General features: G+C 35.3%; 13 protein-coding genes across 18 annotated transcripts; 8 read left to right on the top strand and 5 right to left on the bottom strand.

The window, feature by feature from the left end:
• Window positions 1-663: 663 nt before the first annotated feature.
• Window positions 664-3,070, bottom strand: LOC125224500 (cyclin-dependent kinase 3-like). The gene is made up of 9 exons (XM_048127908.1): window positions 2,878-3,070; window positions 2,618-2,705; window positions 2,435-2,552; window positions 2,207-2,359; window positions 1,926-2,123; window positions 1,761-1,856; window positions 1,125-1,277; window positions 844-1,041; window positions 664-774 (listed from the first exon to the last, which is right to left on the bottom strand). The coding sequence occupies exons 1-9, from the start codon at window positions 3,068-3,070 to the stop codon at window positions 664-666; spliced, it is 1,308 nt and encodes a 435-aa protein (XP_047983865.1).
• A 2,037-nt stretch (window positions 3,071-5,107) lies between these two features.
• On the bottom strand, window positions 5,108-10,285 carry LOC125217970 (endoplasmic reticulum-Golgi intermediate compartment protein 3). The gene is made up of 12 exons (XM_048119553.1): window positions 10,188-10,285; window positions 9,895-10,058; window positions 9,098-9,180; window positions 8,890-8,965; window positions 8,730-8,797; window positions 8,511-8,595; window positions 7,976-8,109; window positions 7,668-7,751; window positions 6,803-6,949; window positions 5,960-6,068; window positions 5,738-5,857; window positions 5,108-5,481 (listed from the first exon to the last, which is right to left on the bottom strand). The coding sequence occupies exons 2-12, from the start codon at window positions 9,983-9,985 to the stop codon at window positions 5,408-5,410; spliced, it is 1,071 nt and encodes a 356-aa protein (XP_047975510.1). The 5' UTR covers window positions 9,986-10,058; window positions 10,188-10,285; the 3' UTR covers window positions 5,108-5,407.
• A 1,369-nt stretch (window positions 10,286-11,654) lies between these two features.
• Window positions 11,655-13,360, top strand: LOC125222920 (tRNA pseudouridine synthase A 1). Of its 2 annotated transcripts, none has more exons than XM_048125811.1 (5): window positions 11,655-11,750; window positions 11,948-12,082; window positions 12,171-12,533; window positions 12,846-12,908; window positions 13,019-13,360. In XM_048125811.1, exons 2-5 carry the CDS (start codon window positions 12,062-12,064, stop codon window positions 13,253-13,255), a joined length of 684 nt encoding a protein of 227 aa, XP_047981768.1. In that variant the 5' UTR covers window positions 11,655-11,750; window positions 11,948-12,061; the 3' UTR covers window positions 13,256-13,360. The 2 variants fall into 2 exon arrangements, with proteins under 2 accessions (XP_047981768.1, XP_047981767.1); XM_048125810.1 differs by having other exon boundaries at window positions 11,661-11,750; window positions 11,948-12,087.
• Window positions 13,361-14,381: 1,021 nt separating this feature from the next.
• LOC125222919 (CBL-interacting serine/threonine-protein kinase 8) lies at window positions 14,382-18,088 on the top strand. The gene is made up of 14 exons (XM_048125809.1): window positions 14,382-14,567; window positions 14,776-15,043; window positions 15,555-15,617; window positions 15,710-15,781; window positions 15,883-15,990; window positions 16,073-16,147; window positions 16,227-16,280; window positions 16,372-16,497; window positions 16,653-16,742; window positions 16,842-16,964; window positions 17,271-17,393; window positions 17,574-17,690; window positions 17,821-17,877; window positions 17,958-18,088. The coding sequence occupies exons 2-14, from the start codon at window positions 14,885-14,887 to the stop codon at window positions 18,060-18,062; spliced, it is 1,272 nt and encodes a 423-aa protein (XP_047981766.1). The 5' UTR covers window positions 14,382-14,567; window positions 14,776-14,884; the 3' UTR covers window positions 18,063-18,088.
• Window positions 18,089-24,518: 6,430 nt separating this feature from the next.
• On the top strand, window positions 24,519-26,870 carry LOC125219140 (E3 ubiquitin-protein ligase WAV3-like). Its single transcript, XM_048121022.1, has 2 exons — window positions 24,519-24,870; window positions 24,961-26,870. The coding sequence occupies exons 1-2, from the start codon at window positions 24,589-24,591 to the stop codon at window positions 26,707-26,709; spliced, it is 2,031 nt and encodes a 676-aa protein (XP_047976979.1). The 5' UTR covers window positions 24,519-24,588; the 3' UTR covers window positions 26,710-26,870.
• A 740-nt stretch (window positions 26,871-27,610) lies between these two features.
• On the bottom strand, window positions 27,611-30,186 carry LOC125222367 (glutamyl-tRNA reductase 1, chloroplastic-like). Its single transcript, XM_048124915.1, has 3 exons — window positions 29,682-30,186; window positions 29,065-29,306; window positions 27,611-28,853 (listed from the first exon to the last, which is right to left on the bottom strand). Exons 1-3 carry the CDS (start codon window positions 29,941-29,943, stop codon window positions 27,723-27,725), a joined length of 1,635 nt encoding a protein of 544 aa, XP_047980872.1. The 5' UTR covers window positions 29,944-30,186; the 3' UTR covers window positions 27,611-27,722.
• Window positions 30,187-36,612: 6,426 nt separating this feature from the next.
• On the top strand, window positions 36,613-41,460 carry LOC125219990 (phosphoenolpyruvate carboxykinase (ATP) 1-like). The gene is made up of 13 exons (XM_048122088.1): window positions 36,613-36,696; window positions 36,785-37,055; window positions 37,226-37,407; window positions 37,547-37,697; window positions 37,820-37,904; window positions 39,378-39,478; window positions 39,573-39,871; window positions 39,955-40,128; window positions 40,215-40,280; window positions 40,359-40,537; window positions 40,635-40,804; window positions 40,924-41,092; window positions 41,167-41,460. Exons 2-13 carry the CDS (start codon window positions 36,796-36,798, stop codon window positions 41,308-41,310), a joined length of 1,980 nt encoding a protein of 659 aa, XP_047978045.1. The 5' UTR covers window positions 36,613-36,696; window positions 36,785-36,795; the 3' UTR covers window positions 41,311-41,460.
• An 857-nt stretch (window positions 41,461-42,317) lies between these two features.
• On the top strand, window positions 42,318-57,293 carry LOC125218957. 4 transcript variants are annotated; one of them, XM_048120783.1, is made up of 28 exons: window positions 42,318-42,664; window positions 43,170-43,329; window positions 43,856-43,948; window positions 44,173-44,275; window positions 44,414-44,585; window positions 48,872-49,046; window positions 49,521-49,649; window positions 49,764-50,157; window positions 50,305-50,357; window positions 50,455-51,087; window positions 51,645-51,710; window positions 51,933-52,040; window positions 52,111-52,347; window positions 52,548-52,595; window positions 52,735-52,881; window positions 53,347-53,511; window positions 53,589-53,651; window positions 54,016-54,126; window positions 54,218-54,301; window positions 54,383-54,430; window positions 54,575-54,649; window positions 54,903-54,998; window positions 55,315-55,395; window positions 55,474-55,545; window positions 56,118-56,162; window positions 56,256-56,339; window positions 56,425-56,528; window positions 56,908-57,293. In XM_048120783.1, the coding sequence occupies exons 1-28, from the start codon at window positions 42,459-42,461 to the stop codon at window positions 57,002-57,004; spliced, it is 3,849 nt and encodes a 1,282-aa protein (XP_047976740.1). In that variant the 5' UTR covers window positions 42,318-42,458; the 3' UTR covers window positions 57,005-57,293. The 4 variants fall into 4 exon arrangements, with proteins under 4 accessions (XP_047976740.1, XP_047976739.1, XP_047976738.1 ...); XM_048120782.1 differs by having other exon boundaries at window positions 50,305-50,372; XM_048120781.1 differs by having other exon boundaries at window positions 49,764-50,357.
• An 11,807-nt stretch (window positions 57,294-69,100) lies between these two features.
• Window positions 69,101-71,314, bottom strand: LOC125219366 (protein DETOXIFICATION 48). The gene is made up of 2 exons (XM_048121330.1): window positions 71,031-71,314; window positions 69,101-70,937 (listed from the first exon to the last, which is right to left on the bottom strand). Exons 1-2 carry the CDS (start codon window positions 71,154-71,156, stop codon window positions 69,444-69,446), a joined length of 1,620 nt encoding a protein of 539 aa, XP_047977287.1. The 5' UTR covers window positions 71,157-71,314; the 3' UTR covers window positions 69,101-69,443.
• A 7,647-nt stretch (window positions 71,315-78,961) lies between these two features.
• LOC125224507 (protein RESPONSE TO ABA AND SALT 1-like) lies at window positions 78,962-79,970 on the top strand. The gene has a single exon (XM_048127916.1). It carries the CDS (start codon window positions 79,133-79,135, stop codon window positions 79,796-79,798), a length of 666 nt encoding a protein of 221 aa, XP_047983873.1. The 5' UTR covers window positions 78,962-79,132; the 3' UTR covers window positions 79,799-79,970.
• Window positions 79,971-81,638: 1,668 nt separating this feature from the next.
• LOC125219992 (E3 ubiquitin-protein ligase RSL1-like) lies at window positions 81,639-87,917 on the top strand. 2 transcript variants are annotated; one of them, XM_048122092.1, is made up of 3 exons: window positions 81,639-81,706; window positions 83,493-83,596; window positions 86,655-87,917. In XM_048122092.1, exons 2-3 carry the CDS (start codon window positions 83,587-83,589, stop codon window positions 87,575-87,577), a joined length of 933 nt encoding a protein of 310 aa, XP_047978049.1. In that variant the 5' UTR covers window positions 81,639-81,706; window positions 83,493-83,586; the 3' UTR covers window positions 87,578-87,917. The 2 variants fall into 2 exon arrangements, with proteins under 2 accessions (XP_047978049.1, XP_047978048.1); XM_048122091.1 differs by lacking the exons at window positions 81,639-81,706; window positions 83,493-83,596 and adding an exon at window positions 85,446-85,727.
• Window positions 87,918-88,594: 677 nt separating this feature from the next.
• On the top strand, window positions 88,595-92,096 carry LOC125221748 (receptor protein-tyrosine kinase CEPR1-like). The gene is made up of 2 exons (XM_048123974.1): window positions 88,595-91,082; window positions 91,500-92,096. Exons 1-2 carry the CDS (start codon window positions 88,625-88,627, stop codon window positions 91,898-91,900), a joined length of 2,859 nt encoding a protein of 952 aa, XP_047979931.1. The 5' UTR covers window positions 88,595-88,624; the 3' UTR covers window positions 91,901-92,096.
• A 141-nt stretch (window positions 92,097-92,237) lies between these two features.
• On the bottom strand, window positions 92,238-96,977 carry LOC125221749 (amino acid permease 6-like). Its single transcript, XM_048123975.1, has 6 exons — window positions 96,559-96,977; window positions 95,854-95,947; window positions 95,413-95,627; window positions 95,109-95,254; window positions 93,136-93,363; window positions 92,238-92,905 (listed from the first exon to the last, which is right to left on the bottom strand). The coding sequence occupies exons 1-6, from the start codon at window positions 96,884-96,886 to the stop codon at window positions 92,495-92,497; spliced, it is 1,422 nt and encodes a 473-aa protein (XP_047979932.1). The 5' UTR covers window positions 96,887-96,977; the 3' UTR covers window positions 92,238-92,494.
• Window positions 96,978-101,708: the final 4,731 nt, after the last annotated feature.

The raw sequence follows: 101,708 nt of genomic DNA, 5'->3' as shown, positions 1-101,708 counted from the left end.
AAGATTGGTCACCGAAATATTCATGAACTTCTCCCATGAATACATATCAAGATTGAGTATAAATAAATACATATCAAGATTGAGTAGCATTTTCTTTATGTAGAGAAGAAGCATAAGGGCAACTACTACCAAACAACACATAGTAAGGCAAAAGAGGATATAAACCTACCCTTTTACATGATCCATTGCAACATAGTATTGTATCAGAACATTTCCTCAATGTCAAAGCTTACGAGGTTGCAGTCAGCACCGACGTAGAAATCATGAATTCATATAAGAATCACGTCGGTAAAGAAAGTTCCTAGCTAGTTATATTCACAAAATAGTAGCAAATGAATGGAATACTAATCCATATAGTTTTCATCCACAAAGACTAGAATATATGCACAGATTTGTACCAGATGATTGAGGTTTGTCATCTCTAAGTCAAATACAGTTAACAAAACTCTCTAGTCACAAAATCTCTTAGCCCCATGACAAGAAAAACAAAGGAGGCAAGGAATGCACCAAATACTACAAAACAGAAAAAAAAAAATATGGGGGTGAAGGAGGATTGAAATTGTATTTTCTATTAATAATCAAGTCTGGATTATGCACCAAACCACTACAAAATAGAAAAACAATACTTTAATAATGAGATTGCAATAACTTACGGATATTAGTTCATGGTATCAGGGGTAATAACATATGGTTTGCTGGAACGTCATTGAAAAATGGATGACCTAGTGTCTCTCCTAGAGTTATCCTTTGAAGTGGAACTAACTGAAGCATACGCTGCAAAATAGTTCAAATTTAGGGGATTTCAAAGATATGATGCTAAATGAACAAATAAATGAAACTTACATTTAACAAGTCACGTCCCTGCCCATCAATGTTCACAAAGAGCACTTCTTGCTGATTTAGCAACTCCTCGTGTGCATATGGAAAGTGTCTCCCGGTGAGCACTTGGGCAAATATGGCGCCAAGAGACCATACATCGCTGGCAGGCGTGCACTCAGCTCTTCCCCAAATCTCGAGTGGATCATAAGACCCGTGAAGTCTCTACAAACAAATTGTACAAAATTTCAATATAGACTATAAATAATGGCTAAATATAGAAATAAAGTTATCATTTGGAAACTTACTGCGAAATTTGGACTATGCGCGTGACTAAGACCACCAATAGTAATGTTGATATTCTCCAAGTCTACGAATAGATGCCCCGGTCGCAAATTGCCATGCACCAAGTCACATCCATGGATGTATGACAAGGTTTGAATGGCTTGTGCTAGAAGCACCTACAAAATAAAAGAAATATCAATTTGAGAAAACACATATGCATATGTTATACATCTTCTAGATAGAGTACTTACTTTGATCAAACTTTTACTCATTGCATTACCAAGCTCTCTTATGCATTTTCCCAAATCATATGCCATGTATGACATTATAATTGAGGAATAATGAGGGTGAAGATTAAGTGCAATCGTCCTAAAAAAAATATTTGTATCAAAAAATGGAGACATATATGTACATATGTACGAAATAAACATTACCTTATGATCCTAGGATGGTTCAATGATCGGAGGATCGTGTACTCCCTTTGCGTTTTGACAATCATTTCAAATCTGTCGCCAAGGGAACCTGGATTTCTAACGACTTTTATCGCTACTAATGCAAAAGTCGTACTAATGCAAAAACAATGCCAAAATAACTTCCTTTACTAACGAAAGTCGGATTTAAAGCTTGGAGAACTGCCTAACCCCTTTGCGTGTATATACAGCCATTTCAATTCTACCGCCAAGGGAACCCGAACCTCTGACAACTTTCACCGGTACCATAGTTATCCTTTGAAGTGGCACTAACTGAAGCATACGCTGCAAAATAGTTCACATTTAGGGGATTTCAAAGACATGATGCTAAATGAATAAATAAATGAAACTTACATTTAACAAGTCACGTCCCTGCCCATCAATGTTCACAAAGAGCACTTCTTGCTGATTTAGCAACTCCTCGTGTGCATATGGAAAGTGTCTCCCGGTGAGCACTTGGGCAAATATGGCGCCAAGAGACCATACATCGCTGGCAGGCGTGAACTCAGCTCTTCCCCAAATCTCGAGTGGATCATAAGACCCGTGAAGTCTCTACAAACAAATTGTACAAAATTTCAATATAGACTATAAATAATGGCTAAATATAGAAATAAAGTTATCATTTGGAAACTTACTGCGAAATTTGGACTATGCGCGTGACTAAGACCACCAATAGTAATGTTGATATTCTCCAAGTCTACGAATAGATGCTCCGGTCGCAAATTGTCATGCACCAAGTCACATCCATGGATGTATGACAAGGCTTGAATGGCTTGTGCTAGAAGCACCTACAAAATAAAAGAAATATCAATTTGAGAAAACACATATGCATATGTTATACATCTTCTAGATAGAGTACTTACTTTGATCAAACTTTTACTCATTGCATTACCAAGCTCTCTTATGCATTTTCCCAAATCATATGCCATGTATGACATTATAATTGAGGAATAATGAGGGTGTAGATCAAGTGCAATCGCCCTGCAAAAAATATTTGCATCAAAAAATGGAGACATATATGTACATATGTACGAAATAAACATTACCTTATGATCCTAGGATGGTTCAATGATCGGAGGATCGTGTACTCCCTTTGCGTTTTGACAATCATTTCAAATCTGTCGCCAAGGGAACCTGGATTTCTAACGACTTTTATCGCTACTAATGCAAAAGTCGTACTAATGCAAAAACAATGCCAAAATAACTTCCTTTACTAACGAAAGTCGGATTTAAAGCTTGGAGAACTGCCTAACCCCTTTGCGTGTATATACAGCCATTTCAATTCTACCGCCAAGGGAACCCGAACCTCCGACAACTTTCACTGGTACCATATCGATAGTCGTATTATCTAGGCATCGAACAATGCCAGAATAATTTCCTTTTCTAACGAAAGTCGGATTTAAAGCTTGGAAAACTGCATACTCCCTTTGCGTATTTACAACCATTTCAATTTTGTCGCCAAAGGAACCCGAACCTCCGACAACTTTCACCGGTACCATATCGATGGTCGTATTATCTAGGCATCGGGCAATGCCAGAATAACTTCCTTTTCTAACGAAAGTTGAATTTAAAGCTTGGAGAACTGCCTACTCCATTTGTGTATTTATAGCCATTTCAATTCTGGCGCCAAGGGAACCCGGACCTCCGACAACTTTCACCGGTACCACATCGATAGTCGTATTATCTAGGCATCGGACAATGCCAGAATAACTTCCCTTTTCTAACGAAAGTCGGATTTAAAGCTTGGAGAACTGCCTACTCCCTTTGCGTATTTACAACCATTTCAATTTTGTCGCCAAAGGAACCCGAACCTCCGACAACTTTCATCGGTACTATATCGATAGCCGTATTATCTAGGCATCGGACAATGCCAGAATAACTTCATTTTCTAACGAAAGTCGGATTTACATACTAAAATTGCAAAATATATAAATGTTAAAATTTATACAAAAGAAAAACAATACAAATTTATAGAAATGACTGATAGTTTGAACATAAATAAATACTTAGTATGTATTTTCTAGCTATTAATACAAATGGAAAATTACTAACCCGTGCATTATTCCAACCAGCAACGGGTTGTTCGCTGCAAAAGAAACACACCCAATGCATTAGCAATCCACTAGGAATAATAAGAAAAGATAATAAAACAATATCAAATCATTTATGTTGAAACATTAAATACATTGCTCAAAAATATAAATGAAATCATTAGACAGTCAACATTAGGTAAATTTCTCCTTATTCATTACCTAATACACAAATAAAAGAATTGTCATGTGCATACTATTTATACACATAATAAAAAAAACTATAATTCTATATTTCAACATCAAGTAAACTTTCCTAATACATTATCTAATATACAGATAAAAAAATTGCCAATTAGACACTATTTATAAGCATAATAAGTTTTTTTATTTGCTAAAAAATCTCCTAAAATTATAAAGATAATCTCGAAATTTTCTTCCTTTTTAGCATAATACATAGAATAGAACAGATCTAAGATAATGGGAAGGCTAAAAATGCGAGTGTCTCTAATGTGCCAATGCTACTGAGCAACAAGTTGAACAACTTAGAAATGTGAGCATATTTTCACTGAAAGTTTTTTATAAATTTCATTATTGTTACAAATATAAAAAAAAAGTTTCCCCTTAAAAGTTTCAAAACACTTACAAAAATACAAAATCATCCATGAGAAGTGTTGTTCGAGCTGCATACGGCGGAGTTGATCAATCCACCAAAAAAACAAGACGTGAGTTCCATGACAAATACCGAGTCGAGCTACATTAGCCCAAACCCTTTCTTCGCGGTTCGATTTTAAGTTAATTGCTATTTGATTTTAAGTTAATTGTTGTTTTATTTTAAGTCAATTTACTTATTTGTCCCTGTTAATGTTAAGTAAGTTGTTTGATTTATCCTTTGGGCCCGATAGGCCGCCCATCATACCATAATATTTATCAACTAAATTGCATATTGTATCGAAGGGTTATGATCAATTGCTAACTAATTAATAATCTCAAATTAATATTAAATCTTCGTCATTGAATTAAGAGATCTAGTGGTTGAAATGATGTCAAGTGGATTATATTTTAAATTTTAAAAATTATTAATTACATTTAAAGTATATTAATGTCAATTCTTACGTACTGTGGTTAAAACTAAACAATTTCTCTATCCTCAAAATCATCTTAAAACTTTAAATTTATGTAACTCTTTCGATTTAAATTATTTTTGCATAAAAAATATACCAAATTAAAAGTAATTTCATAAGAGTTTTAACGAGATCTCAATTGCATATGTTCCAATGATGATCGGATAATGAAGTTTTATAATTTTGATTTCAATTTTCGTATATGTTGAAAGCAGATTTTATATGCATCAAAAAATTCAATATAATAATCAACAAAAAATTAAATACTGTGTTGCAAATATTATTATTATGATTTGTATTATTTAATCCTTCTTTCGTTTGGGAGATCCAAGTTGAGCATAACTTTTGTGGATGTTCAAAGATGGTAAATCCACATGCTTGATTTAACCTAACCACAGATGATTTTTCCATAAAAAGGAAACGTCAAATAACTACAATTTAGCTCCTTGAACACTAAATATTTGCAAGATAAAAGCATAAATAAACTAAAAACATTTTCAGGAGGGATACAACAATGGTACCAAAATTTTCAGAAACTAAGGGAAAAGGGGGCAGCTGAGACACCATTGTGAGTAAATTAGAGAATTAGGAGCTTTTGATGTCTGTGCTGATCGATGAGACGCATACAGGCTGCATTAGGAAAGTCTTTGCCCAGATGTAGTTGTCAGTTGTCCACTCGAAATCATCGTACAATACTTCTAGAATTCGGTTTTGTCAAGGCTTCAACCAGCCTGAACATCCATCGATCTAGCATTCCTGCAACATTGAAAACAACCATCAGCTCTAAGGTTTCAGATTTCAATGATAGTAATTGTATCATTATTGATAGGAGTACAAAAAATGGACATGATGTAAATAGAAAAAATCTTATTGGGGGCTGAGGTCTGCAAGATACTAGCATGAGATGGAGACTCGGTTTCAAAAAATCGACCATTCTCATAATATACCTACAGCAGTGTTAAGAGGCATACATGAACGTAGTAAGACAATCAGGGAAACAAACGGAACAAACCTGTTAAGGCAAATGTGCCACCGAGTACTGCGCAAAGACGCGTAATGAAGTGGAGAAAGCTACGACGTTCTTCCCTAATTGTCACCGTAATTGGTGACAGGTCATACAGGAAGTAAACAGCTGCATCAAACAATGCAATATGAGCCTCAAACAGCATTGCACAGAAAAGAACGAAGGATCCAAAAAATGTAGAAACCATTCTTGAAATCGAGGACAAATTACCAGGCCATGCTCTATCATGCTCATGGATTGGAGAAAAGTACTCAGTGACAGAGAATTGATTTGTGGGTAAAACTTCCTTTGAAATATACTTGTATTCAGTTGGGACAATCTACATCGTCAGAAAAGGAATCATTTCAAAACTTTTAAGTAATTTCAAGTTGATTAACGTGTGACATATATCCCCCACATCAGAACATACACCTACAAGAGCCGAAAAAAGGGTGTGGGGAATGATAGGCCTGAATTAGTAAAAGTTAAGCAACTCAGTATCAGGAATTATGTTTGAATGCAATGTACATCAGTCTGTAGCTAGCACAGATGTATCTTCTAGGAATCAGACCATGGAAGATAATTATATTTTTAACATTGACAAAATGAGAAGACCTTCCCATTGCCCCCCCCCCAAAACACTATTACAAACAGACAAACAGAGAGTCAAAGCTGATAATATGTTAATAAAAGGGGGAAGTAGGTGGCCCGTGGGATACGTATACAACAAGCATTCTCAGATCAAAATACCAATCCATGCGAACTGTTGTTTCTTGTCATATTGATTTCCCTTAATGTCAAATTAAGTTCCCACACGATATTAGGATTCTGCTGCATATTAACCCATCTAAAAACCATTTTACCATTGCATATAGACTACATTATTACGTATGTTCTCACAATCTTGTGATTATAGCACTATACAGCAGGATAGCATTATGCATATGATGTAAATGCACTCAAATCTTTTCCTCATTTTTTACTGATGCTTGTTTCTATCTTTAATTCATTATTTTGTTTCTTGTCAAAATAAAAAATACATTATAGTTTCATTATAGCTGAAAGAAGACGAACCTTGATGTAATACTTGAATGTTCCGCTTGATCCATGTAAGATTCTGGATGTGCCATCAAGCGGGTTCTCTATACCAGGATATTTGGGTCCAAAGGACAAGTCGTGAATTATATGACTCACATTGACATGAGAAGAACCTTCAAAAATCTGCAGGAAAGAAATAGATGCCATATAAATTTATTATATGGCAGAAAGTTCAAAAATGAAGTTTCACAGTTATTAAACTAAGAAAGACATAAGCCTGAGGAGAAGGACAATGGCTCCAAAAACATTACCATTTACCAGTCCAAGGAAAAGAAAGTCCTATAAAAAATTAGAAGCTAAGTGTTTTGATTGGTGAACGCCATAACTGCTTTACTAAGCCTAGCATAGACCTTGATTTGATGGAGATCAAGATAAGCAATTGCAACTATGAGCTTCCATTCAGTGGTGATATTGCAGCAGGCTCCGAGGGAGAAGATGGTTGTTATGAGTTTTTTAGCATGTCATTCATCTAAATGAGACATGAGATAGCTAAGTAACAAATTCACTCTAATTCACAGATTTCCTCTCTACACGAACCTTTTAGTTGAGTCAAGTCTATCAGCCTTATAGTTCTCTTGTTAGTAGTGCTTGTGAATATTAGTCAAGCCCCATTTTGTGGCTTATGTTGCTGATAATGGTAATAACTGTGGATTATCTTAGAGGACATCATTACCAAATTTTTCCATCCAATATAAACAGTCCAATAAATATTGTGAGAAGTAACACTTCAGGCACACTTCTGAGTCTTTATTATGAAACTACAAATGCCATAACGTGGAGAAGATAAATAGTTAAATACACACACGTGCACATATACGCATAAGAAGATGCAGGAGCTTACTTTCTGTGCGACAAAAATGTTCAATCCATGGACTGAGATATGGAAGTTTCCAGCAACTCTTTGCACATCTAGAACACCATACACCTGCGACAGACCAAGAACTAAGGATAAAAGTGGGAAAACAACAAGCAGGGGCCAAACATCGGAAACCTTGCCCACACACCCTCTTTATTACTATATTCAATGGTGTAAAAATTAACGACAAATTAGGTTATTCCCCATGGCTATAGTGCTCATGCAAGCACGTCGAATTTGCTGAAGAAAATATAAGAAAGATCACATAAAGTTTAAATAGGACAAGAGCATACCCGGCAACCTTCCCCATTAGCCATTGCATGCTTCACCTTCTTAATCATTTCTTCAGCTTCTTCATCAAGATTGTGGAGTTTGAATTTATGGTCGGGCTCCTCATGGTGATCCTTGTGGTCATCTTTGTGGTCATCTGATCACAAAGATCACAATAAAAGTTCAACAATTTTAGCAAAAATTTTATATAGTAACAAGATTCAGGATCTACATTATAATATTACTATCTATAAGAAGTGGAATGAATAAAACATGATTAACATCTAAAACCCAAGCACAAACTGTCATAGACTCATAGCATAACAACAAGGTCAGACGGACCTATCATAGTAGCTTTTTAAAGCAGTGATTTCATAAATAAAATAGACTGGTAAGTGGTAACGTCATAATAATTCAAGCACAAACTTTTGGGAGAGACAAAAGAGCGGAGGAAAAGTGACCAAACATTTTCCAAGAAACATTATACAAATAAGCATTAAGGAAAGAAAATAACTAAATATAGCTATAATAAAAGAGATTAATTTACGATGAACTAACCATGACCATGAGTAACATGTCCCTTCTCAACAAGGTCGTTTAAATACTCCGTGCCAATAATCTGGCCATTGTGATTCAAGCGAAGCTGCAGTAAACATTCATGTCAGCGAACTGGTGAATAAGTGTGCCAACTTTTACAACATCCTCTTTGCTTACATAGTAGCATAACATGGCCCCGTAACTTGTTAACAAGTTAATGAAATAACCAAATCGACCTACCTTCCATATATTTGTGTCAAGATCAACTTCATGCTTTCCTGACATATCGATTGCATCTACACTAAGCACTGAGTGACCAAGTAAATCTTCATTAGATAAAAGTTCTACTTAAGGGCAGTTGAGGAGAATATATTGAAAACAGAGATTAAAAAAAACTAACCATCACATGGCAAAGATGGAAATGTCATATTTATATGGATCGGAAGTGTTTCTCCACGTTTTAAGTCTACTGACATCTGCCAAGGTCCAAAATGTCATGTTTAACCATTAGCCAATAAAGTTAACTATATCCGGTCGAGCTATACTCGGTTCAGAAAATGTAGAAACAAGACGAGAACACTAAACAATTTATGGAGATGTAAACTGACCTGATGTACTGTATATGTCGAGAGATAATAAGTCAACTCATGCACGAACAAAGTTGCCATGATTACCAGTCCAACAATAGACACTAATGAGAAACATGAAATGGTCAAAAGTTAGTGGCGAACCTATCATCCCATTCTAAAGGAGTTAACTCAACAATCATTAAGCGTACATCGATACTATTTTTCAGATGCATAGGCATAAGTTAAAGCCTACAAGTGAACCGCTTATGGTGCAGCTCAATATGAGAGACTATAAAAAATTAAACATACTCATTGCTACCACATCATTCACCCTTATCAAAATTAACTAACCTAATAAGAAAATAATACTTGTGACACCTTCTAGATCAAGCTATAAAACACGAGGCCTCAAAGAAATCGGGCATAAAGATAGTTCACAACCTTAGCTGACCAGAAGCACCACTAACTACGATAAGAAATCTATCGCGTTGCCCATTATAGCATCAAATGAAAATTTACAGGAGACGGTTGTCCCATCGGTCCGTTGCTCCAACCAACTACGTTAAAATGCATTACAAATCAAATTCGAACACTATTTTCCAACAATCCCTGATCACAAAGCCTTGATTTGCATACTAACACGAACTCATTTACGGCCAGGGATAGCAAATTCCACAGCAACACAGCTCTCATTGTTCAGTTCAATGAGTGATTGCATTTTACAGGAAAAACATGAAGCAATCTCACGGAAGCGGATAAAACGAATCAAAAATATTAAAAACAGCAAGGCTGGATATTTTGATTTTTCGATTGAGAAAAGATGGAAAATCGCGCACCAAAGGCTCCGGATTTTGTCTTTTGCAGCAGATGGTCCTCGGGTCTGGGGAACGCATCGATGCTTCTAAGCGCCTGCTTGAAATTACCCATCTTTTTCAGCTTTCCTCGATGTCTTATCAGCCCTAATTTTCCTCCACGATCAAGCGATCATAGAATCCCCAATCTACAACACAACAGAAAATTGCAAAAACTAAAATAAGAAAATGAGGAATTCAACATAATACGATTCCGATAATCAATGAATTGTGAATGTATTGCTTAGATTCGTTGTGCAGAGAGAGAGAGAGATCACCTTGAGAAATTGGAGGAAGCTGAGAAATTTGCGCCTGCAATGAGCAAATTGACAAATATATGTTGCGAGTCAAAACAGGACTACCAATGAAAAACCTTAGAACCAAATCCAATGTCATAATTATAATTATAAAAAGAATAATATATTCTAGTAATTAATATATTTGTGTTTATGGTATTTTTTTTTAGTTTTTCTATTTTCGCTTTCCATTCTCCATCTTGTAGTAGAAAATATATTTTGTTTTTTCGAGAGTTTTTAAGTCAAAATCAGTAAAAACATTTGAGCTATAGTTCAATGCATTATGAGTCTATTAATTTGTAACAATCAACTTATTTTCCCGGAATTGTTTTCAATCGATGACATTGTTTCCGATTAAGTATTTCAGCTGAAAGAAGCTTAATTCGTGTGAGATGTTCAAATTGCGGTTGATGCATAGCAAAATTGAAATAGGTTTTGGCAATTGGCAAAGTTGATGACAATTTAGATTGCACTGAGTATTTTTAATTTTGATTGCTGGTATTTATCCGATCTTTTCCCTTTCAATGGGATATGAATCAAATTGTAGGAATTATTCGTCTTAGTAAACAATGAATTGCCTCTTAAGATACTGTTATACTTTCCTGGAGTTGTTTTTGTTATTCGATGGCATTGTTTTGGATTAAGTACTTCAGCTGAAAGAAGCTGAATTCATATGAGATGTTCAAATTGCGGTTGATGCAGTAAAATTGAAATAGGTTGTTGCATTTGGCAAAGTTGATGACACTGTATATTGCTGAAATGTTGCTTCTTCCATTCAGGGTGAATTTAATTTTCATAATTGATTATGCATGATTGAGTATTTTTGTTTTGATTGCTAGTTTTTTCTCCAATCCTATTCCTTTCAATGGTAATATCCCAAAGTTCTAATCTGTCTTAGTAAATTAATGATTTGAGATGACTTTGATCCCCTAGTCTAAACAATCCTCGTGAAAGGCAATGTGTTTTGTAATATTGGAGTCGATTGAAAAGAAGCTGTTCGTACTTTTTCCTGTGAAGAAAGGTGAGGGTTTGAACTTTGTGGAAGAGTTGAACATTTATGTAGGCAATAGCGTAGGTTGCAACGAATTCTCCGATGACACACTAAAGTTTGTTGTGGAGTAGAGTTTCAGTTCACTAGAAAGTGCCGCTTGTCAGCTTGTGTTTGAATTAAAATCAGATTTTGAGAAATTTGTTTGAACCAACAAAGCAGATTTCTTTGCTGCATTTGTGCCATAATGATAGAAGTGGTGTTACCTTCAATCATTTGAGTCGTCATATATTTACTGATGCTTCCATCATCATCGACTGAATTAAGCAAACCAATTGTAAACTTCTGAGATTTAAGTTCGTAGTCACATAAGCTTTTCAAGAATATTGAATATTCTTTTATATGTAAGTTTGGGCTCAGTGAGCTATTGTTACAATTATGTATCTGCTTTTATGATAAACAGGACTTGAGTGATGAAACGGAAGATGGTAGAATGCTCCCTTCTCTTGGATACAAATGGTGCTTGATAATCTCTTACGATGGCACCCGTTTTTCAGGTGACCCTTACTTTGTTTTATTCTCATCTTAAACTTTCCTTTCTGGTTTTCTTGATTTCTGCCACTGTATGAATCATTTGATTCTTGATTTTAACCTTCAAGCTTGTCATGGACTTAATGTTGTAGTTGACATGTTTCGGTGGTATTGAGTTCAAATTCCTCTCTCTTAACACTTGGCTGTCCTTTTTTTATTGTAGGATGGCAATATCAAACGTCAACCCCAACTGTACAATGTTTACTGGAAGAGGCGCTAATCCGAATTACAAAATTAGAACGTGATCACCTCTGCGTTGTTGGTGCAGGCCGAACAGATGCAGGAGTCCATGCCTGGGGTCAGGTCTCTTTTCTTTTATGCATATCTCATCAATACAAAACATTATTCTTCGAAAAAAAATTGACTTAGAATGATTTTTTACACAGGTGGCACACTTCACCACACCTTTCAATTATGACTGCTTGGCTGCTGTTCACAAAGCACTAAATGGTCTTCTCCCTCCCGATATCAGAATCAGAGAGATGAGATCCGTCCCACCTGAATTTCACGCGCGCTTTTCTGTTACAAGCAAGATTTACAATTACAGAATTTACAACGACACCATCATGGATCCATTTCTGAGGCTCCATGTGTACCACAGTACTTATAAACTCAATCCTGCTGCTATGAGGGATGCTGCAAAGCATTTTGTAGGGAAGCATGACTTCTCTGCTTTTGCTAATACTTCGCGCAATGATAGGATACCGAATCCGGTCAAGAATATCTTCCGCTTTGATGTGATTGAGACGGTACTGCTTGATTCCCCACTAATTTTGCCTCCTTGTATCTTTTCTGGAATGAACATAAAGTATTGTCGGCCTAGTAAAATAGATCATATAGAAAATTTATCTTGGCATCGTTTGCTTCTCAATTTCAAGCACCAAATTGTTAGAACGAATATAGTATGAGACTACTTGCATACAAAGTTCATTACGGCTATAGCTTTCAAATTACAATATCTGGAGCATTGATTCTTCAATATCTTTGCTTTATTCTGTTTGCTTCAGTTTCTTTGATGATCGTTTTGCTATAACGAGGCTTAACCAACCTCTGTTTTGCAGGGACCTGTGTTGCACCTTGAAGTCGAAGGAACAGGTTTTCTATACAGACAAGTTCGGAATATGGTAACACTGCGTTTATAACTTCTATGTGTCTTTAATCTGTTGGATTCTGTTAGAAATGACCCAACTCGTTTGGCCTTTAACAGTCATTGTTGCTTCTCATCCTATTGCAGGTTGCGTTGTTGCTTCAAGTCGGGAGAGAGGCCGTTCCACCTGACATCGTCTCCAAGATCTTGGCATCTCGTGACAGGAAGGAGTTGGCCAAATTTACCTTGGCAGTTCCTCCTCATGGTTTGTGCCTTCATGCTGTCAACTACAACGAGGATCATCTTCAACTTCCCACGGGTTGCCCTGCAACGAGCCGGGGTAGGCACCATACTATAAGCAAATGTAAGCTCCCATACTATTGATCAACACACATTCTTGAATTGAGGGAGTTAATTGATGCAACCTGGATTCTTGAAAGTGTGTATGTGCATATTTGTGTGCTTTATCTCTAATTTGATTTTATACAATACTAATGGTGTGAGAACTTTTATGATTCAATCGAGAAATCGATTTATAGTATTGATCAAAATTTTCAACTAGAAAATGATCATTTTTAGCATACTGTAATAAATTATGACGGGTAGATAAGGACCCATGAAATCAAACACAAATATACAAATAATATACTCCTAGAAAAAAGTTTTTTTAATCCAATAAAAAAAAATAGAAATATAATAGGGATATTGGTCCCTAAAACCATGAACTTTGGTAAAAAAATTTGGTTTTCACCACGAACTTTAAAATTAGTGTAGAATATCGCAAATTTTGCATTTTATTTGGTATTTCCCACGGCATGTCTATCACCCTATTTAACTGACTTACGAGACTTTTTTTTATCATACTTGACACAATTAAATCAATGTGTTTTTCTACGTGACTTTTTATTATACTTGTTATGAACTTAAAAAAGTGATTTAAAATAGTACCATAAAACGTATCACGGTTGCCCAAATAAGATTATGAAAATATCTTATTTAGGTCGATTTGGAAAATTCAAAACAAAGTGCAAAGTTTGTGATATTTTACGCTAATTTAAATGTTTGTGAAAAATACTAGATTTTGGCCAAAATTTGTGATTTTAGACTAATATCCCAATATAATATTGTATCGAGGATCTATAGTGTGATTAAAATTTGAATATTTTTTTTGAATATTTGTTCAGTCTGAACGGATCTGAATTTTTTAAAAAAAAAATCTAAAATCGAGTAAAATATTTTATTCAAGCGTAATATTTAAATTAAAATTAATCCGAAACAAAAAAACTTGCTCCAATATAAATAAAATGATCCAAAAATTGAATTAAATTTGATATTTCGATTTCATTTAGTCAGATTTTTCAGATTACAGATATTTTATCTGTCTTTGTCATATGCATAAGTATATATGTTCGGATAATTTCCACTAATTAACTGGCGCCAGTTAAAACACAGCACAACTAAGCATGATTACTTTCCTTAAATGAACGTAGTTATCACGCAAAGATATAAAAACCCCCAATTTAGAAGACAAAATCAACACTTTCTTCTTCGTTAATCGCTCTTTTCACACTCCTAAGCCAGCTGCCGACGAGCAATCGCCGCCGCAGATTAGTTCAAAAACCGCCTCCTCGCCGCCGTGGACCGGAACATATGCAAAAGCAGCTGCAGCCAATAATTTTAGAGGGAATAAATAAAGGTAGCATTAAAATAGAATAAAATCATTTTCCAATCAACTCCATTTTCAACTCTCATTGCCCTGTTATTTCTCTTTCCACTTTACCAAACCTAATCCTCTTCCACGACTCCAGTTCAAAATCAAAATTCCTCTTTATTTTATGCTTTTTTGAATAAAATAGCTGCTGAAGTAGTCGCGCTGACATTGATTGTTTTTTAAAATCAAAAAGCTATATGCGACGAAGCAGGGGGTGTTGTTGAGGGAGGAGATGATGTGCGTTTCGTGTTGAGGTGTGGATGGATGGTCGGTGAGTAGTTTGATTGGGGAAAGCAGCGGAAATGGTGGTGCGGAAGGTGGGGAAGTATGAGGTGGGGCGGACGATTGGGGAAGGGACATTTGCGAAGGTGAAGTTCGCGCAGAACACGGAGACTGGGGAGAGCGTCGCCATGAAAGTCCTCGATCGGTCCACGATAATCAAGCACAAGATGATTGAACAGGTTGCTCTCTGTTTCTGTGCTCTGTTTTTACTTTGTTGTGCATTGATGAGATTTGGACTTACTTGAATAATTGGTGCTGAAATTTTGGGAGAAATGTGAGTTGTAGATTCGGTTATTAGTATTATTATTATTCAATTTTATATTGGGTTGGATTATTGGTTTGAATTCGAGGTTGAGAGATGTGGATTTGATCTGACTGAGTTAGTAAATTTGAAGGAGGTTCTGATTGAGTAGAGGTGAACGGGATTTACCTTTCTGGTTTTTGTGATCATTTTGTTATTGCTTTGTTGAGTAAAAGATTTATGTCTTTGAAATTCTAGTTAATAGTGAAGCATAGGTTAACAGCATATATATCTTTGCTCAAAGGATCCGAACGTGTTTTGTGCAAATATTGGAAAAAAGAAGCCATCCGAAGAGCTCGTTTGTTAGGAACTGAGAGACTCTTCGGAGTTCATGGCATTTTATCTTGCGTTAACTTGAGAAATTTATTCTTGTGATTTTCATTTTGCAGATAAAGCGGGAGATATATATAATGAAGCGTGTAAGACATCCCTATGTTGTTCGTTTACATGAGGTATGCTTAAACCAAGCATTGTTAGTTCTATTGTCAGAGTAGTTTGATTATGTATTGTTTGGCACAAATATAAACTTGAATCTCCCTGTTAGGTCATAGCAAGCCGTACAAAGATATATATCATACTGGAGTTCATCACGGGTGGTGAATTGTTCGATAAAATTGTGAGTCCATGTACCTAGATACATTGCACTTCAAGAAATTTTTGTTTGGTATAGTCATTTAGCCAATGTCGCTGGTGTTGATGTGGAAATGTCTCTCGCAGGTTCACCATGGAAGACTTAGTGAATCTGAAGCTCGAAGATACTTCCAGCAGCTAATTGATGGTGTTGATTATTGCCACAGTAAGGGAGTGTATCACAGAGACTTAAAGGTATTACTTATTTCCTGTAAAATTGAAATCTTACAATTATTTTCTAAAAATTAAATATTGACTTCCTTTTACTTGTTCGCAGCCTGAAAATCTGTTGCTTGATTCCCAAGGAAATCTAAAGATCTCTGATTTTGGGCTTAGTGCCTTGCCCGCAGAAGTAAGATTTTGCTTAAGTTTCTGCATTTTATACCATGTGTTCAGGTTGCTACTGTTCTAATATTATTTTTTGTCTTTAGGGAGTCACCCTTCTCCGCACAACTTGTGGTACTCCTAATTATGTTGCACCAGAGGTAAGTCATATTAATATAGAGATTTATCTTTGAAATTTAATGTGCATTAATAAGAGGATATTTACTTTTATTTGTGTGGTGTGAGTTGTAGGTTCTTAGTCATAAAGGCTACCATGGTGCTTTAGCTGATATCTGGTCATGTGGGGTCATCCTCTATGTTCTGATGGCTGGGTATTTGCCGTTTGATGAGCTTGATTTGACAACATTATACGGGAAGGTATTTAACCATAATCTTATGACAATGCCTTTACTCATGGACCATGGTTTAGCTATCGATGCACAAGAACAACAGTTTTACTGGCGTTTGTATACAAGATATTTTAGGGAAAATATACATACATAATTTTCTAACTTTTTCAATTCCTTTTTCAGATTGATAATGCAGATTTTTCTTGTCCATCGTGGTTCCCAGTTGGAGCAAAATCCTTGATCCAGCGGATTTTAGACCCGAATCCTGAAACTGTAAAATAAATAGTTTACGTCCTTACTGGAACTGACTGTTCTCATTAAATATACTCATATCGGGGCTAACTCTCATATTTCATGGATGATATCCTGCAGCGCATTCGAATTGAAGAGATCAGAAATGATGAGTGGTTTCAAAAGAATTATAATCCTGTTGGACTTTCAGAAGCTGAAGACATTGATTTGGATGATATTAATGCTGCTTTTGATGATCCCGAGGTCAGTGAGGCTTTTTTTGGATCTTGGGTTTTAGACAGAAATAGAATAAAGCAAATAGTCTTATTTTTTTAAAAAGAAACACATGAAAAAATTATTTGTGAATATTATTTCAAGACATACTAGATTGCATATATAAGGGCAAAGAATTGATGTTCTTACATGAAAATTATGTCTATTTTTGTGACTGGAATAGGGCAAAATTGATAATCTTACATTACATATATATATGGCTTCGAGAGACTGATTTTTTGTAGCTTTTCATGGGTCCCTAGCTAATGATCCTTCTACAAATGTTTTCTGTTGTAGGAAGAAATGCCTAATGAGCAATGTGTGAATAATGATGATATGGGGCCTCTAGATCTCAATGCATTTGACTTGATTATTCTTTCTCAAGGGTTAAATCTTTCAGCCTTGTTTGATCGCAGGGAGGTAATGTGAATATCATCTTGTGCTGTACCCTTCACTGTATTTTAATTTGTCAATGCTGCTAAAAGCTCCGAAATTTGAAGTATCTTTCTCTATGTTGCACTCTGTACCACATTGGTGCTTCTAGCTTGTCGATTCAGTAATTTCACCAGCTTGGATTTAATGTCTGACCTGCATTGCCAGGATTCCCTGAAACATCAAACACGATTTGTTTCTCAAAAACCGGCAAAGGTTGCCCTGTCAAGCATGGAAGTTGTTGCTCAGTCAATGGGTTTCAAGACGCACATCCGAAATTACAAGGTGAAAATGAAATCGATTAATTTCCAATTGATCTTCTGTTTTCGTTGCTGTTATACCTGCCGCAGAAATGCATCAGAGCATTGTTCTGACTTAATTTTGTCACTTCTGGGAACGTGACTGGGTTATGTAGATGAGAGTTGAAGGTCTATCTGCTAATAAGACTTCACATTTCTCCGTGATAATGGAGGTAGATCTACTCCCATTCTTTCTTCTCATCCTAATATCTTCTTCACAACCATCCCAACAATTCCAACTCTTTGTTAACAGATCTTTCAAGTTGCGCCACCGTTCATCATGGTTGACATCCAGAAAGCAGCTGGAGACGCCGAGGAGTATCTGAAGGTTTCCTTCTCCTCCCTATATTTTACCTAACTCTCTGCATATTGTAAATAGGTAAAGATAAATTTGATTCTTAATAAGATTGATAAGAATCTCAACTACCAGTAATAAACTAGGATTTGTTCAAATCAATATATTCTACTAAGATCATTGTCTTTATCAATTCGAACACCACCACTTTCATCCATGTGGCGATGGCACCACCTCTTATTTAATTTTAACTAAGACTTGTTTTCCTAATTAAATGTTATCACACATGTGTTTTATATTGTAAATCTACTCTTTAAGTATAAGTATGTAGTTAACTAATAATACCAAAACTCTCATGTAGCCGTTGGCATTAGCCATTAACTAGCCATTAGATGTTAATTAGTATTTTAATTAATTAATTGAGTGATGGAGCACCACCACTACATAATTTGTTTTATGGATTGAGGGTTAGCTTTTTTCATTTTAAATTATTTTATTTCTATTCCTTTCAACTTACTATTTCAGTTAGTTTTTTCATTGTAAATTCTTTTATTTTTATTCCTTCTTGATTGAAACAGATAGAGCAACATCGTATTTCCAACCAATTTTCTACCACAAAGTAAAATTATAATCAATTTTGATGAAATCGTATCTGATATGGCTTTAAAAAAAATTACTATATGCCAATGAATTAAACAATATTGTCAAATCTTAATGATAACGACGCCGTTCTGTTAAAAAGTGTGAACAGTATACTACTCGTACTTACATACTTATATAAGACCAAAATTTTTATTATGAGATAATTGAGAACAAATCCAAATTTCATAATTTCAAAATGGCAAAATAGATCAAAATTTAACCAAAATTCAATTTTTATTGACAATATGCCCTATAATTAATGAAGAGACTAATTTGGGTGAAGGTTTATCTGCTTATTTATAGGTGCTAAGGCTCTAGACAACAAATCTGCATTTATTAAACTTCTATAATCATCTTAATTCTATTATAGGGTCATACTTGATTGGTCAACTGCTTCTAAATTAATAATTCGTATCTTAATTACAATTTAATGCGGATGCCTTTAAATATACTATATGTCATGAATTATAGCCTTAATCAGAAACATATATATGTACCAAAACATAAGTCAAAAAGGTAACGTAATAATTCATATTAAGGAGTTGGGAGGCCTTAATTAATTAAACAGGAGACCATAGTCTTCACCTTAAAGAATACGACCAAAAAAATATAACTATATTATATGAACTTTTCATGCATGTATACAAACAAATTAAATATATTGATTATTTAATGCAAATTTTGGAAATTGATACATTACCTAATCTTAAATGTCCAAATTTCTGTTTGTCTCAACAGCACATGGCGATTTGATCGAACGCGAAATTCAGGCATTTAAACCAATGAATTTGGAGGGTCAAATTGAAAGGATAGATGGTGACGATATTCTTATAATATCAACAAAATTGATTGAGGCATTGTTGATGCATGATAGATTTACTATGGAACGGAGGGAGTACTATTTATCAATTTTTCATGTATTTTGTACGAAATTTTATATTTTGTTTTAAGTCGTTTAGAGTTTTTGGAAGTTTGTTGGTCATATAAATAATGTGGAATTCGTTTTAAAAGAAATCTAAATAGATTGAGTTTCTATTAGTTTTTGTTTCCTTTTGAATCAGTTTAGTCATTCTCACATGACTTAGATAGCAGTAATTATGTGAGTTGTATAATTTGATCGGAATTAAAATATACTAGTACTGCCTTCACCTTGTGTTAAATGAGGTATTTTGGGAAAAAAAAATAAGAAAGTGTTGTCTATTAAGTTAAGTAAAAGGAGAATAAAATAGATTAGTGAAAAACTAAAGTATGAAATTAAGTGGGTTGATTAAAGTATGAGAAATTAAGTGGGTTGATTTGGTTGTATCTATTGGTAAAGTAAGAGAGAGATAGAAAGAAAAAATGATTGGAGAATTGTTAGTGGATAATGAGACTCATTCCATTAAGAAGAAAAAGTTCTTTAAATGAAAAAAATGGTTGGAGTATTTTTAAGGGACGTTCCAAAATAACAAATGTGATCTACTTTGAAGGGACTGAGGGAATATAATATATTGATATGGATAGAATACATCTTATATGCCCCCATAAATCAAAATCAAATTTAGTTGGTAACTACTCTTTACATTTTTTGATGAATGCAAAATGTTCAAAGCTAGGAGTTAGAGCATAGCCTACCAATAATAATAATAACAGTCCAAATAATAAAAAAGAACTACAAGAAACATATAAGCTAACAAATGACAAAATCACCTATACAAAAAAATATCCAAAAAAATGAGAAGATTGTTACAATATATAAAAATAAAATAGTATTATTGAAGCACTATTATATGTTTGAACGCGGTTTCACAATTTCATTCTTGGTTGGAATTTAGTATATATTGCCAAAGAAAACATGTCATGCATAAACCTATTTCCAAGAAGATGAAGCCAAATATAGAAACACAATTGCTGATTTAGTGGTATGATGAATTTCCCATTTGGATGATTGCTTGAGAAAACAAGAAACTAAAACATAGTATCATGTCATATGGAAATAGGGCCCCTTTCTCATGATGGAATGAGTTGAAGTATTAGTTCAAACCATGCACATGCAATGCCCAATTGCCATGTAGATAATTCAAGTCACCAACATCATACACATCATGTCAATTTCATTTTCATGTCACAATTTTAATTAATTGCTATAGTGGTCTAATCTATTTATGTGTTTGACCAACATAATCAACAATATGGACATTATGGTTGTCACAATTTGTCCCACTTTTGGTGGGAACTTTCTTGGATTAGGCAAACTTTTGGGGTCAATCTTGCTCCTAAGATCTTACTAATTGCATTTTGGTTTTTCTTTTTGGAGATTTCTACAATCTTACAATATAATTGGTGGTGGATATTAGGTGGCCAATTAGGTTACCATTCTTCTATTCTATGGCCATCAAATTGTCAAAAAAATAAAAATAATTGTTTTAGTTTATTGCTAGAATATATAATCCTGTTTAACGATGCAAGTCTGCGATGTGATCATTACGTTATAGTGGATCGAGAATGTAAGTGAACTCTTTGACGTGTGATGCTAGTGTCATTCTCAATCATACTAGAATATCTAATCTTGTTTTCTCTTTTAATTTATCAATAACGCATTAAAATTTGTGTCATTCTCAATTAATCTGTTTTTATGGGACAGAAGGAGTAGTATTAAGACATTGTTTAATGGATTAAATAAGACAAGTCTTCGAAAATTATTTGGATGGATAGTTACGATTATGTACTTAATTTTGGAATAGTTTCACATAGAATTAGTGTTGTACTATATCTCCTATGATAAATTAACTTCGTGGATTAATTCAAGCCTTAAACCCAATTAATCTTAACTAACTGAATAACCTAAAATTTGTACTACTACTATAAATTATTCTCCGATTGAGGTGGACAATTACTATAGACTTGAGTTGCGTGACAAATTATTATAATCAATCACTGATCACAGTCACATTAACGATGCCATTATTTGGACGGTTTGCTATGAAACTATATTATATAAATAAAGAAATAATTTTTTATTTCGAGGAAGACTTGGTTTTAAATTTAGCTGGTTTTATGACTTAACACAAACAAAAATGCACCAGTTAATTCTTTGTTTATTTGATTGACATATTTGTCCATTTGTGCATACCAAATTATTATATAGTCGACATACTTTTATGTGGGTCTATAGTCTATGATACTTATCCTCATCTAATCATGTTTATTTGGAGTTGGATTATATTAATGTTCAACTTGAGATCGATAGTTGCATTATTTATGTAGTGAGAGGCTTTAACTTATTGATATAAAGTCCAATAAATAATGATGTCATAATGTGGCTTATCTTAACTTCGATGCAAATGAAAATTGATACATATACTATTGATTTAGTAAAATATTTTAATTCACGCAATACTTTTTCTTAAGACTATTATACTTTTCTTTGGGGTCAAATGATCAACTCTTTCTAAGATAAGTAGAAAATGATGATAAAATGATAATAAAAGACATTTAATAGTTTAATTTATTATTATTTATTTTAATGAAATTTATAAAAAAAATACTTTTTAGAGTCAATCAGATTGCATAATTTTATTGAATTATAAAATTATACGCACAAATTAATGTAGAGTCGGTTGGTCCAACACTGACTGAATTATTCATGTTGATTTTCATAAAATATTTAATGATAATGTATTAGACAGAAAAAAATAATAAAGATGATCCTGAGTACCACATATCTAATTTTACAATGGTAAATAATTAATTATGTTACTTTGAGATATGGTCATTATTTCATGGGTAAAAATCGGATCAATATTGATGCATTTTTAATTACTGATCAATTTGATATTCGTAGTTGATAGTAACACTTCGAATTCATAAAGTTAATTATGTGAGTGTTTTTTAACTACACTTAATATTAAAAAAGATATACTACTATTACTATAGTTTTTTTTATTATTAAGAAAAACTCAAACCAAACAGCAAGTTAAACTGTTTGACAAACTGACTAGAACATGTCAAAAACAAAGACATATACCAATACGTTCAATATACACCAAGCTACTAACAAAGACCACTAACTCTGGACATAAAAATAAGAAAACATAACAATGTTAGCCCAAAAAAATACAGCGATTGCTCGTCACAATTCACGCACGCACGCACCAACAACCCGTCGACCACAGACTCCACTAAAAATATGCATCCGAGACAGTGGCGGATCTAGGGGGGGCAGGAGGGGGCGGTCGCCCCATCCGTGCGACTAATTTCTTCTTATTCAGATGTAAAGTTACCATGTCCGCCCCCTCCATTTGCCCCCGACGTCGCCCCAAAAATCGAAAAAAATTGTCATTTTCGCCCTAAACCAACCTACTAATATATATTTCGCCCCCTCCGTTCATCAATCCTGGATCCACCACTGATCCGAGAAGTGAGAAAACATACCACACCAACTATTGTGTCATAACCCATCAAAGAGAACTAGACTCCTTCCATGTTCTAATAGTTCTTCAATCGTCGTATCCACCGTAGATATACATCACTCCTATGTATAGTATAACTGAAAATTTAAATTATTAACTCAATTTAATTTAATAATTCCATGCTACTAGTAGTATTATAGTAGTAAGACATAGGGATTCAATATGCGACGATCGAGATACAGTTACCAAAAAATCAAAGTGGGTATCTTGGTTTTGCAGTAATTATTAATTAAGGAATCCAGACTTTGCCAAGCTCAATGCTGACACCACTCTTCTACTTTTAAATGTAGCCAATAATACAGTACTATGAATTAATGTTCCCCATATTTCACTTCATTCACCTGCATTTTTTCAAACTTTAATTACCAGAATATAAATGAATGTAAATTTTAACGAAAATTGTAAAAATAACCTTGAATATGATAGATATAAAAACCTTGATTAAAAATTTGGAGCAAACTTGCTTGGTTGCATTTCACCAAAGATTAAAGTGTTCAAAAATGGAGAGCTTACTCAAACTTGATGAACCAAAACATACTCCCTCAGTCCAGCATTAATTGTTCATTTTGGTTCCAGCACAGGTTTTAAGAAATGTAAAAGTAAGGATTAAAAAAGTTGGTGGAAGGGTTTCAATTTTATTTATTTGTTTTATAATAAAATGTGCGTGAAATAAGTTAGTGAGATGTGAGGACAACTAATGGGGGGACGGACTGAGTATTGTAAGTTCTCATTTTTACAACGTTCGTCGAATTTCAGTTTTTTAAAATGTTTTCAATCATAGTTATTTTATATTTTTATGAAATTCAAAGCTATTATTATAGATAGATATCATAATTTTGCTAACTATTGTCACACATATTTGTTTATTTATACTCCCTCCGTCCAACGAAAATTGTCCTATTTTTCCATTTCCGTCCGTCCCACAAAGTTTGTCCCATTTCAATTTATCATTTTTGGTAGTGGACCTCATATTTCACTAACTTATTCTTACTCACATTTTATTATAAAACTAATACTTCATCCGTTCCATAGTAATAGAGTCATTTCTCTTTTTAGTAAAAGTGAACACATTTTTTCACACCTACTTTATTCTCTCTACATCTCTCTACTTTTTTCATTTTCCGTTTTACTATCTCTTTACTTAACTTATCTAACGCAAATTTTGTTAATCTCCGTGCCGAAAAGAAACGCTTCCATTACTATGGAACGAATGGAGTACTTTAAAAGTAGGACCCACATCCCACCAACTTTTTCAACTCAATTTTTATTATATTTCTTAAAACTCGTGCCGGATCAAAGTGAGACTATCTTTGTGGGACGGAGGGAGTATTTGTTTAGTTATATAGTAACAATGGTATGCGGCGTTGGTATCATGTATATATATGTGTGTTGTGTACGTAGAAGAGTAGAAACAAAGAAACAGAGCTAAAATATTGAAACAGAGCAAAAAATCTTCTTCTCAAGCCACACTCTCTTCAGCTCTCTCTCTCTAGAAAATGGGTTGGCGAAGAGCATTTTGCAACACTCTCCCCATAGATAAGAGCTCCGCCGCCGCGGACAAGCACCGGAGCTCTAGCTCAACCAGAAGCAATCCACCGACTCCGCCATTGCATTGCAAAACGAATTGCAGTAAGAGTGTGGATGGTAACAACGAGATCGACGAAAGCAAAAGCAGCGCCTCCACGCCGAGAAATCGTTCCAGAATCCGATTCCGCTCCGCGCCGTCTTCTCCTAGATCTCCTTTCTCTGTGCTTAAGAGCACGCTTCGTTTATCCAGAGTGAGTAATTATGCATATTTATGATTCTAATTGGTGTTGATTTTGATTTTGATTTTGATTTTGACTTTTTTTGGTGATTTTGTGATGCAGAGTAGCTGTGGAGTGTGTGTGCATAGCGTGAAGAGCGGGCAAGGAACGGCGATCTACACGGCGGAGTGCGGCCACGCCTTCCACTTCCCCTGCATCGCCGCCTTCGTCGCGAAGCGGCGCGCGCTCGTTTGCCCTGTCTGCGCCGCCGTGTGGAAGGACGTTCCTCTGCTTGCAGTCTACGCGCAGCAAAACCGCCAATTGGAGGAGGAAATTGATTCTGGCGGGAAAATCGCCCCTCTTTCTAGCCCTAATTTGAAGAGGCGGTGCAATGCGCCGCCCTACGACGACGACGAGCCCTTGCTCACCCCCAATTTCAATCGGATTCCGGATTCCGTGGCTGATGAAGCGGAGGAGGAGGAAGTCGAGGAGTTTCAAGGATTCTTCGTCAATCAAATCAGTAGCGAATCATTTACCGGCGGTGATTTGAAGACGGTGGAGGTGAGCGTCTCCCCGGACGCCGCCGTGATCTCCCAGGGGCGGACGCATGACACCTACGCCGTCATCGTGAAAGTCAGGGCGCCGCCGCCGCCGCGCAACCACGGCGCCGCGACGCGCGCGCCGATCGACCTCGTCGCGGTCCTCGACGTCAGCGGCAGCATGACCGGCGCGAAAATCGAGATGATGAAGCGCGCCATGCGCCTCGTCATCGCCTCCCTCGGCCCGGCCGACCGGCTCTCGTTGCTGGCCTTCTCCGCCGCGCCGAGGAGGCTGATGCCCCTGCGCCGCATGACGCTGCAGGGACAGCGCTCGGCGCGGCGGATCATAGACCGCCTCGCCTGCAGCCAGGGCACCAGCATGGCTGAAGCCCTGCGCGAGGCGACGCGGGTGCTCGAGGAGCGCCGCGAGAGGAACCCCGTCGCGAGCATTATATTACTATCCGACGGCCTCGGATCATCCGCCGACGAGAGCAGTCAACACTCTCGCGCGTCGTCTCACTCGACCCGGTTCTCCCATGTGGAAATACCGGTTCATTCGGCCGGTTTTAGCCGCGAACCGGCCGAGAACGCATTTTCAAAATGCGTGTCCGGTTTATTAAGCGTGGTGGTTCAAGATGCGCATATCCAACTCGGGCTAGCGCCCGGGTCGGATCCGGCCGAGATTACGGCCGTATACTCAATGAATGAGCGCCCATCCATCCTCGGGTCGGGTTGCATCCGCCTCGGCGATTTATACGCCGAGGAGGAAAAAGAACTACTCTTAGAAATCCGGGTCCCGGCCTCCCGGGTCGGGTACGGGTCGCACCACGTCCTATCGGTTAAATGTTGTTACAAGGACCCGGCCACGCAGGAGCTGGTCTACGGTAAAGACGAAGCGCTCCTGGTGCCGAGGCCTCAAGCCGTCCGATCCGGGCTGCCCAGGATCGAACGGCTGAGGAATGTCTTCATCACGAGCCGGGCCGTGGCCGAGTCGCGGCGGCTTGTCGAGCGCAACGAGCTTGCTAGCGCCATGCAGATGCTGTCCTCGGCTCGATCGTTGCTGCTGCAGCCGGGGGCGGAGATGGCCGGAGAGTATGTGAGAGGGTTGGAGGCTGAGATGGCGGAGGTGCAGTGGAGGAGGCAGCAGAAGGTGGCGCCGCGGCGGCGGAGCAGTGGGGAGAGAGAAATTGGATTGTTCGGTGATGAGAATGGGAAGCCGCTGACGCCGACGTCGGCTTGGAAAGCCGCGGAGAAGCTGGCTAAAGTGGCTCAAGTTAAGAAATCTTTTAACAAAGTTAGCGATTTGCACGGCTTTGAAAATGCTAGATTTTAGCTGCCATTTTGTAATTTCCTTTTTCTTTTTCTTTTTCTTTTTTCAGTCCTTTTCTTGTTGTAGAGAATAAAAAACTGGAATAGCTGGTTAAATTAGTTGATTTTTACTTGTACACGGTACAAAACGATTTTATAATATTTTGTTATTTATTTCTTGTGCAATATCTAAATATATTCGGGAAACTGAAGTATGGCATTTTCTATATTAAATGTATGTATATTTTGCAGATGAAGTGAGTAAGGAGAATCCCAAGACGAATGTGGCCAACAATGATATTATAAAGAATATCAAGTAAGTTAAACAATTGTTTTTAGATGATTTCCAATGCACAAAGATATTGCTTTATGATTATAATATGGAATAGCAAAATTATTGGCATATGATTAATCAGTCTATTCCGAGATGTGTTGGTTTATCCAATTCAATAGAGAGAGAGGAGAGAGATAATTGTCTAGGCCCAATAAAAATAACTATTGGGCTTCGTTTAAATCTAATTATTGGGCATTAAATTATTTATGTAAGAGTAACAATCATTTATTCCTTAATCCATTATTCTTTTCTTTGTCTACTAGTAAATTTTGTTTTATGACAGTAAAACTTCAATATTTCATGATTTTACATTCTAACTTGTAATTTTAGATATCTGTCCACTCCTTTTCCATCTTCATGCTATTCCATTATAAGTATCAAACATGTCCTAAATAAATTAAATGTGTATATATGATCTAGACACTAAATGACAGTATGGCACTGAAAATCAAGTAAAAAGAATAATGTAGAGAGTAGTAAACCTATATAAGAATACTTGACATGAGACAGAAATCTATATATGTATGCTCTTACACCTTAATTATATAGTTTACAAAAGGTACATAGAAGCAATAATTAGAGGAAAACTGTGTTAAACATCAAAGAGGGAAAGATTTTCCAAGAAATCCAATCCCTTTAATATATTCATACCAAAAAAAATTAATCACAATTGAGGCCTGAAAGCAATAATCATAGAAGATAGCTTAATTCTGTGATTGCTCCACCTTGGCTCTTATTTTCTGTTCCAAAACAGAAATCTCAGTCTCAAGGCTGAACATTCTGTTCAGAGCATGCATGTTCTCTAGCGTCTCGGACAGAGTCCGGCTGTCGCTCCCGTCACACCTCAGGTGCTGCATTGGGCCGTGCAGAAGCTTGTTGACGATGCCTCTGCTGAGATCGTCAACAGCCTTCCTCGTCTTCTTTGGAATGTCGTCTCCCATTTTCGACAAGCACTTCTCCAGCTCCGCGCCTCTTATTCTCTCAGCGTACGCCCTTAATTTCTTGATGGTTGGGACGGTCTCCAGTGAATCGCGCCAGGCTTCAAATTGACCCGACTCTTCTGCAATGATCGCCTGAGCTTCCATTGCTTTACGCAGGCGGTCTTCTTTGTTGGCTGCCACAACCTCCTTCAGATCATCCACGTTGTAGACACGTGCAGTCTCGAGATCGTTGACACATGCGCCCACGTTTCTTGGGACAGAGATGTCGACAAACAGCCTCAACCCCCCCACGTTTGAGCCAACGGGTGGGAGGTCCACGACGTGCTCTTTCAGAAAGAGTGGAGTCTCTGATGCAGTGCTTGTGAAGACCACATCTGCTTCTGCTGTGCAGGTTAGCATCTCAGTGAGGGGTTTGTAGATGATCTCAACATCCTTGATCTCCTCACGAATGGCGGAAACTCTTTCTTCAGTTCGATTCACCACCACCATCTTCGTGCAGCCCTTGGCGGCCAAGTGCTTGATCACCAGCTTTCCCATCTTCCCCGCTCCAACAACTAGCATCCGAGCAGTGGAATGTGAGGCTTCGGGGAGTTTCATCAAAGCCAACTCCACCGCAGCTGAACTCACGGATACTGCACCAGCTGCAATGTTCGTCTCAGTTCTAACTCGCTTCCCCACAGTGATCGCGTGTTTGAAGAGCCCACTTATGTTCCGTCCAAAGCCCACTACTCCCTGCCCGACCTTAACCACTTGCTTCACTTGAGCCAGGATTTGACCCTCACCCAATACCAGGGAATCCAGCCCAGCCGACACTTCAAAGATGTGTTGAGTCGCGTCATGATCATAAAGTAGAAAACGATGCTCACAGATCTCCGAAGCTGGGATTCCACTAGTCTGACAAGCATACAATCTACCATGAGATTCACAGTGATAATATAAACCTTTAGCAGGAAAAAAGTCAGATGCTACAAAGATGAGAAGTCTCAATAAACATAGCTTGTTTCTGCTATAGGCTAACTGCAACACCTTCTATAGAAAGGTTTAGATGCTATCGATGATAAAAACCAACCCGAATGACCATTATAGACAGTCAAGATATAGATACCTTGGACATCCAATCAGTCACTTCTTTAACCCCTCGGTGGCGAGAAAGAGCTACCACGTAGATTTCCATTCTGTTGCAAGTACTCAGAACGGCAGCCTCTTCGATATGATTCAAACCACAGAGCTCGCTTATAGCTCTTGGCCACTCAGCCTCAGGAACAGCAAGTTTCTCCCGCATTTCAACAGGCGCCGTGTGGATGCTGAGACCAATCACTACAATGCTGCTTCTTTCTTTTGTGTATCCTGCAAGAAAATCCAACAATATGATTTCAAGAAGATCCCAGTCTCCTAACAGAAACCAAGCAAATTATGCTCTAAAATGAAGGAAAATTATAAGAGAAGATACAAGCAGATTGTTGTAATAGACCAAACAGTATATGATCAAAGCCTAATAAGTCAAATAAATAATTTACAAATATGAATAAAAACTAGCAACTGATTCCAATCAAATTAGGGCTGAGTTTATTCTTAGGGAAGAACAGCTTCACATCATCATTAAGCTTAATCATATCATCGATTAAATCCGCAATCATTAAGCAAGTGAGCTCAAATCTAAGAAATTCAATTGATTAATCAATCAATTAATCAATCAAATCAAAATAAGGATTGTGTTCATACTGTCAGCGGCGGAGGTCTTGAGCTGCTCGAGCGCCGATAAGCTCGAAGCCGAGGCCGAGAAGGAAGCCGCATTGGTCGGCTCCGCCGCGTCGGCTTGAGCCGCCAGGGCGTCCGGCGCAGCCTGGCACTTGATCATTCCCCAATTCCTCCGGCTCAGCGCCGCTCGCCTGGCTCGAGGAGCGGCGGATGCGGACGGCGACGCCGCGTTCCTCACCAGCAAAGCTTCGAGCTTTGCGCCCACAAATGCACTGGAAACAGCCATGTTGCACAATTTGCTCAAATTGGGGATTAATTAAGCGGAAGACCTAGAATCGGGGAAATTGGGGGTTTTGTGAGTGTGAGTGATTATTGCGGTGGGGGTGATCGGTGTCGTCAGAAATGGGGAGGGGAGCATGAGCTGCTTGAGGCCTCGGGATTGAATTGATGCATGATTTTGGCAGTTTTCTTGATTTTTGATTTGTTTTGGAGTGGATGAGAGAGAGAGGGAGTGGAATTGGTTGGATTTCTTTGAATTGTGATTGGCTGATTTGGGGCGTGTTCTATCCACACTACTCTTTTTTTCATAGCCACATCACCACCAATTGGGAGATACTCCTACAATGCAAATATGGAAAAATGGTGTTTATTGTTTTTATTGTTTGGTTTGACAATAAGATAAGATTGAGGTTTATGAATATTGTTCGTTGGATAGATATGGGTTGATATTTCATCTCGATACTGGTTGAATCTTGCGTTCGGAAAGGATGAATCGTTTTGAAAAGGAAATATATTGATGTGTAGGTGCGAATATTTATTTTACCACCGTGATATTTGGTTAATGACCTAGTTATCCCATGGAAGAATTGAAGATAGTATATTTATATTATATCCATATTGCTTTCTCCACTTAGCACGAGGAATAGCTTGGAGTTGTGATTACAGCTTGGATTTTGTTTCAGACAATAATGAGAGTATCTTGTAGCTCACTTTTTGTAGTATGGAAGAGGAATAAAACATGTTATTGAAATGAGCTGTTAATAATGTAGATGAGGTAGGATGTGCCTTTGTTAGATTTAATATGAATTATACATAGACGGTAGTTGGAGTTATTGACGCTCTCGGATCACTTATCTAAGATCTATTGGGAAGAGGATCGTGTTGGGGCATATGAACAACTTGATGCATTGTCGTCTCCCTTTAACCTTTTGATCGGATTTTATTTTCCTTCATGTGTCTTAGTCTTTTCATGTAGCAAAATTAGTATGGTAAATCTAGGTTGATTCAATTTCAAATAATACTATAATAAATTAATCTTAAGCAACTAATAAATCACAGATCACACCTTTTTATCATCTTTTTTACATTAAATTATTACTTATGTAAAATCTTATATGCATATTTATATTGGAGTAGGAACATAAACAATCAAAATAACTCAGAACTCATAACATATGTGAGTGGGTTAGGATTGGAATCAGGATGATTTCATTTATTAAATAGAACAAAGCACAAATATCCCACAACTTAACCACTAATATCCACAACATTTGTTTGACTTGAACAATCCCACAACTTAATTTAACTATTATAGTACTAGTTTAATTAAGTTTTAGGACTGTTATATTATGTCCTATATGTGATAGTATCTATGATCTTAGATGCCTTATTTTAAATGTATTCACAATCACAAGATTTTGACTTAAAATGCACTTTGGTTATTTAGAGGGGGAAATGAAGCGTTATACATGCTTGTTCTTGTGCATGATTAGCACCAATATAAGTTATATTTTCTGTTTTCATAATGAGTACAAATTAAATAGAAAAATGTACTAAAATGTGAAATTATTTGAAATCTCAAAATCATCAACCAAATTTATACAAAACCACTATTATTCAAATTTTTAACTTGATTGCGAATCATATAATTAATTTATTATAATAATTGATCAGTCGTATAGTAAGTCCAAAAATAATAATTAGAGATGTATGTTGTGACAACGAGTATGGTAGATGCAAAAAAATGAAAAAGATAAAGAGTGGAAAAAGGGGAAATTGTGTAGGATTTTTGTGGATGCTTGTGATTGGCTCATAAGATTTCATAGGGTGTTTGCGCCACAACTTTCAACCATGACTCGTGGAATAGCTTTGTTCTCACACTTGAAGATGTGGACATGAATAAACATTTTTTTTTTCATTTTCAATTAACCTTTTTTGGTACATTCATAGGCTATGGTTCAGTGATGTTAGTTTTATTTTTTGGTGACGAAAGTGTCAGTACAATTTTTTTTTAGGGATATTGGCATCTAATATCATGAAATTTTCAAAAAGTTGGGTTTTTCTCACAAATTTTAAAATTGGCAAATAATATAATGAACTTTACCCCGAGTTTGTTTTTTTTCCACGAGTGAAAAAATCCATGTTATTTTAATAGATTGAAGAATAATTTTAGAGGGTGTACTTCAAGAAAAACTATTTTCAAAGATTGAAAAACTTGAAGCTTTCAAAATTGTTGTCGAGAAATTACGAAAAAAAAATCCGTATCATAATATTATTTGTGGGAATTTAAAACAAACAATGTAAAGTTCGTGATATTATTTGCCAATTTTAAAATTCATGGGAAAAATCCAACTTTTTGAAAGTTTCGTGATATTAGATGCCAATATCCCTTTTTTAAAAAAAAAATAGAGTACAATAATTGGGCCTGTAGTTTTGCTTCCAAAGAAGAAAGCGATTGGGCCTGTGGCTTACATTTTTACGAGACTACCCCTCAAATCAAAATGGATGGGTAGTAGATAATGGGCCGCTCTTTTAAATTGGGCCGAGAACTTTATATAGATCAATTTCATGAATAAACGACTAGGGTAATTGAATCGAACTGAATCTTAGTCGAGTCGAGTCGAATTATCCAATTCAAAATATAAAAATTGCTGCAACAATTAAAATAAATAGGTGGAAAACTTTGCATAGAACTAATTTGGCATGGTAACAATATACAACCATGCACATATGTTGAAGATCATTATTTGTATCTTAATTTACACTAGAAAATGCTAAGAAGACTTTTGATTTGAGTAATACAATGTAATTGATTCAATAGTTAAGTGTTTAGTTTGCATTATTCACGTATGTGACTGACTAATCATGATAACTCGGTCAACATTATATTAATTAATCAAGTAATCGGATTGTTTTTGTCACCCCAAAATTATGATCATCATTCATTATATCAATTATATATGCATCATCCACCCAATCAAAGAGTGCCCAAAATGATATACTTGACTAGCTTATGCTAATCAAGTTTGAATGTCAACTATAATAGAGAACTAAGTCAACTTATCTCATCTAAAAAAAACCTAATTTTATTAGGATGTATATGTAAGAAGTGCCATGATTGAAAATGTCAAGGTCTTTGGCCATTTATACAATCCACGTCTTCTGCCTTTTTAACTAACTGTGCTCGTTCTTTCTTTAGCCGGTACTCTTATAAGACTGTGCCACTTCATGTCGACATTCAATCTATAAATAGGCCTGATTTTGGAAAAGGTGGACACACTGCATTCGAACTTTTGCATCCAACAATTCTCGTAAAGCTCAAAAGATCTCGCTTCAAACACGTACATGTCCGACCATCATTTTAACATCTTTATGAACATTATTAGTTCGATTCTCAAAAACGTCACCAATTTCGTCAAGACCTTGCTGATTTCAGGTGTTTTTTATGCGGTAGAAATAGAAAGTTATTTTGTATTTAGGTATAATTTGTCGAATGAAAATATGATTTTCGTCGACTTAACTCGCACCAAGCTCGATTTTTTCCTACATTTCTAATTATTATAGACATTTTATAACTGAAATTAGGGTAATGCAACCGCGTCAAATTCACGTGGCCATGTTTTATTGCCTTGGTTTAGGTTGACTTTAATGAAAAAACCTTTAGTTTTGTCTCTTCAATATTGATTAAGGTCACGATATGGATAACGTTTCCCGTGAATTAAGATAGCAAAGAAGATTTCTTTAATTCAACTAAACAAATTTTTAAGAGTAGAGTCCATCATTAGAGGAAATTATTAACTTTTATTTTTCTCTTATCCAAAAGAAGACATGTGATGTAAATGATAAATAATGAATGTCTCTATATATAAATATAAATTGGTGATGTATTCAACACTATTTATGAGCATGCATCTATGTGCCTTGGTCATGTTAACATGTTCTTACTTTACTTTTTATTTCAATGTTTTTCAATGTCTCATAGATCAAAGATTATATATTTGTTTTCACATTAACTTCAAACAGACGAAGAAAATACAGGAGTAGTAAAAAAGTTTATATTTTATGTAATAGACTAATAGTCATATGTAAATTTGATGGCCTTACTTGTGATTTATGATATTTAAGGTAGAAGAAAATACAGGAGTAGTAAAAAAGTTTATATTTTATGTAATAGACTAATAGTCATATGTAAATTTGATGGCCTTACTTGTGATTTATGATATTTAAGGTAATGAAATGATTCAAAAAAGCATGGTAATGTGGCCTACATAAATAATTGGTGTTTACGGTAGCTGCTGATCACTTCTATATAACCATATAACTTGAGGAATGATGCTCGTAATTGGTATGTAGTATCACTTCTTTATACGCGCGTAACTTGAGGAATGAAGTGTTGACTAGTCATTTCCGTTGAGGCACTGTTCGTGTTTTGCTATATTAGCATGATCTTTTATTATTTTTATATTTTCATTTTAATTTTAATACTTCAAAAGAATTATCGGTAAGAAGTATGAGTATAAAGTAAAACTTCAATTATTCTTTTAATTAATTTATTTGAAGTTTATAAATCAAAATTTTTAGCTTTGACATTTTGTGTTATTTGTATGCCATTATAATTATGAAATAGTACTAAAATTAAAATAAATGCATAAAAATACTAGAAAGATGCTCACATAAGTTGACTATTGTATAATTTTTGCTATTAACTTAATTTAACATTTTGTATTCAGTACGGTAGTCGTACGGAGATTAATTATAGAAAATAGAAGTTGATAATCGTCTTATTACACCTATTGTCGTATTCCAAATTTCCAACAATTAAATTTTATTCGCTTACATATGTAAAGAGGATAATTCAAACGAGTCTAGGTAATATATCAATCATATACGGAGTAATAGATATAACTAATTAATGGATTGTGAACAATGCTAAAGTCATCTTAAATCTTAAATGCCGAACAATATGATAACATGGAGTTCATTATAATTAACTAATAACTAAATTATAGGAGTAATGAACTTCAGATTTTTAATTATGTCATAAGATGTCATTGTTTCTAAATCTCGTTCACTGCAACTATAAAAAAAGTTGTAATGAACTCCGCGTTATTTTATAATGGTATGTTTAACGTTTAACGTTTAACGTTTAAAACTAGTTTGATATACTATAATACAACCCTACCACTAATTAATAGTAGTATCAGATATATAAGTAATTAACTACTCATATTTATAGCACTTTCTGCATTATTATCTTCTATCTAATAAATATTGTATTCAAATACGTTGGAAAATAGACCCAAAAAAAATGGTTAGAAGCTATTTTTCACATGTGGTGGCGTTTTATTTGAAATTAATGAAAATAATTTAGAGGTGTATCATCTAGTTTTGACAATTTTAAGTATATTACATTTGTAAACACATGTAGTAAAAGTTGTAGATATGATTGTTGCCTTGTTGGTCCAATTTTCATCTCGACTTTGTCCCATATTTTTAATCGTATTTTATTACTTTTTAGAATTAAAAAGTTTATTCCAAGTATCATCTTCTTGAGCATGAAAAAACATATGACCGACTTCTAAATATTTTACTACGATTTAATATATTCCAAGTATCATCTTTATTGATCATGAAAAAATATAATATGACTGACTTCCAAGCATATCACATGTTCAATTTGAAATACCATACCGACTTGTAAGAATTATCTCATCTCGAGCTAGTAAAATTACATCTACTTTATTTCATTAGTTTTGAAATATTTTAAAATTGATCAACTAATCGATGTAAATGAAAAATGTGCCTACAAAATAGTACTAGTATGTTATATTTGAATTATGAATTGGTAAAACATAAAAGTCTTGTACAATTATTTTTATGAAAAAATCAAATGCTGTTAGTTAAAGTAATAAAATAATGAGATAGTGCCTCGCAGCACTACATTTTGAATAAAATGTACGAAAAAATATTTTTTTGAATTCGACATATTGAATATTCAAATAAAGTTGGCAGAGTGATGATATAAATTTAATAATTCATATACGTAATCGGCGACACATTTGTTGTTTTTTTAGATATTTTGTTGCTTATTTTTTGTGAAATATTGTCCAACCTAATAGGATATGGCACAAATTTTAATAAAATGGTCCATATATTGTGTGTTGAGAAGTAATTTTATTTAAATAATATACTTTCTTTATCTTTATTGAAATTCTCATTTTGTAAAGGAGAAATGACTATATTGTAAGTGGACAAAATAGCGAGCCAAATGGAAGAAAACACAAATAAGTTGATATATTGAAAATACTAATATTTGTGCGATATTATCCATCAACAAAAATCATTAAAAAATTTATGCTTATTTGTCAGTTAAAAAATTGACTTTTTTTTGTGATGTGGAGTATAACCATGACATTAATACAAAACATAAAGTATATAACAAAAATTCTGAAACCGTTCATAAACAGTTTCTCTTTTTATTTTGATTTTTGTATGAATTTAACAATATTGACTTTATTTAAAAAAAATTATAGTACTAGTCTAATATTATCGGTTGAAACTAACCAAATCCGCTGACCTAAGCTGAATCACTAACCATGGTTAACTTACCATAGTCGTAATTTAATTCCGATTAAACGAGCCTATAAATATAGAGCCCTTCCATTTTTATTAAACCATTAAATTACACCATTTATCAAGTTGGAAAATTTTGCATGGTTGAATTTAAGCAGCTCTAGTTGATCAAATTCCATCTTCCACTGTAAGTGTTAATCATCAATCTCTGATCATGCATACATATATAGATACAGGATCGATTGAGCTAGCTATTGCTGTAATTTTCTGAGCAGGAGCGGCAAAAATGGCGGCGAACGGCGAATTCAGCTTCAGAAGCGGCGGCGTGAAGGGGCGGAACAACCTGCCGAAGATTCACACGGATAAGAAGGCCTCGGATGAGAGCGACATCTGCCACGATGACAGCGCGACGCCGGTGAAGGCGCAGACGCTCGATGAATTGCACTCGCTTCAGAGGAAGAAGTCGGCGCCGACTACCCCGATCCAGGCGGCGCTCGGAGAATTCGCGGAGGAGGACCGCCACAAGCAGCAGATGCAGTCGATTAGGTTTTTAATCGATTCGCCTAATTTTGATTTTTTTTTTCGGTTGAATTTTAGCTGCACCTACGAAGATAGGCTAGGTCGTCTTTGATTTCGAAATGAGTGCTGGTGAATTATTGGATCTGTTAATTGAGGAACAGCTGCGTTTAATCAATTTTTTGATTTTTGATTTGCAGCGCGTCGCTGGCGTCGTTGACGCGGGAGACCGGGCCGAAGGTGGTGAAGGGAGATCCGGCGAGGACGGCGGAGACGCCGCGGGTGGTGGCGCCTGCGAGCCACCACCACTTTGAACCGACGCTCGACATCAGTGACAGCGGACTTAAATTTACTCACATCCTCTACAATCTCTCCCCTGCTGGTAACTCATTAACATTTTCATAGATTTGCTATTTTGATTTAATAATTTGTTGTTGAATTGAATCAATTTACTCTGCTTTGATATTTCAGCTTATTGTGAATACTGTGATGATTTTTTTTAATTTGAATGCGAATTCCAGAATTATACGAACAAGCTATAAAATACGAGAAAGGATCGTTCATCACGGCGAGTGGAGCATTGGCGACGCTGTCTGGGGCGAAAACCGGACGATCTCCGAGAGACAAGCGTGTGGTGAAAGATGAAACCACAGATGATCTGTGGTGGGGGAAGTGAGTCTCTGCGTGAATTGGAAAATAATTATGTGAATTTCATTGATTATCTGCATAAGAAATTAATACTAGTATAGTTTTTTGGTAATTAATTAATTCACGATTTTTTCATGACGTGGCAGAGGCTCACCGAATATTGAGATGGACGAACACACTTTCCTTGTTAACAGAGAGAGAGCCGTGGATTACTTGTGCTCACTGGAAAAGGTATAAAGCTTTCTCATTTAATTAATTCTGGATTTGATTAGTAATTTATCAAAATAATATTTTAACATTAGTTGGGTCGACTTTAAAGTCGCAATAAATCTTGCAAGAATCAAGTCGAATCTCATCCATGGGAAATTGATTTGTCGGTTGACTTGAAAATTTACCCAGCATAAGAATAAATAACATATGTCCAGATAAATTAATTAACAAAATTATTGAATCCGCAAAAAACAGAGTGATGCTAGTCGTGCCAGCTGCCACATACTTCTAAAAAGATATTGAAAAATCTAAAAATAATAATTATTCTATAGATTTCAATTTTGTGAAATCAAATTTTAAATTTTAAACTTCAAACTATGGATAGATTATCATAACAAATTAATAATATTAGTTTGTGTTTGCCTCTAAATAATTTTGGCGAGAAGAATGAAGGAAAATAAATCAATAGTCATAATCTCTAATTCTCTATCGTTAGAGAGAGGTATGTGAAAATATTCGTAATTATTATTGCTATTAATTTGAAATTATTAAAATAATTGTATGGAAGTTTGGCCGGATAGTTATATGGTTAAAAATATCTATCTACTCCTACTTTTTTATCAATAGATATTTTGTGACATAAGTGGAGTTGAGTTGATATTATACTTCCTATTGTCTAGGGAGCTATCTGTCACTTTGAGTCAACTGCTGCAATAATTTAGAGCCAAGAATCTTTTTTTAATTCTGGGTGGGTGATAAATTGAAGACAAGTGACAAAAAGTCGCCCATAAGAAATTTTTAAAAATCAAACCAAACAATAAATGGCAACAAAAAAAAAATCTATTTTTAGTCTCAAACGGCATCCACACATGTTGGGGACACCTATATTTATGATAATACATTCAATAAAAAATAAGTACTATGATTCTAACAAAAAGAACATATAAAATATTCTGAAATTGAACTGTATCTGCACAGTAGGTCCATAATCTGAATCTAGTGGAACTGACTAATTCTCCACTTTTAACAAGTTGAGTATATTCTAAATTATACTCTCTCTTATGTTCGAATTAAAATCTCATTTTATTATAAATAGACGACCTCGATAAAAAAGTCTCATTTCACTGTATTACACTATTTTTTCCCACCCTTTTATCTTCATAGTATTTCTTTAAACCCCAGCGTGTTGAAGTAAGACTTCATATTGCGATTGGTGGGAGTAGGTATTATGTTATACTCTAGCCACAGTAATCAAGTGCCCCACATTTCAAGGCTAATGGGTTACATAACATAATATTCTAGTAATAGCAGTATTAAAATCACTATTAGTTAGAATATGAGCTTCGTTCACAAAGATAACGAAGCATAACTTAGTTGGTAATTGTAAACGAAGCAGGTTGTGAAATCGAACCAACGACATTTTCAGCAAAGAGATATTTTCTGAGTGTGTATGGAGAAGTGTTATTTAACTAATGAGGTGTTTCATGTGTCAAGGTTTACGTGAACGACCAGTTCCTTAACTGGGACCCGGAGCATCGCATCAAAGTGAGGATCGTCTCTGCAAGAGCCTATCACTCTCTGTTTATGCACAACATGTGAGTAGCTCATCAACTTTGACACATTGTTTGTTTATTGAGCTTGTTTGTATAAAGAGTGATGATATATATGAGTGTTGTGTGTCGGGTGCAGGTGCATTCGACCTACTCCCGAAGAACTAGAGAGTTTTGGCACGCCCGACTTCACCATATACAATGCGGGGATGTTCCCCTGCAACCGATACACTCACTACATGACTTCCTCGACTAGTATAGATGTGAATCTTGCTAGAAAGGAGATGGTGATCCTCGGCACTCAATATGCTGGGGAGATGAAGAAGGGTCTCTTCAGCCTGATGCACTATCTCATGCCTAAGCGCGGTGTCCTCTCCCTGCACTCCGGCTGCAATATGGGAAAGGACGGAGACGTTGCCCTCTTCTTTGGATTATCTGGTAATATTTCTACCAACCCCTCTGTATATGATGTATCAATCTCAATCAAAGCTCGTATAATTTTGTGTTTTTTTTTGTTGTAGGTACTGGAAAAACAACGTTGTCTACGGATCACAACAGGTACTTGATTGGAGACGACGAGCACTGCTGGAGTGACAACGGCGTCTCCAACATCGAAGGCGGCTGCTACGCCAAATGCATAGACTTGTCAAGAGAGAAAGAGCCGGATATTTGGAATGCCATCAAGTTTGGAGCTGGTGGCCTTCACTTTCCCCTCTCGTTCTGTCTTTTTCCTTCACATTCCGTAGACTGATTCATCTCCTATCCATTTTATTTTCTGCAGTTCTCGAAAATGTGGTGTTCGATGAACACACGCGAGAGGTGGACTATTCGGATAAATCCGTCACAGGTAGAATTGAGTATTTGAAGAATTACACAATCAAATGAAGCTTGTAAGTGCCTTACTTGGTTCGTTTTTCCATCTCAGAGAACACGCGTGCTGCCTACCCGATCGAGTTCATTCCAAACGCGAAGATACCCTGCGTCGGCCCTCATCCGAAAAACGTGATCTTATTGGCCTGCGACGCCTTCGGCGTGCTTCCCCCAGTCAGCAAACTCAACTTGGCTCAAACTATGTACCACTTCATAAGCGGCTACACTGCCCTGGTAAGCACAAAACCAACTCCTCTAAGTAGAAGTAAAGCCAGACATTTTACATTGGGCTCAAGAATACATTTCACAACACTTGCCGGAACTGATGCAGGTTGCCGGAACAGAGGACGGTATAAAGGAGCCTACCGCCACATTCTCTGCGTGCTTCGGTGCAGCCTTCATCATGCTTCACCCGACCAAGTACGCAGCTGTGCTGGCTGACAAGATGCAGAAACACGGCGCCACTGGGTGGCTCGTCAACACCGGCTGGTCCGGTGGAAGGTACACATACTTTTCACTTATTAATATCCCATATTGGCAAGCAGTAAATAAAACAGATGTCGTATACCGATGTGAAGAGAGAACCGTAACCACTGTACACCTTTCTATATCATCTGCAGCTATGGGTCGGGAAGCCGGATCAAGTTAGCTTACACGAGGAAGATCATCGACGCCATACACTCGGGTGAGCTGCTGAAGGCGAACTACGTGAAGACAGATGTGTTCGGCCTCGAGATACCAACGGAAATCGAGGGTGTTCCCGCGGAGATTCTTGATCCCGCTAATACAGTAAGCTGCATTGCTATTTAGATACACAACCTTTTACGATGAAATCTTGTTTTAACACTTCTTTTGTGTGGCAGTGGGGTAACAAGGAGGCTCACAAGGAGACTCTTCTCAAGCTAGCTGGGCTCTTCAAGAAGAATTTCGAGGGGTTCCTCAATTATAAGATTGGGACAGATAGCAAGCTCACTGATGAGATCCTAGCAGCTGGTCCAAATTTCTGAATCTAGAGAGAGAGAGTTTGAGAGATGAAATCATTTGTGGTGAAGGCTTTGCTTGAATTATCATGTTTTGTGTGATTGTTAACATATACGAATGTAGCTTGAATATGATAATAAGTTATATTTATGTAAGTTATCTTGTGTTCGAGGAAATTGAGAGCCAAACAACAAGGCGATTGGAAAATATTTTTATATCGCTATCATATTTGTGAAATCATCTGCAGATGTGTTTCGGCTATAGACTCATCGAACGGACACATACTCGAGCCCGGCTTGAAAATCTTGTCAAGCTCGGTTGAGGCTCGAACCCGACTCCTTTGCAAAACTAATAAATTCCAAAATTTAGCTAAACTTCAAATAGCTTGCAGAGAGAAATACTTGAATCCTACTTCAAAATCTTCTCAAGCTCGTATCGAGCCTTGAACCCAATTCCTTTTCGAAGGTAACAACATTCGAAAAAACCTTTATTAGCCAAAGAGAAAAAATCTTAGTTTTGTAAAGTGTCATTGCACACATACCCGAGCCAGACTTGAAAATCTTATCAAGTTCGGTTGAGGTTTGAATCCAACTCCTTTACAAAACTATTGTGACACTTACAAGACAGATTATTCTTGAATCAACTTTCTACTCACAACACTTACAAAATTCAAAATAAATGACAATAAAGAGCAACTTAGTTACTAAGACTATAAGTTGAGAAGTCACACACTATTTCCTAAAAAGTGGGAGAAAAATATCGAAATACCAAATATACTGGGCTTATCACATTGAAAAAATACTGAAAATATGAAATTTTCAATATGGTTATAATAAGATTTCAATACAGTAACAATAATACAATAACAATATGAATTTTTCATGTAAAGCAATATAATGTGACATATTGAAGTTTTGGTATTTACTATAGATTATAGATTGCAATTTAATATTGATAAGACATATCGAAAAAAATACAATGTTGGTATTAAAATTGATCATAACAAAAATTCAGAGTATTATTTTTCCCGAAAACGATTTTTTCTGAACGGTATACGACCTCATCAATATCCGCCATTCCAAATCTGATTTTCCTTCTTCCCCAATTCAAAACCCTAGAAACCCTCTCCTCTAACTGCACCTCCAATTTCCCCTCTTTTCTCAATCAATATTCAATGGCCGCCGCCCTGGCGAGGGACCAGGCGCTCTCCCTGCTCGCCGCCGCCAACAACCATGGCGATTTGGCCGTCAAGCTGTCGTCATTGAAGCAGGCCAAAGATATCTTGTTTTCTATTGAGCCGTCGCAGGCGGCGGAGCTTTTCCCTTACTTGGCCGAGCTTCAGTCTTCCCCCGAAACGCTAGTCAGGAAATATCTCCTTGAGTGAGTAATCATTTTAAAATTTCCCCATTTTTTTTCACTGATTTTTTTTGCTGGGGAGTAGGTTTTCAAAATTGAAGTTATTATTTATGTCTGTTTTGGTTTTAATGTTTGTTGATGCAGTGCAAAATCACATTATGGTCAGATTTTATTAGTTCATGTATAGGGTGCTTTTTATTTGGTCCTTTTAATGCAATTGGTATAAATTAACTTATGAATTCACATCGTTCTGGTTAAATATAATGAACCTTTTAAATCTATAGTCTGGCTAATCGTCAAAATTGAAACTTTTGAATAAATAATAGCATTAGCCTTTGCCTACGGTGTATACTGCTAAGTGCTAGCATTGACTTCCCACCTTGTATACTCCTATAGGCCTTGTTTTGATGTGTCTCTCTTGCAAACTGCCCTCAACTTAAAACACTGGCTTTGCAGTTTTGGCGTATTTCGGTAGCCCTACTTTGTTGGGTAGCATGTTTCACCATTTAACTGTGGTATTGGTTGACAGGGTAATTGATGAGGTTGGGGCCAAACTAAGCGAACATCTTTGCATACTATTTCCCGTCTTATTGACATTTTTGAAAGATAATAATCCCATTGTTGTAAAGCAATCTATTATCACTGGCACAAAAGTTTTCTCTTGCGTGCTGGAAGAGTTGGCTTTACAGGTGTTTTTCTCTTCTCTCTACTCTCATTCCCTGCATGTATTATGTGCAAGTGCGTCTCTGTGTCTGTATCTGTGGATGGAACTGTGTGTTTGTGAACTCTAGAATTTTGCATGCTGTTTCTGTATGTGAATATGCATATCTTTCTTGTCTTCTTGTGATACAACATTTCAATAAATTAATTAATAAATAAATTACGTTCTTGATTTTTGAGTTGCTCTGTACTCTATAGCTGTATGAAGACAAAATTCTCTTTGTCAGGAAATGTTTCCGAAACTTAATTTAGAATCTCAAGAATCTCTTGTTCAATAATTTTCTCCGTAAACAAAATTACATGCATATATATAACAGTATTTTGTATCAGTATATGTAGATGGCTCCTCAGTTGTTTATCTTATCAGTATGGTCTATGCATGAAAACCATTCATCTCTTTATTTACTTTCACTTGATCTGTTTTGTACTGTTGGATTGTTAATGTAAGCTCATGTTTACGTATGAATCTTAAAGCTGTATTTTGAAATATTACAGCATCAACGGCGTGATATAGTTGGGAGATGGCTTGAAGAGCTTTGGACAGGGCTGATCAAATTTAGGGATACTGTTTTGGCCATTATCTTTGAGGTAGGTCTAATGTTGTTAACATACTGTCTTTTACTTCCGAACATACCAACTTCTCATACTGTTTTGCTGATGCATAATTTAAGCATTCATGTGTTGATTTGTTCTCTTGGTCATTAACCTTAAATGATTGAATAATTTCTCTAGAATTCTCATTGTGCGGAGATATGTGGTGCTTGTTTTCTGAACTTTTGTAGATTGTGGCTGATTTCCAGATATTTTTGCAGGCAGGGCCTATTGCTCCAAAGTTGTTAGGGATAAAGTTTCTTGAAACATTTATTTTATGCTTCACATTGGATTCAACTGAGTTTGAAATGTGCAACCCTGAAGGTAAGAGCATTTTTGGTAATGGGATTAATTAGAAAGCTATTGATGATAGATTACCTTTTCATCAATGTTCTTTCTTTTGTAGCGTTATACATTTTCAGAATTTTCAACTATGACATTTACAATTTGCTTTGTATGCAGTAATGGTGAGGCAAGGTAGGATGTTTAACATCTCATGGATAGCGGAGAGTCATCCTATTCTGAATCCTCCTGCCCTCATGTCTGACGCAAATAGATATCTAGGGATCTTTTTGGAAATTTTGCTGTCAGCTAATAATTTACCTGGTTGCTTGACAATTACTACTGTTAATAGGTGAGCCTTTTTGTATTGACCTTCAATATTTTATCTTGCAATATGTGGAGTCCGTGTGATGTTTATTAGTTTGCTTCAATTTGAATGGGATTTAAAACTTTTAATTTGAAGTTTAAAATGATTGGGAATTTTTCTTGTAACTATGTTTGGGCCCCAAAAAACAGATTCAGAAACCTTAAAACAATCCATATTTTAGACTTGGCCTTAGCGTTGCCGCAACGCCTGAGGCGTCTGCGTCAGTCAGGTGAGGCTTAAGCCTCAAACCCTGACAGAGGCGTGCGACCTGAGGCTATTACTGGCCGCCTCTCCTTAAGGTGCATGCCTTGTGCATTTGTAACTGGACTATATAATTAAAGTATGATTAAATCATACAAATCCAATTTCATAGGCTTGGATATGATTATGAAACATTAGTTCTTTTTTTGGAAAGTATCATTTGAAAATACGAGATACTAATATTAATGCAATCTTTTATTTAATGAAACAACATTATATATTGATCTGTTTATGTCCCTATGCACATGGTTTGTAGCATCATCAATGATGTTTTTTGGTTATTAGTCTGAACCTTTTGACTCAATGAAATGATATCATAAATGAAGAAGCGATTGAATGGATGTGTTGGGGAAATAATTTGACTTGTTAAGGGCATGAGGGTTGGGCAGGAAAGTGTTGACCTCTTATAGCTGTCTGGCCATATTTTCTGAGCATGATTTTGTCTCGTTGGCTTATCTGTACATTTGTTAAATGATTGGCTTTTCTCTTTTTGGTAAGTTTTGTCTGTTGACATGTGTATAAGTTCCTTATTAACTTATTTTAATATTTAACTCAGATTCCCATTTTTCCCCTCTTAACAATAAAATCTAACATATTTGCGCTCATATTTAATAATATATGTCGATGTCTACCACTGTTTGCTGACATAACATGTTTGAGTTGTGTATTCTCAAAGATATTTGTTCTAGAGTATGGTGTGTTCCTTTGCAAGTTGTGTTTTAACCGTATTTACTTTTTGCCTGTGTGTATAATGTTTTCTCCTGTACTCTTGCTTACTTATATCTGAGACCTTTGTTCTACAGATTCTACTAAGTGGTTATTATCTCACAATGTTATGTGTTTTGCTGTGTTTTTTCACTTGCAATGACATTAACTGTACGTTTCTGTTGCATTGTAGATTAGATGTGAAGGCTGCACTTCCATATAATAACTGTTAAATGCAAGTTGTTTCCAGTTTTAAAATAAAATTTCATGCAGTTTTCGATGGCATTTCCTTCTAAAAAGCTTCTGTGCAATTTTTTGAACCTTGTCAATATGCTCGCATCTTTTGTGGGAATGTTGATTTTGTATATGTTATGTTTGCAACTCTGTGGTTTTATTTATTTTGGAGCATGTTCTATATTGATCAAACAACAAGCAAGGTGCTAAAATGTTTGTTGATGTAGATATTCTGGCAAATTGCACCTATGAGGTAATCTGCATCATAGTGGAGTGCACGTAAAGGCCACCTCTTTTCGGGAGGGGTTACTGAAGTTGGCAACTTGTTTTAGTATAAGTTCAACTGCCTTTTTTGTGCTATCATTGCAGCATGCTGTCCAGAAATGTTAGCGTGGCGTTAAATGGCAGTTTGCCTGGGACTGCTGAATTGGTGGTTCAGATAAGGGAAGTAAGCATTAGCTGATGCCAACAACATTGGTGTTTGATAGGACTGATTAGGTCATAGATAAATTTTATCTGATTGGATCTAAAACCATTTCACCAAGCAACCTATTGCATTGTATATAATTGTTTTGTGAGACCAAAATACTCACCAGTTACAGCACATCTTTTGTATGAACATATGGTTGCAACATGTGCAACCTGTAAATACTGTTCTGTTGATGTATATAAGTGTTTGTGCTTTTCTATCTGATGTGAGTTCTTTAACAACTAGTTTACTTGTGCAACAAATTCCATCCAGCCATGCGTATCAGCATTTTCTTGTGAATATATATGCCGATGCTTCCAGATGAACTTCTGCAACAATCTATTTGGTCGGGTAAAGTTAGATTGATCCAAACACAAGTTTTTGCAGGCATATTTAGTTTACCTATGGAAGCAGGCTCATCATGAGATGACAACACCTTGACGGCGGTACAACAAGATTAAGCATTGCCAAATCATCTCTTGAAACACAACCATTAACATACAGTATTCCAAAAATCTACATTATGTCAATCATGAGATGACAATTTGAGTTCAATATTCATTATAGGCCAAAAGAAATCATATAAGTTGCTTGAATCAACAGAGAGTATTTTGAAGTTCATACACATTTGTCTTTTGATAGGACTTTGTTGTACACAGAATGTGGAGGTGTGCTAATGAAGTTATGTCCTGTTGCTGTTGTAAATTAGTTCCGAGACTTGTGCTTCTGTGCGATTTCACTGCCCTAATTAAGGCTAATCATCAATGGTGCTAATTTGGTTTCATGACTGTGCCTTAATATACAAACCACATCTTTTGATACTTCTGCTCTTTTGGGGATAACTAATATTTCAATTTTAGAGGTGCAATACATATCATTCTTTTGCTTGACTTAGTATATTAATCTGAAGATTTAAGTTAGAAATGATTTCTGATTAATAGGCAAGCTTATTTGTGAGCTGCTTCATTTTATGAACCATACCTCTGCATTCTCGGTCGTAGCTTCCCTTTGTTCTCTGTGTTCTGAGTCCCCTTGAACAGTTAAATTATAACATGCTTATAGAGCTTACGGTTTGACTATCTAAGGTTGAATTTGAGCAACCTTACTCAGGAGGGGACCTGTTTCCTCGTTATGAAAGTTTGTCATTCTTTTGGGTAAAGTTTTTGAACTGTCAAGATTAGTAGGGGATGGGGTTATATATCATTTGGGTGATCCCATGGCTGTGTCTTGTTTTTGATATTAATCGTGTGGTATGAAGTCCATAATTAGTTAACATTATGGATTTGAAGTTAACAACAGTTTTCACGTGGTCTGGGATGGTCTCTAAGCTTTGGGTATTATTGCATCCCAAAACTCCTTTTCTCTTGCTTAGTCTAATACTCTTGTTGTGCCACCTGGGGCAGCATTACTGTATCTTTACATCTTTAGGTTAGCTTCTTTTATATCTGATGATCAGATGTTAACATGGGAACTTTCTCTGTGGATATAATGATGCATGGCCTTTTCCCAAGCGGGAAATGATATGTGGGGTGTTTTTGTGTGCTGTATTTGATTTTGATTTTGGGATGTCCAGTTTTGGTTATGGCATCCAGTCGTTTCATTTATACTACACCAAGCTTTTTTTATTGCATTGATTGTTTTTTCGTAGTGCTTCAGCTTTTGTTATTATGTTTACCACTTTGATGCTGTGCCATTCAGTTCTGATTGATTTACTTTTCAGTAACTGTTTTGTGATGAATCAATCGTTTGGTTTATGAAAGTGAGCTGTGATTTTGGCCCTGTTTGTTTATCAAACTAGGAGTGAAGGGATAGAGTGTATACCAGGGGAGGGTAGATGGAGTTGGATGTTTTTCTTGTAGAGCTTCAGGTCTTGATGTTTGTTTATGTGCTTTGATGCTGGGATTCTCAGTTTTCTTTGCCACCCTTTTCATTAACTGTTTTGTGACGAATAAATGTATTGGTTCATGAAAGTGACCTATGGTCTTGTCCCTGTTTGTTTGTCAAACTAGGAGTGAAGGGATAGAGTGTATACCAGGGGAGGGTAGGTGGAGTTGGATGTTTTTCTTGTAGAGCTTCAGGTCTTGATGTTTGTTTATGTGCTTTGATGCTGGGCTTCTCAGTTTTCTTAGCCACCCTTTTCATTAACTGTTTTGTGACGAATGAATGTATTGGTTCATGAAAGTGACCTATGGTCTTGTCCCTGTTTGTTTGTCAAACTAAAAGTGAAGGGATAGAGTGTATACACGGTGAGGGTAGTTGGAGTTAGATTATTGTGATACTTAGTATCACTGTTCTTGGTTTATTTGTTCTGAATATCATGGATGTATGTATCTTCTCATACTCTGACTAATTGAGTGTGTATTATATACTTTTAAGTTTTGTTACTGGAGCTGTTTGTGTCTGATTGGAGCTACTTCTTATAATTTCCCTGCACCTAGATCAAGGGTCTATAGGTTGTGATCTTTGTATTCATTTTTTGGGGTCACATCTCAAAGATGCCTTTTATCTCTGATGTGTATGAGTTTGTTGGTAGAAAATATTAACCTTTTATCAGATGCATAGCTACTCGATTGTCAACAGAATCTAACATCACTATGTTCAGTCTTGTAGCTATTGCAAGGAAAAGGCCTGTCTACTACAAAACTGTCTTGAAGGCACTGCTTGATTTTAGTCCAAGTGTAGAGATGGCTAAAGGCCGCCACACAGCCAGCATTCAGTATTCTCTGAGAACTGCATTTCTAGGGTTTTTAAGGTGTACACATCCTTTCATGACCGAGGTAAAGTCCATATTGTATTGCTTCTTTATAACTTCTAATTGTATCATCATTCTTTTCGAAGCATCAGATCAGTCACTCCATACTTATATAGAATTTGACAATACTCATAAATCCAACATTTGTCATGCTAGCATGCATACTGATTGTTTTATGTATGTTTTTATCTATCTGAGTCTAAGGCAGTTGCTGTGTTTATATTCCATTCATTATTATGGAGATCCAATGCATTTAGGATTTCATAAATCTCTCGAAAAGCTCATTAACTCATTGAAATAAAGCTTGGTTAATTCTAGTGTCAATGCAGACATACTTGTGCACATTTGAGAGCCATCAATGTGATAAAATATTTGTTCTGTCAAGAATCACCCAAGTCTATAAGATCATAAGTCTGTTGCTACTCAACCTATAAGCAATTTAGAAAGTATATCAATCACTATTAAAAAGTCTTATTTAGAAATTGTTCATTTTTACCAGTCAAGAGAGAAATTGCTTAAAGAGTTAAGAGCAATGAATGCTGGAGATGCTGCTGATCAAGTTACCCGCCAAATAGATAAAATCATGAGGAACAATGAACGTGCTTCACGTGATCTTCAGATCAATAAGGTATATATGGGTTTGGAAGAAGAGATATGTTTTTGTTATTTGGTCTCTTTGATCGCTAATAATATACATACCGACACACATTATCTAATTTTGTAATTGGGTATTTTTCTTTAGGATGATCAGCTGTCAAATCAGTTGCATATTTCAGGGGATTCTACTAAGAAAAGGACCGCTCAATTCGACCATGAGGATCAGAATAATATTTATGATGGCTCTTCGAAGAGGCTGCGTCATGGTCCTCATACCAATACAAATGCCGCAGCGGATACTAATGATGCTAGGCAGGATCATGTTAATGGCATATCTGCTAAGCCCCCTGTGTTGGATGGTGGTCTAACTCCTGTGGAGCAGATGATTGCTATGATTGGCGCTTTAATTGCCGAAGGAGAAAGAGGAGTGGAGTCTCTGGAAATTCTTATATCCAATATCCATGCCGATCTACTTGCTGATATAGTCATCACAAATATGAAGCACTTGCCCAAGAATCCACCTCCTTTGACAAAATATGGTAACTTGTCTTCGAAACATCACAGTGACTCAAGCGATCCTACCCATGTAGTTGCATCGAATGGTTTGGCAACTTCTATGCAGACGTTAGACCATTCGGCTCAATTACCTGCTTCATCATTGAGCACGACTAACTTTGCTGTTTCAGATACATTTGCTTCTGCTAATCTATCTACAGATTCTAAACGTGATCCACGAAGGGTAAGGTTTTTCTTGGTGAGAGGGGAGCCCCATCCTTAAATTGGTTTTTTATTTATTTCGTCTCTAACTATTCCTTAACATTCGATGAACCTTCCAGGATCCTCGTCGTCTTGATCCAAGACGGTTGGTGGTTCCTGTTGATGTGCCTCCAACATCTGTTTTGGAAGATAATGTTGTCCAATTTCCAACTGTACAGTCTGATTTCGACCCTGTCAGCTCCTCCAGCGCACTCATATCGGTACCTCAATCTGTTCCTGAAATTGCTCCTCAGCCTCTGATGCCCACAATTCAAACTGACATAAATCTTCCAGACTCCCCAATGACAATTGAAGTGGACGAGTCTATCCAGAACGATGAAGTCCTTGATTTTGATGCCAACGCAATCACTCCAGATAAGGATGCAGATTATTCTGTACATATGTCACCATCTTTTAGCAAAGCTGAGGACATTGTTTCTCATGCATCAATGGATGTGGCCATGCTTGATGAGGCCTACTCACCTTCATCAGAAGAATCTGATGAACCACTGCCAGATATTTCAAATGCTGAAGCATCTGAGAGTGGATCTGCTGAGTTGCCAGTGCTTCCCTTGTACATTGAGCTGGATGAAGATCATCAAATACATGTCAAAAGACTGGCACTTGAACGGATAATTAACAAGTACCAGAATTCACACAGAACAGATATTAAACAAACACAAATTGCAGTGGTGGCCCGACTGTTCGCACAGGCATGCCCTAAGATTTCCCTGAATAATTTGTTGTTTTAGTGATTTTTTCTCACTTCCTTACTCCTTTGTTGGTTTTCCAAGATCTTTAAACAGGGATTTCCTCTCCTTAGTATTGTTTTATGTTTTAATAGAGATTTTATCGAGCTGGATTCATTGAAAGCTGTTTAATGAGAAAAATCTGAATGTAAATGTTTATTCACTAAATACACACTATTTATCTTAATCCTGTCACTAACACAGAAGCAATTACTTAAACAAGAGTAAATTTTGTCACTAGAGCAAATAAATCTGCTTGTTGATAATGAACTGTAGGTCTTGATGACACAAAGTTATTATTGTTTCAACTGCTCCATGCAAACTTTTTGATTTCCTTCAGAATAGGAACTTCATATCTAAAAGATCTTCATAGTTAAAGGAAATCCTTGAATGAAAACTAAATGGCTCAATTGGAATCATGAACTGTTGCTTGACATCTCTTAGTAAACCTCTGCACATTCTGGTACTAAAGAATCTATTCCTATCAGTGGTCCTGAGTTTTTCCATGTGCTTTTTTGTAGATTGATGTTAGTGATGTGACTGAGATGGTGAAGAAACTGATTATATCAGATTATGAACAGCAAAAGGTCCCTCTCTCTCTCCCTTAGCATGAATCTGATTTTTTGCTTGTTTCTCCCACAATCCTTACATTTTAGTTCCCATCTTATTCTTAATTGTGTGATATAGATTTAAGTATTACTACTCTCTACATCAATGTAGCCTCTGTAAAATGAATAATCAGCTGTGTTGGTTTTCTCATTATATTTTGAAGCTTTGTTGGTTAGTTTTCTTAATAATTTTTTTCTCAGGGTCACGAGCTTGTGTTGCATATCCTATACCATCTCCATAGTCTTGTTATCTCAGACTCTGCATCATCTGCTGCTGCTGCTGTATATGACAATTTCCTTCTGGCAGTGGTAGGAGATCTTTTAACTTATCTGTATTAGAGTTGCCCAAAATATATGATACTTTGAATTTCAAATGCAGGCAAAATCTTTGCTAGTTGATCTACCAGCATCTAACAAGTCTTTTAGCCGACTTCTCGGTGAAGTTCCCCACATACCTGATTCCATATTGGGGATGCTAGATGACATGTGTACCAAAAGTCATTCTGGAACTGATGGCCGTGATGGTGATCGTGTCACTCAGGGCCTTGGAGCAGTGTGGAGCTTAATTCTTAGTCGCCCTCTCATTCGCCAAGCATGTCTAGATATAGCTTTGAAGGTAAGTTTCGCATGATATTACGCCAAGAAGGGACATAGTGTAGATTTGTACATTTAGAAAATCAACCGTGAAGATAATTTTCCATCTTGTACTAGCTCAAGCTAGTATAATCTGTATGCACATTCTTTTTGGCAGCTTTTGATTTCTTGCTGGTTGTACCAAATTGATCTCTTCTTTAACTTTGCAATTCCACATGGCAGTGTACTGTGCACCCAAAGGACGATATCCAGGCTAAAGCTATACGCCTGGTGAGGAAGCTGCCAATCTATCTTATATTTCCATTGTCTATGTGCCTGTCTTAAGAGAGTGTATTATCTGTGAGGAACTTTGGACCGAAGTTGTTTCTCTTCTAAAATTTTTGAACCTCTCTCTCTTTGCCATTGTCAGGTGTCAAACAAACTCTATGCAGTTAGCTTTATTTCTGACAGCATCGAGCAATTTGCTAAGAACATGTTCTTCTCAGCTGTAGATCAGCATTCTTCAGATTTATTACTGTCAGAGTCTGCAAATTCTGACAGAAGAATTGGAGGACAGGTCCGTTACATGTGATCTTGTTATTTACATTTATTACGTTACTCGTAGGAATTTAATGTGTTAATTCTATCTGTTATTGTCTCTGTTCATTCTCTTTATAATTATACTTGGGATAGTCATTCTGTGATGCAACCCATGTGGTAAATTAATTTTTCCTTTGTTTCATGTAAGTTTACTGGAAGAACGATTTCCTTGACTGAAAGATTTGTCAATTGTGTGCAATTGGACTATATACTCGGCATGCATCATGTTTACGTGATTCATTCGATTAGAAGGATTGGTAAATTATGCCAAGGAGAGTTGTGATGTGTCATGGATAATTCATTCGGTTAATCGGTTTAAATATGAAATATAAATTAAGAGCAAGCCAAACCTCGCAACCCAATACTAAAAATAAACTTACTGATTTTTTGTAGTACTTTTTGCTCGTTAATAATACCCTTTTATCTATTCCTCTGCATTCAGGTAGGAAGTGCAGAAACATCCACTAGTGGCTCTCAGGTTTCTGAGCCTGGGATTTCTCCAAATGAGACTATGAAAGGGGTTCAGGATGCACCCCTAGATGATTCATCAAATATATTTTCTCAAGCTCACAGGCTAATGTCCTTATTTTTTGCACTCTGTGCTAAGGTTGGCTGAGGAGACACACGAAGTTATGATGCATATTTTGCTTATTCTTTTCTGATGTTTCATTTTTGTCTTTGTAGAAACCAATTCTTCTTCAACTGGTTTTTGACAGTTATGTCCGTGCTTCGAAGGCTGTTAAGCAGGTCTTTATCCATAATATTTAGTTAAATTACATTTTTAATTATTCACTGAAGTATCTCAAACGTAATAGTTGTCTCCTATAACTACCAAATTCTATACAACTCTTTTATGATGCTATCTGGGGTCATGCTGATCCTTTGCCTCATCTAGTTTTTTGATTTGCTATATGTCTGTAAAGCTGTTCTTTGCAATCTTGATTTTTGTATATGTGGATCTTACTAGATGATAAGAAGTACTATCAGTCTCATGCATATAAAAAAATTCTTACTGCTTTACTTCATCGGATGGGAGTTTGTTGTTGTTTATAGCTTTAAATAGCTCCACCGTTTTCACCAAGCCCTTTTTACCAAAAAAATGGTTATGTAGGCTGTCCATCGTCATATGAACGTCTTGATGAGGGCTCTGGGGTCATCGTATTCAGAATTACTTCATATAATATCAAATCCACCCCAAGGAAGTGAAGATTTGTTGACACAGGTTGCTTGTCCCTGTCTTCTCATATTAGTTCTCTAGCATTTTCTTGATTTTACTCTTCGTGAAATGCTGATAATTTTGGTTTCACCTGAAGGTTCTTCATTTGTTATCCGAAGGGCGAGCACCACCTACAGATTTGGTGGTGACTGTTAAACATTTATATGAAACTAGGCTGAAGGTTCTTACTGGTGCCCTTTTATACCTTTACTCCTTATTACTTAGCTGATCTTTTCATCATTATGAGATTTTTGCACTGCAGGATGCTTCTATTCTTATTCCTATCATATCCGCTTTTTCTAGAGATGAGGTGCTCCGTCTACCCTATTTTCCGAATTTCAGTTCTATAAATTCAACATTGTGGTTCTTTTACATTTCTTGACATTGAGAAATTTTATATTGCGGCACAACTAATTCCCTGTATGAAATCGTTTATTTTTTTATGTGTTTCCAGGTTTTACCTATTTTCCCTCGGCTTGTCCAGCTCCCTCTACCCAAGTTTCAGATGGCACTGGCTCATATATTACAGGTACATATAAGTTTGATATCTTCTCAGGACTTATTATTGGTTATTGTTTATTTGAATTGCATTTATTGCATTTGAGGCATAATTCAAGAGAAAAGAAAATTATAACTGTCCTGTTTTTGGGACATAATCGTATACATTATATTTGGTTATTGGTAAATATGAATGTGAGAATTGTTGATAAATAAGTTTTCGGAATTTTAATTAAGTTTGTTCTCGTGTTCCTAAGATTTCAATATCTGCTTTTTGTCTACAGGGCTCTGCTCATACAGGTCCTGCATTAACGCCTGTTGAAGTCTTGGTGGCAATCCATGACATTTCTCCTGAGAGAGATAGTCTTCCACTGAAAAAGGTGTTTGTCCAAGCTCGTTATATACTTCTTGTTATTAAGTTTAGTTTTATATATGTAAAGAAGTGTATTTCTTAAGATCAGATTTATATGCACTCTCGTCCTTCTTTTTTATTAAGGTGCACCTTATTATTAAGCTGCTGACCCAGATTCTTAATGCACCCGTCTTTCCATTGAAAGTTTCTCATGTTGCTATGATTCTCCATTAAAGCCAGTTCTGTACTTTGTAAAGTCTAGATAAAATATCTTGATAGTTTGTTGTAGCAGAAACTGTCATGTATATGTTCTATCCGAATAATCTTGTGCAATTGATTATCAGATCACGGATACTTGCTCAGCTTGTTTTGAGCAGCGCACGGTTTTTACACAGCAAGTCCTGGCTAAGGCCTTAAACCAGATGGTACGTATAGGTTATGTTCATGAATGCAAGTGTTCCCAGTGACACACTGTATCAACGTTGCTCTTTTTTTGTTTTCAGGTTGACCGAACTCCACTTCCACTGCTCTTCATGAGAACTGTAATCCAAGCAATTGATGCTTTTCCGACACTGGTAAATTCAGTGCCTCTCGAACTATTTTGTGGGTTTATTCACATTCTGTAATATTGCGTCTTTTGAATTCATCAATTGTTCTTCTTAACTCAAGATAGGTTAATGTTTTCATTGTTATCCCATTTCACAACTTTGCTTCCTTTCCAACCAAATGGGTGCCAAATGTTTTCAATATGAAAATATGATTTAGTAGTTGGACGCCTAAAAAGACGATACTAGTAGTCAACTTGAACTGACATCTTCCATTCTGCTTACATCTCAATTAACACACTGAGATCTTTGCATATCCTCCTCCTGTTTTTGGTACATTCTTCAGTTTCTGGAATATATGTTAGGCTGAGTACTAGTCTCGGTATAGCCTGTTATGTCGATCTTAATATGCTTACGGTGATTTCTCAATTTATCTGTCTGGACCAATTTGTATCTAGAGTCTTGGATGGCTGTGATTCCACTGATGAAACCTGGATTTCATCACGGCTCCTATAGTCATAGCTTCATTTTGTTTTCCGCCATTTGAATCTTTATAAATGACTGATTTTTTGTTGCTAATTCACCCTTCTGATTGATTCCAGGTTGATTTTGTCATGGAAATCTTGTCTAAACTCGTCAACAAGCAGGTAAGTTGCCTTGCAGCATCGAAGTGATAATTGAGCGTTTCCGTGGTTAGAGGAATCACGAGAGAACTGACTTTATGTTATGATAATGTGCAGGTTTGGAGAATGCCAAAACTATGGGTTGGCTTCTTGAAATGTATCTCTCAAACACAGCCACATTCCTTCAACGTATTGCTCCAGGTATATATGGTTCGGTTTTTGTGTTTTGAAATCTTGTTCCTTGACCTTTTCCGTTTTCATACAAACTCTACATATCTGCTTGCAGATGCCGTCTCCTCAGCTTGAAAGCGCTCTAAGCAAGTATCCGAATCTTCGTGGTCCACTTACTGCTTTTACAAACCAGTCAAGTATTAAAACCTCTGTGCCTAGGTATGTGAAGCTTGGCATTTCTTTAGTTTCTTTTCAACATAATATTTTAGTAATTCTCTAGCCCCCCTCTCGAGTCGAGTGCATGTGATAGAGACGAGAAAATCCATGTTACTTCGTCACCATGATCATAACAAGGTTGTTAAGGGTGTTAGGAAATAATCAGAAGTAATCACGTTTATAAAAGACTAACACGAGAATTGTTTATCCAGTTCAATACGACGTGTATCTATGTCTAGGGGTGATGACAAAATCTAAATTGATATAGGAAAATCAAATATAATGTGACAAAAAGATCACATTGCTTCGCGTAATCGGCCCTGTTATATATGTATATCTCTATGATTATTGTTCTGATCTTATAATATGGTGACTATGGCAGGACAACCCTATTGCTTCTTGGCCTTGCCTCTGAACCACACATGCAGCAACCACACGCTGCTTCGTATCTGCAGGCCTCCGATGGCCCGGCTCATTGACACGAGCAAAACTGGAATACCAAAGCTGTAAACAATCAGGGTGATCATGTCATGTCACATTGCTCATATGGCTGCAAAAATACTACCAGGCAGCGTGGCTCCGGAGCTGTTTTTTGGAATTGCCAGTGGGTAGTTCCTCGTTCCCTTGCTCGATGAGGGAGTCATTCGAGTCTGAGTGATGGTTCCTCCATCTGAGTTGTGGTTTGCAGGGTGTAGGATGTTTGTAGGGAGTATAATAGCAATTCTTGTTATAACTACCTTATGGTATAAATTTAATGTGTTGTGCTCATCTTGATCTACATGCTGAAAATTATAAGTGAACATTCATTTGAATTATGAAATTGAATCAACAAAGGTAAATGATGCCTAATTTATAAAATATCTATATATTTAGTTCAATATATCAAAATGACTTCAATAATAATACGATATGATGATGGCAACAATGATGAGAAAAAAAAATATCATAAGAAAATAATAATGAGGGGTATTTTTGGTGTACTTTCCTAATTTTTTTAATCAAATTTTGGTCTTGCATACTACTAGTTTCAAAATTTGCTTGTAAATTACTCCCTCCGTCCCAGTTTAAAAGTAATATTTTGCCATAAAGTTTAGAAGTCACATTTAGAATCTTTCATATTTTGAACATAAAATTTTATTTCATTATTCATCAAAATTACACCCAAATGCCATTATCTATATAAAAAAAAAGGAAAAACCAAAAAGTCAAACCACCAACTCACTTAATTTATTACATACTTCACCATCTCACTTCATTTATTACACACTCAACCAATTTCTTAAAACTCATGTCATAACTAATTCTAACTCTTAAACCGGGACGGATGGGAGTATTGAATTATTGATTCATTCTAATTTCGCAACCAATCAAGATTTTGATGCTGACATGATCAGACGATTACTTGAAACCCTCTTCCGTGAATAAATTCACCCGATGTCTCTCTTAACGTTGCGACACAATACGATATTTTCTCCATGTAAAACCCTAGTGCATCACACCACCACAGAAATCTCCCTGCAGCTTTAGATAGTGTGTTCCGATTTTCCCTCTCCAAATGCATGTGTTACCACTCATGACGTTTGGCTGTTTATATATATGTGACATTTTATTTTCCTACAACAAGTTGTATAGTGTGATGCACTAGGGTTTCTGTGGTGGTGTGACATATCCATTATACAGTTTGTAAGATATTGTGAAATTATAATGTTTTTAAATACACATGACCCTAAATCGTCACGTGTGTACGGCTGGGCCACCATGAGAGGTCGAATTGTTTGATATGTATATGGTTTCATGAAGTCCAATTTAATACTTACTATATTATTATTACTATTGTATTAATTTCATTTGTGTGAATTGGGAAAAGCTTTTGCAATAGACTACCACAAGCTTTGGATAACTATTGCATATCCACTAAAATAAAGAAAGTGAAAAAAAATTCCACATTGCACAAAGTCATGAGATAGGCTCTAGTTTCGAGATTTATATGATTATATCATTTAGTAAAATAAAATAGATTTGAGGAATGTAAATAGTTCAAATAGTTAGATACATATATTAACTCTATACTTATATATATAAATGTGGATAAGATAAGATAGAATCAATACCCAAAAAAATGGATCCAGAAAATAAAACTTATAGAATGTGAAGAAGCTGGTCGTCACATGCTTTGGAAGACAAAAGCAGTGTGGTGATTGTCACTGGAACGTATGCCGATGAGATAAAAAATGGAAGTAAACCTCCGCCCTTCAGGGTTGGGACGAAGCTACATCATCGTAGGGTTGGCGATAGCTCTAAAGACCAAATTTAACAGAGTTTTTTGGCCAGTATGGAATCGGTTAATTCCCCTTGATTCCACCTGAATTTCGATGTGATGATGATGGCTTCTTACACAATGATTCTAACCAAATACCAAACTTTCGACGATGTTATATAAATAATTTATTTTATTTTGCTAGAGACTGAAGTCCCTTCTTACTTTCTATGTGTGTCAGTCCGTGACTATCTTCGATGATAAGAACATATAATTTATACAAATAAAGAAAGTTTTTTTCAGCTTGGTAGAGACTCGAGCCCCTTCTTACTTTTGTGTACATCAATGACTACATTCGATGATAGGAATAAAGATGATTTATACACTTATATTATATTTTGAACTATGGTAGAATTGGTGTATGGTATAATAGTCTAGCACGTTTGTAGTTGCACGAAATTGTCATCTTCATTTCAAACGTAATCTATTATCTATATATGTGAATTGAATGGTGGAAATTGCAATGAATAATCAACAATTAAAGCCAAACACTAATTTCACCATATAATAATTCTTACACTGGGGGCCCGAAATCGTGCTAAAAATGACAACTTGTATTAATATTTGAAATATCTAATTTCCAAAAATATGAGATAATTATGCGATTGCGTTGTTGGGCCTTATACGTAATATATATAGTCGTCAAACTCATCAACAAAGTATAATAATTAGCTAGAGATCCCTTTGTAATGGAACTACTAAATATGTTGAGACATGCTACTTTTTTGCTAATGGATAAATCTATGTCTATCCTTTTCTATCTCTCCAATATATTTTGCTTGCCTTTTCAAATGATCGTCAATAAGTTTAAATTGTAATTTATTGACTAAAATTGAGTGATTTCGTTCTAGCATATAAGTCCAATTAGATATTTTTATATTGTCACAAGCCAAAGTATAAAAGTTAGTATGAGAGAAGTGTGAAATTGGTAGTTTAATTTGACTTAAAAGTCTCTCAAAGGGAACAAAGTTCAGACATATCAAGATCATGCATGACATAATGCAATGATAAATTCGATTTTTATATATTCACTATATTTATTTTTCATGGACAATAAAGTATGTTAATACTATAAAAAATTAAAATTAAATTGCATACCACAATTATATATGTAAAATGAATTCTAAAGTATTCTATACTATTAAAAAGTTACTGATATAGGAGTAATAATTATAAGAAAGCTAACATATTATGCATAATCATGTAACAAAAAATATTAATCCAATTACAGTTTAGCATTATTTTTAATATTTGATTTGTATTTTAAAAATTAAGAATTAATTATTAGAATAAATTATTTCAAAGTTATTAATACTAAATAATAATAAAATAATTATGAATAAGTATATGATGATAACTTTTATGTTCACAGACAGTATTATAATAGTGAGACTCTTCGTGCAGTTTCTAGTTTTCTGATTTGTTGATATATCCCACTAAAGTAATTAGTGTCTAAATTTTGATAGTCAAATCACTTGAACAATAATTTAATTTTGTCAAACCACTTAATTTCACCTACAAATTAGTTAGTTGTCCAATTACTTTTCTCTCTTTCTTTCACATTGTTCCAATCTCCACACTCTAGACATCTTGCTAATATGGCTTCATTTTTATTCATTTTCTTAAACTTTTGGGCGAAGGGAAATCAAACACGTACCAACATAAATCACATTTAGTAACATAAAAGACTTTTGGAGGCTAGCTAGATTTTAAATTCTAATAAACTTTCAATAGGATATATTTTAATTATAACTTTTTAATAAAGATTCACAAATATCCTACCTTCTACTAATATATAGGGTAATTGATATTCAGCCATGCATATTCAAATAAAACTGATTTTATTATTTAATTTACCTTATAATGATGGTTACTTTTATTGGAGTCAAATCACCCCTTCTTCTAGAATAGTTAAGAGGTAGTAATGCAAATATATTAGAGCATTAAATAAGACCCTTGATTTATTATTACTATATTTTATTAAAAAATTACAAAAAGTACTCTTTTATGGCCATTGTGATTGCATAACTTTATTCATTCAGATATTCCTAATTAATGATGCTAGGTAAGGTAGTGCATGTTGAATTAAAAGCTTGAATATAGAGACAAAAGAGAATTTAATGTACCCTACAAATGAGAGGCAGTCCAACTTTAAGATATACACTGGATAATAGTAATTCTTCTCAAATACTACTATACAATATTATTATTATTGCATTAAGAGTGGACCCTTTTTTTCTTCTCTTTTTTGTGCCATTGGAACTAAAACCATACGGCTCTGCCATTTTTCTGAATGCCACACGATTCGCATCTTTGAATTTGCTACCAAAAAAATATGATATAAAATAATTTAAATAAAATGAAGAATGGCATCTTTCAATGATGCAAATCATCTGCAACAAAATTAATGACATCTTTCAATGAAATAGATGAAAAGTACTCCTTCAAATATCTACTTTTTTTCAATAGGGTGAAAATGCTCAACGTTAGAAACTTTACATACAAAATCCACAAAAATAATGACAATACAAAATACAAAATTTAGGTGACAAACAATAAAAATAATCGGATCTGATAACCAAAGAGTAAGATAAAAGAATACCAAGACGACGACATGAACTAAACCAAAGTCCAAAACACGAAACTGGACCATTAGGTAGTTTTCTGAGTATTTAAAATCAATTGACAACAACTAGAGCATAATAAGTTATGAATACAAAATGAATTAGGGAATTTCTTGACGTATCACTCTTTTCTTTAGCTTAAGAAGGAAAAGAGATGAATAATCCCATTATAATTTATAAGATTTCCTCAGTATTTCAAATTCACATCTTTAATTATTTAATGAAATGAATCGATTTTCTCAATGTAATGAATGAACATTATTGACAGTATAAAATATCTAGAATATATGAAAATATTTATGAGTTATTTAAAATAATTTTTGGTCAGAAAAGATGTGCAATTCCTATCTAATTTGAACTTTGAAGCTTGTATATATATAGTCATAGGATGAATTGACTGACTATTACTGAGGCACGCATGCTACCATTGAACAGTATTTAATATTATTGACAGAGTCTAAATGCCTAGTGCATTTATAGTCAAGAATGATAAGACCACCACTCTTTTTCCACCGCTGGATTAATTTTATCTCTATTTTATAAAGTTTGAACCCTATACATATAATGGTGCAATAATATGAACAAATAATAATGATAATGTATTGAGTTTCAATTAAATGTAACCTTATTCTAATTGTACTATTCTTACTTCTTACTCCACTAACCAACCTTCAATTATATTCTCATTCATGTCAAAACATAAAATTATTGGAATTTCCATGATAACACTAACCGACCTTCAATCATATTCTCATTCATGTCAAAACATAAAAATTATTGGAGTTTCCATCTGCATAGATAACATATTTTTATTCATCATTCTATCTAATGAAAAGAATGTCGGATTAACTAGTTGACTTATTTTACCTCATTGTCAATAGATTTAACTTTTATAGTGTTCTAAGTTAATAGTATAAATCAGTTTGAACTAAAATGTCAAATTAATGTAGGCGGTTTGAATGTTTGGAAAAGTGAAAAAAAATGTGACTTTCGGTGTAATAAAAACTAATTAATATAGATAAAAATTTCATTTCCCAACATCTGTTAGTTAAGAGTTAGTGCCCTTTGCTTTCCCAATATTAATTGAATTTAAGTTAAATAATTCTGTCTTCTCAGAGGATAAGCCACTTTACCTGTCACTCTCAAGGAAGTGACATGATTTTGATAAGACATAAATTGGTAACGAGTATTTATGCTTCTTTCAGTTTTTGAGTAATACTATAAGATTTTGAAGTGATCAAAGTTGACTATGTATAAACTATTATTCCACCAAATGGATTGCCCAAAGTTACCACTTTTTTATATATTTAATATCAATTATTTTAGATTCTATACTATTGTCTTTTTGAATAATTTGGAGGATAACTTTACTTTCTATTAAATCAACAATTATTCTTTATTCAATCTTGTATGTAATAGAATATTCATACTAGGAGGGTTTGTGTTTTATAAATATAAATAGTGCACCGAAAAAATTAAATTTCTGAACAATGATCTGGATTTGGTATGGATCATGAATGGTAATTCAATATATAAATTATTCAGTTTGATAAATTAATAAAAATGAATTGAAATTATTCGAGCTATAGGCACACATAAGCTAGATGATTTAGAGTATAAAAAGGATGAGAATGGAACTAGCCATTTGCATCCAACATGATCAACAATTGGAAGACAAACACAGAGACAAACACAGTGTTAGTATGCCTTCAATCCGTATAATTTACCGCTAGCCGAACGAAAGTCTCGCTGTGTGCCTATTTAAATAGAAGTAGGGCACATAATTCTGTAATCTGAAAACACTCTGAATACAATCTATTTTTCGTTTCCTGCCTGTGGACCTAGCCAACACAACGTTAGATAAACCACGTAAATTCTGTGTGTCTTTATGTTTCTGTTTGTCTCTATTACACAATTATTCTATTCTATCACGACATGTAGAAAGTTCAATAGTTTCATTTACTCTACATGATCTTATGTACATGTGTTCTAGAATAACTACTATTGCATGATCTTAGGTATTTAGTCACTTGGCTACTATTTTTATTTGGTTTTCTTAATTATGAATATTATACTTCTCTTTAATTAACATAATGTTAAGCAAAGCTTGAGATCCCCAATAGCCGAAATTAGACATGTCATTTGCCGACTTAAAGGTTCCTCAAGTAGTACTAATTAATAAAAAAATCAGGTAACGTATTGCTTGACGAATATTAAAGTATGTATGTATGTAATTAAATTATTCTATTCTCTCATTTTTTTTATCTATTAATTGAATGTGTAATGGGTCATACCCTACCATTTTCATGCACCAATGGAATATATTTAGTATCTTGCTTTTCCTTGTAGTACCTTTTCTAGTGCACGATAGTTCCATTTTTTCACTTGATTTTTTTTTAATTAAAATACTAGAATAACAGTAATAATTAAAACACACACACAAACAAACACACCCCCTCCCAAAACTCTCCGTCTGTGAAATGTTGTCCACTTTGCTTCTTTTTTTTCTTTCCATTTCTGGTAAATGGACCATACTTTCAATTAACTCATAACTCATTACACTAACATTCTATTATAAAACCAATATATAAATGTGGGACATATATTCCATTAACTTTTTCCATTCACTTTTCTTAAAACCCGTGCCGAGTCAAACTAGGACAACATTTCGCGGACGGAGGAAGTATTATTATTTTCATTATTTTGTACATAGTCTTGGTGGGATAATTGTTTCTATTATTATTAATGGTTAACATAATGATCATATTATCAATAGGCTTGCCAATTTAAGAAAAGTTATTATTGTTACAATAATAATAATAATTATAATAATAATAATAATAATAATAATTATTATTATAATAATAATAATAATTATTATTATTATTTTAATTTAATTATCTTTATTATTCATAGTGCTAGTCTTGGTGGCCCGGGGTTGGTTCTATTATTATTCATTGGTTAACATAATGATCATATTATTAGTAAGCTTGCCGATTTTAGAAAAGCAACTATTGGTGAGTGAGGCCACGTGGTTTTTTATCTTCCAATATGGAGTAATATGTTAACATACATCAAATAATATATAATAATAATTTCCATGGCATATGGCGCGAAATTATTTGGTATTGAGCTTTGTTATATGAAGTGAAAGATTTGATAGATAATATATATATTTTTTATTTATATTTAATATACATGTATATCCCTCAGCTAGGTAGGGAGATTCCCACCTATCGAAGAAGAAAACTTGCTAGCATTTCTACGTTATAGTCTCATGCATTATAACATTTGTACCATATAATAATATGCCAATCTATTCACTATCTTTTCCTTTGTCCTTTCCTTTTATTAAATTTAGTTATGTATCACCTTACAATAGTGGAATTAAGTTAAAGGGATAATATACTTTTGTATTTCTTTTTCATGATATTGAAGCATGTACTTAATGTTGCCTACTCCCTTTTGTCCAACTTGAAAAAAGTTTAAAGTTTTGTAACTTATATGAGTTAGACATCTTGAGTTTGCATGATGATACAATACACTTAATTAAGAAAAATCAGGTAATAAATAAAAATGGGTTCGTTGATGAATGTCGAATCGTTGAAAAAACATGAAGTTTGTCCACATGCAGGTCTAGCTAGCTAGATGTAACTTTTAAAATCAACAGGAAAAATCATGAATTTTGGATTACTTCGCAATTATATCACAATATAAAGTTGCAGTGAGATTAAATTTGATATAACAGTCCAAAAATCATACATGGAAGTTGTCGTCATCTATGGATTAAACAATGTCTTTTTGTTCACAAAGAATATAAACAATATTCCATATCGAGTGACTGACTTTGGGTCAAATTTAACTGATCAATAGTATATCTGAACTTAAAATTTAAGCCAGATAGAAGGGTTTGGCAGAGAGTGTTGGCAAATGAAAAAAAAATAACCATAACAATATCTCACATCGTTGTAAAGAAAGAACTCAAACCACTATATAAATCTCATGAACCTCTCACCCCTATTATCAATCATTGATTTAGGATAGTACCTATATAACTTTTTCTTTTTCTGTCACTACATATATTAGCAATTTCACAAAAATATTACTGGTTCATCCAATTCCACAATGTTGCTTAATACTACTACAATACTTCAAACCAAAGTTATAAGTACAACATTATTACCAATGTTCCACCCAAAGTAGCACACATTTAACTTTGAGATTAGAACTTCATTAGGGTTTGACGATTAAGTACTTCTCTTTCTTGCATCATAATTACTTAAATGAATAAGACCATCACACCAATTTGAATATGTTGAGAGATACAGGTGTGTGATCAAATACTAACTAAGTTATGATAATAACTAATAACTAATATCAATTTTGTATGTTAAAAACATCAACACAAAGACATAAATTTATCAATCTTCTTGTGCTGATAAACTTATGTCTTTGTGTTGACATTTTAAATTTACATGTTTTATTGATATAATTATGTCTTTGTGTTGATAATTTTAATGCAAAATATTGAAAGTTATTAGTTATTGCTTTAAATTAGTTAGCACACAAACACAACCCTGTTGATACATCCATTTGTTTAATTACATCAACTATAGTTACAACATTATTATGAATGTTTAACCTAAAGAAGCATAATTAGACATATAGTAGATATTTGGAAGAGGATGAGAGAGAGAGAGGTGTGGGGGCCGGAACTGGTGTGCAGAGGCACTGGTGAAATTTTTGTCATCTGAAAATAAGACAGGCTTAATTATAGCTGGATTTTGTTTCATCAGTTTCAACCCAGGCCCCCCCTTCTATCTTTCTCTCTCTCTCTCCCTCAAACAAGAAAATTCTCTACCAATTACATCACTCCTCTCTGCATGCATGCTCTGTTGGGAATTTTGGACTCATATACGTACAAATATAGATACATGCACCTCCACTCTTCATTGCTTGCACTTAGTGTACTTACTACTGCTCCCTCCGTCCCATATTTGGAGTCAGTTATTGTTATGGCTCGGGTTTTAAGAAAGAGTGGAAGTGTGTAATAAATGAAGTGAGATGACGGAGTGTGTAATAAATGAAGTAAGTTAGTTGAAGGTGAGTCCCTTTTTGACTTTTTGATTTTTTATTTTTGTTTTGATTTATTTTAATGCAGATAATGACATTTTGATATAATTATGATGAAGAATGGGGTAAAATTACATGACCAAATATGGAAAATTCTAAATGTGACTCTTAAACTGGGACGGAGGGAGTATTTCACATGTACATTATCTGTTTTATTTGTGATGTTTCATTTTTGTGTAAACACGTTTTCAATTATGGATGCATGCATTTTTCTAAATTAATCATTTCATCATCATTATTGTGTTGTGTTGTGTGCATAGCCTATATTTACGTACAATTATGTGCTGGATGTGTATATTTATAGAGACAGGATTGCTTAGTACATGTTGTATTTAAATCATATTCTACTAATTTAAGATCTCATTTTATAATGAAATGTGAGCGTGGTGATTGAATGGTGTGCGTGGGGTCCACTTACTGAAAATGGAAAAAAAGTACATAAAATTTTAAGTTGCGGACGTTTCGAAATAGGAGAATGAGACATTTTTCTTGGACGGAAAGAGTATATGAATAATTACCTATATAGTGACGAAACTAGAAATAGTTGTTGAGGGGGACCAAGTTTAGTAACATAAGTTCAAGGAGCAACAAGTATGTTTTTAAAAATAAAACATAAATAAATACTATGATATAGAATAGTACTTTATTTTCTTAATTATGGAGTAACTAATTCATGAGTATTTTTGAAAAATATTGGAGGGCGATGGACCACACTTATATAGATAACTTTGCCCACTGTAAATATATATTGTTCCTTTTTCTACTTTCAATTTGTTGAAGTATTTGCTTTTTTGCTAAGTTATTGCTAGCAATGCAAGGCTGTAAATACAAAAAAGTTTAATTTGGTTAAGAAAAATAGTTAATTTAGAAAAGCGTCATATCCTAAAACATAAATAATAAATTCCCGAGTAAATAAATGTGTGATTAACTTAATCTCTTAAAAAGAACTTTTATGCAATTGACACATACATATATTCATGAAAATCATGTAATTAAAGTACATTATCTTCAATCATCAACTTGAATAGAAAGAAATTAAACACCGCCATATATGATCAAACATAAAGAATAAACCCACAGCTTTTGGTTATTCACCTTTTCCCTAAATTAGAAATATGCTCAAGGAAAAGAGCAACATTTCTCTAATTTGAGAATATTGGATTAAAAAGATATTAAAGTTAAAGCTTCCAATTAGTAAAAGAATTATAAATAATGAAAAAGAAATATGTCCACATCATTAACAACCAATTTGTTTTTATTTTTTGCATTTTCTGTTTTTTTTTTTTTAATTATTGTGGTCAGAAAAGTAGTGACTTCTTTTCAAGTGAGCTTCTCTAAAAAATGAGTCAGATTTGTACAAAAAAAGATGCACATATTCTATGCCAAAAATGTCATAGAAGAAATTTGTAAACCACCATGAAATGGAAAAGAGCAAAAGACTTCAATTATTTTCATGATAAAGGTCACTTTTTTATGTACTGTACTATATTGATATTTTTTTATATATATGTATAGTACTTATTCTTATCATACTAAAACTGAGTCCCACAAAATGTACCACAAAAATATTTGTTCGATATACATAGACTACATGAGAGTCAATGAGCTTGGGCCTCACCATTCAATCACTTCATTCAAAAATTATTACTGTATTATTATTATTATTATTATTATTATTATTATTATTATTATTATTATTATTATTATTATTATTGTTATTATTATTAAAACCATACATATATTTATGCGGTTGGAAGACAAATGTGGTTCATCAATAGTCGCTAACAGTAGACGACAGACGAAGAACAAAAGTGAACCTCATGCTCGAAGGACTAGGACCAATGACAGCTCTAAAGACTGAATTTAATAGAGTTTTCAGACTTATATCGACTGACAGTGGGGTCGATCGATTATGTTAATTTACGTAGGCCATATGTTGCATTACATGATTATATCCCATTTGTTCTTTTATTTATATAATAAAGTGGTGAAATTAAATGTGATGATATGACAACATTAAACTAATAAAAGAACCCAATGTAGTTTGAAGCAAAATGATTATGTTTGGGGTTGGTAGTGTAATAAATGATGGAATTATTGGGGAGAAAAAGGGGAATAAATATTGTAACATTCCATTTTAGGTAGAGAATGTTGTGACATAATTGGGAAGGGAAACATGAGTAAAAGGGCAGGTACATCCTTCCTCTTTCCAAGCCCTTAAAACAACCGACAGCTTAACCTTTTTCTCTAATTTTCTGACACTAAAATCCCACCAAGCATGCAATATAAGACTATTACACTTCATCAACATACACAAAAACACACGCACACACGTATGTATAACCAATACAATATTGACATCTTTTTTTGAAAAAATTGTGTTTTGTTAGAACAAGTCGCTTATAATTGGACAGTAAAAAATATATAAAATCCACTAATAATAGAAAAAGTATTAATTATTACTAAAAACTTTAAGAACATTAAATATAAGAAAGTACACATGTCTTCAACGATCATTTACTATAGGTTAAATAAAAGTGAAGGAATATGGAAATAAAACATCTCTACAGCGTGAAACGGTACAAATCGAGAACGCTAGTAAATACAATCAACAACGAATTCAGTAAATAGAATTCGTACGGTCGAACGCAATAAACAGGGTAGTCCCAGCATCTGAAGGCAGAGACAGCTCGAAAGGCCGAAATTCTCCGAGCCGACGGTGGGCCGGTCCACCCGACCCCACCCGGATCCACCACTAAGTACATCTCCAACCCAAGATTTTTTCTCCACTCTCCTCTAATAAAACCCAAAACAAAAAAAAAAATGAAGCTACCCTAAATTAATTCAATGCAATGTTTGTGTATTTATGATGAGCGGATCCGTTTCAACCGCGGCGGCGGTGTGATCATTCCCACACACACCAATCACCGCCAGCTCCGCCGCGCAGACCGGCAGAATGTTACTGTTATTACTCTGCGCGGCGGTGGTGGCGGAGGCGGAGGCCGCGAGGGCTTCCGCCCTCACGACCTGCGCCCTCCAGTCCGTGCGCCCGAGCACGGCCAGCATCAGCACGGCGCAGGATGCCTGCGCCGCGAGCAGGCCGAGCCACAGCCCCGGGAAGCCGCGGCGCAGCCAGAACCCCATCACGAACGCCGCGGGCATCCCGACGAGGTAGAACGAGCCCAGGTTGATGTTCGCCCCGACCGTCGGCCGCGCGCTGCCGCGCAGCACGCCGCAGCCGGTCGTCTGCGGGCAGTTCCCGAGCTCGCAGATCCCGGCGATCGGCAATGCCGCCGCCGTCAGCTCCAAAATTCCGGCGTCGTCCGTGAAGAGCCTCCCCCATTTTCCCCTCATCAAAATCGCGAAAACCATCGCCGCCACCCCCATCGCCGCCGCGCAGAGGAGCGCGACCGCGGCCGCGAGCCTGGCCCGGGCGGGGCGCCCGGCCCCGAGCTCGTTCCCGACTCGAATCGAGACGCCGAGGCTCAAGGAAGAAGGGAACACATAAATCAAAGAGGTCGTCTGAATCAAAATCCCCATCGAAGCAATCGTCGCCTTCGGATTCGGGAGCAAACCACATAGAATTATCATCAGCTCGTACCACCACCACTCCAAGCACACAGACACACACGTCGGCACGGCCAGCCCCACCAACGCCGACCAGCCACGCAAGCAGTCCCGGCTCGGGCCCACCCAGGAATCCTCGTAAACACCGGAGAAGTAAACATAGCCGCAGAGCAAAAGGACAAGGTTGAGATTCGTGAGAGCCATCGCCAGCGCCACTCCAGCTACCCCCATCGAGAAATACTCGACCAGGAGGTAGTTCAGAGGGACGTGGAAGAAAACAGAAGCAAATGAACAATAGCTGACAGGCAATGTGATACCCTGGCACCGGAGATAGATCCGGAGCGGGTGAAGCACTGCAAGGAAAAAGAGGTCCGGGATGGCGTAGACGATAAATGTGTGAGCCACAGACGATATCTCCTCGTCCTGGTTGCACCAGAGTAGAATAGTCCTCATGTTGAGCCACATCACTGTGATGGGGACCGCGGCGGCGAGGAGGAGGAGGATGGTGCGGTGGAGAGTCAGGCCCAGGACCTTCATCTGCTTCGCACCGCAGGCCTGGCTGGCGATGGGCTCCATGCCCATCGCCAGGCCAGAGATGACGGAGTAGCCAGTGATGTTGGCTACTCCGATGGACAGGGAGCCCCCGGCGAGCTCCAACTCGCCGAGGTAGCCCAGGAAGAGCATTGAGATCATGGCCCTTGAGTAGAGGATTAGCCCTGTCATGGCTGTGGGGCATGAGATTTTGCCTATCTCCTTCATTTCTTCAAGGACCTAATTTTCATCAAAAACATTATTTTATGATCATGGTGTGACATGTGTTATGAATTTTATTTTATTTTAAAAAAAAAAATAATTTGAATGTACCTCAGACGTGCTAGGCCATCGAAGAAGGTCGTCGTCTGCATCGGAAAAATCAGCATCCATGGTCTTGATGGGGTTTATGAAGTGGTTTTTATTGGAGGGAGGGGAAGAGGGCTTGGGATTGCACATACCTTCTTCTTTTTTTTTTCTTCTTTTTTTTGTTGTTGTTTATTTTCTTCACTACAAAGTGGTATAGTGCTAAAGTTTGGGAGGGGGACTATAGTTGAAGCAAATAAAAAAATGGACAAATTTTTTGGGTTGGTGTAGGATGTTTGGTTTTTGCAAAACTTGATGGGGGGAGGGCAAACATTCATTGTCTATATATACATAAACAAGAATCGATATGCATCAACTACGTGTCGAAAATGAAGAATGCTATGAAAAAGCCACTTAGCTACAATATTTTTTTGGGGGGTGGCTATCTCCACTTTTCATCGTACAAAAAATAAAAGTGACAATAAAAATTTTCATGGTGTTTGTGGTAAAGAGTGGTGAAATAAAAAATTGACGTCTGTGTTACTAGTGAGGAAATGCAGAAAATTCTCAATATTATATCTAAGTAGCATAATTAAATAATGCATGGATATGATTGGTGGAAACGGCATTGTTTTGAGCCAAGAATTAGTTTTTTTAGGTAATCTTTTTGGGTATTTAAGGTATGGTGGGATTTCTGTAGCTTAATCGCCTCCCCCTCTAAAGATAAGAAAGAAAAACATGGAGAATAAAAAGATATATTATCTTTAATGCTAAGTGGAAAAGGGTGAATGGGATTGACAAGTAATCTAAATTCAATTCCCTCACTATAGCTAGTTGTGTCTTGAAGTGACATAGCATCAACATGTGGCTTATCCAGAATTTTTGATTTGGAGACGAGTTGATTCGGATTGTTGATCGCTTCTGACGTAAAACGACTTTCGTTGTCTTTTGTTACTTCTTTTCGGCTTTCTCCCTCTTTATTTAATTCCCTCATGTCTCTCACCCTTTAACTTTTTGTTATGAATATTGGATAAATGAGCTATGTAATTTTCAATTAAAATGATAAAATTATAATTTTTAAAATTTTTTTAATTAGTTCAATCTGAGATTTATGAATTTATTCCATGTTGCAACTTTAATCATATGACTAATTCATTTCTATATATATGTTATTCTTCTTTGTTGCAAGAATACTATTTTTGGAAATTTGTTACATACTTTTGTAAATTGATTTCAATTTCAAAGAAATGTTGTTAAGTAGGATATGAAATGTCTTCTTGGGTCTCCAACGTAAAATGTCTGGATTTGCAATGGAGAAGCAAGCTATGCGGTATAAATGAGCAATGAAGAGTGTGGATATTAGATAATTAATGAGTTGTGGATAATTGACTATTGTGAAAATTTCAATTTATCCATTTACAAACAAAAAAACACACATAGTGGGAGGGGTGTTACATTTTTTCTTCACAGTCCATGTGATGTACCGCAGTCGGAGCTGTCCATGGCCGATTTCTCACAGCCAAACACACCTTAGCTACTTTGCCCAATTTGAGAGGCACAACTTCATCCATAAATCACTATGAGGTCCCATCTCATTTCTGGCTGTGTTTTTCTCATTTAATTAACTTCTCTTTTATATATGTCTATATAATTTTACATATGCACAATCTTTTAGCGAGTAGTGATAAAATGCAAACTCATATATTGTACAAACTCCAAACTTTTCAACACTGTATCAACACAACGTCAATACAGTGTCAGCACAGTGTAAAATTTCAAGATTTTGATGTCAACACAACTTCAACACAGCATCAACCGTTGACATTGTGTTGACATTTTCTATTGCTATTATTTTATCATCTGTTGATATTTTTTCTAACATTCCAGATCAAAGTTTGGAATTTGTACAATATTTAGAGTTTGCATTTGATCACATTTCATCTTTTAGTAACGTGCGAAACCCAAATTTAACCAGATTTTGCTGAGGTGCATGCTATAATCATCCATAGGAAAATGAGAGACATGATGATTACCCACCTAAGACGGAACAACCCAATCTCAATCAACAAGGATGTCTCAACATCTAATTAGATAATATGAATTGAATTCCTAGTATTGGGGAGAAGCCCATGGATATCAAATGCTTCCAAAAATAAACAAAAAGGGGGTTTGCAATAAAAATGAAATTAATTAATATGGATGAACAAGTTATGGGGTGGGGGGAAAGGGACCACTATGATTATGATATATGATATAGTATAATTTTTTTAAATAATAAAAAAACTTGAAAAAAATTGGGTGTGTGAATATTAACCGGCAAGACTGGTTGAGAGGAAACACAATCTCAAATAAAATTGGTAAGTCCAAAATCCCAATCAAATAAAATTAGATATATCCATTTAAAAACACACCAAAAACAACCAAAAATGCCTAAAAGTGGGGGCACCCTCTGCCCTCTCTGTCACACTCTGGCGACATGCACTTTATAATAATCGCTCTGTTCAATATAATTCGCACGCACCACTCTCAGACTCTGAGAACTAAATTACAACATGCAAATTTTCAGTAATTAATTTTTTTATTCATTTATTTTGAATGGAATTATTATCATCTCGAAACATCCCTGGCCTCGTGTTTCCAGCTCGATCTTTTTTCCTGCACAAAAAAGATCTCCACCCGGAAAAACTACCACATGTATGTATGTATGTGTAGTGATGCCACGTCACGGGATTTTTGTTCGTGTGCAGTAGCCTGCAAATCGCATTGGATAACGTTTTTCATGTGTGGGGCTAGGTGGGTTGGTTGTTATTGTTGTGTGATGGTTCAAGACTTGTATGAACCTTTGTTTGTGTCTAGCAACGTCGAGTCGTATTGGATAACGTTTTTCATGTGTGGGGCTAGGTGGGTTGGTTGTTATTGTTGTGTGACGGTTCAAGACTTGTATGAACCTTTGTTTGTGTCTAGCAACGTCGAATCGTATTGGATGACGTTTTTCATGTGAGACGGTGATACGTGATTTTCTTTTATTCGGGGGTTTATCGTTGTGTGATGGGCCAAGATTAATGTTAGTGACAAATATTATAGCTGCAACGAGACCATATGACTTTTGTTCATGTGCTATGTTGTACAACGGTAGACTGCAAATTGTAATGGATAATGATTTTTCTACGGTTGTCAAATGATTAACATTTTTGTGTGGGTACCGTTGTTTGTCTGTTCATCACTAAATGTTAATGACACATATTATAGCCACAATAAGACCATATGACTTTTGTTCATGTGCAATAGTCTGCAAATCAAATTGGATAATTTTTTTTTATGATTTGCGCATGTTTCATGTTTCTAGCCTCCAAATCAAACTGAATATAAACCTCAATAGACTGCAAATCGCACTGGATAACGATAAATGTACAAATTTGACTCAGACTCAAGAGAAACATTAATGAATTTAAAACTTGAAACATTTAGCCTTGAAATATACTCACTCTACTATTATTAAAACATCCCTAAAGTGGACATTTTTTCACCTTTTGGTGAAGCAAGAGACATGGAATTTGGTGTAATAAAAATGGTAAGTGGGGTTCACCAAATGGCTCTTAACCTTTGATTTTGGTGTTGAAAAATAGACAAAATTCTGTATTTACAAATAATAAAAGAAGAAGGGTGTCTCTCTTGAGTCCACCAAATAAATTGATATGCACCCACTATTATATTCTTTATCAGAGTGCCTGAGGAATTTAAGCATCACATTATGCATTGTTTCACTAAACAAAACATCAATACACAGTGTAAGAATAATTGGCAAATTCCACCACCTAGTGAAGCAATGTATGTCAATAAAGGCAACAAGTATCAATTGTTGATGTCTAGCCTCCTCATGATCCCTTCTCCTATTCAAGACCGTCTCGCGCATTAGGTCGATTAGGTAAAATTACGGGACACGTTCAGATTTAGCCAGAAAGATAAATAAACAAAACATGATTTTAAGTTTAAATTTTCAAACTGAAATCACTTTTCTTGCGCGATTCCGCCTCATGCACGTGCTTTTAACAACACTACTAGTAGAGAATGTACGACCAAATGTATTAGGTGATTTTTTCCGAATGCCAAATACCACAAATAAAAAATAAAAAAAAAAGTAAAAAGGTAAAAAAAAAACATAAATTTTGTGCATGAAGTGGAAATTTTTGGAACACTTGGTAATGTCCTAAAACAAAAGGATGGTCAATGTTTTTTGTGTATGTAACAAAGAATTACAAGGAGGCAAAATAACCTTTTTTCAGATACTGATAATGCAATAAGCATAAGAATCTATTCCAAAGCTAGCTAAAGGAATGCTGAAAAGGTAGAATTTTCACAAAAATCTAGCTCCATGCTTTCTGAAGACAAGGGTATGGAAGCTCGTATTCGATTAGGCGACGCGCAGTTGGTGGATTTGCAGCCACCAACTGCGAAAATTCAATTGAGATAAGAAAAAAAAAAGAAAAAGAAAAAGGAAAATCACTTAACCAGCTCATGGAGCAAATTGCATGAGATTCCATGGTTACATCAAGTTAATGGGCAGCAAATTCCTGTGGAAAATGATGTGTTTTTTCGCATCCGGGAATCAATCCTTGCTGCTTATCTTAATAGTTAAACGTGTTGGAAAATAGAATCGAAATGCAGAAAAAGTACGGTGATGAGGTTTAGGACAACGTCGTGTTAGCTTCTTCGCGAAGCTTAGGACTAGTTTGGGTAAATATACGACTAGGACATACGAAGCTCTACGAAGAACTTTTGTTTGTTTTGATCATGGGCTTATGTAAAGGATTCTCAGTATTTTTCTGGAATAGATGGAATCAAGGATTTTGAAAAGATGGTGCTAGATTTTTTTTTTAGTACAATTGGGTGATGGTGGATGTGTTTTCTTTCTCCCAAGAAAGAGGTTGATGATGATCACTTAAAAAGAATATCCATCAAAAATATTTCACAGGGATAAGATATGTAGTTTTGCATTCTTACATAGCTCTCACTATGTAGGAATTTCTTCACTGAACTAAATTAATCTATTTGGGAAATTTAATAAATTTAACACTAAACAAGTAGTATATACTTCACTTTCAAATGATGTAGCATTGAAATACGTCGTTATTGATCGATCCGTGGGAGGATAATGATCGGAATAGGGGACCGAAAGGTATGGAACTTGTGAGTGGGGGTCTTCGAAATGGTATTTATCGCGAACGATGGAATCATTCGAAAGAATTGGACGAGGAGCCATATGAGGTGAAAAACTCATGTATGGTTTTGCGGAGTGACACTAAGGATGATGTGATAGTCAACTTTTCTTAGATTTCCGAGGTTAAGGAAGACTTGAAACAGAACCTCGCTCGTAGAGTAATTCATCGCACCTGCGATCCAGAATGTGTTGTGACGAATTGATATATCAATGGTAAAATATTATGGAGTTATGTAGGTTTATTAAAGGATGAGGACATTTTTTGTCGACGTTGAAACGACGAATTGGATATATTCTTAAGGAATGAAGAGATAAAAAAACATTTTGAGGCCCATTAGTAAGTATAACAAAAATTTGTTTGCAGCCCACTCTAAAGTCTAAACCCATCAACTACGTCTTTTGGATTTTCGAATCTCATTTTGTTCGAATTTAATAAGAACATAGCATTTTTAATTATATTGGTTAAAAGGGCTACTTTTTCAGGCTTTTATATTAATTAAAATTGGGCTTTAATAAATTCTATAGTGAACTAAGAGATTGGGCTTTAATAAATTCTATAGTGAACTTAGAAATTGGGCTTTTAAATATATAGACACTATCAATCTTTATCCTGATGAGCTAACTGAAATAATTTAAATAATAGGTTACTTGTTAATTGGATTTAGGGATTTTTAGCTATAATAAGTTACATTTATTTTATGAATGAATATACCAAATTAAATTAAAATAAAATAAAATAAAAATAAACTATAACCCACATTTAGGAGATAGTTGAACTATACATTATATTTAAATATTATAATAATATAGTTATAATTATGATAATTTTAATAATAATATTTATTATACTGAAATTAAGTATGATTTATAATTTAAATTATTTTTGAAATATTAATTAATGTAATAATAATAAAACTATACTATATTGCATTAAATATGTAAAAATCCTAAAACTTGGAAAAAGAATACCTAAGAAAAGTTAGGATTCAGAATCTTGGAAAGTTGTACTAACTTTCCTTGTTTTGAGATTCTGATTACTTTCCCAGTTTGATTAAAAACAGAAACAAACACAGGAATTTAATATTTAAGGAATCAAATTATTTTACCAGACAGAATCCTGGCAACCAAACATCGTCTTAGTATCTAGACTTTGTCGTTTAAACTAGGTGTCAATAGATAACTCGAAATTGCAAATTGAGACATGTAATTAAATTTCACCTAAACTTTCAAATGTCATCAAATTTATTTCAGATATTGTTCATCTAAACTGCAAATTGAGATATGGAATTAAATTGTTCGAGTTTATATAAATATAAATGAATGAGCTATATATATATACTGCCAACACGAGGATCATATTTTTATGTTGAGTTACTTGTATATAAATATTCCATATAAACTATACATAAATTGTATATAAATATATTGGTTGGTGGTTCGATACGCTTTAAATACCTCTAAGACATGCAGTTGTATACTTGTATAGTTGTATTCTGCTGATCAACGTACAGCTTGTACCTATGATAAAAAAAACTTTCATTTTTCAAAAAGTTACAATTGTGAAAATTTTAAAGATGATGTTATACCAACATTTTAATAATCTAATTAAAATATTTCAATGTTTTTGAAAGACTAATTAATAAGTAATCTCTTACTCCCTCCGTCCCAGTTTTAAGAGTCATATTTTGTCATTTTTGTTTGTCCCTATTTAAGAGTCTCATTTAGAATTTACCATATTTAAAATAAAATTAAACCTCATTTTGATGAAATTTACACTCAAATAACATTATTTTTATAAAAATAAAACAAAACAAAATCCTAAACATATAAAAAGTTAAAAGGGTTCCACTTTCCACTACCTCACTTCATTATATACTCCAGCAACCACTACGTACCTTACTTCAATTATTACACACTCCAACAATTTTTTAAAACTCGTGCCCTAACTTAATTACACTTCCATATTCCATATGATAAAAAAAATAGTACTCCTCGCAATAGATTCAAACAACCGTCGAAAGATTTTTACAACGGTTAAAATGGAAGAATTAAGATTTTTCTTTTTCTTGGAATTTTAGTATTGAAATTCTGACTCTGGCCGTTCCTTAAAAATAGACACTTTAAAATCTTTCAATTTTAGGACATGGACCTCACAATCCACTAACTCTACTTTCACTACTTTTTGTCTTCTTCTCTCTGTTACTTTACTAATTCTTCTCATTTACTATATTAATTGCGCATTAAATCTGTGCCATTTTAAATGTTTTTAGTTTTTTAATATGGACGGAGTATAAATTTATAGGCTTCATATGGAGTATTTGATAGAAGACAATAAATTTTCTATATTTAAAATTTCCAAAATTGTTGTAAGGCATATTATTTTCTAACTTAAAATTGTTGGAAGGCATATTATTTTCTAATAAGCATATTATTTTCTAACTTATCCTTACACATAGGCTGATATATTATTTGTAACTCATCCAAGGTGTCATAACACTATGTACCCAAATAAGAGCATGTTCAATGAGTCACCACAAATGACTATATTCAATGATTTCACTACCTATGTATATGGCCATATTCAATGATTTCACCTCATATATGACTATATTCAATAATTGTAAAAATTGTAATGCGACAAACTACTCCGCCGAAGCACCGCTTTCCCCTCCTTTATATTCACCAACAACCCAATTCTTATTCATTAAGAAATTCAATATATCCTTAATTCCTAAGCCAAAATTATTTATTCCAAATAAATAAATTCATTGCTGTAGCCACCAAACATCCTTAACTATTAAGTCCACGTTGTATTTTTTCCACCTATAAATTGACTATTCCAATTAGGAATATTCATCGAACCAGACGTTTCTCCTCTAACCAATAAGATTCGTTTAGATAATATTTAAAAATGGCGAATTTTAGTACTTTTTATGAAGGGTGGCTGAGCCGTCAGGAGGACTACCTCCGACGGCTCGAGTCGCTACTGTCCCCAGTGGACGGTTTTGACCGGGAGCGGGAGTGCCGCGAGATGATCCCCCGGGTGATGGAGCACTACCGGGAGTTCTACCGGGAGAAGGCGGCCGCGGTGGAGGAGGACGTGTTCGTGTCGATGTCGCCGCCGTGGATGAGCTCGTTCGAGCGGTCGCTGCTGTGGATCACGGGTTTCCGGCCGTCGATCCTGTTCCCGATCATGGAGGCGGCGCTGGCGGAGGAGGAGCTGGCGGCGGGGCAGCGGCGGCGGATCGAGGAGGTGAAGGCGGAGTCGCGGCGGAGGGAGAGGGAGATCACGCAGGCGATGGCGCGGGTGCAGGAGACGATGGCGGAGCAGCCGGTGTATGGTTTGATTAAGCAATTCGGCGGCGGGGCGGCGGCGGCGGGGGAGAAGATGAGGGCGGCGGTGGAGGAGGTGAAGGCGGCGATGAGGGGGGTGGTGGGGGAGGCGGACGAGCTGCAGGGGTGGACGGTGGGGGAGGTGGTGGAGGCGCTGGGGCCGGTGCAGGGGGTGAGGTTTCTGGCGGCGGTGGGGCGGTTTCAGCTCCGGGCGCGGCGGTGGGGAGTGGAGAGAGACGGTTAAACTGGTTTGACTGAAAGAGGGAGAGAGGTTTGACTTTTTCCGTTGGAAATTCTGTTTTATGTTGGAATCTATTAACTAATTTTGTTTTCTGTTTTACCTTTAAGTAACGGTTTATAGTTAAAAGTTTATGAAATCGGAGGAAATTATAATATAAGGTAATGTTGAATTATGATTCGGGTTTGTTGAATTTTAGTATTATCAGGGGATATTGGCATCTAATATCACAAAACTTTTAAAAAGTTGGATTTTTCCCACGAACTTTAAAATTGGCAAATAATATCACGAACTTTATCCCGGGTTTGTTTTTTCCCACGAATGAAAAAATTCTTCAAATAAACGGATTTTTTTTCGTAAGTTCTCAACAACAATTTTGAGAGTTTCGAGTTTTTCAATCTTTGAAGATAGTTTTTCTTGAAGCACACCCTCCAAAATTGTTCTTCAATCTATTAAAATAACATGAATTTTTTCATTCGTGGGAAAAAAACAAACAAGAGGTAAAGTTCGTGATATTATTTGTCAATTTTAAAGTTCGTGGGAAAAACCTAACTTTTTGAAAGTTTCGTGATATTAGATGTCAATATCACTTTTAAGTATATGGATTTAGGGACATGTTAGGGTGCCACCACCTCTTAAAATAACACCATACCACCATTTCTAGCCAATTATTTGTATACGTGGACGAATAATAAGCTGTCACGTGGCAAAAAAAAAAGACCACCAAAAAAGACGGCCAGCAATATGCTGTACCTTATATAACAATTTTTTTTGTCCAGCAATATCCGACACACTATACATCAATCTATAGATTATTGTGTAGTGTTTGTAATATTGCTGTGTAGCATTTATAATATTGCTGTATAAGTGGTGTCACGGTGTCACTTTAAGAGGGGTTGTCATTTTAACACAAAACTATGGATTTATTCAGGTAAGAAATTCGTTTAAGAGCGAATACAATTAAAAAAAAGTTGAAAAAATTCAATTTTTTTTCGAATAAGATTAATTTAATAGTATGATACTGCATATTATTCGACTTAATTAATTGTCTCACCGTATCTTTCAATTCGGCCTAAAATTAGTAAGTTTAACTGAATCTTTCGATTTTGACAGGATGCTGAATCTCATCCGACGTAGTTTAGTGTCTAACTGAATCTTGGTTCGATCCAAATCTGATAAGGAAGCTTACCATCAATTATTAATTTTAAAGAGAGATACAAAAGAAATTTCATAATAACTTAAAAACTTATAAATTTTTTGTAGTATACTGAATCTCATTTGACGTAGTAATTATGTGTCTTATCGAATCTTTAATTTCGGCTAATCCTCATAAGAAAGTTTACCATCAAATATTAATTTAAATAGATAACAAATACTACTAGTAATCAAAGAATATTACGATAGCTTAATAGTTTCTATAATTTGAATGATTAAAAATAGCTATAACAATTTCTAGTTATGAATTGTGATTAATATCTTACACAAAGTAGTCTTCTTTTCAATTGGATCCACTAATGGCCCAACAACCCGACCCAATTAAATGAAATGCTCTGGGCCTAAAGAAAATGGGTAGCCCAGCCCTTGAATTGGGCGGATAACTCGGGCCGGGCCGGGTCGTGCACTCTGACTATTGGAAATTTGGTATTTTGTTAGAAAGATCTACTAACTTTTCATTTTTATGTTCTACTCATTCATTAGTATACCACATTTTTTTTTGTCACGAATCTTGTTCCAAGATGAAATTGTTAAAAAATTGATAGTTATCTTTCGTTGCTCAATATTAACTTATAGATGGGGTTTCCCATGCGCGTAAAGTGATCTCATTGTTTCCCTCAGGGAAGAGGAGGCGACGACAGCGGCAGCGATAGTAGAGAAGGGGAGGAGATGACTCGTGCATCGTAAGGTGGTATGCATGTAAGTGTTTGTCTAACTTTGTCCTAAGATTCTTTGAGCTGAATTGCCGCGAGATTAAATTTGTTACTGCATGATAAATACCTTGAAATTAACTTATATCATCCAGTTGAACAATATCCATAAGGCTTAATATTATCTAATCCATCAAACTGAACACAAGTCAGCTATTCTTAGTCAATAATTTGAGTTAGGAAACGAACAACGTATATACATAGATGAGAATCATGAGATGACTAGAGTTGGAATAGGTTGTTGCACCTTAATTAAGGTTAGTTCAACTTATAACACCCTCTCAGTTCATATTTCCACACACACACACATCACTATCATTCAATAAGTTGTCATATTTCATACGCCAAAGACATACTAATAAATTAAGAAGTCTACCTTTTAAGGTCATAATTTAAAACTATCAAAAGTCTAGTGGAGCATAATATTGTTCTTTTTTTAGGAGAATATTAATATTTTTCAAAGTCATCCATAGCTATTTTTATAAACATTGTCTAGATGACTTGATTATAAAACTATAAGTACATACGGAGTATTTCTTATTCATATCTTTTAGTTTATAAATTTTAACACATCAAGTCATTTTCTAAGCCACCTTAAATAAAATAGCTTTCTTTTAACTTCTAAACCAACTAATTGTTGAGAAATATAAATCCACTGATCCACTCTACGCAAACAATCCTAAGATTAGATACATATTATATATTATAAGAGGGTAGTGATAAAATGCAAATTTATATATCGTATAAACTCAAAACTCCTTAATATAGCTTCAACACTGTTTCAATACAATATCAACACAGTGTAAAATTTCAAGATTTTAATGTCAACACAACAGCAATCATTGACTACTGTTGAAATTCTATTGACATTTTCCTGTTGATGTTTTTTTTTATCTATTGACATTTTTCAATAGTCCAGATTATAGTTTTGAATTTGTACAATATTTAGAGTTTTCATTTGATCACATTCCTATTATAAGATATATAAATTGAAAAGATTTTTATCCATTGGAATTTTGTTACCTTAATAAGTGGAATGGATTTGACTACATCAAAATTCAAAATCTTGCTATCGGTATTTAATTACGTCTTGGTATGATATGTTTGCATTATAATAATGTAACATGTCATTATTTTGAAAGCGAAGGGTTTATGAATCTCTAGTGGATGTCTTTATAGAGAAAATTACTCCCTCCGTCCCGCTTTAGCAGTCCCATTGACTTTTCTGCTCTCATTTTGTAAAAATGATAAAAAATAGTTAAAGATATGAAATAGTAAATTAAGAGAGAGAATAATATAGAAAAGAGTCTTATCTACATTATTGTCTCTCTTACTTTACCATTTCTCCACTTTAACTATTTTTTATTATTTTCACAAAAATAGGACAGAAAAGTCAATGGGACTGCTAAAGCGGGACGGAGGAAGTATACTATAATAGCTAAATAAATAAAAGTAGGATAATTAGAAAAAAGTGTTGGAAACTTGGGCCTTCCACATAACTAATTTAATGTATAATTATTTTTCAATTGTCCAATTATAGTGATTTATTAAATATTAAATTTCGGGCTAAAGTATAGTTAATTTGTTATGAAATAAGTGTAAATATTATATGAGATTATCTATATTAAATTTGTTATGGAAATACATGTACATATAATATGAGATTTTTTATATTTAATTTATTTTGGAAATAAGTGTAGCTAATATATAAGATTTTTTTTTTGTTGAGAATTCGAATAGAAAATAAAGGATTTTATATTTTACATAAATAATAGCTAGGTTATGGTCCCAGAAGAACATATCCCAGTATTCTCTATACGTGAAGAACATATCTGACCGCAATAAAGCAATTCCGTCATTTAATTCGATATGGATAAAGGTATGCTTCATTATATATATTATTTCATCCGTATGTGAAAAATGTCTCATTTTTCTATTTTGGGATGTTCGCAATTTAAAGTCTCATTTACTTTCATCCATATTAGATAAGGGATCACACCATTCAACTATATTACACTCTCATTATATTATAAAATTAATATATAAAAGTGGAATCCACATCCTACTAATTAATTTATCCATTTTATTCATAAAATCAAACAATTTTTTAAAATTTGTGTCGATTTTAAATGGAATATAAATGCGCAGTTGACAGTTGTAAATAAACTATTATGCACGCATACTGATATGAATTTGGTTAATGAATTTGGAAATTGAGAATTCTGTTTACATGATTGCAATTTGGTTGTTTTGGTATTGCTTTTGGCTGTAAATTTGCTGATTTTGTGGAGCCAACTAACTTATTGGGAAATTAGAGGTCTAACATTCATATTTCTTTATATTTGTGATGATAATTTGTGATAATAAATACGTGATAATTATTCAGTTTTCATATAAATAGTATTATGCGCCAAAAGGTGGACTGTAATTGAGATGTCAGTGAATTGTTCACTATAAAGAAGTTATCACTTACAAATTCATGTCAAAAGACTTAATATTTTCTCATTTATGTTTTTCATATAACAAAATTTGTAACAACTAAAGAGAACTCAATATTTCATGGATAGTTTTAAAATAGTTAGTACTACTATCTATTTACATAAAGTCATTTCCATACCCCACCTCCAATATTATTAGCCTCCCAAAATAGACATTTCTTCCTCTAGCAGTCATATATATGATGATATATAAGTATATTTATTAGGGTTTTTGGTACGTAAATTTTTTTATATTGATCAAATTATTATTCATATGAAAAACATACTCACTATTAATTAACTTATATGTTTTGAGTTTAATGCTCACGTGGCCGCCTTAAAACTTCATTATTTTGAAAATATAACCATTATATTATTATTTAATTTTGACGAAATTCTGATTTTGCACATAAACATCAAAATCCATCTTAGTTTGCTAGTAAACTCTTTATGTGAAAGTGATTCACATATTTTTATTTATATGTACTAATTTCCTATTCTACTATAAATCCAAAATGCTAAACCTAAATTTGTAAATATATCATTTTTCATGCATTTAATGCCACCTTTATGTAGAATCACGTGAATTTTAATATTGGTGTTTGAAATTAGAATTATAAGATGAACAAAATAAAATTTGATCAAAACCAAATAATTCAGAGGCTATTATTAATACATTTAAAGTTGATATACAAAATCAAAATTTTCTAAAAACTTAGAATATTATATATCAGTTACCCTATTATTGTACCAACAACTTTTGCGAAAATAATTCTTCTTTGGTGAAAGTGGTTGAAAAGTACTTCTAATTATACTAATAGACCATTTCAAGAAATTTTCTTTTCATATCTAAATAAAACAATAAAATATGACGCTTGATTTAATAAAGATTTTCCTAATGTTGATTTTTTTATAGTAACAATTTAACACACACAATGTATGTTGACTTTATTATTATCCCTCCATCCCCGATTATGAGTCAAACTTTGACCGGACACGGGTTTTAAGAAATATAAAGAAAAGTTGGTTGAAAAAGTTTGTGGATTATGGGACCCATTTTTTTATATTGATTTTATAATAAAATGTGAGTGATAAAAATGAAGTGTGACTCTTAACTGGGAACGGATCGACATGGAAAAGTGTGACTCTTCATCGAGGACGGAGGGAGTATATGTGAAAATTGATTAAATAATTTAAATCAAAGTACAAAACCATTTCAATTTTATTTAGCGCACACAATTTAGCAGTGAAAATTCATTAGAAAAATGAGAGCTCTGAAATTAACGGCCTTCAAATTTCCCGGCGAAATTCCGGCGGCGCTCGAAGCCTTCGCCTCCGCATACCACCGCCTCTTCACCGTCGTCCGATCGGATTCCGCCGCGTCGATCGCCTCCTTCGCAATGTACTCCGCCGGCACATTTCTCGCAATCACTCTGCCTGCATGGATGTTTCTCTACTACCGGAAAATCAGTAAACCCTGCCTTCGCGCCGCCGATTTGGAGGCTACTGCTAATTTATCCTCACTGGATGACGGTAAACTGTTCGCTGTTGTTTCCGATTTCATCTTTGATGGAAGACGAAAATCGCATGCAAATTGCTTTTTTGTGGAGAAATTGGAGTCGTTGATTGTGTTTATGGTGATCAATGATTAGTGATCAAATCAACCGTTAATTGCATTTTATGTTAAGCCAGAGGAATTCGTGAATGATTTAGCTCACAATTTTGGGGGATTTGCTGCGTAACGATACAGCGTCTGATATTGCTTCAATTTTCCTTTTTTTTTTTGTGGTTATAACTGTTCGATTGATCATTGATGTGATGTTGATTTGATTAATGATTTTTTTTTCATGTAGATTGAGTTTTGAGTGTGATTGGGATGATTTTTTTATCAATGAGTAGTAATACGCTTGGAACAATTCATGATTAGTTCCATGTAGCTCACTAGTTAATATCGAAGCCTGTGATTATGTGTGAGGATCCGACGAAGCGAAACTCAGTTGCTAAGACGTTCCTCCTCTAACCAATTAGGTGTGAGGAACTTATTGCAAGGGAAATTCCCTTTATCACTGATAAGCTTTGTTAAAAATCTTTAATCTAAAATGCACAAGTTTGCTCTAGTTTTGTGTTTCTTTATTTATGTATGGGATGCTTTGGTCAACCTCTGTATCTTAGGTGGTTCCTGTTGCAAAATCTTTGTGTTTATGCATTTTTTCGCGGTGTGGTATTCTATACATACATCAATCGGTTATGTAGCCGGATTTGAGGCAACGTATGAAGGTGTTTAAGCATGTAAAGAGTCGTTACTTTTATCTCTATGCAGGTCCCCTGCTGTACATTACAGGTGGTTGTTGTTTTACCTTAGCTCGCAAGTAGATAGACTTGTGTTTAGTATTTTACCACTTGCTGAAGCATTAGTGTCTCTCTCACGAGGTGTTGATCCCTGTATATTTCCTATCTCAGCACACTCTGGAGGAATTAGGAGAGGCAAAGCCCCTGCTTCTGATGTTCTGTACGAGGACGCATTCACAATTGATGATGCTGGTTATGCTGAGGAGCTTCAGTTCCAAGAAACACTGATAGCCTCGGAGCTTCAGTTCGCAGAAGCACTGAGAGCCTCGGAGCTTCAGTTCGAAGAAACACTGATAGCCTCACTTTTTGCTTCGCAGTTGGACTATCCATCTTCATCAAGGCAAGAGGCAGAACCTATGTTTAATACAGAAATAACAAAGGTTGAGAGAGCTGAGGGTTCGGGCGGCCAAATCTATTGTGGGATATGCTTGGAAGACAAAGCGAGCTGGCTGATGTTCGCGAACGACACGTGTCAACACTCGTTCTGCTACGAATGCACAGCCAGCCACATTGAAGCAAAGATCCAAGAAAAAGTGCCAGAGATAGCTTGCCCTGAACCAGGCTGCAACGCTGAGCTTGACTCTTTTGCTTGTAGGCAAATGATCTCCGATGAGGCCCTTGTTAAGTGGGACGAGGTGCTCTGCATGTCACTCATCCCCGAGTCTGAGACGCTGTACTGCCCTTTCCAGGACTGCTCAGCTCTGCTCTTGAATGATTTAGGGGGTGTGATTGAGAAAATAAGATGCATCGAGTGCAAGAGGTGGTTCTGTGGGCAGTGTCGGGTCCCCTGGCACACGGATTTCACGTGCAAGGAGTTCAAGAAGCTGTACGGGAAGAAGGGAGGGAAGATGGATAAGATAGTGAAGGAGCTCGCGAAGAAGAAGAGATGGCAGAAGTGCCCCAAGTGCAAGATGTACGTGGAGAAGAGCGAGGGATGTATGCACATCACATGCAGATGCGGATACGAGTTCTGCTACCGATGTGGAGCTCGCTGGTCGGATTCTCACCCCCCCTGCCGCCGCTGGAAATTTTAGGTGAAAATCGGATGGCTTCTTCTCCTTATATATAGGGTTTATTATTGGTTTTCATTATCGTAGGTGCTTCTATGGATAAAGATTTATGTTAGATGTTTAAAATTTAGAAAAATGTTTGCAGAAATTAGGGAGATTCAATTGAATTTATCAACAATTAGGGAGATTTTTTAATATCAGCAACAATCATTGATGGTGAATTTCCTCTTTTGTAACACCCTTTACTCGATTATCGAATAATCGAATACGTGGTGTCATTTCGGACCCGTTTCTTGTATAGTTTTTTCTACACTTTGATCTCTATACCCTTTCATCAATCATGGCTTAAATTTTTGGCTAATTACTAGTTGAGTTAACATATTTATAATATAATACTACTAACGTAAAAAGATTCTTACTTTCATAAAATTTTATTTGTATGTTATATTTTTATTTTATATTTAAAATAGTGGGAATAAATCAGATCCCCACTTATGCAAAAGCGGGGTATAAGAAATATTCATTTTTTAAATATTCATTTGAATGAAACTATTGCAATTCGTATAACGAGAAATGTGTATCAAAACGAGGCGATACCGGAATAGTGATTGTTTCAGAGCCTCATTTAGTCCTTTTAACGCATCCCTAAGTATGACGATAACTCGATCTTAGGCAACTCTATAGTTGTCAATACGTTAATTTCATTCTTTTTGGTAGTTGTTTATATCATGAACTGTTTCGTATTGTTGCTAAACTTACTGGGTTTCTCGTCATCTTTTTAGCTTCAACATTTCGTAACGCCATAACAAACAAAACTAAATTATGATAGAAAGGTCCTCTACCTCCCCAATGATGATCTTATTCCATAATCCATGGATAAGGTATAAACTTTTCAAAAGAAAGTAATATCCATTTATCACCATCTCACTTTCCTCATGTTATCACCAAAGAACCTCCCCTTTTTGTCACCATCATTCACCAATCTCCACCTATATATCTCTTTCCCTTCTCCCACAACACTCCAAATCCTCTCCCATGGCTTCCAAACACCACCTTCTTCTTATTTTTCTCATGATCTCAACCTACACATCTTCCCAAACAAACCCTAATCACAACCAAACCTATTTCTTCACTCTCATGAGCAACTACACCAAAGGCAAATCCCTCTCCAATTGGGACTACTCCACCAAAGGAAGCAACTTCTGCAGCTACTCCGGCATCACCTGCGACTCCTCCGGCCAAAACATAGTCGGAATCGACATCTCCGGCTGGTCATTATCCGACGAATTCCCCTCCCAACTATGCTCCTACCTCCCCAAACTCCGCCTCCTCCGCCTCGGCCACAACAGCTTCAACCTCTCCCTCTCCCCCATCGCGAATTGCACGTCCCTCGAGGAGCTCAACGTGACCTCTCTCTTCCTCACCGGAATCCTCCCCGACTTCACGCCGTTGAGCTCTCTCAAGGTTCTTGATCTCTCCTACAACCTCTTCTCCGGCGACTTCCCTCTCTCAGTCACAAACCTCACCAATCTCGAAACCCTAAATTTCAACGAAAACCCTAATTTCAATTCATGGCAGCTTCCCCAAACCCTAACCAAGCTCACGAGCCTCAAATCATTGATTCTTTCCACGTGTATGTTGGAGGGAGAGATCCCAACCCTAGTCGGGAACCTCACTTCGCTCGTTGATCTCGAGCTAAGTGGGAACTATCTATCCGGCCGAGTTCCCAGAGAACTCGGCCGGCTAGAGAATCTGGCGCACCTCGAGCTCTACTACAACGAGCTCGAGGGCCAGATCCCTCACGAGCTCGGAAACTTGACCAATCTAGTTGACCTAGACATGTCTGTCAACAAGCTGACCGGCGAGATCCCGGCCTCCCTCTGCCGCCTCCCGAAGCTGAGGGTGTTTCAGCTCTACACCAACGCCCTCACCGGAGAAATCCCGCCCGAGATCGCAAACTCCACGACGCTAAACACGCTGTCGCTCTACGAAAACCTCCTCACGGGTGAAGTCCCGGGCGGCCTCGGGAGATCCTCGGTGATCGTGGCGATGGACCTCGCCGAGAATCGGCTCTCCGGCAGGCTACCGGAGGGCCTCTGCAGCGGCGGTAGGCTCCACTACCTCCTCATGCTGCAGAACAATTTCTCCGGGGAGATTCCGAGGAGCTACGGTGAGTGTAAGTCGATTGTGAGGTTTCGAGTTAGTGATAACAATCTTGAAGGTGAGATACCAAAGGGGGTTTTCTCATTGCCTCTTGCATCCATCATTGATTTAGGGTTTAATAATTTCATTGGATCAATTTCACCAACTATTGGAAATGCTAGAAATTTGTCACAGCTTTTCTTGGAAGGGAATAGGTTGAATGGCTCAATCCCTAGAGAGATCTCTCTTGCTACAAATCTTGTCAAGATTGATCTCAGCAACAACCTTCTCTCTGGTGAAATTCCTCATGAAATTGGGGGATTGAGAAGCCTCAACATCTTGATGCTGCAGAACAACAAGCTGAATTCTTCGATACCGGAATCGTTATCCTCTTTGAAGTCATTGAATGCTCTTGATCTCTCCAACAATTTCTTGACTGGTGAAATTCCGGAAAGCTTGAGCAAATTGCTTCCAACATCTTTGAATTTCTCAAATAATTTACTCTCTGGTGAGATTCCAACCCCCTTCACAAAGGGAGGTATGTTGGAGAGCTTTCTTGGAAACCCTAATCTTTGCCTACCTTCAAACTTCCATCCATCATCACCACTATCTCAAAATCTCTCAATTTGCTCGGAAAAACCCTATTTCAAGAAAAGGGCAGCATGTATTTGGACATTAACATCCATTTTGCTAGCAATATTGATAATTGGGATTGCATTTCTTGCCAAAAAATGGTACACCAAAGAGAAGAAGGTTGTGGAGACCTACGACACAATGTCGAATTCGTTCTTCTCGTACGACATGAAGAGCTTCCACCGGCTGAGCTTCGACCAGCGCGAGATCATGGACGCGATGGTCGAGAAAAACATAGTCGGGTACGGGGGGTCGGGCACGGTGTACAAGATCGAGCTCAGCAGTGGGGAAGTGGTCGCGGCGAAGAAGCTCTGGGGCCGGAAACCCACGGCCTCGGAGGAGCAGCTGGTGATGGAGAAGGAGCTCGTGACGGAGGTGGAGACGCTCGGAAGCATCAGGCACAAGAACATAATGAAGCTCTATAGCTATTTGTCGAGCCTTGATTGTAGTTTGTTGGTGTATGAATACATGCCAAATGGCAATCTTTGGGAGGCGTTGCATCGGGGGAAAGTGGTGTTGGATTGGCCAATCCGACACCAGATCGCGGTGGGGGTAGCCCAGGGACTGGCCTACCTCCACCACCATCTGATGCCTCCGATCGTGCATAGAGACATCAAGTCGACTAATATACTCTTGGATATTAACTACGAGGCTAAGCTCGCGGATTTTGGGATTGCTAAGATCCTTCAGGCAAGGGGTTCCCATGATTCGACCACAAATGTTATTGCAGGGACTTATGGCTACTTAGCGCCAGGTACGTGGTCCGTGTATATACGAAAACTATGAGAACTCTGCACTGAACTGAATATTTGTCTGTACTGAACCTATAGTTTTTATAGGTTCAGTTTCGAATGCAATACTAGGTTCAGTACAGAGTTCTCACAATATTTTTTTCATTAGAACCACATATATATACAGTAATACACTATAGTTGAGCTACATGGCTGGATAGGGGTAATTTAGTAACTTTACTCACATAAACAATTTTATGATAAATTCAATTTTTTTTCCAACTTTGTTACTCCTCCTTGTTTTAATATTAATACAACAAAAATAAGATTATTTTAAAAGAAATTTTGATGTGTGAATTGTCTTCTTAGGTTCACGAACGTGAAATATCTGGCTCTGCCACTATTATTGTTTCCTAATTTCTTTACACGTGGTGTGATAGAATATGCGTACTCATCAAGGGCGACTACGAAATGCGACGTGTACAGCTTTGGAGTAGTGCTGCTGGAGCTAGTCACGGGGAAGAAGCCGGTGGAGGCGACGTTTGGAGAGGGCAAGAACATCGTGTCGTGGGCGAGGGCGAAGGCGGAGGAGACGACCGAGGACGGGAGTAGGGAGGTCTTGGACAAGCGAGTGTCGGGATTGTACGAGGACGACATGGTCAAAGTGTTGACCATCGCCCTTCGTTGCACGGGTGGAGCTCCGGCCCTCCGGCCCTCCATGAATGAGGTGGCGCAGCACCTCATAGAGGCGGACCCTTGCAAATTCAACTGCTGCAAATTTTCCAAAGAAGTTAAAGGATTAATGGATGACCCTACTAAACCAAATGAAAACAATTTTTAATTTTTCTAGTTACAAAATTAAAGTTATAGTAATGTCTCAATAGTCACCCCACATATGCACCCATTTCAATTCCTATCTTGTTTGCATATTCATTAGAATTTGGAATCTTGGTTTATGTATATCCATGGACTGCTTTATTGACACAAAAAGGTAATTATTCTCTATGTTATATACTTCAATTATTGAGGTGTTGTGATTCGGTGGGAGTCAATTTCATAGAGAAAAAGGAAATAATGGTTAGAAAAAAATTAATGATTAATATTTATCTTTATTGCTAGAAAGTATGCAACAATATTAAGAAAATCACATGTTGATTTGTGAAAAGTTGACCAAAAAATCAGAACAATTTAAAGTTCATACATTTATCGATAGAATTCTAATACATTTGCCAAACCATAATTGGTTAAAAGCCCATTAGGAACAATTACAACATTACATAAAAGAAAAGACTTACTCTTAATGAACATTTAATCAATCATACACCTTAATTATCTCATGATTCTTCCCAATAAAAGCAACAATAATTACCCCAAACCCTAACACTAAAAACTCTTATTTCATCCCACAATTTTTCATACCCTTTTTTACCCTCAATTAAGCTTTGAACGGCTTGTAGGTCTTCACATGCTCGGCTAGCCCTTGGATCGAGCCCGCGGCCGCCACTAGCGACACGACGAGGCAGCTCCAGCTGAGGATCTTGAGCCACATCCAATTGAACGAGTATTTGGGGATTTTTTGCTGCGCAATGTGCATCTCGATGGGGAAGTACACCGTGAGTGGGTAGAACGAGGCGGCCCCGATGAGGCCCAAAATGTCGTTGAAGAACGGGAAGATCATCGCCAGCACGGCCGTCACCACCACGTAGCTCGTCCGCCACACCAGCCGGAACGTGTTGAAGCCGTGGGAGCCCATGAAAGGCATGTACTCAGCGTTTATGAACTTGCTCTCGGGCCATCTCTTCTGGCACGACTTCTCCACAAAGGCGAATATCGGCTGCGCGAACACCTGCACGGGTTTTTAATTTAATTTTTATTTTATTTTATTTTATGAGACAACGTGAATTGGGGACATTTTCTCGAATACGCTAAAAGTTCTCAATTCCATGTTACATTACCTATGTAGCATGGAATAGTACTAGTAAAAAAATATAATCAATATCTAATTTGGATTAACAAAAATAATATGACTAAAAGTTGTAAATTAAATATAAAAAAAGCATGTAATAAATTAATTACCTGGTATGCCCCAATGAGGTGAACTGCAATGCAAATATTGGCAAAATCAATTAGCCAAAATGGTTCATAAAATCCAAATCCAGTGAGGAAATTCCCAGGAGCATCATTGCCAAAAGCAGCATAACCCACACAGCCACATAGCATGTAGAATAATGTTGTGGTTGTCACTCCTATAAATGAAGCCTTCTTCATTACTTTGTTCTCTGATGGCTTTGACTTCAATGTGTCCTATTCATTTTTCACGTGGTACAACATTAATTCGAGCCAAAATGAGAATAATTAAATATATAATTCATTAAATTAACTACGTACTACTAGAGAAAAATTTAATATATAATTCATTATAAGCAATTTAATTGGTTGTTTTTTTCTAGCTAGTTAAACATGTCAAATCTGAAATAATATTCGATTCGTAGTACTAGTGACATGATTACATGACATGGCCCCTTCTTGAGTTATTTCAATTATTTATAGTTCGATTGGACAAGGCACGTATAAAAAGATCTAAAATTATTTTGTAAAATAAATTATAAGGAAACAGGTAAACATTTTCAAAATATTTATTAAGTAAATAGATAAATATGCAAAGTAAAACGTAATAGTATGGCAAATCTAGGAGAATATAAAAGTAAAATATTTGAATTTTTTTAATTAATAAAAATATGATTTTTGAATTAATATTTCTCCGCCCCCAAAAAAAGGTGTGACCCAATGTAAGAAATGGATACCACAAACGGAAATAATAATTACTGTAAATACATATGAAATTTATTATAAAAAGGGTTATATGATTGATTTCATCCATGATGGAGATCTTTCATATGAGAAATAAGGAAATGTGGTCCGTTTTAATAACAGTGACATCCACCATGAGACTAATGAGATATTATTATAACTATTTTGAAGTAGCAAATATAATCTACACAAGGAAAAAAAATACTATAAACGTCTATGATAAAAATTATCCTATTTACTAGTAGTATTTTATAATGTCTATAATTAAATATTGTCTCATTCTATTTTGGTAGGTGTGACCACATTACACTCATTGATTTTCACTTCGTATACCACTAAAAATTAGTATTGCTATAAAAGTAAATCTCACATTCCAAACACGTATTCGACTCATATTACACTCAACCAATTTATTAAAGCATTATGTCACAAATAAATAAGACTTTTAATAAATCAGTTATACCATTTCGAGGCATTTACTTTAAATGATAAGATAGACCCATGTCCCATATCAACGTAAAATAGTGAATTACTTGGATAACTTTTATCAATTGATCCTATCAGTCAATGTAAACGCTTAACAAGGATAAATAAATCACTTCACAAACAAATATGGATACTATTTCTAAAATTTTACATATGGATACTATTTCTAAAATTTTACAAGGATGGCTACTATTATTTTATTCTACTATTTCAAATATTCTATCTTTCCTAATTCTCTTAAACAAAATATTTGAAGAGGAAAGGTGACTGATCATGGCCTTCATATATATGTAGACCGATGGAATATAATATACATGTGTGACACATTAAATTGGGAGATAAAAATCTGATCATTGTATATTTTGTAGATGGATGATATCATGTTAAGGAATCACATGAATCACAAAATCAGGCACATTAGTTGGACATATATATGGGGGCTCAATGTTTTTGTCATTTTATGATTCAAGATATGTAACCACTTACCTATTGTCGGTTGTTATCAATTTGGCACATTAGTTAGCATTTTCTTTACTATTCTCTTTTTTATTTATAGCGGCAGATTCAAAATATAATTTCTTTCACATGTTACCAAAAATTCACAACCACCAACCTTTTATAGGTGAATTTACCCTATTTTTGGCTACAATGCACTACCACGAAACCTCTACATAATAAATTAAGGCTAATTTACATAAATTTAAAACAAAAAAATATTTTTAAGTCAAATAATAAAGATATAATTGACTTGCCTGGATTTCGATGAGCACAGTGGAGTAGGCATAAGCAAAGGCTATATTTCCAATGGATTGAAATGTTCTCCACACCTTATCTGATCCCGATAGGTCCACCCCGACCGTCGTCCCTGTCAGCGTCGTCCTCACCTTGTCTCCACCACCTAAAGTCCGAAAAGTCTCATGTAAAATCGCGCAAATCAGTATAATATTGCTGGACTATCCATATACAAAATGTCGTATTTTTTTGAATTGAACAAATATTAAGAAATGAATAAATTATACACCCTAGCTAAATCGTCCGTGCCCTCGTATAAATTACCTACAACTTTGGCTATAGAGAGGCCGAGGCCGATGGAAGAGTATGCAAAGGACATAACGGCGGCCACAATAGAGAGCCACGATAGCTCGTGAAAATCCGGTATTTGGCACAAAACTATCTGAATTGCCGCAAATATTATCATGAACGGGTAGGTCGGTTCAGAGCAGTGCGCGTCATGTCCGTGTTTGTGATAACAGTTTGACTTCTTTATGGCCCTATAAATTCAAAATAAGCAAATTCAAACACTAAAAAAGTTACTACTACAATTTTGCGTGAGACCAATGGCGGAGCCAGATATTTAACAACTTTCTCAACGTAGTTTCTTTTCAAGTCAAAGCAAAAAATTAAACTCAATTTACACAAATTTAACAAATCTCCAAAAAGTATATTTGAATGCAAACTTATATTTATTGGCATTTAACTATTTGTATTGGTACTTACTCCATACTAATAGAGGCAGTTATTGTGTATCCAATGGTGATTCCAACAAGATTGCCGTATTGCGCCAGTCCACACAGCTTAACTTTTACACCACCTAATTAAAAAAAAATCACACAAGAAAAAATGAATTAATTAGGGGGAAAATAAAAGTAATTCCTCACATAAAACACTGCAAAAAAATGATTAAATAATGCAATTATAGTGAATTTTCAAGAAAAAAAAATAGATGATTGCTAGATTTTCGAAATCAATGTACAACAAGATTAACTGGAAAAGTGGAAAATATAATTAATGAAAGGATGTGAGGATATGACATGATAATAAATGTTATTTGTCTTTTCCATTTTTGAGCAGCAATAATTATTAGTTAGGTACTGCAGATTTACCTTTTTTCCCACACTTTAAAAAAAAAAAAAAAGTCAAACACATTAAAATCATATATGCACTCCAAATTAAATCGGCAAGTAAATTTACTCACTTAAACTAAGTAGTCAACATTAAAATCATACAACCACTTTAAATTGAAAAGAAAAACTAATTTTACTAGTAAATTGTTACATCCATTTTATAAGAAAAATAGAACGGTATATGTATGTCACTTTTAATTAAAAATGTATGCGCGATAAAGAGTTCGTCATACAGAGCAAAAGTTCAAGACAACAAAGGAAAAAAACTAACGGAACTCGAAAAAAATTCTCGATTTACCTAAATGGGCGCGCACGACGTCCATGTAGGTATAGTTGCGGGTCCCTTGGACGGGGCCCGGGTAGCGATAGGAGTCGGCGAGGAGGGTGGAGGTGTAGTAGGTGATGAAGGAGAAGGCCATGAGCACGGCGGGGCCCACGACCCATCCGAGCTGCGCGATGGCCCACGCGAGCGAGAGCACCCCAGACCCGATGACGGCCGTTATGATGTGCGAGCTGGCCGTTAGCAATGTGCCCGTTCGCTTGATGCGGCCGTCGTCGTCGAAGCTCTTGGTGACCTCGGCGGATTCGGTGTACATAGGATCAACTGAGGAGAACTCCTTCCCCATTAGTGTGTGTTTGTGTGTGAAAAGTTCTTGATTTTGTGTGTGTGTGTGTGTTTTGGGAGAGGTTGAGTTTGTGATTTGGTATAAGAGTAGAGGGGGAGTGTGGAGTGGTATTTATAGAGTGGGAGGGGTTGAAAATGAGAGGCTAATAAAGTATGTACATAAATACAAATTATAGTATTAATTTTTGGTTTTTTTTCTTTGACTTTGAGTGAAGTTTGGATACTAGACCTCTCTTTACAAAATATGTGTACACACACACAAAAGTTACATAGTATATTAATTTGATTTTCTCTTTTTGACTTTAGAATATGACACCAGAGAAATTTGATTGTTGAATCTATCTGTACGAACATAGAAAGTCTTCACAATTTAGAAGCCGAAATGATAAACAATGAAATGAATGTGAATTACAAAAGCGAGTTAACTACTTCACAGTTTATATGTTAATGAAGAAAATTAAACGAGAATAATGTAAAAAATAATGTAGAGATAATGGGTCATGTTAGCAATAGGATCCTTTTTTAGTTATATTCGTGGAAATGAAAAGAGTGTTTTACCTAAATATTTTCTTCTCTTATTGTACTAGTATATATTTTTGTTATGTTTCCAATACTTTTTTCAAACCCTCTATTAATGAAATTCATCTGTTGACTCCTCAATTTCAAGATTTAATTATGTTTAACTTTTATATATATTAGTCTCATGTCACACATCTGTTGCCTAGATATTATAATTAATGGCCAAAAAATCATAAATGCAACTTCCAATATTGATAGTAGTATTCACTTATAAATGTTTATTTCCTGAGTTATTTTGATAAGTGGCAGCAGCTGTCAAACCAGAAATGGCATAAATTTTTCATTGCAATCATATTAATTGGACAATGGATTGCAAATTGATAAGGACAATTTTCATTCATCCAATATACCCAATAAGTCAGAGATTCAGAGTTTTGAGTTTTCATTAGAGTAAATTAGAGGATAATAAAATAGGAAAATGTCATAATTATACTTTGAAATTGGACAGTGGAGGGTAAATTAAGATATACGATTATACAAAATAAACATTTGGTTAATTTGGATTAACTCATTACTCATGTACTATCATTCAAACCAAATTATTATGCAAATTCAGAATTTAATTAAAATATAATACTGGATATTTGACCAAATTAATTATGGTTTCTTACACAAGATTCCATATCTATCCAATGAATAAATATTTAACTTTATCAGGTTCTCAAAGTAATTGTGCAAAATCAGAATATACTTTAAATTAATTAAGCTATTAGTGTATCCATATTAATAATCTCCATATCATATAAAGCAATAGTTAAAGACATTAAAGACATAATTTTGTGCAATAAAACTCTGCAGCCACAAGCAACCCATACAAATCGTTTTTAATAGATATATAAAACTTAATACTTTTAATTAATAAATATTAATTTAATTGTTCTATTTTAATAATTTATCAATAGTTTAAATCTAAAATATGTACGATTAAACTTTAGTTTACAAAATTAATATCTAAAAAATAAGAATTTCAAAATACATTGTGTAGACAGCTATAATGTGGTTTCATTTCTACATATTTTGAATTTTTAACTACTATAATTAAAAAACTACCTTATCCCCAAAGTTGGGGAAGAATAAAGCCTAGATGAATATACTAACCCCTAATTGCTGGCTTTAATATAAAATAATTGTTCAAGAAACCTTGAAAAACACACTTATGTGGGATTTAGGACATTGGTTTGGTCTTTAATGATGATTTCCAAGGAGTGATTTCTTCTACTTTAATTTTTCTTGTATTAATAATTTCATCCACCATAGACGGTGCATGCTTTTTATTTTATTTCTGTGGCTCTAATTCTCCAACTATATAATGCCAATAATATTTTGGAAATGGTACGGTTCGAACCATCAAATGTGATGCACTAATAATAATGTTTTAGCTATTCAAATAGAATTTGTATTATATTATTGTGAATAAAATTGAAATGGAGCCGCCGTTGACTTCGGCTTTCTTTGTTGTTGTTGTAAGTCAATTTCATTTATTTGTGCATATCTTTCTTTATTTGGTTGTTTGGTGAGTCCTCATAAAAAAGAGACAGACTTATAATAATAATAATAAAAAAAATCAATCAATTTTATAAAATTTTTGCATCATGCTTTGTCACTTGGTTATACGTAGAATTGAGCAAGGTATCATTCTTGAAATTGACTTGATTTCTTGACTAGGTAGATTGGGTGGACTCGTGTTTCATAGTATTTCTTTCTTTTTTTTCTTTCTTTTTCAGTGGCATGATATTGAATTTTTTTTGTGAGTTCAATTCGAAGTAAATTCCTTTCTGTTATAGAAGGGGCGTAAATTTTAATTTAGAAAAGGAGACTTGGTTTTTTGTTCAAAGAAAATAATTAGAAAAAAATTGACTACCAAAATTGAGAGTAGTGAAATTGAATAGATTGATAAAACCAATGAGTTGGTTTGGTTGACATTCCTAACTAAGAGTATATCCACTACAGAAACTAATCGCTTTAATAACAAAAAATAAAAATTATTTGCATTGGAAAATTTTGAAAAATTGAGTAATTTAGGATGTTAAAGAAAATGTCACTAAGTTAGGGACAAATTATTTTAATTTTTTAATGTTTTATGACGCTTCCGTTTGCATAACATAATTTTAATTGGGACACCAAGAATGAAGATGTTTTTCTAAGTGGTGATACTGTATTCGGAAATACAAATTAGCGTCCTGCATGGAATTCCATTTTATTATTCAGTTTTTTTTTTTGCGCGTGTTAATTTACTTTTATTCATAATTTATTTATTTTTTGCGATTGACATAACACAACACTTGAATAAGACTGATTAATCTTTTCGATATAAATCGACTTTATTTTTGTGGCATCTTTATTACCTCAAAAAGTCTTTTTGTGAAGGGGACTAAAAGTTGAGTTATCACGTCTTGTTTTTGTACGAAAAGTCTTAAAGTTATTTAGGAGTAGGGACATAATTCCAATTTGAGGAATAGATTGATGGACAAAAAAGGGTAATTTCATTAAAAATATTCACTGTATAGGTAAATAGAACTATAAAAGAATATATATTGAACATTAAGAAATTGTGAATAAATATAGCTAAAATGTATTATTAAAATCACATCTGACAACTGTGCCCTCTCAACTGTACTATAAACTCATTAATGTGGTTATTATAGTGGTCCTAACCATGGTATAATACTTTTATTTAATTGAAAAATATAGTTAATTGTGCTATTAAGAATACAACTATTTATCATCGATTTTGTTCTCCCAACAACCAATTTATTAAGCTTTTTTATCCGGTATAAATATTGAAAAGCTTATTTTCATATTGAACAATAACAATTCATCATGTTAATGGAGTATTTTTTTTATTGTGTTTTGAAGAAACTCAAGTGTACACTTTAAGAACAAAACACATTTTATACTAAAATTGGCATCAAATTGATGTTTTACAATAAATTTTATATTATTATTTGTCCACAATAAGAAGTAATGTATTTCTAGTTTTGACTGCCCACAAAAGTTAATCATCTTCCATTTTTGATAAATTTCTAGATTATGAATGATTCTCCATTTACAATACTATAATCATTTGGTACCATTTATCTCTTATAATTTATTAATTTTGCATTAAAATTTGTGGCGTGCGCTATTCAGACTATTAGTTATGGATAAGGAGAGTAAGATATAAGTTTGTGTTAAAATGACAACACATCTTAAAGTGACACTGTGACACCACATATCCAGCAATATTATAAACGCTACAAGCAATAGTATAAACGCTACACAACAATCTATAGATTGTTGTCTAGCGTATTGGATATTGCTCGCCGAGAAAAATTGTTGTCTAGCGTATTGAATATTGCTGGCCGAGAAAATTTACCCTTGAACATTTTTTCTGATTGCTACATGGCAGTTGATTATTCATCCACGTGTACAAATGATTGGCTAAAAATGGTGGTATGAGGTTACTTTAAGAGAAGTTGTCATTTTAACGCACCACGTAAGATATATACACATATATATACTTCATATGTCCCAAGATAATCAATCTGTTACTTTTCAACATGTGGCTTATGAAAGGAATGTTTAGTGAGTAAAATATAGAGATAATAAAGTAGATAAATGAAAAATAATACCCTCTTTTACCATAAATATATGAGCATTTTTCATTTTCGTCCAACCCATAAAAATATGGGCATTTCCATTTATGGAAAGTTATTCAAATTTATTACCATATACGTCAAGTTATTTACAACTTATACTATCATCAAAACACTAATGATAATGTGGGTCTCACTATCTACTAACACTACTTTAACTACTATTTTCCTCATCTCTTTTACTTTATCAATTTTTTCTAAATTCTCGTGTCATATCATATGTCTATATTTTTATGATACAGTTTAAAAGGACTAATTAATTTTTTCAAAGAGAAAATGACTTAGTTACCTTGGATGTCCCAAAAGGAATACGAATCATTAACTTGAGATGATAAAAGTAGCATCCAATAGCAAAGTGCCTATAATTATTCATATCTAATTTTGAATTTTCAAAAGAGATGGTGATTTTTTTTTTGAAATAGAAAAAGAACAAATAACAGAGCACTACCTACTCACCAAATTAATCCAATTGGCTAAGAGACAAGGATGGATAATTAAGAAGAATTTGGTTAAGAGAGAAATACGAGAGAAAAGATGAAAATAGAAATATATTCCCTACGTCTCAATTCATTGATTCGTATTTTGTTTCGAGACGTCTTGTTTATTTCT

This window comes from Salvia hispanica, chromosome 4 (assembly GCF_023119035.1).
Source record: "Salvia hispanica cultivar TCC Black 2014 chromosome 4, UniMelb_Shisp_WGS_1.0, whole genome shotgun sequence".
Classification (NCBI taxonomy): domain Eukaryota; kingdom Viridiplantae; phylum Streptophyta; class Magnoliopsida; order Lamiales; family Lamiaceae; genus Salvia; species Salvia hispanica.
Note: the sequence above shows the minus strand (reverse complement) of the source record. Positions and strands in the feature narration are given on the sequence as shown.

What these genes read in the sequence shown, in the direction of transcription:
- LOC125224500 (XM_048127908.1), bottom strand. Translation starts at nt 3,070, where the DNA reads ATGGTACCGGTGAAAGTTGTCGGAGGTTCGGGTTCCTTTGGCGACAAA. An exon ending in AACCATCCTAGGATCATAAG is followed by an intron (nt 2,553 to 2,617) that starts GTAATGTTTATT and finishes TATTTTTTGCAG; the next exon opens with GGCGATTGCACTTGATCTAC. An exon ending in TGAGTAAAAGTTTGATCAAA is followed by an intron (nt 2,360 to 2,434) that starts GTAAGTACTCTA and finishes TTTATTTTGTAG; the next exon opens with GTGCTTCTAGCACAAGCCAT.
- LOC125217970 (XM_048119553.1), bottom strand. Translation starts at nt 9,985, where the DNA reads ATGGGTAATTTCAAGCAGGCGCTTAGAAGCATCGATGCGTTCCCCAGA. An exon ending in TCCATCTTTGCCATGTGATG is followed by an intron (nt 8,798 to 8,889) that starts GTTAGTTTTTTT and finishes TTGGTCACTCAG; the next exon opens with TGCTTAGTGTAGATGCAATC. An exon ending in ACATTTTTGTCGCACAGAAA is followed by an intron (nt 6,950 to 7,667) that starts GTAAGCTCCTGC and finishes TCTTTCCTGCAG; the next exon opens with ATTTTTGAAGGTTCTTCTCA.
- LOC125222920 (XM_048125810.1), top strand. Translation starts at nt 11,687, where the DNA reads ATGCTCCCTTCTCTTGGATACAAATGGTGCTTGATAATCTCTTACGAT. An exon ending in GAGTCCATGCCTGGGGTCAG is followed by an intron (nt 12,088 to 12,170) that starts GTCTCTTTTCTT and finishes TTTTTTACACAG; the next exon opens with GTGGCACACTTCACCACACC. An exon ending in ACAGACAAGTTCGGAATATG is followed by an intron (nt 12,909 to 13,018) that starts GTAACACTGCGT and finishes ATCCTATTGCAG; the next exon opens with GTTGCGTTGTTGCTTCAAGT.
- LOC125222919 (XM_048125809.1), top strand. Translation starts at nt 14,885, where the DNA reads ATGGTGGTGCGGAAGGTGGGGAAGTATGAGGTGGGGCGGACGATTGGG. An exon ending in TTAGTGCCTTGCCCGCAGAA is followed by an intron (nt 16,148 to 16,226) that starts GTAAGATTTTGC and finishes TTTTGTCTTTAG; the next exon opens with GGAGTCACCCTTCTCCGCAC. An exon ending in TGACAACATTATACGGGAAG is followed by an intron (nt 16,498 to 16,652) that starts GTATTTAACCAT and finishes TTCCTTTTTCAG; the next exon opens with ATTGATAATGCAGATTTTTC.
- LOC125219140 (XM_048121022.1), top strand. Translation starts at nt 24,589, where the DNA reads ATGGGTTGGCGAAGAGCATTTTGCAACACTCTCCCCATAGATAAGAGC. An exon ending in GCACGCTTCGTTTATCCAGA is followed by an intron (nt 24,871 to 24,960) that starts GTGAGTAATTAT and finishes TTTGTGATGCAG; the next exon opens with AGTAGCTGTGGAGTGTGTGT.
- LOC125222367 (XM_048124915.1), bottom strand. Translation starts at nt 29,943, where the DNA reads ATGGCTGTTTCCAGTGCATTTGTGGGCGCAAAGCTCGAAGCTTTGCTG. An exon ending in CAAGACCTCCGCCGCTGACA is followed by an intron (nt 29,307 to 29,681) that starts GTATGAACACAA and finishes ATTTTCTTGCAG; the next exon opens with GATACACAAAAGAAAGAAGC. An exon ending in TGACTGATTGGATGTCCAAG is followed by an intron (nt 28,854 to 29,064) that starts GTATCTATATCT and finishes TATGCTTGTCAG; the next exon opens with ACTAGTGGAATCCCAGCTTC.
- LOC125219990 (XM_048122088.1), top strand. Translation starts at nt 36,796, where the DNA reads ATGGCGGCGAACGGCGAATTCAGCTTCAGAAGCGGCGGCGTGAAGGGG. An exon ending in CAGCAGATGCAGTCGATTAG is followed by an intron (nt 37,056 to 37,225) that starts GTTTTTAATCGA and finishes TTTGATTTGCAG; the next exon opens with CGCGTCGCTGGCGTCGTTGA. An exon ending in TGCCATCAAGTTTGGAGCTG is followed by an intron (nt 40,129 to 40,214) that starts GTGGCCTTCACT and finishes TATTTTCTGCAG; the next exon opens with TTCTCGAAAATGTGGTGTTC.
- LOC125218957 (XM_048120779.1), top strand. Translation starts at nt 42,459, where the DNA reads ATGGCCGCCGCCCTGGCGAGGGACCAGGCGCTCTCCCTGCTCGCCGCC. An exon ending in ACAGAAGAATTGGAGGACAG is followed by an intron (nt 52,882 to 53,346) that starts GTCCGTTACATG and finishes CTCTGCATTCAG; the next exon opens with GTAGGAAGTGCAGAAACATC. An exon ending in ATAGTCTTCCACTGAAAAAG is followed by an intron (nt 54,999 to 55,314) that starts GTGTTTGTCCAA and finishes ATTGATTATCAG; the next exon opens with ATCACGGATACTTGCTCAGC.
- LOC125219366 (XM_048121330.1), bottom strand. Translation starts at nt 71,156, where the DNA reads ATGTGCAATCCCAAGCCCTCTTCCCCTCCCTCCAATAAAAACCACTTC. An exon ending in GATGGCCTAGCACGTCTGAG is followed by an intron (nt 70,938 to 71,030) that starts GTACATTCAAAT and finishes GATGAAAATTAG; the next exon opens with GTCCTTGAAGAAATGAAGGA.
- LOC125224507 (XM_048127916.1), top strand. Translation starts at nt 79,133, where the DNA reads ATGGCGAATTTTAGTACTTTTTATGAAGGGTGGCTGAGCCGTCAGGAG.
- LOC125219992 (XM_048122091.1), top strand. Translation starts at nt 85,460, where the DNA reads ATGAGAGCTCTGAAATTAACGGCCTTCAAATTTCCCGGCGAAATTCCG. An exon ending in TTTATCCTCACTGGATGACG is followed by an intron (nt 85,728 to 86,654) that starts GTAAACTGTTCG and finishes TTCCTATCTCAG; the next exon opens with CACACTCTGGAGGAATTAGG.
- LOC125221748 (XM_048123974.1), top strand. Translation starts at nt 88,625, where the DNA reads ATGATCTCAACCTACACATCTTCCCAAACAAACCCTAATCACAACCAA. An exon ending in TTATGGCTACTTAGCGCCAG is followed by an intron (nt 91,083 to 91,499) that starts GTACGTGGTCCG and finishes GTGGTGTGATAG; the next exon opens with AATATGCGTACTCATCAAGG.
- LOC125221749 (XM_048123975.1), bottom strand. Translation starts at nt 96,886, where the DNA reads ATGGGGAAGGAGTTCTCCTCAGTTGATCCTATGTACACCGAATCCGCC. An exon ending in CGTCGTGCGCGCCCATTTAG is followed by an intron (nt 95,948 to 96,558) that starts GTAAATCGAGAA and finishes TTTTTTAATTAG; the next exon opens with GTGGTGTAAAAGTTAAGCTG. An exon ending in ACCTCATTGGGGCATACCAG is followed by an intron (nt 92,906 to 93,135) that starts GTAATTAATTTA and finishes AAACCCGTGCAG; the next exon opens with GTGTTCGCGCAGCCGATATT.